General features: G+C 31.8%; 3 protein-coding genes across 5 annotated transcripts; 1 reads left to right on the top strand and 2 right to left on the bottom strand.

Moving 5' to 3' along the window:
- The first annotated feature begins 15,284 nt into the window (after positions 1 to 15,284).
- LOC149479936 (odorant receptor 46a-like) lies at positions 15,285 to 22,610 on the top strand. Its single transcript, XM_089707609.1, has 10 exons — positions 15,285 to 15,580; positions 16,040 to 16,251; positions 16,601 to 16,713; positions 17,499 to 17,574; positions 18,757 to 18,865; positions 19,203 to 19,259; positions 20,073 to 20,172; positions 21,061 to 21,174; positions 22,135 to 22,290; positions 22,504 to 22,610. The coding sequence occupies exons 1-10, from the start codon at positions 15,285 to 15,287 to the stop codon at positions 22,555 to 22,557; spliced, it is 1,287 nt and encodes a 428-aa protein (XP_089563735.1). The 3' UTR covers positions 22,558 to 22,610.
- A 34,346-nt stretch (positions 22,611 to 56,956) lies between these two features.
- LOC149479935 (uncharacterized) lies at positions 56,957 to 57,747 on the bottom strand. Its single transcript, XM_089707533.1, has one exon. It carries the CDS (start codon positions 57,725 to 57,727, stop codon positions 56,966 to 56,968), a length of 762 nt encoding a protein of 253 aa, XP_089563659.1. The 5' UTR covers positions 57,728 to 57,747; the 3' UTR covers positions 56,957 to 56,965.
- A 2,674-nt stretch (positions 57,748 to 60,421) lies between these two features.
- On the bottom strand, positions 60,422 to 99,269 carry LOC149479934 (zwei Ig domain protein zig-8-like). Of its 3 annotated transcripts, none has more exons than XM_089707531.1 (7): positions 99,072 to 99,269; positions 90,785 to 91,041; positions 82,263 to 82,399; positions 73,377 to 73,587; positions 72,862 to 72,961; positions 63,790 to 63,947; positions 60,422 to 62,197 (listed from the first exon to the last, which is right to left on the bottom strand). In XM_089707531.1, exons 2-7 carry the CDS (start codon positions 90,822 to 90,824, stop codon positions 61,929 to 61,931), a joined length of 915 nt encoding a protein of 304 aa, XP_089563657.1. In that variant the 5' UTR covers positions 90,825 to 91,041; positions 99,072 to 99,269; the 3' UTR covers positions 60,422 to 61,928. The 3 variants fall into 3 exon arrangements, with proteins under 3 accessions (XP_089563657.1, XP_089563656.1, XP_089563658.1); XM_089707530.1 differs by having other exon boundaries at positions 99,076 to 99,269; XM_089707532.1 differs by having other exon boundaries at positions 99,176 to 99,251.
- Between the last annotated feature and the right edge of the window lie 44,910 nt (positions 99,270 to 144,179).

Here is a 144,179-nt window from a genome sequence, read left to right as displayed (position 1 = left end):
GCTCCTCTCCCCCCCCTGGTTCCTAAAAAATAATATGACATAATTTAAAAGAAATTTTACGTAGAATTAGTTAGGCATTTCTTTTTTGATTTTCGATATTATATACTAATCATAATTTTTAATTACATTATGTAGTAACTATTTGGTATAGGTTAGGCATTTCATTTCTTGATTTTCTTTAATAATTTATCTTAAGTAGTAATTCAGCATGGGCGTAGCCACGGTGGGGCTGGGTGGGGCGCTTACCCTGGCTTTGATCTGGTAGGTACTAATTGTGAAGGGGAGTGGGCGTGGGCGTGGGATTGGGACTGAACGTGGCATATGGCGTGGGAGTGCGAGTGGGCGCGGGAGTGGGAGCATGAAAATAAAAATGATTTTTTATTGTTGCCCCACCCTGAGCCCATGGTCATAGGTCCCATAGTCACTATTCCACGCGAAAGAAGTCGCGGGGACAGCTAGTAGACAAATATAATCAGAAAGCTTTGAACTCCTAAGCTCAACCATAAAAGATAGACATTTATGATGTCGGGAGATATTTTTTATATAATATGGAGAACATTTCCTTCATACTTGATTTCTGTGTAGCTTTAACCATTAAGATACACGCATTAAGAACGCACACGCGACGAAAGCTTAAAAATGGAGTTGCTGCTCTGCTCACGAATATGAAAAATAATAGTTATTTAGGAAATATATTTCATGTGCAGAATTGACCTCTACAGATTTAATATAAGTAGGTATACATATATTTAGATTCCAATTTCCATGTAACGTTAAATTCGACTATACAATAACTAACAGACAACGCAGGTTACTCTCGTTTCCGTAAGTTGAGGCGGCTACATATTCGGTCCTAATAACATGACTTTTTGTGAACGAAACGACAGCGCGGTTTAATTCGATGGCAACACCATCAGAAAAAAGGAAATATTTTTAACTTTGAAAAAATATTATGATTTACACTATTATTAATACTATTTTAACATTAACACAAAATATAAGACTGTGAGTGTGTAAAAATAAATCCAGCTAGTTTCACATCACACTTATGTTTATAATTAGGTATACGACATGAAAATATATTAATTACCAAGCAATAATCATACAGATAAATACTGAACAAAAGTATTAACAGTCAAAGTATATTTTTACTAACAACATGTAAATGATGAAGGAATAATAATTATCAACGAACTAACCTTTTTGTATTAGAGTCCCGCCTCGTGATCGAATTATTAAAACACGAAGATTTTTAAAAATGTAACCAATGAACACAATCAATATTAGATTAACTGTAATGGTGTCTAGTTTGACTTAAAATAATATACATCTACCCTCACTTTTAAAAATGTAGTATATTCACACGAATTATAAGCGCACCTTATAGGGAAGGGAAGATTTATTATGGGTTAAAGAGTTAAATAAATAAATAACATAATTATATTTAAATTATTAATTTTTAACATTGTGTTCAGTAGTGTTAACATGTAAATTGATTTGATTTTTACGAAATCTCATAGATGGCGCTGAATCAAATTTGTCTTTATAGTACTAAGATTCATTAAACAGTTTCTCTGCCCAAATTACGTAAATGACGTAGTTTTTATAGTGTAAAGCTAGATAATAGCATGGCTTACTCAAAAACAACATTTAAACATGAGTCTTTAGATTGTACGCTGTTGTAGTACACGGAATACGTAAGAAAAGTAAAGGTTCACAGCTCCTCCCCCGGAGGTGATAGCATGATAATATGTTTAAAAAAACCTCACTCGACCTGTTAGTAATATTCATGCAAAATTTGAAGTCAATCTATGCAGTACTTTTCGAGATTAGCTCGGACAAACATACAGACAAACAGACAAACAGACAAACAGACAAACAGACAAAAATTCTAAAAACTATATTTTTGGCTTCTATATCGATTATAGATCATGGAATATGTATTCTTTTAAAAAAATATTCAATGTACAGTTTTGACTTTCCTACGATTTTATTATATGTAAGAAGATGTATAGATGTGATGCGTTCAAACATTCGTGGTAACAAACGTCGATAGGGATTTTTATTTTTTTTTCTTGTGGGCTACGCGAAAATTAAAATAGGAAATGTTATGAGTACCTTAAATAAAGATAGCTATGATTTTGTTTATCACATTATTAATGAATAACTGTAATAATATGACTTGTCTACGACCTATCTGACTTATTACAAACGTGTAAAAATCATTCTGTTTGCACGAATAAATACTTTATATGAAAAGTTAACACTGTTCTTTGCCAGCAGTTCTTCTGAATACCTACTCTTCTAAGCTACTCTTGTATTGTTTCATTATTGTTGTATTTGATAATTCTAGCACACATCGTGCAGCCGATAGACATTGTAATAAAACTTTTTCGGAGCACTGTCAATGTGGCAAATTACTTTGCTGCTCTCCGTTCATTGTGGCAAAGTTGTGCGGTCTAACTTCGGGACTTGTTAAATATCTCGAGTTTCCTCAATTTATTATAATTAACCGTAATGGCGAAATGCAACGTCCTTTTCTTTTTAGCCAAGCATTAATTTAGTGTGTACTAACTTTTAATTTTTATTAAATTTAAGGACAAGGCAAGAATTTTATACTAACCTACCTATAGATTGCGAAATCTAGTTCCTATTCCGACATTTTGGCAAAATGGTAGACTTGGCACTGAATATTTTATATTGAATAATATGACAAAGGAAAATAAAAAAAAAAAAATCAGGAAGCTAAAGTATTTCACTAAAATAAAGGGTATCCAAATCAGAGTTAGCTATTTTTGCTGTGCTAATTTCAATTGAAGAGAAACCTAAATTGAGATGACTATAATAAATAATTGTACCCTGATTAAATAGACCTCAATTAAAATAGAAAGGAGAATTTAAAACTATCGTATAATTTAAACGACGTGGAATATAACGGTACACTTGCAACTTTACTGTTTAATTTACTTAAAGTAGCTTCAAGTTTGATGCTAAGTTAATTAAAAATCTGTCTTCTTATTGCTTAATTAAAGAAAAAGTTTCGGTAATTATTAGCAACACGCTAAACTGCGGGTATATCGCCACTTAATAACACAGCGAAGTATTCGTTTAAGAATCGGTTGAAGCCTTAGGTTGATTTGCGGTTAGCTGGGGAAACAGTAAACCTTTAAAATATTAAACTTCATCGAATTGCTATTAGTTTAATAAAAATATTTTTAAAGCAACTGTTTTTTACATAGATATGTTGTATAAGTTCTCTTATGCACACATAATATTCACACATATATTTTTCCTGTTCACTTTCCTATAAAGTTTTAATATATCCCTGACTTAACAAGCGATGGAATTCTAATAAAAAGCTGAAAGAATATATTGGAAGTTCCAACGTCCATACGATGCGCCCACGTTATACAGAATTTGCATGTAAATGTAATCAATTGGGTTTCCTTTCATCGTTGAAATGTTACATGATTTCCCTATATTTGACTTATCTATATCTTATCTATAGTTAGATTGTTGCTCAAAATTAGATATACAGAGGTATATTGAGAGATTTAGCTAGATTTTATTTATATCTTCCGCGTCATGGTTTGTGAGTGTAATTGTGTATGTAAATATATTATTTATACTTACTCGGACTCAAGACTCTGATTAATAATAAAAAAAGTTTTAACAAAGAAAATAACATAGTTACACAAAGTCCATGGGTATAATCAGTTGCGAATGGTTTTCTCCTTGCAAATTGTATGAAAAAGTAATCGACAAAAGCACAATAGAATCGAAAAACAATGGAGCTCTAAAAGAATAAGAGCAGCCATGTAGAACAACCGAAGCGTGATTACTTGGAAATAAAAATAGCTATCTACATTATATAAGAAAACTATAATTATTACAAATAAATGAAAATGTAACTAACGTATTTATAAATATTGAGATTGAATGCCTATGTTTCTATCGATAAGTATGTGAGAAGTTTCTGAACTTTGAACTGGGTCACGGTTGCATCAGGGTAATCTTAACAAAGGATTTGTTACACCCCTATAAAGGTTTGTTATGGTATGATAATATGCACCTATTATTAAAATATTTTGCCTTTGATGGTAATGTAGGCGGAGGCTGAGATTATAATCCGTGGATTATAATAGAGAGAGTCGTGACTCTCTCTATTAGCAAACCCATTTAAACCAGAACCAAACCCGCAAGTTATTTTTGTACATGGAAGGTAGACCTTCAATCATAAGAAATTTTTAACATGTTCACCTTTGAAAATTAAAATTAGTAGTAATAGATACTTTAGTAATAGATAGTTTTTTATTTCTTATTTTCATATTTTTCATTTTGGACTCACAACAAATATCTGTATGCGATATATCACAAACACATATCTGTTTCGTTTAAATTATGCGTGTCCATAAAAAAACAACAATAGCAAATGCCTGGTTTAATGACACACATAACTCAGATGAAACAGAAGATACTTACTGCGCCTGTGATTCCCTCCATTCACGACTAAAGTGCCATTGGTAAAGGAACTTCTGGTATTGTTCTAGGCTATTGAATTTATTGATTTTCATTCCATCTGGCTAAACAAATGTCGAGCGAAATTGCCTCAGAGAGATACAACTAAGTGAGGCAATATGTGAACGTCCGATTCCACGTTCTATTCTTTAATGGCAATTATTAATTACTTTAATGAAACATTGCGGAATTTCATGTCATTGCTTGTAGAGAATGTACAACTTGCTATAAATCAATTTGGCAGCATAGAGAAATTATTAGTTTTAAGGATTTAAGCTATCTTATCTAATATTACTACTGCGATTATGTGTTTGTTTGTTTGTTTGTTTTCTTGTATGTATTTCTTTCACGTCACACGGGTCGGTTGTGATATAGTTTGTGTAGTGTGTGGAGATAGTTGTGACGATAGAGAGTGATTTATTTTTATTGTAAAATATAAAATCGTCACACAAATCATTTTATGAAGAACTCTAGATAAAATATTTATATTAATGTAGGTATATTATGTAAATTTACATTTGCTTTAAAAACGTTACTAAAATATTCCAAATATGATAATCTTATCATTGCCTCAAATATTTGAGGGAAAAAATGTAAACAAAAAAGAAATAATTACTCAGGAAGATGAATCACGACTGTAACGCTCGTGTTTTATCTTCTTTAACTTCAAAATTACATAAATAATGATCCAATTCATCTCGATGTAACGTTTTGTTGAAAAATACAAAGAGAACAAATAAATCCTGCATGTACCCTTCGTCACGTGCCGTGTGATTGCCGGCAGGCAGATTGTGATGCAAATCAGCGATAAAAATTGTTTATGTGCTTTGTGATAAGAAACTAATCAAGAAACGAGCTAGAAAAATTAATTTAAAAATAGTTTATTACTTATTTAATTTCATTAATATGACGATTTTTAACATTAAGTAAAATGTGTCCTTAAAAAATAAACCATAATAAAAAGGATAAAATACGTTCATTTCGTAGGCAATTATATAATGCTTAAATTTCAGTAGGAATCTTTGTCTTGCAGTGATATAGGTAAAGCCATAAGTAAAGCTTGTTAATTACTAAAGCTATATAATCTTTATGATTATGATTAAGGAGCTTTGTAATAAGATTATGTATATAATTTGTTTAAATTAAATTGATAAAAAATATAAGTATAACAGGAAATTACTGGATTTTTTGGTTCTTTATAATGTATAATTATAGTTTCATCCCTTTTTCGAGGAGTGATTATAATAATTCTATAAACTACTAGAGACTCTAGGCGATTAATGCAAAATTTGTCGTAAATTGAAGCTACAAACTATGCACATTTCAGGAAGCTCTGAAGCAGGGATCAAGTAGTAACATCATATTCAGGTACACAGATTAAGCCTTATTTAGCTTTGTAGACATTTGCTTAGTATATAGTTAGTGGAATAGAAGATTAAGGTAAGGTAAAAATAGGTCCTCATTTTATACGACAAAATATAGTGAACTTTTTTCGTGTACTTGGCCTCCTTTCTCTCCTCTCTATTGATTAAAGATAATAAGAAAAAAAAAAAAATAACCGTAGCAAGAAGCAATATATTAATATTTAGTGGGAACTTTAAAATATAATTCTGGACACCTAAAATGCAGCGCAGTTATCCTTACTCAATAAAGCGCAAACAGTGTGGCTCGTGGCCAAGACAATACTTCAGTTAAATAAAACTTATTGGGCCGACACACCCGCGCTTGAGCGGTGTTGATCCAATAAAGAAACGCGGCTTAACAACCAACTGTCCATTAATTGAGATCGATTGTAAGTTTCCCAAAAAACGTTGTTTGTTCCGATAGGAAGGTTTTATTTTTTATATGTAAGTACAAGCTCCCATTGAAGGCCCTAACATTGGATGTGCAAAGGCTTTAGTTTGATGTCAATCTACCTATTGCATGAAAGGAAATTATCATAACTTTCTAATATGTGAAGTTTTCATGTTATCTATGTTCCAATGCTTTCTCTAATTTTAGTATGACTATTTCAAAATATATTATCTGCCTCGATTTTACGAAAAAACAAATCAGCAAATCAGATGCGTGTTTGCAACTCGATTTGAAAGTACAGTAGTTTACAAAGGGTAAATCCTAAAATCGCAGTTAGATTATCTTTTATTTATTTAATCTGCGTTTCGGTGTAGAACATGCATTTGCGTGTTCGCTGACAGATAGCAATCGGAGGGGCAGCACGTGTTGTTTCTAATTAATGGCGCGGTATCGCGTGGAAACTAGCCATTTGTCTCGGCCAGCGTCGGATGTTCACAGAAGAATTGTAAGCGATACAAATATCTTAAACGCTTCCAAACACTTAGCACTCCGTTCCCGTTGAAATTTCCACGATCTGCAATTATAATAAACGAAATCTAGATTGTGTACGCTGTAACGGCTGCTTTTCGTTTGAATAATGAACATGAAATATGAAACGCTCTCGGCTCGTAAAATATCGCTACTTAAATAAATTGCCCTGCTAATAATTTAAGTTTAAACGGATCCAATTTTTAGCAGACAACTTGATATGGAAGCTCTCTTGCATTTTAGTGCAACGTGTTATTGAGATTTCGTAGGTAGTGTAAATTGCCCTAATTTGTATTGAAAAACGCTTATTGCGACCAAACGCTTTAAAGACGTATACCTTCGCTAAATCAATTGCAGTTGAATTAAAATAATTCTAAAATAAACGCAATTTATTTGAATTAAGTTTATGTACTATAAATCATTCTTGAATAAATAAAATCGAATTGAACGTGTAGAGTAGAGTAGTTGAGTAACGTATTTAACATATCGTACCGGCGCGTGCTGGTTCATACATATTTACCAATATTTTAGTATCCAATCAAACCTCTAACGACGTTTTCACGTATTTATAGCTTTTCGATTCCATAGATAAGTGAAACACAGGATTCGTAAACATAAAGGTTGATGTTTACGTTCATATAAACATATCTCACATTAAACTAGTCATAAACTTGCTATTTATTGTTTTAACTAGCAGTTCTGACAGTACAATATAATTTTTATTTAATCGAATGAATATTTATGGCGATAAAATTTGTAACTCGATTTGATCAGTTTGTTTGGTTGGTGGCCCGTGGTGGTGTAATGTTTTAAGGCAATTTATGTGTGGTACAAATAATTCATGACGCTTTAATCATGGACAGATATATTTTACAATTATGTATATGTACGTATTAAAATATTGTTTAAATAATTATTGAAAATACGAAAAAGTTATTACCGAAAAAGTTATATGTCTCTTATAAAATAATATTTAATAAAATATAATAATTCACACGAGTGTATGAAATTTAAAACCAGTGAAAATTTATCTCTTTATAGTAACAGTTTAAATTGTTTTTATTTAAAACTTACTGTTGAATAGTTTTTTCTCTTATTGCAAGTAATATTATACGAATTTTAAAAGCTGTTCGTGATTTCACTTAAGTCACAAAGTGCTTACGTTTCTCTCACAGCTTGCGGCGTTTTAATTTGTGCTTCCACGAATCAGCAGCTTTAATAATCTTTTATTTGTCTTTAGTTGTTTTGAAACAAAAATCACGTATTTCATTACAGTTTGGGCCGCGTGAATGGGGATTATGCAAATTCGTCGACACTTGTGCGAAACACATAAAACGTTTCATATTTTATCACATTTTTGCATAATGTATTTGGTAAGCCGACGATCAGTCAGCGTCCCAAGGGTAGGTGGCTACTCATTTGACGAATTATTTATTTCCTTTGTGAGCTTTTTGTAAAACATTACGTTTAGATAAATTGGGTCGTTATTTATGTAATCGCAAAAGAAGATAAAATACGAGCTTAAAGTCCTCCAAAATGTGTTTTATTCTTTGTTCTTATTATATTTCTTTGTTGAATTTTATTTGTGATTTAGTGAGACATGATGTGGCTTCAATATATTATGTGTTTTTAAATGTAATAGCCACTTTAGTTTTAAGCGATATTTAATGTTTTGAAGAGGGAATTGTGTAGTTAGGTATAACAGGAATAGAGATATTTATATAATAGGTAATAAATCTATTTCCAACCATATCCGTCCTTAAATAGCGTAATCCTTAACAAATCCATACTTAAATAGCATAACAGTAATATGAATTTTCAGACTAATGATAAATAGTTCAAATATTTCTCAATTAAATAGAAAATAGGTTGTTTAATAATACCTATAGGTTATCGTAAAAACTACAGGATGATTTCTTGATAATTTGAATACATTCCTCTTTTCCCTTCAGTTCCTGTAGGTTTTTATTCTATTTCACTGATAGATTTTCTTAACAGATAAGGAAACTAGACATTACAGTTACAATATTACGTATTTTTCTTGTCCTACATATAAAAAACGTCATTACATTTCGTCAAAAGTCGGTCGATGTGACACACAAAAATATTCGTGAAATGTAAAAATAAAGGGTGATAAATGTTGGTACCTTGTATGATAATCCTATTCTACAAACCTATTATACCTATACATATAGTGTGTCATAACAAGTAATCTATAATAACTATCTACTGACTTATGTACACAACGGACTAGTGCATAGAGCCAAGCAATTACTACGAACGGAACAGTGAGTGACTATCTGTTAAAATAAGCTTGTTCGCGACAATATAAAAACGTATGTAAAAGTTATTACTTTAAGTTTCATTTATATAGAGTGTTTATTTCGTTTCATAATAGTTTAACTGCGTTATAAGTTCATTTGTTTTACATAAGAAAGAAAGAAAGAAAGAAGAAAGAAAGAAAATACATTTATTTTAATGTCTTGCCACACAGGAAAAAAACAGAGAATAGTAAAATACAATAAAGTTTGGAGTGCGAAGAAAACAGAAAATTATATTCAATACTGATTTTAACATTAACACATAGGGTCTGTGCAGCATCAAACATTAAAAAAGGGAACCACTCGGTGATATTCTGTGATGCAGAGGCATCGCAGCACCGGTTTTCAGTGGGCCCTCCTCGACAGTCAAAGGAACAGTGTAAATTTTTAAATAATATATTTATATAGTTAAGAGAAAGCGATAGGTATACATAAATAATTAATATATTAAAAAGAAAAACATATTACATAAATATACAATATACATAATTACATTATAATTTGTATGTTATAGGATTATATTATATAACTTTACTACATATATATTGACTAGGTTGTAAGGGGAGCAAACAATGTGAAACATTTAGTTACGATGCAACTAAAGCTGGCCTACCTGCCTTATGATTAGATAATTTTTATATTTATTTTTAAAATTAGTCACAGATTGAATGTTACGATAAGGAGGAGGCAGGTTGTTCCAACATTTAGTTGCATTGTACTTAAAACTGCCTCTGAATGCGTTTGTATGAAATTTTTGAAAATACATTATATACGGAGTTGCCCTAGTATTATACCTGCTGTTTATATTACGCCCCCAAGTTATTTTATTATGGAGATACTCAGGTTTAGTAGACTTTACTATTCCAAATAGTAAGGTGGCAAAATGCATGTGCCTTCGATTTTCCATATTTAATATTTTGGCTTTATTAAGATAAGGTGATATATGATGCCTAGAAGGTATGTTCCAGCAAAATCGAGCACATGCATTTTGAACCCGCTGAATAGCATTTTTAGTTCTTTTAAGTAAACGAGGGCCGTATACAGTATCTCCATAATCAAATTTTGAGAGAATTAATGTATCACATAATCTAACCTTTACTTCAGAATTTATATAACGCTTCAGACGGTATAAGACCTTAAGACGATAAAAACAATTTGAAATTATTTTGTTCACATGTTTTTCAAACCTCAAACCTTCGTCAAATATAATTCCTAGATTGCGGGCTTCATTAACACGTTGCAGGACCGTGCCCTTAATTGACACTTCTATATTTTGCTGTTTTTCAAGCTTCTCAATTTGTTTTGCTGTTCCCATAATAAGATATTTGGTCTTGTCTGGATTGAGAATCAGTGTATTATTTTCAGACCATTTCACTATCCTATCCAAATCGGCCCCTAGATTTTTCAAAGCTGTCTGTATTTCGTTGGGTGGAAATGATATGTAGAGCTGTATGTCATCCGCATACATATGGTATCTGCAGTTTTTTATACAGTCCCCTATATCTCCGGCATATAGAATAAATAGTAACGGTCCTAGAATCGACCCTTGCGGAACCCCCCTCCCAACTGACCTCACGTTAGAATAAGACGTAGTTCCATCATCTTGAGCCACCGCGACCAGTTGGCTGCGATCACTCAAGTAGCTCCTGAACCATTCCACAGCTTTCTCATTGAAACCATAGTAGGACAGCTTTGCTAATAGTAAAGGTATATTAATTGTGTCGAAAGCGCGGGAGTAATCCAATAGAACCAAAATAGTAACCATTCCTGTGTCTTGATCGGAAAGTACATTATCCAGTACATCAATTAAGGCAGTTCCTGTGCCTCGATGCTTACGGAAACCGGACTGAAATACTGGCAAAATATTATTTGCTTCCAAATATTTAATCATCTGGCTATACACAACTTTTTCTAAGATCTTTGAGAGACATGGCAGTATACTAACAGGTCGAAGATCTTTGAAATCAGTAGGGTTATTGTTTTTCTGAAGTGGTCTCACAATTGCCCGCTGCCACAGAGACGGAAAAGTGCACGAGTCTAGTGAAAAATTGATAATATGAGTAACAACGGGTAATAAATCTGACATTACAATCTGCATCATATCCAAAGATAAACCATCGATGCCAACAGCGTTGGATTTGAGCCCCTTAAACAGCTGCAAGACTGTTTCTTTAGATACTTTACTAAAACCAAATTCAACACCTCCAAACCTGTTAGCATTATAGAAGTTAATGATATCCGCCTGCACTGTATCCGCTCCGGGTATGTCTAAAAAATGACTGTTAATTTGGTCCGGATCTCGTATATGTAGTGGTAATGTATCGGTACACTTTGCTTTAAAATTAACGTGCTTGCTGATATGTTTCCAGAGAGCTTGTGGACTGTCTATGTTTTGATTTATGTATCGATGAAAATATGCAGCCTTTTCACGAGTTATTGCATCACTAACATATTTTTTCAGGTCATTGTAAAACTTTTTATGTGACGGAAGCTTTGTACGCTTCGCTCTTACATGAGCTTCATCTCTTTTCTTCATCAACAGTTTTATGTTGTAGGTTATCCAAGGATAACATTTATCACGTGCCAGTACGAGCTTAAGAGGTGCAAGCAAATCAAATATTTTTAATATAGAGGAAGAAAATTCATGGACTAAGTTATGTATGTTGCCATTGCGAAAGAAAGGATCAGTGTTCAAATTATCTAAATACTGTTGAAGTTCCGTACTATTAATATCTTTTAGAGATCGATATGCTATAAATTTTGATTTTATTTTATCTTTAATAATATCTATTTTACACGAGATAAAAGCGTGACTACTTAGCGACTTGATATAGTCAATATTAACGTCATACACCGGGACGGTTGCGCAGACTAAATCCAGTAAAGTTTCACTATCCTCAGTGAAGTGGGTTGGGTCTTTAATGTGCTGTAACAAATTCATACTATCCAAGAAATTAAGCAGCTTTTTAGTATTTACATGTGTAACATTTAATAAGTTTATATTAAAGTCTCCCAGCAATATCAAATTATCGCACCAGATGAAAGTTCCAATCGATTCTACAAGTGCATTTAAGAATAGGTCAACATTTAGCCATGGTGGTCGGTATGCTGTACCTATAACAGTATTGATACCACGACTTGAAATTTTTACCCACATTTGTTCAATAGAGTGTGTTTCTGGGTGTGTAAGAATTTGAGCTCCCACACCATTTTTGATATAGAAACCAACCCCTCCTCCTCTGCTACGAATACTAGGTGGACGGGGTATATGTTTTAATTGAAAGCCAGATACTTGAGGAGCGCGTCCATCTTCCCCCTCCCGGAGCCAGGTTTCATTAACGGCCAGGTTTCATAACAAGTTTAATCGTTTATAATGTATGTGTAATGTTCTTTTTCGTGTATTTAGTTGTGTTAACCTGTATAGAATGTTTTAAGACTGATTTAAATGTGTTATGTTCGTAAATTGTAATAGTATATAAGAGAAAATAGTGTGTGATACATAATAGATAGTAAAAATAGTGTTCGTATAATTCTTATAGTTTATAGATTGTTTAACAAATAAAGTTTATGATTATTGGTGTTGTTATTTTAGCATAAGTAAATAGTATTATAATGTAATAGATATAAGAAATTATGAGAAATAAATGAGTACTACGCGAGAGTTTTCCTACCGCACGCATTAACACCTGTAATCGACATATAAATATAACCACTTTTCGCGCCAAAAGCACGCACGCTCGCATAACTCAGACCACATAGTACACTCTGCGGTAGAAGACTCGTCGTATAGTAATAAGCAGCATTTGGTCTTTCTCTTCACCAACCCCAGCACAATTATAGGGTGGAAGCCTCCACCGATGTGAGTCTTACAGTCCCTCACAAAGCTGTTAAATGTGTCAATTTAGGTACTTAATTATGACAAGAGTAGTGGAAAATGCAGACAATTCATTTTAAAAACGAAATTTATCATTAAGTTGAATAAAATTGTTATTCTTCAAAGTTATAATTTTAACGACTTAGATAAAAATATAACAGTAAATTCAATTCCTCTTTGAGTAAATATTTTTATACCTTCACCAGAGATATACATACAGGAATAAAAAGAAAATTAACGGGAGCAAAGAGAGACGACGAGAAATTACTTATTTTTATTATTGAACTAACGAAATTTAATCTCTTTTCTGTACTCAATTAGAGCGCTAACTGAGATGTTCGCTATCACGAAAATAAATCGTAAAACGTTACCGAGTCCCACAGCCGTGGTATAAAACATTGCGAGATTTGAGTGCGCGACATTTTTGCCATTTTTATTTCAATGTCACTTAGTAGCAAATTATAACTATGGGGCCGTTCATAAAATACGTCACACTAAAATTAACGTTTTTTGACCCCCTCCCCCCCGGTTGTCACGCTGTGTCACACTTTCTGTGACCCCCCCCTGGAAATAAATCGTCACAAAAACTAAGACCCCTCCCCCCCTAAACATGATAAATTTTGATTGATAATACTTACACAAATTTCGATATTAGAAAATATTTTTTTTAATTTTGTAAAAAAATTTAAATATTAGCGCTCATTTTGAAAAAAATAACATTTAAATACGTATCTGTATATTTACGACTACGAAATAAATGACTTCTATCATTACAAAATTGAAAAAAAAAAGTTGAGAGAACGAATACTTAGTAAACATTTTTAATGAACGGCGAACGTCACGCTGCCGTAGACCCCCTGCACCCCCTTGTCACATCTTGTCACACTCGCGAAAACCCCTCCCCCCCCCTTGTATGCGAACGTATTTTATGAACGGCCCCTATGAAGCAAATTAGAAATATATAAATCGTGAAATTAGTATAATATAATATGTATAGAAGCGAACGATGTACAGTAGCTTAGGTGATACCGCACTGAAAAACTGTTGGATTAAATGACTCACCGTTTATACAGAGGGCCATCAAACAATAACATTCAGTACTAAGCCGTGTCTTGTATGCAGTGTAAGTGCAGTTTAGAGTTTGTGAGGCATTCCATGCCATCGATAGATCTATGAAAAATGACATGAATACACGTTATGCCGTAAATAAATAGTGGTCCACAAAGGCGTAATAATAACATTTTTTGGCGATTTTTGGGGGTAAACTTAGTCATTTGATTTTTTAAAGCATTGGTTATTAGGTAGGTAGGTAACTATATACATAAACAATTTCTGAATATAAAAAGACATACCAATCGTAAGCAGGTTTTTCCAGTATTGAAGTAGAAAAATAATCATTTTTGCACCTAATCCTGTTTTTCAATGAAATGATCTACTCTGTATTTTATTCAATAAAATCATTATTCAAATAATTAGTGAATTCATAATTAATCGTAATATCTTATTTTCTTCCGTGAAAAAAATAAGGACCTTCCTTCGACCTTCCGTAAGAAGGCAAATATAAAGCGTTTTATAATATTATTTATTCTCAATAAACAAGGGAAAAAAATAATCCTAAAATTCGCTTAAATTTTTTACATTATTTGCGAAAATATCTCTTTGTATTTAACTAGAAAATTATGAATATCAGAGAGGCTCTTTGAAAATACAATTATCCGTAGTTAAGAGAGCGCTACGTTTTCTTATAGCAGCTAATTATATCGCTACGGTAATTATAATAATTGCTTTCAGAAACATATTAAATTAACTCTTTTAAGGGATGTATTTTCTAGAGTGGAAAATGATACCAGACATTTATAAAAACGGCATTTTAACAGTGTTTTGTGTTTAAAATGGTTTGCACTTTTTAGAACGACATTTTTATTATAATTGATGATTTGGGGACTAACATTACTAATTCTATTATTAATATTTAAATTGTTGTAAAATATATTTCACATTAAAATTATGACTTTATATATTACTATACTATTACTATTGAAAACTGTTGAAGATTTTATTATTTCGTTTAGGTAAATTAAATAAATAATAAACCTAAACGAGACCGCTTGCACAACACTATTAGCCTACAAAATATTAAACGGTGATTAACGTGAGTCAGGTACATAAATACAAAATACTGTAGCGTTTAGAAAGCATTCTTACATTATCCGTCACAAATTTCATCGGCCCTAGCCTACGAGAGAATAATGAAAATACTTCCGCAAGTTTTACGAAGAAAATTGTCTATCTTGAAACCATATCTGCCCTACGGCGTTCTAGAGCCATGGGACGATCTAAATCCCCGACTTTACCACGCCGTTCACATTTACTGGCTTAAATTTTATGGCATGTGGTATAACAAATATTCTTTAAATAGCGTTTACTTCTGGCTTCAAATTATTTATACCGCAATTGTGCTGTACCTTGTTTGCCTGATGCCCATGATTGGAGAGGTTGCGTATCTACTAAGACGGCAAGATAACGTCGGAGAAATAGCTGAAGGGTATAACATTTATTTTAAAAATATTTATGTAACATTGAAGTGCTGATGTTTAGTAGTAAAACTTGAGGCGGTATTAAGCTTCTAATTATCCGTCTTTTGAAGAGTTTAATTTGATGAAAACATTTATTTCATTATTACATTTTCAAATATTTGTGATTCATAGGTATTCTTTCTTTATTAGTCACTGAGAATAATAAAAGTGATAGTAGTGTAGTAAAAATCTTAACAGTTGAAACGATACATCGTAGTTAGGAGTAAACAAATACGTGAAAATTATTTAATGAAATCGATTACATTGTGAACTACAATTAATGAAATGAATTCTTATTATTCGCATAAAGAAGAAGCATTTCTTTTTTTACAATAAAATAAATAAGTTGAGCAACTTATTTATTTCTATACAACACGTGCATTAGCAAGTTGTTTATTTAAATTAACTTTAATATAAAATGATTGCAGGTTATATTTATTCCTCAGTGAAATGTACACATATTTTAAGCTAACAGTATTTTGGTTGAATAAGCGGAAAATTTTGAATCTTCTAAAATATTTGAATTGCAAGGAATTCAAGCCAGAAGAGCCGGAGCACCGGGATATTTTACGAAAAAGTATAAAAACAGCCCGCTTTGTAATGACGTCATACTCCACCATGTGTGTTGGAGCCGTTTCAGGTGATATATGCGATATGTTAGTGTGAAGTTGAAAATGATGTAACAAGTCCATAATACTTCACATTTGCATAAATTGGCTTCTCATAAACTAGACACGTTTCATTTTTATTATAGAGCTTCTGACTGTTTTACTTTAGAAATATCTTTTCAAAATACGAATTGTTTGGAATCAAATTAATTCCGAACATTGTGCATTTTAAAAGTAAGTTTTAATTTTTGTCGGAGGAGAGAATACAGAGGTATTTTAAGTATTTATAAAAAAGGTTGATTGATACCATTCTAGTTTAAAATGTAGCGTTTTATTATAATACAAGATTTTTTAAACTAAGTAAGTATATTGTTATTTCAGTTGCTATTATAATGCCGTTAACGGAAAATTTTGACATATTGCCGACGAATGTTGAATACCCATACATAGATGCTACTAAGCCTCCTGCCTACGTATTATTATATATTCATCATGTAAGTATATTTCAATATTTCAAATCACTAAATGTAAAATTAAATGTTAATTCTTTATAAATCTTTAGAGATATTTTGCTAGCAATTATAAAATTTCGAAAAATAAAAACAATATAAAACACAAATCCATGAACAAAACATCAACAGATCTGATTTACTATTTATACATCTACAATATATAATTTACGGTATCTTAATAAATTTTAATTAATTATAAACCCATTTGAAATGTAAGGTAATCTCCTCTATACCATTAAAACCTTAGTACCCCATTGGACCGTGAAGAAAAATCAATTAATGAGACAGATGCAAAACACGTCATGCGCGATCCTGCGAGTGATTAGAGGGTGCGATTCTATACCCGATGAGATACATCTATAGTATTACTAGTGGTCCGCCCCGGCTTCGCCCGTGGTACCTACATGTTTAAACTATCCTATCTCTCAAGTTGGATCGAACTGCACATGGTGTGCGAATTTTATTATAATCGGTTAAGTGGTTTAGGAGTCCATTGAGGACAAACATTGTGACACGAGATTTATATATATTAAGATATCTCTATTTATATACAATTCTCGTTTGTTATCAGACTCCTCCAAAACGGCTGGACCGATTCTCATGAAATTTTGTATGCCTATTTGGATTGATCTGAGAATTGTCAATATTTATTTTTATACCCCCAAGTGACAAGCATACGGCAGAACAGCTGCAACGTTTGCCTGGACATCTATAAGTGTACATATAATAATATAATATGTATAATTATATTGTATAATTTGTTTCAGGTATATTATAAACCAGCGACTTGTATTATTGATGGCGTAATGGACACTATTTTAGCAGCCTTTGTTGCATGTGCGAGTGAGTATTTAATATTTAATCACTAAAATATATTTATTATTAACCATACTCTACTCTAAATTCAGTTTGAAATTTCATTTTAAAAGGTTGTGAATTTTGTTACAATTATTTGAAGTTATATAAAGTTAATTTTTTAGGATTTAAATGCTTACAATTTTTTTTAAAAATCGCAAAGAACAAAAAAACTTTGAACACCAGACTGCTTCTTTTGCCGTACCGTGGCGACACCTGACCAATGGGTCACCCACTATCCCACCTCAGCACTAGAATTTCTTTTAATCTTCATATATACATTAATTATAGTCAAATAGTTTTTTTTGTTACTGGGTTGCTTATTAGTCTTGAAGCAAACCAAGTGACCCAAAGTATAAAAATAAAACTTAATTGTTACTTCTAAAGAAGAGATTTAAAGTCTAAGGTAAAGAATAAGTTTTTTTGATGAAATATCTCTATATATTTGAATTCATTTGCGAAACACGAACCTTTAATAAATTCATAGCTCATAGGTACAGAATTATAACAATTTGTAGCGCATAAGCCCGTTACATAAGTTTATTTGGAACTATTAGAAAATCCAGGTAAGCTGTCGAAGTTTACGTTAGTACATTATACTTTAGAGAGGAGTTAACTTGGGTATTACGTTGTAGCTAATTCAGATAGAATGTACTGGAAATGAGTCACTTTTATCTAGCTAAGCTTTTTTATTTCTTAAATAAATTCCAAGTCTATTCCTGGCGTAATTAGCTAGTACTTTAAAGAATCGATACATTGAAATTAGTTTAGCACGGTACGAGTATTAGAATATTTAAATAGAGAGAAAATCGGCTCTCTTTTAGCATTTGCATATTATTTTGTCGGATAGTTTCCATTTATTACTTAATTCATAACGTTTTATTTTATGACTAAAATTCTCAAGAAGTAATCAATTTCTCTTTGGAAGGCAAAGTGAAAATGAAATGTAACTGTGCCTTTGGCAGAAATTCCGAAATATATAATATATTTTTTACAGCAAGCTTTCATAAAATAAAAAGAAAAAATATTCTTCATTCTGAATTATAATTTTAAATATTAAAAAGTCATCTCGAAGGGCAATATTAATTTTACGTTTTAATATTCCCAAAGAAAAAATATATTTTTTTCAATTAATGATTTCTCTAAACAAAAATATTTTTTCTGTTGCAGTTGGACAAATAAAAATTCTATCGTTCAATCTGCGTAATTTTGATATAATAGCGGAGAGGAAATGCAAAAGAGCAAAGGCGAGGCAGTCGTATAACATCGGACACCACGAGTATTAGAGCGGGAGCACACGATGCGTTGCGGCGCCGCACCGCAAAGATTTCACCGTGTCAGTGGGCACACGAGCGGTGCGGCGCCGTAACGTTTTTATGACGCAGCGGCGTCGTAGCAGCGTTGCACAGCGTGTCCTTCCTTGTGACGCAAAACAACTGAGCGGTGCCGCTCCGACGTCGCACCGCATTCCTTCCTCCCCGCCTCGTCTTGGTGGTTACAAGTCCGGTGCGGCGCCGGAGCGCATCGTGTGACATGCCACAGATATTTCTATGTAAGACGACGTAGCGACACCGCTCCGGCTTCGCACCGCCGCCGCAACGCATCGTGTGCCTTCGCTCTTACACGAAATTGGTTCTCAAGAAGTGCATTATACATTACAACGCTATCATACGGTATTCTATCTTGTCACACTTGTACGACTGCATGCTTTTAAGGTTTTTGAATTTTACAACTGAAACTTATGAATCTCCGGTGTTTCATACAAAACCTGTAGTACTGTTAAAACTACAGTTACTGAAACTATGTATATATTGATATTTTGTTGCATAAAACATCGTGTTTCCTGTTGAAGGGAAGCAAATGCTGAGTTATATTTTTTTCATCATCATCTTTTATCATCATCGGCTTCAAGATGTAATTCATATGTGCTAAACCCAATACTTACATTTTTTATGTATTATCATATCCTTTGTTAATAAATATGAAATTATTTTTGATAGTGAACGCCCCACTGTCTCTAGTATCGTCTTGTTTATATTGTGCCGGAGCACTCTCAGAAATAATAAAAGCAATAAATCAAAATCGCATCAGCTGTTTTTAGCTTTTTCATTAATTACAAAGAATGAACGTTTTCCCCTTTTTATAATATTAGTGCATATCTACTCTAATATTATACACAGACCAGGGGCGTAGCTACCGCCGTATCTGCCGTATCAATTATACGGGGCCCCCGCGCCAAGGGGGGCCCCAAAGTGCGCTTTTTTGAAAAATCTTTACCCTTCCTAAGGGCCCCCAAACAAATTTTTATACGGGGCCCCGCCAAGGCACGCTACGCTTCTGACACAGACAGACCTCCTTATAAAATTGAACTCATTAGTTCAATACAATGAATGTGTTAAGTGAATTTGTTTATAATTCATAATACGCGATTATACATCAAAGTCCATAATAAGGCTTTAATAACAAACAAATCACGTCTATTTCAGATACGTATCAATGATCGAGAGCGCCTTTAGCCTCGCTTCGGCACTACAATTCATGTTGAGTGTTATGGTTCTTTGTTTAGTTGGAGTTCGATTTTTATCGGTAATAATGATTTGCACATACAATGTTTGTACTATTTTTGTAATATGAAATAGTGTTATATCCTTAGTTTGAATTTCAAAAGTGTAGACCGGTTGTTGTTGTATAATAATATTTAAAGTCGGTTACGTAATAATTTTATTGAAGCTATAGATTTATTTTTATTTCTTTATTCATTAAGTACCTTTTATATTTATTTTTTAAATAACTTGTATTTAAGATTTAATAATTTCTCAATTAAAACGTTGCAGTTTAACAACTTTTGCACTGATAATTTTTGTCTTTTACAAAGAAAATTGAATGATTTCCCAATGTAAATAAATAGGTCGTAGGTACCTATTCGATCTCAACAAATTTAAGCTACTGAATTCAATTTATTATATCTATTTATTGAAAATCAAAGTACCGTTAATATTGTATATTAATTTTAATATCCCAGAATGCATATCAACTAGCGGAGGTTATTATTAGGTTATATGTATATATTATAATATAATCAATATAAATAAACAGTGTTATTATTGAGCCATTTAATACGATTTGTGGTTTATGGTTATATTATTAGTCCATATTATACCGATTAATACTTCAAATAATATTCCACTGTCAGTATTAATTTACAAAACACAAATTAGAATTCTTTTTGCTTTCGTGACCACTTTAACAAGGGATGGTAGGTACAATATATATTATTATATAGTATTGGACAGAAAATTCCTTCTAAATTTTGTTTTCGAAGTAAATAATTTATCTTGTAAAATGGATTAATATAAAAACCCTCAAACTGAACCTTAAATTTCATATTTTTATTTTGTGCCAGCTTCATTATTTACGATAACGCTGTGCCAACAATGCCCCAGAACGTAATATCAAGCTATTTTTCTTTTTTAGATCGAAAACCCGAGAAGTCACCCCATACAAATCATTTGGATGGCAATTTACCTGACTTGTATGTTAATAGAAATATTCATTCTGTGCTGGTTCGGGAACGAGCTCATTTTGAAGGTAACACGTTTTACCCATTTAATATTTACTTAGTTGTGGCGTTTTTACGGTAATGTATTTCAATTTTACTGGATTACAGTAAGCAAAAAATTGTGTTACATATTACATTAATATTATAGGCTTTGTCAACTAATGTTGATATATAAATTACATTAATAGGAGCTAGTTAATACGCTTGGCTGCGCCTGCGTGGTCAAATAAAATCCACTGGGAATGTGATGTTTCACTGCTGTAAAGTGTAACAAAAATTAAACAAAATAACACACTTTCACTTAGTAACGATGAATATCAAATTCAAGAAGATGATGTGTGTATTCTAACACTTTAAGCTTAATTAATAAACCGATTTTAAATATACGCCTAACTCTGGTAAACGCCTAAACGAGCCGTCTCGAAATCTTGGCATAAAGCTGAATGTAAAATGGTATATGTACTTGTAACCGGAACGTAATTTTGTAGGATATTCTACCACCGCGATAAGTGCGCCTAACTCACCTCTTCTAGCACTAAGGCTTGTAGCGTGTGGAACATTCTAACAAGGTTGACTTATTATAAGTACAATTCACGCAATTACCAAGACCTTTATACGATTGTAATAAAAAAGTTATTTTGGTGCCTCATACGGAGAACTAATATAGTTGATGAAATTTTTACGTTTTCTCATGCCTGCTTTCAATCTTTTGACATGTTTTGGGTATATAATAAGATGTTATGAAATGAATGGGATGTTATTGGAGATATTTTGTGTGGGACAAGTTTTGATATTTAAATTGTATTTCGTTATACCTAGGGTTCATTCGATTGACGACAGTCATCTCGTCTCTTATTTAGCGCAAGCTTTAGGTTTTAAAATTAGGAAAAGGTATATAACAATGTGCAAAGATTTCTATTATATACTTGAACATATAAAATAAACATAATATACAGTTTTAATTAACTAAATAATAACTTTGTTTTCAGAGCTTAGAGCTTCGTCAAGCAGCGTACGATGGGCCGTGGATGATTTTGGAGCCAAAGACAAGAATGCTCATTATTGTTTTCATAGAACGGTGCAACCGACCTTTGAGGGTCACTGCAGGGAAAATATTCACGTTGTCACTTGATACTTACACAAATGTAAGTATATTGTTTATAAAACTTGGTATTAATTGGATATTAATTTAAATAAAAAATCCTCATAAACAACGAGTGACAATGTTTGGATATTAAGAAAGTTTTGCATGTGAGTTGCGGACATGGATATAAAAAGAAAAGATAATACAATTTTTGTAATTTTGACTTTAATTAGGAAACATGAACAAAATTCAAAAGAAATCATTTCTGTTTCAGCTGATAAATTGGTCGTATAAGGCATTTGCAGTGATGAGAAATATGAAGAAATAGAAATCCGTCATTTCACTTATTTATTTTTAGTATCTTATTTATTTCTTAGTAAATCTGTTTATTACAGGGAAATTGAATACTTATCTCATTCCCTAAATATTGATTATAAATATTGTTATCTATGCTTATTGAAACAATAAATTCTAGCTTGCTGTTTATAAACATTCACAAACCTAAATTCAATACTTTGCCAGCCTACAGCCGACTTTCTAGCATGAAGAAGTAGCAAATATCGCAAACTATTGTTAATAAAAGTTATAGAATCACGTTTCTTACTTTTTGTAAAGTTATTTTAGGCTTCAAATTATTAACAGGTATGAAGGCTACTACGGGGCCAACCGAGAATAAATTTTATTTATCAAAACATACACACCGTAAAATTTTCATAGAAATCTGAATAATAAAGTCAATGCAATGAAATGGTAAATCCAATGACCCAAATTATTTAAAACAGCGACTTTTACACGAGTCTTAATTACTTCAGGGAAATCGGAAAACAATAAGATTATTGAGAAATCATTGGGTCATTAACAACTTTTGAATGAAAAAGCACTGATATTATTGTAAAATATTGTATTGAAACGAGCACTTAATTTAGTTTTGGCATAATAAATAGATAATAATATTGTGTATCTGTGTCAAACAGCTGCTTGAGTTGGGAGTGCGGTTGTTGAATACCTTAGTATTCTGTTCGCTGAAATATTTTAAGTTCATCGTAGTAGTGGTTGCCCTTGATTTTTTTCAGGGTGCCACAACTAAAAAATAACGCTGTATCTTTTCATAATACAGGGTGGTTTTGACGTTAATGTAAAACAACTCAGGCCTAAGTCTACCCGTTATCAATCTCACTGAAAGAGATTGAAAGGTCCAGTAAAAGTATGCAAAAAATGTGTTTTGAAAGCTTTATAAAATCTTTAATCTTGAAATGAAAACTCAAGGAAATGCTTTGTAACGTTTTTTTAACTTCATTTAAATGGATTTATATTTTTCTAATTATGTAAAACACAATTAGGTAAATATGGAAAACTTTTATATGTTAAAAAAATATTTACGAAAGAATCCTTTGATAGGTTAACCATTTCTTGAAAGGAAGTTTCTTTATACACGAGAAACAGTTAATACATGTGTGGCCGGTTGATTACAAAGGTGCACGTTACCGGCCTGCAGAGAACAGTACTCACAAAGAGGAGGTACTTCTCGAGCGCCGTGAGCCTCCCCTACAGATAAACTTTCAAGCGGAGTCGTGTATTTAGCTGTGAGCAGAAATGTAACGAGTAAACACAATTTCTTAACAAAGCTCGAGCAAGCGTTTCAGCGCTCTCGTCTTTTACTGAACGTTAAAATTCTTTCAATTTCCAACTTTTGTCAGTTCAAGTCGCTTCCGTAAATAGGAACATCACTAGTTTGCTCTACTATTGAACACGATTGAGATCATGATTATTGATTAGGATGGAGGTCATGATTTTTGCTTTATCGTATGTGTTTTTTTTATTTCAATGATGTACTAACAAAAACTTTTTGTCAGTGTAGACTGAGGTCTATTAACTGCTTAATAATAATACTTCATTTCGAAATAATGTATATAAAGGTGTCATTCTACAATATCGTAGGTGACCTATATATTGTATTTACATATTACAAGTATAAGTACATCTAAGTATCATAATTAATAACGATCACCATCACTGAAAATATCAGACGTATCAATGATATCTTATTTTGATTCAACGTCCACAGAGTTAATAAAAAAGAGACGATTGCTAAGCCGCATCTCTTTATAGGGTCGCCGCTGAAGCGCGGGTGTGTCGGGCCCATAGAAATCTAAATAACAAGACACTAGAAGTCGTAAGCGCGCGTGACCTTGTCGCCACTCAGGTGACTTTCATATCACCAGTGTGTTCGTCACAGTTCAGTTGCTATGGAGACGTATGTGTGTAAACATGGTATGTTTCAGCATTTCCCATTGCGGAAATTCTTCCACAAGTTATAATTATACTAATAAAGGAATAATATTTCATCGGTAAATATTTTTTTTTTTAAATAATGCCGTTTTTCCTTAAAATTATAGAATATTTACAAGTATTACGAGTGTCACCATAGTAATCGAAATAACAATGAATGACACAGTTTCAACCTTATTGGAGCAAAAAGAAACAAAACGTCTCATATACTTAGGGATATTATTCTAAAATAAACCGTAAATTCGTGCGTTAGGATACATATTAAAAAGCTTAATTTAATATTTAAGTTAGTTTTCACTAAAATCAAGTTGTCCAATAAAAGGCATAGTTTACTTGTGTGTATTGTTTAGCTATCGGTTTAAATGTGTTGATTTTGGCGACAGCGGTTTTCATACGAATTATGACATTATAGCACTTCTACGTGTCTTGTTATTTAGATTTCTATGGTCGGGCCAATAACTTTTATTTCGAAGCATTGTCTTGGCCGCGCGCCACACTGTTTGCGCTTTATTGAGTCGGGCTAACTTCGTTGCGTTTTAAGGTGTCCGGAATTGCATTTTAAAGTTTCCCCTCATTTTCTATTTGTCTTTCAGACGTCTGGACTTTTTCAATTTAATTGCAAGTTAACAAACAAACTGCTAAGTAAATAAGGAACGGAGTTTAGTTACCCTTTAGTAATTTTAAGCAGCTTTTTCTTGGGAATGAAATCTTATATACTGTTCAATAAGTTGTTTCCATTGAGATTTTGTACCCATTATAACAAAAAGAAATGTTTTGAACGAAATTTTTAATCTGCGTTTGCGTTTTGTTTCTTTTATAATTTATATTGCGTTTGTATAAACAAACACTTTATGTGTTACTAAGGGAAAAGAAAGGTCTGCAATAAAATTTTTATCATTCAATACTGAAACACGGAATTTCAATAAAAATCGAAAAGTATGTATCGGACGCTCCAATGGCTGCGGTTAATATTGACACCCATTTGCATAGAAATGTAACCTATTGACTTTCCTTCAGATATTGTGTGCGTAAATGTTTTACATTTGGATTCATTTCAATTTTTTTCTGTTCCTTATTTAAATGGTATTACCGCAACAAAAAAAAAAAAAAACAAATATGGCTTTAATTTACCATTTATAATAATATACACAAATATGTTATTTCGAATTAAATTCATAGCTACGCTTATATTCATAAAATAGTCAACCATTCGCGTCTTAATAAAAGCTTGTCCTTTTGGGGCATTAGGTAGAGCGTAAAAAGGGGCAACCTTAACTCATTTCAATAAAATTAAAAGAAATGTACTAACTCGAAGAAGAATTTGTACATTTCACATATTTCTAGAATATAATATCCAATGTTAACCATTCAAACTATTTGTAGCTGTGCTACAACAAGTTCTACAGAAGGCGTAGCCAGTTGCTACGTGTGCTACGAAATTCGTAGCCGTTAGGCGCGGGACATATACAAGCGGCGCGGCGCGCATCGGGCGCGCTGTTGGCGTCCGAAAATGATATTTATATAGAGTGGTTAAATGCATTTTCTTCATGCATAATTTAGTAAAATTATGTTTTTTGTGCTAAAAGAGATTAACATTAATTTGAAAGTAACGATTTTGTTTTGATAATTCCTTGTAAGTAAATAGCGAGGATAACCCCACGATTGCAAATATATCTTTGTTGGAAATGTTGGAATTTACTTGGAAAATTTTATAGTACTTTTAAAGTAATTTTAAAGTAGTACTGGTGTAATGACGGAAAAAAAGAAGGTTAAAATAACACAAAATTTATATTGTACTAGCGGTCCGCCCCGGCTTCGCCCGTGGTACATATTTAGCAATAAAAGGTAGCCTATGTTCTTTCTCAGGGTCTAAAGATTATCTGTGCCAAATTTCATCAAAATCGGTCCAGTACCTAGTTTATGCGTGAAAACCATACATACATACATACATACATACATACATACAAACCTTTCCTCTTTATAATATTAGTATAGATAAAATATGGTTTTCAAACACAGGTTTACATTTAAACCATATAAATCTTATCATTAAAATCTCAGTTCAAAATTATTTACAGTACTGATCATTCCACAATATTATTACAATTACAAATAAATAAAAAACACAATCAAAATCAGGATTATCTTTATTTCTGACATTGTAAATACATGGGAACTTTCATTATGCTCTTCTTCATTTTCACTTTCCCTACTGCCATCACCTGTGTAAATCATTTCATCGATTAATTCAATTCACCTTTAAAAACAAAACGAAGAAGGGTATGTAATAGCAGCTCTATATAATTCCACACAGAGAGAACACATTTTTGACTGACAGGCTACCGTCTCCTACCACCCGATTTGTTTTTGATTGTGTATGACCGTGAATTGACCTCTATTTGGATGCGATGGGGGAAGCGCGCCTGCGGTACGCCTGCGGTACGCCCGCGGCGCAACCGTGGCGTGCCGCCTCGTCGCCTTTCCAAAATTCTTTCATACAAAATGTATAAGAAGGACGTGGTGCAAAACAGATTCAAGAGGTGCGCTTATGGCACGCCCGCGCCCGCGCCGCTTGTGTTTGACCCGCGCCTTAATTATCATGTAGGTGTAAACCGTCAACAACAACACGTGTGGTGGTTACCGTGTAATTATAATGTAGAGAGCGATGGTTGTGAGTGAACGCCTCCCCGCCATTAGAGCTGGCCGACAAGCGTCACTGACTAATTACATAAGATTGATGGAGGCATCGCGCTTACATTTCGCCGTTGACGCCCTTAGAATGCGCCACTTTTTGTGCCACTTGAAACGTTAAAATCTTTTATCTTCTTTTTGAGTGGTAATTCAAAACGAGAGTTACCGAGTAGTTAGTGCCGATAAAAATAAACCTTGTATAAGTATAAATATTGTACATTTAAATTAATATAATATAATTTTTATTAAAGGAATTAATAATATGCTTTTATATATATATTTAATACCTAAAAATGATTATATGTTTTTTATATTAAAATGATTCCACGTAATTGATATAATCTTATTTCAAACTAGCTTTCCGCCCGCGGCTTCGCCCGCGTTCTCAAAGAAAAACCCGCATAGTTCCCGCTCCCGTGGGATTTCCGGGATAAAAGCTATGCTATGTGTTTATCCAAGTTACCCTCTATATGTGTGCTAAAATTCATGCAAATACATCCAAGGAATAAAAAGTTTCATACAAACTGCTATCCCCTATTTTACCCCTTTAGGGGATGAATTTTCTAAAATCCTTTCTTAGGGGACGCCTACGTTATGACATCTACCTGCATGCCAAATTTCAGCCCGATACGTCCAGCGGTTTGGGCTGTGCGTTGATAGATCACTATATCAATCACCTTTGAGTTTTATATCTTATCTTATCTTATATATAGAATTCTCGTGTCACAATGTTAGTCTGCATACTCCTCCGAAACGGGTGGACCGATTCTCATGAAATTTTCTGTGCATATCGGGTAAGTCTGAGAATCGGCCAACATCTATTTTTCATATGTACCACGGGCGAAGCCGGGGCGGACCGCTAGTAATATATAGATTAATATTTGGAGATATGTCTAGTCAATTTATAATATTATCAATTATATATAATGGCAAAAATGAACTGTATAATAAAAGCTGATATGCAAGAACGATAAAAAAATAATAAACTTTTATTAAAACGCTATAAAAATAATAAAAAAGTTGACACAAGGGTGCTGCCACGATGCTGAGTATTAAAGAGTTTTTAACGAGCAGAATACTAAGATATTCAACGCCGGGGTCACATGAAGTTCAGTTAAACTTACTGTGTAATACCGACAGTTACTTTTAATGTATAAATTGTTCTATCGTTATTATTAACATCTTACTAAATTAAAATCCGGCATCTTAATAGATAATTATAAGATCAAAGCCTCTTCAAGGCTACTGTGGTAATGACAAGGATATACAATGAAGGCCTGATGAACTTTCAAAAAGATGTTAATAAAAAAAATGGATTTTAACAATGTTTACATGTCTTACTTATAATGAAAAAAAGGTATAACTAATACGGACTAATGAAAATGCGACAAATTTTTCATATATCTACCATAAGTTGTTTTCCTGTTAATATGGATCGTACAGTGCATATTAGATCGTACGCTGTAGGTTTTGAATTGTAAAATAAGAATATTAAATAATTAATTAAATAATTGGAAAAATGCAAAAAATTATTATATGTAAATTTATTGTCTGTTACCTGAATTAAATATAATAAAAAAAAAAACATTTAAATTTATTATCTCAAGTTTCATGGCTACTGTTAGCTGTTTTGTTAACATTAATTGCTTGTATTTACAAATACAGTACACAGAAACTAAAAGTCGTTAAATATTTTTTGTCTCGATGAATGTTTTGTGAAATTCGTTTTGAGCACGAACTCAATTTCAAACAAAGTTAAATTCAATTGGTCAAAATTTAAAAACAGACTAAAAATTTAAGAGACTTAAATGAAAGTAAGCAAGGCCGTCGTATTTTGGAACAGGGAAAGTTATGCCCTGCGAGAATCTATTTCAAAACTGGAAAAAACGAATACTTAGCTTACTTATGGGCTACCTAAATTGTAAATATATATTTACTTCTACTAATAAATCTCTTGTTTTACAATCATATTTAGCTTCTTTGCCTTTCTCATCGTGGTTGCAGAGATCACTGCATAGAAATAAGGCCGCCCTTTGTGCTTTTTTTATTATTGTAACCTTTATGTATATTTTGTTTCTCGCACAATAAAGTGTTAAATAAATAAATAATTATAATTGCTTTCAATTGAAATTTTATTTGGGTGATATAATGTCTAGATGGAAATATATCTTACTTTTTGATATGTTTTTAAAGTTTAAGATTTATGTTATAACTCAATATTTGCGTAAGCCAATTCAAGTCAAGTTGATATAATTTGATATACCTCTTTATAATATTATGTAAGCCACGAAACTACAATTCAGTTCTGTACAATAGTTTCATATTATTATGACTCGCTGCGATTCGCTATGAATTCAACAAGCACATAATAGTTGTCTAGTGCATGTAAAATCCTAGTTTAGAGAAGATTTAGAAGCAGTAATATGCACGACACTGAAATACCGTAATATTTAGGTAATACGCTTGCAAATGACGTCGAGGCAATGCCACAAATTGTGTTGTCGTAGTTAGCTCGTGAGTGTGGCAAGGCAGCAATCTCTTAACATTGTTAGATTGTTCATTTATAATTATTAGAAAATTATTTGAATTGCGACGCGGACGTTTTATTAAATTTATGTCAGTCTATCTATTTATATCTTTCGTATCCTCAACAACTTTGACAAACATTTAAGTAAAGTAATCACGTATTTAATTTCAATTTGCGAATGTTTTGTTACAAACTTGCTTCATCTTACAAGTCATAAATATGGGTGGGTAATAATGAAAATTTAAAATAAAGGCAAAACAAACAAGTGTTGTTTTATAAAATCGTAGCAATACAATAATGTTATCCTCAGCGTGGTGAAGCGGTATTTGTATCGTGTTCAAAGCAAACCTATACGAGTATCGTAACAGTTGTTCCCGACGTTTGCTTAACTTCACCGTTGTTGCGTTGACTGTGATAAATTTCTCGTTGGCGGAGTTCTTTGTCAGGGAATATTGAAAAAAATCGCCGCTTTAAGCATTGTTAGCTGCGACTGCGAGTTTGACGGATCGTGGTACTAACTACAGTTAATCATAAAAGGGTGCCCCTGTCTGTCGCTTTTTACAATCCGATCAGTATTTAGGGGTCTATAAGATTCCTGTTTATTTTTTCTGTTGGCTAGGAAGTAATTTCATTTTGTATGCTTCTGGGCAAACAGAAAAAATAATTATATTTTCTACCATATTTTCTAATGGCGAAGTTCCTATAGACATATTTACACAGAATTACATGCAAATGGCGGAAATTCTCCATACGTAGTGACCAATTTTATTAAATACAAGCTGCGCTCCACGGTTTCACCCGAGTGGCTCCGTTCCTGTTGGTCTTAGCGTGATGATATATATATAGCTAATAATATAGCCTTCCTGAGCTATCTAACACCGAACGAATTTTTCAAATCGGACCAGTAGTTCCTGAGCGCGTTCAAACAAACAAACTCTAGCTTTATAATATTAGTATATGAAGATTTAAATTTAATACATCCCAATATGCTTAAAATATCGTTTTAAATCACTGAGATAAAATTATGTGAATATAATCAGACTTTGTTTGTATCGAGATTTTTATTCCAGTATTACATGGGCAGGGTCGCGGGCCTTAGACAATATTGTTATAACATTACAATAAAAGGTTATCAAAGGGTGTTAGCAAACATTGTTACAAGAATACATTCTATTTAGGAACATTCACTGAAATCCGTTCGAAGTAAGAAATACAGAATCTAAACCTTATTTTGTTAATCTGAATTCGCTTACGGACTGGCAAGTGGGCCATGAATTTAGATTTCTGTTCTCGTTATATTATTATGACTAATATAATTTCCAATTTGTCATATCCCTGCGGGCTGTGGCAGTGAATTGTAAATATTTAGAAAGCCTTTTGTTCCATAAACCGACCACAACAAGAGAACGGTACAAATCAGATGAACGCAGGAAGCGGTTCCAATTCTAAGGGGGAAATTCCGGTGAAAATATCTTTGAAATAAATGTAAATAAATAGGGATTTCGAGATTAAAAGCGGTACAGTGATATATTGAGGATTCTTGCAACCCTTGGGCGCCGGCCGCTTTGCTTCGAAACATTATACACAAATATTATACAGCGTTTATTTATTTTCACAGTAAATTCTAAAGCTGTTTCAATTTCTGAAGAACTTTATTGTACTTGTACTTGTTTTGTTTGTTATTTTAGATGTAATATGTTTTTTTGTTTGATTAAATAAGGCTTTTCATGTGATTGCTCTTATTATAGCTCATGTAGAATAGTTATAGTGGGAGATTTTTTTTTGTTTAAGCGACAACTTATTAGATACTGTTGTCGTCCAAAAGTTCAGTGCAGTTCAGTGCTTTAGTTCAATAGTATATAATCATGAAATTATTATCAATTTCTAATATTATAAAATATAATTAAATTTTATGAAGCGTAGCGATCAAGTATTCATTTGTCAAGATAAATCGTTTCTCTTCGAGCGCATCTGCTGCCAATTCAATTTCCCGTACTTTATTGAGAAATTAAAAAGTTTTCATTAATTAGAAAGTTCACAGAATCTACATAATAAATAGTAGGTCGATGCACGACAAAGTTTAAGATAGAAATATTTTGTTCGCGATTAAATAGAATTTTAAGTGGGAAGTCGGGATTCTGTCTTAATGGAAAAGTTGCGGCAACTTGGCGATCCGAGAAGAAAATTTGTAAGAAGATTGTTGAAGATTTGATACATTGAAATGGATAAAGACTTTGTTTTAGTCGCCATTAAAACTATCAGGATGTTTTCGTTGACGTTTTAAATAATTTACTTTTCTTTATATCTAAGTGAATGTAACTGTATGTTGTATTTATTTGTGTTTTTTTGTCTATAGCTTTTTAATACGACTTATTTTGTATCAAACTTATTTTATGTACTGAATTCCCGAAAATCTGTATTAAAGGTTGAAAGCTTTGACTTTTAATTCATATGTAATTCACGATAGAAAACTTACACATTAAATAGAAAAAAAGCCACGATTTGTGTAAGAGTGTGACCCATTCGCCTGTTCTCAGTTGGTTGTTGTACCTACATAATAGCGTGCACTCCGCATTATGTGGCCTACGCAGCAATATCGTAACGAGTTAATGCAGTGCGATTCAAATGAGGAATTCGTAATTAAAGGCCCTTTTCACGCCTTACCTCATACAATGGTGCTAAAAAACTTGTTTCGTTAGAGGAGTTCATTAAGAGGACGCGCAGCCCGCCTAGAGAGCAGTTTGTGAGCTCGCGCTTGACCTAATTTGTGTTGCCGCTGTCACACTGATGAGGATTCTTTTTGTAAATTCTTTTGTTTCCATAATAACTTCTGGTACGTGAATGCTGTACACGAATTCGCTCAATGCTCGCACTGAGCGCCTCTCATCGCTGACGACTCTATTAATTTAATTAAATAGAAGTTTTAATGAGGTTTAACGTGGTTTATAACGTGTTTATTTTGTTTATGTAGGATTTTAAAATTGGATCGAGAGGACGCCGTCCTATTAATTAAATTGTTAATTATTATTTTTCGTTTTAATATCGCTCTGTGACATATAATTAATAAAATATTTCTGTAAATAATTGGATGGTAAAACTTGTATTTCCGAATGGAAAATAGTTTGGTTAATTAATGTAATAAATAAGAGAAAATTTATATTAATTAGTTTGAAAATCAATCAATATATCTAATAAAGAATAATTTGATTTTCTTACTGCTAAGCAGTTGCAATCCTCATAGTATTACTTAAGCAATTAGTGTTAAAAATTAGAGACACAAATATACGGATAATGTTTAACCAGATCAGCACCGGGTTCCTGGGCGCAGGGCCTCGTTAGGGTCGACACAATAATTATAGCTAGTATACATTAATTAGATACTGACGAGGGTTAATATTGAATATCTTTAGGACATATTCTTTACCTAAAATTACGGCCATATTAAGATGATGATAAAACGAATCAGAACGATAAAATAACAGTTTTTAATTTTTGATTATAGTTCTAAAAATTCGAAATGTATTATAGTTATCGGAGGAACGATGTGAATCGTCTGCATTTTAGATAAAATGTCCATATCATGTAATAGAGACTATACAATTTTAGTTACATTCATAGACCACTCTGCGTATATAATATAAATGATGATGATTTATATGTATTATTTTCTTACTTTCCTTGAATTTACTATTTAATTCACTAGAGTACACATACCATTAGAACCCCATGACAATGTGACCCTACTTATAACAGTATATAGACTACTTAACCGGTTACGCACCTGCTTTTCTTTAAGTGTTACGGGCAGTAATGGTTCACGGATATTGCTTAAGATGGAATAACTAAAGAATCTTTTAGCAACGGCCGTCTATCGTGACACTTAACGATAAAAACCCAGGGGAATGACGATACTTTTTGCCGTATACAATGCCGTTTCAAGGATCTTCCTAAAAATATATAGGCCAATATTTGAGTTAGTCTTTTTTCCCTATGAAAATCCCACAACAATTCGAGCGAGTAACTAATAGCTAGTAACTACGACCAATAATATGTAAATGAGGTTAGTGAAAATAAGAAACGCAGCGCCAGATGTCGACTGAGTTAATTACAGAGTATTAGTGAGCCGAGTAACTTTACCGAGTGTGCCAATTAGGGCTAGGATTATTGCGATATGTAAGTCCCGACAACTTTACATGGTGATATTAAAATTGTTTGCACTGTTTATCGTGCACAAGAGTTATTTTGAAATGAACAAAATTTTAATACTTGTGTCATATCTCTCAGAATCATGTCAGCTGTGTACACGGTAATGAGTGTGTTTATTAGCGAAGCGGATTCAACGAAAATGTCATGCAAATGATGGTGAATATTGCTAGTTAATTGAAATAGTGCGGTTAGAGCTCAATGTGCCTTAAAACTTAAATGAATTTAGTAGTAGGGATTTTAAGGTTAAATTATTATTATTCAGATAATAAATATGACAGCATATAAATATAAATTATACAGAAAGTTAAAAAACAAAAATGAAGATATTACATTTAATTACTTAATCATTAAATCAACTTCACAAATGTTCATTCTACAGCAATCAAAACGATTAAATAAATTGCTTACAGCAAAAGACAATGCAAGCAAAGAAACAACGAGATACACGCGAAAGTGAATAAAAAAATAACAATGAATAAATTACAAAAGGAAGCCACAAAGAGACGTCTAATTTCAGGCAGTTTTTGCTTTTTACATTCTTCTATCATTCAGCTTGAAAGGGTATATCGTCGAGCCAAAATACATTGCTCACTGACTTGTGAATGTTGAGCGTAAATAGAGAATTATTTATGATACGGCTTGGAAGGTATGAATATATGCAAGAGGGAACCTAGAGCTTCTTGAATAACCACGGAATATATGTTAAGTTAATATGTTATATAAATTATGATCAAGTGCCTTGGAGCTCAGATGTTTGTATATAACGTGTGATTAATATACCATAAGCATTCGTAATGCACTTATTATTTTTGTGGACGTTCTAAACGTTTATTCAGTGAGATTAAAATTGTGTACCAATCTCAACCTTTTGCAGAACTAGGTTTTAAACGAAATAATGTCGTCCCGATGCAATATCATCAACGGCAGCCAATCTACACAGAAGCACAATTATACACACACGTACCATTATAAAACTTTCCAAGTATTTGCCAGGACTAATAGGATGGAAAATTTAACAAAATATACAAGAGAATAAGAGATCAGGTGGACGATAGACAAAAGCTCTATAACATCTTGTTTGTTCGGTCCCCCAGGACCTCCCCATCTGCAGACTGGATATATTATTTATTTAATGACACTCTGACAACTTATTTAAAACATTCTTATAAAACCATTTAATTATTCGTGACAGTTGGTTCACAATAAGTTGCTAACATAAATTCATAATTTGTATATTATTACAATTAAATGTTAATTTCTATATTATGTATTTAATAGATAAAAAATATATAAATACAATGATCATTAGCTTTCTAAATACCCTCTATATTACACACTTCGTTTTGTAAGGTTTTACACTAAAAGGCGAAAAGCGCTTATTTTGCAGCCGCTTTACTTCGCTTACAATAAAACTTTTCTCGCATGCATCTTTGTAGCTCTCCCGAAAATATTTGTAGCTTTGAGTTCTTTAGTAGCATTACGTTTTAGATTTAGCGCTCGGCTTTTATTGTTGAGTATAAATGTTTATTTAAAGTAATATTTTTGTATATCTTACAATTAATAGATAATAGTTAAAAGTAATGTTTACAATATTCATTATAATTTCCACACCACAGGATCATTTAATACGCCTCGGATTCAGTATTGTTAATGTTTTTATGACAATTTAAATTTAAAATTAAACAACCAGTTTAAAATTATTTGAATTGATTTGATTCCCCTTAGTTTTATCTATACTACTAATATTATAAAGCTGAAGAGTTTGTTTGTTTGAACGCGGTAATCTTGGGAAATACTGATCCGATTTGAAACATTCTTTCGGTGGTAGATGAATGGGCAATCATTTAGGAAGGCTATAAGGCTATATATCATCTCGCTCAGACCAACAGGAGCGGAGCACTGCGGGTAAAACCGCGGAGCACAGCTAGTTTAGCATAATATGGTTTATAATAGGTATGTTATTTGTGATATTGTAAGAAGCAAATAGAATTTGTGGGAAAATAGATAATAGCCTTTAGATTTCAATCGAAGATGAAAGCACAGTCCATTCAAGAAAGCGTTATTCTCGTTATTCCGTATACGAATAGGAAATCTTTACGACAAGGCCTTAGTAAATTTGCTATTAAGTAGTAGTTAATTTAAAAAAAATACTATGTAATTGAAAAACTTAATTAGAGGAGATTTACATCGCAAATCTATAAATAATAGTTGGGGATAATAGAGCATAAGACTTGAGTCAGGAATCTTATTGCCCTTTACAATGATATAATAAAATTTTCGATGCAAGATACGCATTGTTGGTGAAGAAATGACAGATATAAATGATATTGATTGATGCACTACTACGTCTACATCTTCATTTAGTGAAAAATATGGAAAATAGGAACCATTATATTTTTCATGTATAAAGATAGGAACTATTATATTTTTCATGACCCAGAATCACAATGCTCAATAGAAGTCAATGGTTGTCAAACATTTTATCAGATGAACGTGTTGCCAGCGTGAAATTAGGGAGATACGCGCCGTGAAAATTGGATGGTGTGACATGCGAATGCGAGCTAGGTAATCACGTTTCAGATTTATGTTTGAATTTAGGTGACAGAACAAATACAACAACTTGTGTGTGATACACTTTTTCATTTGTATGATAACTCCTTAGGGTTAGCAATTTTATAGCTAAGGGTTTCACAAAATTGCTTCAGTAACATTGAGATCATTGTAACATTTATCTTTGGTAATACTACATTAATAGCTTTTTTCGTGATTATAAGATTGAGGAAAATAAATGAGAAAATAAAGGTAGCGAAGATACTTATTTATTTTCCTAAAATGCAATTTTTCTAAAGTTTTCTATGGCCATCCTAAATTATTTGCTTCAATCGTATTAAAAATGCCTTAAATTAAAATTTATGTAAATAGTGATCTAAATGAATATCTTTCTTATTATGCGTAAAAATAAAAATATTCTTCTTAGAAAAATAATGCAGATCTGTAGGTATTAAGCAGAGTATTTAGCATTCATTCCTAAAGTTTGCAATTCATAACAAGATTGCAGTCTTTATTTGTATTTAAATGTTATTGTTTGCATGCTATAGACTATAGAGCATCATAGTCATTAAACCAGTTTTGATTATGTAGATGTCGTGGCCATATCGTGCATTTGCTCATTTCATGAAATGATGACGCGACTATTTCGTGAAATGGCCAATTTAGGTTACCACATCATGATGTGGTTTAAGCAGATCAATGATAAGAAATCGTTTCACGATATGGCCAACTAAACGCGCGGTTTTTTCATGAAATGAAATGGTTTTTTATGTAATATTGACATGATTTTAAAAGAGCATCTATGGAGTTTCTTGCCGATTCTTCTCCATAGATACTGCTTTCCGAATCGGTGGTAAATGTTAAAAATACTTATGTAATGACGATTCGAAAGTGCTACTAAATAGTAGTCTAATTGAATAAATGAATGTTTGAGTTTGAGTTTGAATGATCAAAATTATTTGATCATATCGTAAAATAGTTACATTAATCATTGGTAGAGGCGCTGCAAGCTCTGTGTTTATGTGATAAGATGGCGGCCGCTGGAGAAAATTTAATTATTCGTAGATTCGTTTAATAACAATATGAAGAAAGTCATAGCAAAGAATTTACGACGAAGAGGTTCGAGTACTATGGAAAATGTGGATATCTTATATGTATTGAAGAAAAAATACGTCTTAAATAAAATAATTTAAGACGCATTTCTTCTTTTAGGATATATATTTATATATCCTACTATATTATTATAATTGTTTGTTTTTTTAAAAACGATTCGCTTCTGGCATTCGCCGGCCGCTGCCGTGGCACTAACTTAAATGACATTAATCAAGTTTTTAGAATATTCTGATTTTTTTTAATATTTTATGGACTCTTTATATTTTATACGATCTGGCCAAATGTGGATGACCAAATCGTGAAACGTTGACAATTTAACGATCTGATCAAACTATGTTGGCCATTTCATGAAATGCGACCATTTCGTGAAATGATCGATCATATCATGAAATGAGCAAATCTACGATATGGCCACGACATAGATACGGTCATGTCGTTCAACCTTTGCATCCGTTGAAGTTAGAAATTAAAAGGTAATTTTTCGCGGTCCAATTTTAGTTTAAATGGTTTCATATTTATAACTTCTGTATTGCATGTTTCACACCAATTTAAACTTTTGAATAGCGGCATTCAAACTACAAGTAATTTTTAAAACGCGGCCACCCAGGACTGACTTTTGTTGCTTGTGAATTTATTCCTTGCTTTGTTATGCTTTTGCAGAATGAATGTTGAATCATAATTGTCGTGAGCATTTAATGGGCGTTCTTAAGAGCTTAATTCAATCGAAATTATACAATAATCACGGTAGAGTTTTTGATATTCTTAATTTTTAAATAACATTGAAGGGTGTAAAGCGGTTCTTTTGAAAATAAATAGTGAAATCTTAAACTGTTCGTCATAAATTGCGATACGCGCCGACGTACAGCCACTGGCGTTGCTTGGACGTTCCCACGGATTTATGAGTCGCACTGCGGAATATAAATTCATACGCGTTACAAACTGCAAAAACTACAAGCCTGATAAACTTGTACTAATTAACGTAAAATCCACCTTGAATTACTTTATTCCTTTATAGAGGTCATGTTGCGAAATCTTTTAGTGGTTATGAAAGATTTCGGGCTTATGATAATCGAATCTATTGTTTTATGGTGTATTTTTTTTACTTAATTTATCGTCGGTTTTAAAGTACTAAACATATTAATAACATATATTTTATTAAAATGGATACATAATAAAACATACAACTACAAACATGAATGGGTTTTGTAGTAGTTGTTTGTTCAACGAACACTGTCCATTTTCAATAAAAAAAACCTGTTAAGTATTATATTTACACAACTAAACAAAAATATCAGTAATATGTTTGATAGCATGAACACCGACAGAAGCAATTGTGCAGAATCACGGTTTTGTTGCCGTCTAGAGATTTATTGAAGTTTTATTTTAGATAAAGGAAAAAATATTTGTGTGCGTATTTTATATAATGGAATGTGGAAGTAAAATACCTAGTCGTTGTTTTTTACCTTTCTTTTCGTATTTAAAATAATATCTAAATATAATATCATCGTCTTTATAAATAATATTATAAAATTTAAGATTTGTGATATTTGATTTTAAATATTAAAAGTTTCCTACTTGGGAAATTTTTGAAACATTGTTAAACAATGTAGAAATTTTTGAAGGGTTCAGAAAAATTATTTTGCATTGAAAAACAAGACAAAAAATCATAATAATATCACTTAAATATAAGGTTCAGCAGGATTTTTCTTATAGTTAAGTAATATTAGATAATTACTTGATTGGATTGCCAAAATTGGAAGGCAAAATCGCTATGTAGGCGTATCGGGCGTCTTATAAATTCAGGCAAACTTATATTTTTTCTATCCAAGTAAAGAGCAAGCGATGAAATGAATAAGAGAATACTTTTTCTTTGCAAAATGTGACAAAAAGGTGGCGCGGGATTTTCCAACGTGAAGTTATTGTCTGCGACGCAAAGTCGCCGTGACAAATAGTGCTGCGTTTTTCAGTTCTAGAACATTCTAAATAAGAGTTAATGTTGACGTTGTACCTTAAACATTGAGTCGAGCTATTTTTGCGGCAAGGATTTTCCTGTCCGTTTTACGGTTATTTTCTTCAGTGTATTTTTTACTGTTAAATTATAAATTATATAAACCGTTGCTTATCTTCTTATCTACCTTTCCTTGCTACCTTCGATTAGCATTTATTAGTGGCACGTTGACGCAGTATCGTGTAGATTATTATAATCATGCAAACTTTATGTAATGCTATACTTCTTCGTCAATACGGGCGTGTTGCCTTAGAAACGAATATAGGCGTACAGAGGCGTAGGTACGTTCAATGTTCATGGTTTCAACTTGATGGAATGAAAATAGTAACTATCAATTTTCAACTAGGTATGTTATTCTTTTCCTGGGCTCTATGAAGGGAATATATGGAGTTTCGGTCGTAATGGACTACTACATGTGTCAAAACTTTATAGTATCCATGCCATTTCACATGAAGGTATTGAACTAGAACGTATGTATGTATTGCATATATGTTATTAAATGTAGGGCGTAGGTAACCAGTTAGTTGACCATGATTTATTATTAAATAGAATGTACTTGTTTTGTTGTTGTTCTATACGCCATGGAGTTAAACTTGTCAATTAAATATATTTATGAAAGCAAAGGAAAAATTAATTAAAAAAGTTTTCATAACAGAAGGTCGGGCCATTGTCAAAATTGGATCGCGTCCAAACTGTCATATGTTTTTGAGTAGATTATATTTAGTATTATTATTGAATTTCTTCAATATTATAATATTCGTGCTTAATACGTATGTTTATATTAGACGTATTGGTCGATGGCCAGTGAAGGGTAAAATTGTTTACCTTACCTTGCCAGCAAGCACAAAGGCTCTGCTCAGTGGCTCGTATTTGATCATCTGTGAGGTTTCTGAGCTTGATAATAATATTTGTCTTTTTGGAATTTTTATACCGTTATGTAGAAATTGGTATACCAATAAAATGAAATCTTGTTCTTCAGTTCTTCGAAATGAAACCGAAAACGTTACAAATTTCGTTTGTGCCACGAAAGGAAGTTATTGCATGTTAGCAGTCTTTGCCTTCAAACATTCAAAATAATTAATTGAAATGACTAGCGTTCTTTTATAGCGGTTTGGCTGGTAATGTCAAACGCTCTATGAAAGAGGGCTTTTAAACGTCGATATGGCGACTAAAGATTCGCTTCTTTTGTTGAGCTACGCGGTCAGGGTCCTCCAGCTCGCGCCGGGCACGAACGGCGTCCAGTCAAACACTCCACGCGAACACACACGCGGTGGTGAGCGCGACCAAGGGCCGGGGCATGGGATGCCCCGGGGTTACAAAAGCACAATGCCTGAGATCTAGAGAGCCTCGTGGAAGCTCTCCGGCGGTTGAGTTCCGATCCTCGTGAAAGATCGATGCGAACTGTCTTACGACATTAGCGACATACGTCACGTTCACGTCCAATAGGACGTGGCGGGCGCTAAATAGCGCGCGGTGATTGGTTGTGCTCGTATGTAGGAATACACCACGAAATAATAAACATTTAATTTCTACATTTACTATTTTAATTATATTGGCCTTACCACTAATTTTAGTTTTTTTTTTATAAAAAGACTTCTCTAATAGGTAAGTGAGCTACATTCTATTTATCTCTTGTTTGTAAAGTTATTTGGCAAGGCAACCATTTATATGATTGATAGTTTTTGCCAAAGTTTAAATAATATCGTTCCTATACTGAACAACAAAACTAATTCGCCATTGTGATATTGGAATAGAGGCATTGCAACAAAGTTATTCTGACAGATGGCGGGTTATTATTTACTTCCTCCTATTCCAACTGCAGCGACTACTCGTGTTTCTAATTAAATAACAAAATTTAATTAACATTGAGCAGAGGATGTAAGAAGACTTCAGTATCGCTATTCGCTAGATAATAAAATAAAAGAAATCGGGCAAGTAAGTGACTTTGAAAGGCTTCTTAGTATTTTAGGAATATTCCAAACGAGCAAGAGAAAATTTTCCCTTCTATATTGAAAATGTATTTTAAGGATAAAAACGATGAAAATATGTTTTTAAGTCATTTATAAACTCGATAAACGATGCATTGGAATCTTTATTATTAATAAGCTTCGTCTTGGGTGCAAATTTAACGATTCAATATAGAATACGAGCTAAGCATTAACGATATCCTCGTTAATTTACAAGCACACCTAATTGTATTTAATACATACAGATAACCATAATAATGCATATAAATTTCTCATTCCATTAATTTCGTGTCATACTTAACAGATAGTCGTCGCTAATTGAACAGTCGTCGTTGACTTATGGTCCAATAAAATCGAGATGTGAAAAATAGCTTCTATCCCATTAACGTCACGAGCAAAACAATTTTGCCAATGTCGAACAATCGGTGTGGGAGTGATTTGTGTGTATATATTGTGATGTGATAGTATTGAAATAATACTCGATTTGTTAGCGACATTGTATTGATATTTCCTTGTGTTCCCTGACTGTGGTATGGCCAAGGGAGTGATATAATGTAAATTAATTATGTGTCTGTTCATAACCTGGAGGTATTTATTGTTAAAAACGATATTGCAATGAACGTTAGATAGAGCGGAAAAATACATGACGATTGTTCAATATGACCGTTTTTAAAAAACATTGAGTTTTTTTAAGAAATTTATAAGTATCCTGTTTTAAATATATTCGCTCGTCCTTTTGGTCGTTGGACCTCAAAAGGAAACAATTATGAATGTAAAGGCAGTGGAACATGGAATGTATTGCAACATAAACGTTTATTAGTGATGTTATCTTAATCACGTAGTGGTAAGCGGGGTCGGCGGGTCGCAGGTGCGTGAAACGTGTACTTATTACGTTTTTCAAGAAGCGCTTAATAAGCAGCTGCCTTCTTACAAATGATTTCACTCGTAAAAATTACCCTAATTTCATGTAAGCATCAGGTTATTTTCAGTTGTTTATTGTTGTTTTCAATAATTTTGGTAACCACTATAATATGAAATAAATATTTATAATTACATATCTAATAATAATGATGTCATTTCACTTTTGTTGTATTATTTGACTTTTTTTGTAAACTTAATTAATGTACTTGATTACCGTTAGCACATTTTTATTCAGGTGTTAGGTGTCTCCAATGTCCTTGTCGTCATTGCATAGTTGAAAGAAGGTAGAGCTCGAGCTTGGAAAACCATTGATTAAGGAACTAATAGAAAATATTTGTTATGATGCTACAAATTTATTTAGAATTGCTGAGTTTTAAATAACTATTATTATAATACAAAGGTTCATATTTAATGTATATTATACTTGCAATTTACGTAATTACAAATTAAAAATGAAATACACAAACCAGATGTAGCGATTATAAGTGCAAATTGCAATATTATTGCACTAGGGAAAATTGCAATCTGACGCCGTGTTTTCAAATTTTCACAACAAATTGAAATCGAACATGTGGGGCGATTATAACATTATAAATCGATCAAATATAATAATCAAAATTGTCGAAATATTTAAAATATTAATCTTTCTTCAAGTAAACTAGAGCTCGGTAGAAGCTTATATGATAATATCTAATGATGAGCATTCATTACAGTTACGTGTTTCATTATTTAAATGTTTTGATGGACTTATATTATTCAAACAAACCATTATTGGAAAGCATTAAGTAAAACAAATATTGCATATTGTAAAGCTCAAATGGTGAAATGGAATCTAGGGATCGGGGTAGGTTTTTAAAGATTTTCGGTATTATGGGTTCATTGTTGTACTTACTATTCGACCCACTTAATATACCGTGTTTTTGGGCAATCTTTTCAATATAGGTATTCAAAATATAATAAAAGTAAAAGTTTATTATAATATGCGTATTAACGACAAAAATTAATTGTTGATATAGTATGAATTATTTTTCACTATGACAATAATTATGGGCGATTCAAAGTATATTTAAATAAATATATAAATAATTTTTCCAAGAATCTTTCTTTGTTCATAATGTTTGCAAACAAGTTCATTAAAATAGCTTCTTGGTATAGTTCGGTGGACATTTTCGAGCGGACAAATTGGGAATTTCTCTCGGCCACGTGAAATATGATTAGAATAAAGTAAAGCTCTCGTTATATCTCGTTTTTGTCCCGAAAACGTTTCGTGGAATTACACTTATTAGTGGATTTGTTGTGAAGTGTTGAATAACTGCGAAATTCTTTAATGATTCTATTATTTTATAACAATGTTCCAGCTTTATATTATTGCGAATGTTTTGAATAAACTTTGTTTCTTTTTGTTAAATGTTAATGAATACATACACGTTGAAAGCTTTTATTATATGCACGTGGAGTAGGTATTTCTCAGAAAAATGTAATTTCACTCGCTTTATTCGATTAAGTTGTAATTTCGCAAATATAAATACAATTGTATTAAATATTTCTTATTGACATTGGATTTTATTACTTAACAAAAATTTTATTAATTTAACAAATTTCCAACTCTATTTATTTTTTATTGTGCCTCGGCAAATAAAGTTATTTATAATTTTTTGTTTGGTAGGTCTAGTATTCTTTTCGAATTGTAAAGTGTTTTTTGTTCTAAAGTTCGTGTTGCACCTACTGACAATCGAAATCTTATTTTTAGGAATGAAAAGAGTTTCCTAAATTTTTAATGATATGATTATTGATTACGTTATATGTTTCTCAATACAAAAGTTCCTTGTTACTAAGACTGTCCGTTTGTATGGACAAACGGACAGTCGGACGGAGATGGCTCCAGGAATTATCTTATGAACTTTGATAGATAAGACAGTTGAAATCTTTACAGATGATGAGTACCTATATAGGATACGACAGGAACCATCGAAGTGTTTACCAAATACCAAAAACATCTATATGTAACAAAACCTATTGGATAGAGCACGTGGAGCTTAAGGGTGATGGAAAACATATTTTATTTAACCTTGAGTTTAATTGACAAGCTGATGTGATACGCCAAACGAAACCAACGTCAATTTAACTGAAATATAATAGAAAGCATTTTGTCTTATAACACACTAGCTGTACCGCGCGGTTTCACCCGCATTGCTCCGCTCCTGTTGATCTTAGCGTGATGATATATAGCCCATAGGCTATATAGCCTTCCTCGATAAATGGGCTACCTAACACCGAAATCATTTTTCAAATCAAACAAGTAGTTCCTGAGATTAGGGCGTTCAAACAAACAAATAAACTTTTCAGATTTATAATACATATTAAGTATATATAGAAGTATAATTTTCATTAATCTATATATTAAGTATAGATAGATTAATGAAAATTATACTTCTTTGTTTGCTACATTAGATATTAAATTCTTGGTATGCGTAGTTATTTTCTATTGTCTTGTGTAAGAAATAAGACCCGAAAATAGGCAAGTAGCTTCATAAATGTTTTGTATTATTTAGTCTTAATTATGATAGAAAATGTTTTCATATTATATACTCGCAATTAATTGACTTCCATCAAAAATCCTCGCTATGTGTACAATACACGAATAAAAGCGATATTAAATTAGCTATTCAAATACGTAGCAATTAATTATGTTCATTAAATTTTCCGTTCACCTTTACCTGCGTGTAATGTTATTATTCTAAACCGTCTTCATTTGCATTTGCGGATGTACAATAAAAAATCACAAAAAGAGTGACGAGGGTCCCGATCGCAATGCCGTAAAAGTAGGTAATCAGCTCACTTTACCGACTTTTACTTCAAAGTGAACATTCCCGCCCTTTTATATTTCACGCTAGAAAATATAACAGAAGTATTCCAAGCGACACCTTATTTTATGAAACGATTTTCCTTTTTGCATTTTGGTGAGAAAAATATGTCTTTGAATTGAAGTATTGATATGGACGTATTGAGCCCAAGTCGTGTTTGATCAACTCTATTGATAGAATAGATACTATAGTGGCTAAAAACGTTTTATTGATTATATATTGTTACTGGAATGTGACTTAGATACCAAAACTCACTAATTAAGTATTAGTGAAGTTATATTAATTTCTTGTTTTAAATATTTTAGACAAAATTCGTGAAACACGTCAAAAACTTAACTTATTTAAGAGATATAAAGTTCAAGTATGAATAAAAGTCAAATGATAATATAATTATAAGAACAAAGGACATCGCCGACGACACGTAAAGTTGGAGATAGTTCATACACGAGTGTAAATAGAACCTTAAACCCACAGTAATAAACGTATATTCGGTAAATGTGATAAGGTACAAATAGCTGTAGCCGCCGGTCATTATCCGTGAGACAATAGGACAAGGAGAGGCCATTCAACGGCGCTGGCGTTGTGCTATGACAAATTGTTGGCGTGTTCCTCACTGGACTACACGACCTGCGGAACAATCGCTCTAACGACGCTTTAATGTAGATGTGGATAAACCTATTGTTGGCACATCATTTTGCCTACATAAATATATTTAATACTCAATTTAAACTGCAGTCGTTTTTCATTTTGTGAACGATCCAAATTCCAATGGTATTCGTAACAACGATAATATGTTGTATTTTACGAATGTGTTTCGTAGAAATCGTTTTAAAAAGTTTAACAGCTTTCCAACGATAATTTATAGTTCATAGAGCGTACATGAAATAAATTATTACAATATGAATTATGTCTTTTAAATATTTTAACCAAAATATTATTGTGATCAATACAAATAACTCGATCTGAGCTATGCTGTGGCGGATGGACGGATATAAATAACTACGTAAGTTGGTGGTAGATATATATATATATATATAACAATAACTATATTACAATAACTCGCTTCTCATTGATACTCCAAACAAACTAATATAATCAATTGATCGTATTAATTTTGAGTCAGAGGTGACACGAAATTAGTCAAGCTTGTCAACGGAGATTACGATCTTCAAGTTACTAAAATACAATTAATCTCATAAAGCATGACGGATTTAACTAATTATAATGACTATAGGTAAATTGCCCAAATGGATTAATAAGTTGAATATTTTAATACACAGTCTCGAAGTATAACGGAATCAAAGCAGGGTATTGCTCAGTATTTATTTCCCCGAGGTAATAATATTGTATTCATGAATAAACCAAACCACTAATCTGAAGAAACAATTTAGCTGGATTATCTAATTGTTGTCTGTGAATTATGTTCAAGTGTTTGGAAGCCTAAGGAGGTTACATCGTTATACCGAGATCTCCCTATTGTTGCGTTTGTTACAAAATATTACAAATAATGTGACACAATTAACATAATACACTTTCACCACAAAACCCTCTAATATGTATCTTAATCTCACGGTGGAATTTTATTTTCATTCTTCACGTTTAATAAATATTAGATGTTTGGAAAATGTAGTTACATTATATTATTCCCTTGATGGATCCAGAGGAGTGATATGTGTATTAGTCTAATAAGAACCTAGGAATCGATTAGAAAGAACAATTCCCTTTCTTTTTCAAATATTTTTCAGTATTTAAATTATTTATAGGATTTGTACTCGTGTGTTACCAACACACGAGTACAAACTGTTATGCCTTAATTAATAATTAGATTTTTGCCACTGTGCATATTTAGTGTATTTATATTTAGTATAGTTTGTTTCCGAAATTTGATACTCATATAATATTAGCACGCACAAAATTGCTGGCTATTGCCAAATAATAATCTAAATCCAACTCAGCACAATAATAACCACACACAAACAAAATATATGTATATAAATATGCCTACGTTGCCATTTAACATTCGCTACGTCCAAAGCGGCAAGTTTACTGAGTAAATAAATTAAATCGAATGCAAATATTATGCTTGTTCGATTATCAATGCATGCGTGTTTGTGAAGCCTGTAATGATTTCCGACATGAGCCAGGTGTTCAACAATTATAACGCGCGTCAAGCATCATTACGTCAGTGCACGCGATTGGCTTATATTTTCTTGGAGACGCTATTGCAAAATGTATGCACATTCAACTAAAGCGTGACTAAAGCTATGAATCGAGATGTATTAAGACTATTGAAATATTATTTCCCGAGTAGTGCATATATATTAGAGCACTTCATATGATGAGCTTATAATATGATATTATGAGCTTTTTACTGCTTTTTCATCCAATGTACCTATGTAGCATAATTAATATATAAACACTAAATTATATAAAACAGGGTCACTTAGTAGTTCATGTTAAACATTCATCTTCTATATTTGACGTTAAAGAAAATTCTAGATACATCGAAACCTAAATCTTAGGCTCTTGGTCCACGAACTTATTCATCTTCCTCATTTAATAAACGAATAGACTAATGACTAATGATGTAGGTCTACAAGTGGTATTGTTCGAATAAAATCTTTTTAATTTTAATCTAAATTCTGTATCGCTTAAATAATAATTTGCATATAAAGTATCCGTCTTCCAATCAACTTTCCTTTGTAGGTAGGCCGTGTTGAAAATATGTATTCATCGAAAAATTGCTTTCCATTTAAATTTAAGAGTATGTTTATGAATACAGAAATGAGTTCACTCTGTACCAAATTGCTTGCGAATAACTATGTGGTAAATTTAATAAATATCTATAAGATAAATGTGAAGCTTATTCAGATTATGTTTTGATGTATTTATTTATAGTGTAGTATCAAAGAGGATGCTGTTCTGGGGTTTACACTTATAAAAATATACAATTGTACATTATATGACATTATGAGGAATTACAATTGCAATTTTCGTTTCATGTATGTGTATACCTACTAAGTATTATTGACACCGTAATTTTCAATTTACACTACAGAAGATTACGCACCCTGGTACAAAAATCACACGAAAGGTTAATCCAAAAACATTCCACACTTATTTTGACACCGATTACAGTAAATCGGATGAAAATATTTGACAGCCTTTACAGTATAAGCCTTTATAATCTCTGATTAACTCTCCCAGGATGTGGGTGTCCAGGAAAAGCAAATCATATATTTTTCATTAGCGAACAGGGCTGACGTGTAAAACAACGCGTTTCGGTTGACGAGGGTAACGGTAAATAATACAAAGAAGCAATTATGCAGGAATATGTATAAATAAATTAAAACTTCCGTAGACCTCTTTTGATTAAATGCACAGCATGATACACGCTTGAACAGATGTATAAGCACACACAAACGAAATGTAATCATACATCTGTGATGTTGGCGATTAATATCTTTCTTTTGTTCTGACTTCAACTCTACTAATTGGTATAAAGGATTTAACTCGTTTCCTAAAAATGTCATAGAGCCACATTATTTATTAACATTAACAGGATTTATGCTAAATTGATGGCATATTTAAATAGTCTGTCACAACGAAGGTAGAGTCTTTTTTTATGTACATATTTAATTAAAGCTATAGAGAGATACTTCCAAAACTATGACTCTTTTGAGATTATAAAACTTTAAATACCTACTCAATTTTTGAGAGAAAACTTTTCATTATAATATAAGTCACAGCATAAAAAATGAACATTTATATAATATATTGCAATAATATAATAATTACAGAATGTAAACATCGCTAACAAGGCAATATTTATGAACGATATTGTAACTAGGCTAATAATAACCATATTATTGTAACTTAATTCTCACGTTTGCTTTAAAACGTAAACTTTTGTTTGAAAAACACATATATTTGTGTTAGCATGCAAGGCCGTTCGAGTTATTCACAGCAGTGGCAAAAATACATAATAATATAGAAGCGTAGCATTATAAAATTAACTTCTCCATTACCACAGTTTTAAAGTGGACTTCACTGTTTATTTCATGTTCTATGCTCATTTATCATTCTAGAAATTTCTTAAGGGACGTCCGAGCGTGTTTATATGCGGACGTATAATAACACTATTCTATGTAGCTATTTTGCTTGTAAAATCATTTATCTTCTTGACACTTAAATTTTGAAAATTACATATATCTACATTATTTACTGGTATAGATTTAATTTCATGGAGTTATACTCTGTAAAAATAAATGATTCAATATTTAATGTTGAATCTTTTTCGATCTTTGATTAACGTAGTTAATTACGATAGTCGCTTTTACTTGTATTGTATATTTTATTTGTTGAATTCTAATAGGAACTCAATAGTCACCTAGAATTAAAGAATCAGACTACAAAATTTTACAAAATTTAAATCTACAAAAAAATAATGTTTGAAGTATTATTTATTTATTGATGCTTTATTATACTGGAAATGTTATTAAACTATACTTATTAGTAACGATTTTGTCTAGACAACAAGGGTGCAATGTAATATACGTATGAATTTTGAAATTATTTCTATACTTTTTAGAATAAGATGTAACACTATAGTAATTTTTAAATGTATCTTATAAAACAGCATATAGCTATTGTTGAGGTCGGAAATATTACGATGTAAGAAGTCCTTTGTAAACATAAACACAAGACCGGACGAATCCCTTGAAATAAGGATATTTATGAAACAGGAATCGAATGTATAAACATTTTTAGATTTGTCGTCTGGAAAAAACTATTTTTAAACATTTTATCAATAACAAAAAAGAAATAGTAGGATTTGCTAATTTTAAAACAGTGATGTCACAATATTTTTTTCTACGCCACAGAGCAGTAGAAAAACGAATAATGCGTTTTTTAGTCCAGACAATTCTGCCTTATATTATCGAAATTAGCTTTTCAAGACAACAAGACTGAAATCAGCAATTAGCCGCCATTAGCGCGAATTAAAGCACTTGAAGCTAATAAAGTTCAGCTGAAAAGATTTACAGTCGAGATGCATTTCCGGGGACAAAGCGCGTGCTATAGCGACACATCAGTACACGACACGGGCCTGTAAGAGCGTCTGCGATGATAAATGTTGGGTCTGGCTGATTCACTACCTTTGTATCTAACTCTAGCCGCCTCGTGGGGCCGTTGAATTATTTTTATGCATTGGAAAAAGGTCGGCTTTGAATTATTCGTTGGAGAAATAGTGAAGTATACTTATGAATCTTCGAGCGAAACACATGCCGCATAAACTGAATATTATCGAGAAAGGAGCGATGTGGAAATTGTTTTTCCTTAATCCGCAGGGTTTATGAAGCAGCTTTTATGAATATTGACTAAACAGACATTATTTTCTGTGCTGCGAAATTTATTTCGATAAATTGATGTTGTATAAAGCTTGTAATTTTAAATTAGTTTAAATATAAACGAAGCTATTACAGAAGTGTTGCTTGCTGTAAAGTTGTTTGGCTTTTGATAAAAATTATAAATACTTTTTCTATTAGTAAAGGAAAATCATTAGCGAATAAGCAAGTAAAGACCGTAGATTTATTTAAAAAAAAAGAACGGTTTATACTTTACATCAACATTTAGAATGTTTGTATAATTTAAGGTTTCGTAGTTTCATTAGAAATTCATTGATTTTGGCAAATGTTGAGTAATATATTGTTATGTAAATATGTCGATTTTATATTTATAGAAAGCATTCGAAATATAATGAAGTTTGATACGTATTTAATCTGTGGGGTAACTGAAGCCCTCGATTTCCAATCTCTATGTGAACTGGCGTAGGCTGCGCGTTGTCTGTCAATCAAAACAATATACCAATACGTTCTACATAGTTCCATTGCTACCCCAAAAGGATTAGTTTACCTGCTACTCGACCCACGCTAAACTTATATCTAATAATAACCTTTATACGTATGGATTAGTTGGACATTTTCAATTTATAGAGCTTGAGGTCACAAAAAATAATATGTATTCATAGCTCCTACTAGGAACATGAACAAACAATGTATTATGCGAAATGATTAATGATATCATAGAAATACCCTTTCAATATAATGGCCAAACCCATACAGCCTTTGTAATTTTCGTTACGACATCCTTCAATCTTTTATCAAAACATTTGACTTTAATTTCCTCTATGGATTAATAGAATATGTATTTTTTATGTGGTATATTTTCTTTAATTGTTATTTATATGCATTCAGATTTCAGAATAGGCATGGCAATATGCTTAGATTAAATAATAGATAAGACATAATTAGACAGATAGAATTATGACAGCCAAATTTACTTTTTTCTTAATTATTTAAAGCTTACAAACGATCTTTTTTCTATAAGATCATGTCGTAAGTATTTAAAGTGATTTGATTCTAAGTCATATTGCATAATGCATATTATATAGTAAAGTTGAATACATTATAATATACGTATCGAGGAATTCACAATATCTAAATTTAAAAGCAGAACCAGAAAATATGAAATATCCATCATTCTAATACTATGATAAATTCTTAACAACATACTTATTACTTAGTTTGAAAATCAACCATGTTTTCTATCTTGTTAAAAAGAATAAACTTCGGGTACCCAGAAAACTTTTACAGATACCTGCAAAACGTTCATGTCTTACTGCCTCGGAGAATTTTTAAAACTTTTCAATCCTACGCCTTCTTATAACTTTTTCCATCACAATAACGTAGGTTAAAACGATACAAATAACAAAAGTCGTTGAGATAACAATCGTTGCATTCAGTAAATTCTTGATAAATTGTTTCTCACCGAGGCCGAGGATCGGACATTTTATTGTACAGCATGTTTATTTGTTTTAATGAATAAAGTTGAGGTACCTATATAAAATCTGTAATATTATTTAAATAATAATACGTTCATCTGAAATATGTTTTAAACAAATAAGGTGAGCTGATTCATAGAGCTGGATTTTTTTTATTAAAGCGGTTATATAGAGAGGATACAGAAGTGAATACTCTTCGTACTGAATTCAATTTCGCCAACGTTCAATATTTTCTACATAAAAGTTATCCAGCAGTCGTAAAATATGGTTTACACGTATGTAAATATTTTCGGTATACAACTTTCAGCAAGTAAACTGTAAATAACTGGCGCAACCGGACGTTTAGTCCAATTTATGACGGGCTGAGGGAAATAAAAAGGGGATTGCATGACAGAGTAGGAAGTATGGGTTTTGGTTTGGCAAGCCCACAGACATAATAGCTATACCAGTTTACCAGATCCCTAATGAAATATTGCCATTGCATATCGCAATTTGCACTCCATTTTGATTTGGCTAATTCGACCCACGCTGCTCCGTGAATGACAGGCGAGATTATCAGGAATCGTGCGTTTAATGTTGGTTAATTATGGTAGGTAGATTAGGGGCACGTTCATGGAACGAACGTGTTTTAAAACACGTGGATCGCACTTGTTACATCAATATTTATTCCATTGTATTCATTGCTATCACTAAAATTACAAAAAAATAGTTGTATTTTATCTTGTAGAAATCGTTTAGGTATCTGTCAAGTGTTACATAAAATATCCTATCCTAATCCTCGTTTTTAAATCGGTGTTGAGTAGTTATTATATTTATACCTTGGCATATACCTACACTTCTTCTAATACTTATAATTTATAGCTGAAGAGTTGATTTGTTTGAATGTACTATTCTCAGGAAATGCCTAGGTACGTACCGATCAAAAATTTCTTTAATTCTGAAACAATATTTATGAACGATGAAGACATAACATTAATATATACGTATATACAGAAGAATTGTTTTACGTCTCAATTTAAAGCATAATTTTGTTTGTTTTTTTTGTTTTAATTTTAAACAAATTTTAAATTCATTAGAATCTAATATCAATCAAAACAAAAATATTTTTACAAAATATTTTGCTGAGCTAGAAACTCCAAAGCTCATTGCAAAAAATCGTAACATACTAAAGATGGAAAACTTCTTTGAACCTTACATACTACGCATACCGTGTTCTTTGATTAAGTGTCAACCAAGTGATATACTGCTATAGTAAACATATTTTTATGCATATCTTTCCATTAATATTCATATATGAAACTTCGCCAGAAAGGTAACGCAACAAATGCTATAAATCTAAAGGGTTTTTGCTCAGCAAGATTACGACAGGAAGGCGCTATATCTTACGCGAACTTGCGACAGCGTGAATTTCCTCCTAATATCCTGTTTCGATTAAACTACTAATATTACACTTTTTTATATATTGTATGTTACTGGAATATTGCGAAACGTATGTTATTCATAGTCATCCACAGTGAATGCGTAGGTATATAAAATCTTTCTTCTTTATGAAATATCATCCGATCCCTTTACGGTAAAATCAACACGGAAATGTAAGGAATGAAAAATAAATGATACCATTCGTTTGAAATCGTTTTTTTTTTTCAAGTAAATATGCATACGGTGAAGAATTTTCCTTTTACGTGAATATTAATAATATGAATGTATTTTTTGTAATTGCTAAGAAAAATCAGAAAGGGTGTTTGTCTACCAATAATGTGCGAGGATCGATACACGCGAGAAATCTGTTTGTAAAAACAATCATATCACTCCATTTAGTTTGAAGTTTGAAGTGTTTAGCATTTGAAGCGATCCTCTTGGTTATTTACAAACATATTCCTCTCTACACATCCTCGCACATTATTGGTGTAAAAGCACCCTAAGGGAGGTACTTACTTACTTGTTTTGTAAAAGTGAACACGCAATCTGGGTTGTACAACATGAATGTATAAATTTGAAGTTCACTTCGCTTTTGTATTTTTCGTCCATTTTTATTATATCGAACCATCATTGTCCGAAAACAAAGACTTTTCGGATCTTGAATTATGAAATATCTACCTACTAGATAGCGTTGCGTATGAGGCGGTCACTAAAATTTGTTCCTCAATAAGGGTCGGATGACAAATGAGCGTCCTCGTGACTCGCAGAAAATAACGAATTAGATGTTCTCAGAGCCCGAGAGACTCCGAGTTATAACCTTTTTGTTTTATAAATCTTTGGGGACTTCGGCTGCCACGACTGAAAAATTAAATCGTTTCTCCTTCTATGTTTTTGTATAGGTACACCTACAAAAAATATAAGTATTCTAATATGTTAATTAAAAAATTAAATTTGCTTTTCTTTTTTAATCTAATTGACATACGTTTGAAATTTTAATTTCAATCATTTTAAATACCTAGGTACATATGCTACTGAATTCAACTTTAAATAAGTTTCATTGAATTCTTTTGCTATACCTGCATACGTGAATACCTCTTGATAGTCCTGTTATAATTAGAGTAATATAAAAATATTTAATTACTAGAGTTTTGAAAAGTACATCTTAAAAGCGAACTTAAGTCCTAAAGCTAAATTGTCGTATCTTCGCGCACTCTAAAGGAGTGTTTTAAAAAATATCTTACCCCATTTAACTTTAGTTCTCTTGCCATTATAAATTCTATTCACTAATGAATACTCGCAGTTAAATATAGGTCAAAGTGAATGTGAACATACTAATTAGCCACTTTGGGACTAAAATCTAGACGAGACCCACTCTGAATTTAAGCCTGTTTAAAATTACAGCAGTAAAAACACTTTCGCAAGATATTTTCATTATTTTCACAGACGTTGGTACATATTTACTACAATAGTGGGTCTATAGGGAGTGCTTAAAACTAGAATATATGAAAATAAGGATTAAGATTACAGAATAATATTTTAAGGAATATGTATGTCGTTAGCAATAGATGGAGCATGTTTCACGATTAGCGAAATCATGTATAAATTGAAGAGAGTTATTAACAGAGTACTTATTCAACAGAACACTAAATATGTTGTAAATAATTTTAATTTACATCGTGAATGAAATCTTAGGTAGGTAACTTAGTTTTTAGCTCTGAAGTTTTGTTCTCCCATTTATCTTTCAGAAGGTACCAGGCATATTTCGCATCATCTTTTGTATCTAATGAAATTACATTACATCAACCAAATAAATTGTAGACGAAATAAAAGATGATCACAATGCGATGATAAATTTTGAATTGCTAAGCTTATTGTTAGAATAACTTTTCGTATAGATAATAATATTTTTAACAGTCATTTTCACATTTCAATTATCATGACAAAGGAGACTATATCCTCTATTGTTTGAGTAGGTCCCTTTTGCGAAGGTATAAATTGGGAGGCTCCTGTTCAAACTCACATTTGATATTTCAAATATATTTTTTAGAAACTTATGCATGAAGTCTGCTAGCAGGTAGGTAATAAGTGAATTTTATTTCATAAAATATGGAATTTCATTTATTTGAATGACAAACCGCAATATCATCTCAAACATTATTTAACAAAAGAATGGATTTAATTTTATTAAAACGACTCGTATTTATTCAATAGCAGAGGTCACGCGGACGCGTAAGTGTTTACACAAAGTTGTTTGTGAATTCAACCAAAAAGATTTTTCCAATTTAGTGAAAAAGGCTCTGATGTTGGAGAGGTCACAAAGCGAATAGTAAAAATATATTCCCAAAACGTGACCGTAACTTTCGTCACCCAAGGGACCTTGCCCGTACATGACAAATATAAACGAAAATACCATTCCGAACTAGAAAAATGTACAAACCACGAATTTTTGCCAAAAGAACTGAAAAATATCACATTTATACAGCGATTCTCTTTTACTGCACAGTTTGAAATTCATCGCTTGTAACCTGCTCGTGTTTGGTGTAATAGGATTATTAGACTCCCCACACAATATGTAATTTACTGCAATATTGACTTAAGCCTTTAAGATTTCACGCTAAATATGGTTTAAAATATTTGAAGCGAAATTAATTGCTGTCATATTCAATTACGCATGACGAAAAATAGGTTTGAAATTTAGCACCAAAATAACTTTTAGGAGTTCGTTGTATTAATTAGTTATATTTCCATTCAAGGCTAAATCTTACTAACATGGATAACATTTAATTTGGTTTGAAATATTGTGAATAAAATATATATTTAAAGGTACTTTAGCTTTTTACGATGAACGTTCATTCAAGTAATGTAAAAAGATATGTCAACTCCATAGTCAACTCATTAATATTTGTTTTGTTATTTTATCAAATAAAATGTTTGTTATTAATAAAAAAAAAATCAATCATTTTCTAATTACAGTTCGACAGATGGAAATCAACAGAAGCCGTTTATTTCGCTATAAACAAAAGGTCACTGGGCGCGAGGCGAGAGCGGGTTATCGGTCATCTGTCAGGAGCACGTCGCTCAATATAGCACTTGCTGACAATACGCCTCTGCCCTCACCACGTTCTATATGGGACACATTATGTCACTGCTTTCTATGAGTTTTGAAATTTAATCCATTCGTTCATTGGAAACTGCAGTTACATCGATTGGCAGCATCATCATCGTGGATTCTCTCAGTGTGTTAATACAGGCTAAGTTAATAAAACTCCAAGAAACTGAATTAAATAGCTAAACCATTTCTGGGCAATATATACAATAGAAATAAACATGCATTGAATGCTTACTTAACTTTGCCGAACCTCTTGGGCCTTACATTTGAAACCGGCTTCGATTGATTGGCTTGTGGCAAATTTGTGGCTGTTGAAGCTGAACCCCCGGCAGCTGAAGGAATGGTTTCAAGATCAGCCATTGTTGTGATCTTATGTCTTGAGCCATCTGGAGCTTGAACAATGATGTAACCATTTTTGGACCAACAATTGGCTACACCGAAGTGGGTTCTTGCAGAGATGAAAACATCATGTCTTTCTTTAATAAGAAATTCTGACAGTGTGTATCCAGTGCCCTTCAGAGAGGTCTTTGAAAACCAAATGGTGTCTCTTAAAGCAACATCTGTAAATTTAATAATAATGGGCCTGGGCTTATCAGACTTCATTGAACCTAAACGATGGCACCGGGAAATAGCTTCCTGATTAAACTGAGATACTTTTAAGTTATCCACCACTACTTTGGCAACTAAATTCGCAGGATTTTCTTTTGAGGTTTCTGGTATTCCATGTAATAACAACATTTTCCTCCGACTTCTTATCTCCCATTTGATATACTCATTTGAGAGGAACTCAATTTGCAATTGCAAAGTATGCAGAGAAGATACAACAAAGGAGCGAAAGGTGTTAAACTCCGCTGCTAATTTTGAAGTGGGGCTGGTAGAAGCAGGTTGGGAATTGTTGGTGTTATTAACATTGTGCAGGTCACGCTGGAATTCAGCCATTTTAGCATTGAACATCGCTGCCATGTCTGTCATAGATTGTTTGACAGATTCCATTGTGTGGTTCCAAAAGTGAAGTAATAGTTGTGTGTATATAATTGTTGGATATTAATATATGGAGATTTAACTGGTAGGTGAAGGTGCAAAATTAACACATACAGGTAAATTAAAACTATGTGTTTGTATGTAAAATTGAATTTTAAACATAACAGCTTACTAAAAAACGTGTGTCTCTTTTTGCTCCTACCCTCGAAAAATTGGTCTTTGTATAAAATTATGTATTTTCTTTTCACCTTAAAAATGATTTTAATTTAACTTGAATAAAATAAAAAAAAGATAATAGACAATTCAATTAAAAAATCTATTTCAAAACCAAAACTAACTACAAAGTCATCGATTCGAATTAAACAATCTATTGTATTATTCATTAATCTGCAAATAGCATTCGAACAATTTATATGAACTTCTATAGTCTCCCACAAAATATGTATATCGTTCAAAACATTTTCCTTTTATTTACTGTTCCAATTCGGATGTTTTGTTGTTTATTCTTTAGAGAGAATATTAGCACTCAGCTTGCTCAATTTATTCAGAGAGAAAAAATACATTTTATTTTTGTCACAAGTAAAACGTTTTTTTGATAGTTTTATCCATCGATATAAAGTTTCAAAGTAAAAAAAAAAAAATAATTGAAAGGTTAACTTAAACTTAAAACTGAATTCCTTTGTAGTAAAATTACACACAAACATAAAAATTGAGCTTTTATTTTTGGAAAATTTCTATCTCGTACAACATTGTTTTTGCATGTTTGATGATCAACATAGATTTTTTGAACCTTTTTTGTTTTCTAAATTGAGGCTTTCTATGTATTTGCTACATAATAAAACGGCAAGGTGCAAAGTGTAGCTACATTTAAATTTAAATTGATAATTTTTATAACATTTTTTGGTAATCTTAATGATTTGCTGTTGCAATTTTCGCATTACCTATAAGAGATTTTGTTATATTCCTTTGTAGTTTCTATAAAAATTGTTATTGTAACTTCTTTCAAAAAATATCACTAAGATTACTTGAAATGTAAAACACTTAAAGATGTTTCTAGAAAACTTCGTACAAACAGGGTTGTCTTTGAAATAACGAGTATTTACATTGTAAATGTCTATCCAACAAAATGTTGCTTACGAAATAGAGAGTGGAAACAACTGTTTTCGGATCTTAAAAGTAAGAACAAAAAATAATGATGTAACGCGGAGAAAAGAGTTTCTCTAGCGTTATAAGTTAGGTATAAGTATAAAATGTATCTTTATCTCTTAATATACTTTTCTTTTAATTTATTTTGGCTGTTGTAATTTGTAGCGGAAAATAATTTTACTTAGGGAATATTTTACTTAGGTAAACATCGTTCATAGGTTTTATAAAATAAAATATTTCAAATATTTTTGACTAAGTGATATCGCCATAGGCATACCTTCTCAAATTCGTCGCCAGCGGATAAAAGGGATTTGGGAAAGGGCGCAGCTATTGAACCTTCGAAACAGGAAAACCCACTGCAAAAGCATTTACTAAGGGCCGTAAACATATAATACGATGAATCGAACGTCCACATTATCAAAAATGTTGTACATTACCCAAACAGACTCCAGGACATTAATACAAAAGCATAATTAGTATATAACGTATATTCCCTTCGTTATATAAGGTATATAATTTTATAACATCTCTTTAGATTCAGAAAATTAAGAGAAACCTGTGCTGTTGTTTGACGCATTGTCTAATGAAACTTTTACATTTGCGCACTCATTGGCTTTTCTTCTATAGAACACGCCCTATTAAATCGTACGCTATATTGTTTAAATTATATGAAGATAGAACTACAAATATGAGATTTAACTATAAACTATTTTACGTTAAATATGACATAGGATTTTTTTTATATAAATGTTTTCCTTTAACATATAGACATGAGGAACGGGCAGAAAATACCAACTTTCCCTTCCGTTCATTTATACGCTCCGTTTCGACCCTTTATTTCCTTCCCTCAATTCTGTCTTCATTTTTCTTCTAATTCGGAGCTACATTACATAATATGATTTCTTTTGTATCCTAACTTTTGTGATTAATTCTCACGCTTGAAGTGACTAATAGGGTTTTATTTAAATAAAATATTCACTGTTAGGATAAATTTCAAAACTAATAACAAAGCTTTCTTTCTTGTCTGTTTTATCAAAAATTGTAGAGGATTTTTTTAATATGGATTTTTTGCACAAATATAAATTTAAGGTGTGTTTTCTGATTTATGAATTCGCATACATTCATGTAGCTATATTAAAAATGTAGGTACATACCTGAAGTTTAATCCGTTTTAGAGGAAGCTCATCCACGTTTGATCTAATTAATTATTTCAAACCATAACTCATAAAACCACTTTACCACTTTTAGCTCAATGGAATTAAGCGGTCAGTTTTAATCCTATTGACTTTGAATATTAATAGTAAAATCTATAGATACAAAATTTTTCCTAATTTATATTGTTAATATAAAATATGAAGTATTTGATTATTTAATTATTTTTAAAATAATACCTATTATATTATTAATCTATATACCTTATACTTCGGACGTATTTTTAATACAATTAAATCTTTTTATTTTCCATACCAGATGCATATCATTAGCATACTATACTTATTACTTACCCAAAGGAATGTCATATTATACTTATTCAAAACGTTTCATAAATAAAACACAAAGTTATTTATTAATTGTATATCTATAATTATTTTCTTACAAATTTTAAATAACATAATTAGATCAATGCTACAATTGATAGTTTATTACACAACCCTTTTATTAACTACTTGAATGAATGGCTGCTTGCCATGATAATACAACTTTATGCTGACCATCTCATAGTTTATATTATTTACAATATTTATGTACATGCTTTAGACCTATATTCACAACATATTGTAACTTAAATGTATATCTAATAACCCTATTATTATAATAAGATAACTTATTCAAAATATAAACATTAGTTTCGAATAACCTTACTCATAATAACTATTTCAATTTTTACAGAATTTCAGAAAGCCAACGTTTTAATAGACATACATTATTTTATTCAAGAATAAATTAGCAAAACGCAATTTAATTGCCCAACTATACTATTAAAGCATTAAAAATAATTAAACATTTTTATTCCAGAAGAATCATGTAGAAGAAAAACTGAATAAAAATAGTTATTTTGTAGATAACAATATTCTATGACTCTATATTCAATTCCTGGGAGATATTTTTTTGATAGCTGGTATTGTCTTTATTATATCGTATTATAGAATATACTCAAAAATACAAAAATAATGAAAACTAATTCTTCGGGGAAAATTTTATATTGAACAACGATCTACTCAATGTCTATGAACATATTTATAATAAACAGATACTAATTGTTATTAAGCTGAACATAATATGATCACAACAATAATTTTAATAAAAATATACACAGACATATATTATGATAAAAGTGAAATAAAAGAGTAAAATAATGCCGGACTGCTACAGCTATTAGGACAATTTTTATTATTACCTAAAGGTAATAATAAAACGTCAGGCATTTCGAAATCATACATTTAACGTATGACTATACATGTAAAACCGTACACGTGTAATCGTGTATAAGTAAAATTATTTACTTAGAAACTAATCCAATATAACATATTTTGATGAGCCTGAGTAAAGAAAACACGTGGTAAAGTAGGCGTCAAAGGGCTTAGTTTGTTAAACACATAAAGTGCCTTCTATGTTAAATCTGGGATTATCTTTATGCTATGAAATCGAATCGTTTTTATTTCACTATAGGATTAATACGGGGAAGTTAGCTGGAAAAACAAAAGGAAATCAGGAACGGATAATCGTCTAAAGACTTAAACCAGCCCGAAGTAAGCGTTCCCCTAATCGCTTTAGAGACATTTATGACTGAATCCATTCTTCTCTAAGCTCCTTTTTGTGTTTAATGTTTAAATTATATGTGAATTGAGCTAAACTTTTCGTCATTTTAATTCAGACACATCATATGTATCCATAGAAAATAAATCTACAAGTAAAATTGACATAGATACATTTTTTGACCTAAGTCAGTAAGTAGTCGTTGTATTCAGAATACTATAATATATATTAAACAGAGTCATGGATGTAATAAAATGTTTTAAAATAGTTTCACAATAAATGTTTTATTACCAAATATTTACTGTACAGGTCATCTCATGAGCTTAAAGATGTTATCAAAAGTATTTTCAATAAGTAGAAAAATAGTTTTACTAAAGAGACTGTTTACAATGGTTACTTTGGAAAAGTAGCCAAATAAAAGGATTAAAGTATGGTAATTTAAAACGTGGAGTTGAAAAGTGGATACAGATGTGAGGATCATGAAGAGTACTGGATTTATATGAGATGATAAAGTGCTGGAACTCTGCATAGCGGCTGGCCTCTCTCCGCTGAGAACGTGAACGATGACTGAAGCCGATTCTGTTGAGGAATAATTATCTTCTAAATATTTATTACACTTAATTATCTATAAAAGCTGATGTTTTAGAATACGTAAAGTAACTTAAAGCTAGTTTTCCCTCGAGGGGCCATAGTAATTCATATTATTATTGATGAAGCAATATATTCGTACCGATTTTGATAACAATGAAAGTCTCTATCCCATAGAGGTTACAAGCATGCAATAAAATAATTACTTGCAATACGCTTTGTCCCTGGGATTGTATTGTATGCCTAAACTGGGGAAATGAACTGAATATATGTTTGCAGAGATTTACCGTACTGAATAGCTTGTATTAACGGTCACTGAAATTTTGTTATTTGCTTTTCACATAGGTATAGACATGTTGTATTTGATTATTGCTTTGTATGTAATTGATGTTTTATTATACATTTTTATTTATTTGATATTTAGAACTGAAACATGAAAGTTAAATATCTCATTATGTAAACGACAGCAATTAAAATTGATTATTATTTATCTATCAGTTGTTTACTGCCATGATAAGAAATTAATAAATTCTCAGAAGAAAACTTTGTACATCTTAATTACGTTTACTCGTAGTAAAGTAAACAGCGGTACTGCGCTGTAGTTTGCTATACTTTTAATGCCATAGGCAAAGTTGTGTTTATCAGAACTCAAGAGAAATCAGAATATTGTATCTTTTTCTTCCTGTTAGTTCCCTAAGAAATTGTTTTCTTGTTATTGTATTTTGTATTTGTAGAAAAAAATATTATTATTCAGCAAAAGCTTTACATCAAATTTGCTGCATTCCTGAAATATATCTACTAATTATGGTGTCAAATTTTGGCGTGTACCTATTCGGAAAAAAAGCTTTGAATTTTTATAAAACAACCTTATGGGTCCATCTGGAAGGCGCTATATATGTACATAGCAAATAGCTTTTCCTTATTTGTGCTTGACGTTTTCTTAAAGAAGATTAGTTATTCAAAATACAATTACAGTACTTTGTACCAAAACTATTGTTGATTTCATTCAATATGATGGACTATGACTGTTTTATTTATTCTGTGGTTTCACTCACAATAAATTTTAATTCAGAACATTGCTTTGTTTCATTGTGACGCATTCAAAACCATTTGTTTCGTACAATGTTTTATATAAAGCTATGAATATTACTAAGCAAAAAGGATGAAAAAAATTAAAACGCTGCGTATACAATCCAGTTACTTTTAAATATGAAAGTAACGTGATGCAGTTTGTTTAAGCATTTATGTAAATGTCCAGATGTTATGACACTAACATTAAGGTTAATTTATTTTGAAATGGATATAAATAAATTGAACTGAGACACATGTTACATTTATCTTCTAATCTATAATATAAAATTCTCCTGTCGCGGTGTGTCGCGATGTTTGTAGTTAAACTCCTCCGAAGCTCTACCTTACTCTTATCATTTAGGGGTATGGAAAATAGATGTTGGTCGATTCTTAGATCTACACAAACTTTCATGAGAATCGGTCAAGCCGTTTCGGAGGGGTATGGTAACTAACATTTTTCATTTTCAACAACGACACGAGAATTGTATATACATACATAGAGAATATGTTACCTGAGCTACTAGGCGCACATGTGTAGTTCCCAGAGTCGTGGGGCGCTGCGCGTGCGATAAGCAGGCGACTGGTGCGCGTGCGCTGCTCCGTCTCCACGCTGATCCCGCCGCGCTGCGCATAGTTGACCACTTGCTCTCCTCGGTACCAGTAGATAAAACTGTGTACAGAAAATTATATGTAATTTTGGTTGAAGACAGGTAAATAATTCGTTCAATGAATTAAAGAATTAAGCAGAACGAAGTAATTTGTTTTCAGCTTATTTATGTAATTTATTCCAAATTAGAAATTCGTATTTAATTTTTATTTACGTTTTTTGAAAAAAATTTTTCCTAATTATAATTATTGTAGGTTTATTTACTTTGCGGTTATCGAATGTTTATGTTTTCATACCTATTAGTTAAAATATATATTTTAAACCTGGATAATAAATAGGACAATATTTTTTTTTTTATACTTCAGTATTTGAATATCGTGAAAATTTGAAGTAGGTATCGAAGAGACTACATTGCGAAATGTAGTTTTAATTCCGTTCGTCAGAAATGAAAATAACTGTTAATGTAATGTATTATTCTAGTACTCTATTATTAAACGTTTACCGAAGTTCATTTCTAACTGAGATACATTTTGATAATATAGGTACACTTAAAATATTTTCACTTGAATTGTACACGAATACATTAAGCGCTGATTTGAGAATTTCTGTTTAAATTACGGTATCCATCGCTACCTTACTACTTGGTACTTTCAATACCTAATATTTATACATATTCAAATGAATACATAAATATGTATTCTAAGGTAATATTTTTTATAGATTAGAAAGATAGGTACAATGAAATGAATGCGCTAATCTTTTATATACAGAAGATCACCATCAAACGAAGTTTCAGCTATAATATAATTAGTGTTTCAAATTTAATATTTTCAGTATAGTCTCAATTCAAATTATAAATAGTATCTCAATAAGTTTTTGCTAATTATTATAAATCTTTTTATAATAGGCTTCACGTTCGACGGTAAATCTTAAATATCAATTAAGATCATAATTATTAATTAATTAACGAATCCGTAAAGGTAGACTAATTAATTTTATCGATTTTTGATAGAATTATTACATGGACAAAATTTGTCAACGAATGTTTAGAATTAGAAGTTTATAATTAACGTATTTGTAAAATATATTACATTATAGTAGGTACCTAGCTCATATAAACCAACTATCAAGTTTTTTCTATATCGAAAAACATGCGTATTTCTCTTTTTAATTTAAAAATACCCAACAGTGAGAGCAGTGAAGTATAACCTAATATTTTGAAACTATACAAAACATTTAAAATACATTTAACATGGCAAATGCGTTTTATTAGTCAGTTGAATGTAAAATAGGATATCAGAGTGATACAAACAAACAGCTACAAATTAATAGTGTACAAATAAACTAGCCGTCTGTATGACCTCCCTAGTTAACGTGTATTGTTTAAAATGTTCCGCGAATTCCTATTTGTATTCCTATTTGGCTCTATCAAATTGCATGCTATTTTAGCAATGTAGTACTAATGTAATGGAGTATTGTTTTATTTTGTAAGAGACCGAGACAACAAATACAAGGAAGGTACGATAATAATAATAATATACATGTAAATTTAACCACTTGAACAATAAAAAAAATTCACATTGTATTTAAATTTTAAAGTGTATGAATGCAAAGAAAATTTTAGCATAGTTTTACTGTATATTTAATGAGTCATTTCGTGAAAATATTTACTACTAAAAGGATTAAAACATTTTTGAGCTTTTTGGTAATCCTACATTGATTATCCAACTTTTGGCATATTGCATTCTATTGGGCAATATTAAAGCAAAAGGTTGAAAAAAAAAGAAAGCCTATTAGTGAGCTTACGAACTGAATAATATATTTCTTATACATATAATTAATCAAACCAAATTGAATCAGGCTCTAAAAATAAAGAGGGTACTTCAATTCCCCGATTATAAACCCGAGTAACAATTCTGAATGCGTTATTATAGTAACTTGGCGAACAAGTACGTCTTATATACTCGCCTACATTTTAATGAATCGTAAATATCTGCATCAATGGCCTTGTTAGCATTTAAGCGAGCTTATTCAGTATGTGTATTGCTCCGCAGTACGGGTTGCTTTTGCTTCAAGGGTATAAAACTAGACTATTAATGTCCCACTGCTAGCCTCCCGCTCCAAAACGAGCATGACTATAAACTACAATGCTCCCTCGAGCTTTGAAAGATTATTACTTTGAATTTAAGGTTAAATTTTGCTAAGTAAGTACCTACTAAATGTTGTATTTTAATCACGATTTATGACTGGGCAACTCTCATTTATCGATATATGGTCAAAATAATTAGCTACCGATTGACCCAGATACGCTCGCTACTCGTGTAATATGATTTTAATAATATGTATTAATGATGTATAAATGTATTTATTTTTAAGTATATTATCGAAATATAATATTTCAAGCCGTATTTAAAAATCGAAGCTTGAATTTTTATTTAATTCCTAAACCTTCATTTTTATATAAGGTTTCTACAACTTTTATGTACTGGGCTGGTAGGAGCACTGTAATGAAAGGATAATAACAAGTTTCTAAATTCAATTTTTAATAAAAAGTGCTAACGTTTTATAGAGGCAATTTATGAACTTTTTTGACATTAATTTTTGTGAACATTCTAATTTGGCCTTTATTAATGGTTAACTAGATTTATTACATCATAACATAAAACAATCGTTTGAAAATTCAATCTCACTTTATCATTTTAATTAATACTCCAGAGGCTATAAATTCATTCTGTCACTAAAATAAGGGCAGAACTACTTTATATTTCATGGGATAAATCTGGAATTAGATCGGGATTCTTATTGCAGTTTTTCTCTTCCATTTTAGTCAATAAAAGAACAAACACTATTTTAAAAAATTTAATACTTTATATTCGATACATATCTTCAATAAGCGTAAATCATGTGGCCAAAAACGCAGTAGATGATATGAGTAAAGTGGCCTGAATAAAAAACCCTCTTTCCGCGCGGAGCGTATCATTCTATCAATATTCAAATTGAAGACCCCTCGCCGAGATCTCAGACACATGGTACCATTAAATGGCGATAGGTAAAGAATACTTCACTTAGGCTCCTCCGACCCTTTTATCAGAAAATAAGCTTATCGTGTTTATGGCTGCGCGACCTGAATACTTTGTGCCGAAATTTTATAATGCTGTTACAACTTCATTGAGATATTAAATCTACTTAAACTCATAAGGAAAATATTATTTAGCAGTTGTACCTCCTTTTAAAAAGAATGGTCTTGATATTATTACCGGTTTATCTAATAGGATATGGTACCTCATGGATATAAATAAATAAATAATAATAAATAAAAAACACTTTATTGTACAATGCACAGATATACAATACAATAATATACAAAAAGAATCTTCACCGTACAAATTGGCGGCCTTATCGCTTTGAAGCGATTTCTTCCAGGCAACCTTGGGATATAGGAAAATGAAAAGATTGAAAAAGGTAGATAGTGCATATACAAGGAGTGAATACAAATAAATATAATAGATATGAGTAAGTTATAAAATTACATATAACATAAGAAAGAAAGAAAACGTGCAGAAGAGGATATATAAAAATTTCAAGGATATCTCACCCAAAGAAATACAATCTTGTCTGTATATAGAGCAAGGAATTAAATGTATGTATTTAAAGATTGTGGTTTATATAAAAAAAAACATAAATACCTATTAGTCTGGCAAGGACAAGTAGGTAATTATGATCCAACTTGTACAGATCAAATTTATAATAACATTTCTTGATCATAGAGCAATGTTTTTAAAAGAAACTTGTAATTATTTGATACAACAAAAGCTTTCAGACGAAACTAGAGATCAATACTCCAATTTCATCTCTGAAGCTAAAATTGGTTCAACCGTTTTTAAGATAAGATCAAATAGTCTTGATTAGACAAATTTTAACAGTTTTAAAATTAATAGATGAGAACAAATGGAGAGAATTAATCATTAGTTTCTTCTTATATGTAATTCACGAAAATATTCGTATTATGTCATGTTAAGGGCTTGGTCTAGTAGTGCAAACAAATGCATCCTGTCATCCTATATGTAAATAATACAAATGTACTAAGGGAAAGTTGCTCCACTTAATTTTTATAAATTAAATCATTCGTATGCATAATTTAATATTCGTAATAAGTACCTAAAATGACAATTTGAAACAATTTTCGTGAAAATTACACCAGTTGATTCTTTTTATAAGTACACAAAATTTGCGAATACGTTCTATTGATATCTTCAACTTCATGTTTATATAACTGATCAACTTTAACAAAGAAATTTGGACGAAATATAAAAAAAAATAAGCTTTACATACAAAATGCATAACTCTCTACATTTTTTTAGACCTAAGTTTCTTAGTGAAAGTTGTTCAGTTTCACTAATAAAACGGATAAACAAATTTGTTATATAATAAAAAAAAATGTAATGTTTGTGTAAAAAATTATAAAATAGAAAAATGTGCAAATGAAAACAAAAGATATTTATTTCTGACTAGCTTCAGCCCGCGACTCCGTCCACGCGGATGTCGGTCTTCGCGTGGATGGTTTATTTCTCCATTTTGAACTGGGAAGACGTTTCTCACTAAATTAATATTAGACGATCATGATTCACTCCAGTCCAAACAGCAAATAAGCAGACTTCTACTTCTGCAACGTTTAGTTGTCCCTGAATTTGGAAAAAATAGTCATGATTCTTATCTATGACAAAAGTGTTATTTTTTTGCATTGTATTTCAAATATTAAATTTTTTATTTTTAACCGCATCTTCCGCATTCATGTCTTTTGCCGGAATTAGACATTTAACTTCTACTAGTCCCATTTTCCCTTCTTGATATGGGAGTGTATAAAGTAAATTTTTTAGATATTTCTCGTTATACTTTTAAAAAGTTATTATTGTCATTTTGCTCATTAGGTAAAGTAATTTCGATATCAGTTTTAAGTTTTTTGATACCTGCAATAATAACGTCATAATCGCCTGCACATACTTATCGATTACACCCTGTATACAATCCACCATCCACATTCATAATGTTTTCCTGTCCTCCTCTCCTTTACGCTGTTCACCGATACATTTTAAATGAGTAAATCTGCTACCACTGAAGGATGTTTCATTGTGATCAGCAAATTTTCACCACTGTTGTCGATTATTTGTTTTTCATTTTTAATCAGCAATTGGGAATCATCAGTTTTGTTTTTTGCAGATTGGTGATGTACCCTAACAATACGTCGAAAAGGGAAAGCATCAACGAATTATCGTTTTCGTCCTCTTTTTTTATTCTGTGCGTCTCTGTTACTTGTGTTTGTTTAGTTCTCAACACCCATTGAATTTTCTATGTTATTGTGATCTTCCATTACATCTGAGTTTTGATGATGTGATGATGATCCATTCATTTTAATATTGGTAAATAGAGTTGGTGGACCAAACTAGAAATGGTGGACTAAATTTGTCAGCGCGTCTGTAAGATCAGAATATAAAACCAACATCCTGTATTTAAGTTACAAAATTAATAATCAAACAACATGCCGCTACGTTTAAAATGACTAGAAGAAAAAATTGAAACACCTCGACATATTTGGAATTTTGGAGTAAACAAATCATTTTCCCCGTATGTCCTAAGTTCAAGTTCTCAATACAAGTTTATATTATATTTCGTATTTCTCAAACGAAAAATAAACATTTTTGGAACTTCAAAAAAAAATTATATTATTATAAGAAAATTTATGAGTTTACTTTAGTTTTAACTAGCGACCCGCCCATGCTTCGCATGGGTGCAATGGCGCGGCCGCGGCGGCCGGCCGGTACCGCCACAATCTTCGAAAATATTCACTTAAATCATACGGTGTAAAGGGCCATATAGATCTATATTAAATGAACAATGTATTCAAGGTATTTAATTGGTTAAGGATTAATGCTGTATTGGTTAAAATCGCTTCGAAAATTAACCATTATTTGTCGTAAAAAGTAAATGACAAAAAAAGTTATTGTGGGTTATCCATAAGAGATAGACATATACCATCACGGACTTTTCTGTAGACCTTTTCAATGTGTACAATACTTAGTACATTATTTTGATAAAACTCGTAGGGTTCAGCCTGCGTTTGCAATGTAAGCGGAAAAAATGTAATTATTTACGACATCACATTAGAAACCTCAAAAATAACAGTACTTCTCCACTATTTAATGGATGTTATTATACATATAAACCTTCCTCTTGAATCACTCTATCTAATAAAAAAAACACATCAAAATCCGTTGCGTAGTTTCAAAGATTTAAGCGTACAAAGGGACATAGGGACAGAGAAAGCGACTTTGTTTTATACTATGTAGTGAAGAAACATACATCCCTTTACTGATACCCCGTAAAATAAAAAAATTGTTGCCAATCACCTTTGTAATCTATTTGGTTTCATTAACTTTATGTTCGAAGATAAATTTTTTTCTAGTAGTTACACGCATATTTTTTTCGTTTATTTTCCATATCGAAATCAAATGTTTAAAAATATGAAGATTTGCAAAAAACTAAGATAAAAATAATTAATTAACAAAAATATTAAATTTAATGAAATAGAGCAACTTTCACTTCGGTATGAAGGAAAATCGAGCGTAGAGCACACGTCAGAACGCTCCGGCCCAAGGAGCGCGACTGAAGAAATTCGCTAGGATTTTTCCTAATTATTTTAAATATTTTTTTAATATTTAAAGAATTATCAAAATTCAAAAAAAAAACTTTTTAAAGGATTAATACTCATTGGTCTTCAACCAACTCGAATAAATTAATGGAAAAAATAACTTTTAGCAGTATTTATCAATAGATTTTGTAAGGCAAAAAATGGGAAATTTAATGAATTTATAACGTTCTAATTAAGAAAATCATAAGTTTTTCGGCAATTGTATTCAGCAGTTTTTAATAACGACTATATAAGGATAATAATGCGCTGATCAGATTGTGTAAATTGTAATCGGTTGCAACGTAGTGAGTGCACAAACTTAGCTCGAAATGTCTTTGGGGGAAAGAGACTTATCTTGAAGGCTTGATTAAGGTAACATAAAGTAACTTTATAAATGTGAAAAAATTCACGCGCATTGCGTATATAACACTAATTGATAAACAAGAAAAAAAAATTCAGTTTATCATTTCATTAGCCGGGAAAAAATTGTCAAATAACTTGTTGAAAACGCAATTTTGCTAGACTGCAGCCTTAAGCTAAAATACTACGAAAATTATTACGATTTCACTTGAAATTGTAACTGAAAAGGAAACCAAAGAATAGCATAAAAGAACGGCTGATATTGAGAGGGTGAGTACAATTCGTTTAATGTCCCGCGTAGCTACAAGCGAAAGTCATCGCTTTACAGGAAAACTTAATGTTATTGCAGAGGTCTGCTAGTACAGGTATAACCTTTTAAGTTGATGAGTTAATTCACCTCTACGCTGAAATATAATCTCGATCCACTGAGAGTTAAACTACGTTTTAAATTATTGTAGAGTGTGTAGCATGTGGCACCGCTGGTCTTCTAAATTTGGCAAATATATTTTATAATTTAGTGTTATACGGTTTTGAACTAAATGTAATTTGGAACAAAAATAAATGAATTATCAAATAACTAATGTATTTTTGAACAGTTACATAGAAAATATACATTTTCTTTCTATTTAATCATTAATAAATAACACCTTTTGTGCTGTTACGGCGAAGTTTGACGAGGGTAAATTATTAATAAATAAGCAGCTTGTCCTAATGTTCCAACAGTCTTGATAATGATTTTTTTTTAATGAGTTCACCTTTACCATATAATATTTAATTTATTATAATATGTTTCACAGGTAACCAAGAATTGGTCAAATCCCCAAGTGATTATTATATTTATGTTTATTATATTCGAACACGATTTTACCATTGCTCTAGAATGATTTAGTTAAATGACAATTTTTTTTATAGTTTATAAAACACCACAACTCTTGATTTTTTTTATTTTTATATAATAATCAATACACAATTATTTATTAATGAATGGTCGCTTAAAAGATCAGTGATATTGTTTTCCTGTCAAATGATTTTCATTTTAAAAAGATCATGTTCGTTCGTGGTAAAGTTAAAGGTCAAAAGGTGAACTAGCATTAAGTTCATTTTATAAACATCTACTTAACGGTGTAATAATGGAATACCACTTAAGATTTTGACGTTTTTAATTTTTTTATAAATGTCCAAAGCGATTATCGCCATTTTGAAATGAAATTTAATCAAAACTAGGTCATTGAAGGTTGGGATATTTGCTGTTGTCTGCAAAATTGTTTAGCTATTCCAGGAATGATTCATGAGATGACACGAATCAACACTGAAAAAAATTCGTACAGGCTACATTCCTGGGACTTGACAGCAATTTCATAACTATAACTTTTATCAAGATCACTAGAAGTTTAAATAAAAAATGAAAAACTAAACGGTTTTGATAGCTATGAACAATTTTGAATTTGAGCAAACTTCTACAAAAATAAAAAGTTGTTGTAAATTTGTTCCTCAACTTTGGTTCCTACAATGTTGACTAACGGCGCGATCGATACTTTTTGTTTGTGTTGGAACGATAACTCGATATAATATAAATACGATGAACTTTTAGCGTGTAAACTGCGTAAAATATATTTATTATCAATATTTTTTACGTTTAAATAATTAAATTATATTTTGCAAATATTTTTTTTGTTTATGAAATAAAGGCTGCACGTATACAATTAACACTTCAAGCGTGTTTATTTTTTTAAGCACTCCAATAGCAAGAAAAACAGCGACAAACATTTCCTATCAAATAAGCTAATGGTATATCCCTATTACACTATTTGCTCAGTATACCTATACCTTACATTGCGAATTTAATGAGACATGTTTCTCTCCTAATACAACAGTATTGGGGTACGGTGAACTTAGTAAATGACGGAGGTTTGACGTTTAATCTGCACTTACCTCGGCGGATCAGGGGCGTATTTCGCGACGCAAGTGAGATTGATGTCTGAACCCGCCCTGACGAATAGCTCTGGTCCTGATAGGATTTCAGCCTTCGACACTGTTGGCAAACAGGTTATTGATCTTTACTTTGGCAAGCCGTTTAGATAGGAAGGAGAATGTGTCTCTAAAATTTTACGGCTTTGGAAAAGCGTATTAATATCATTGGCGGGCAGGATGTCGGGCAATCGATTATCCTAATATCATAGCACGGAGATTTTCATAATAAATGACGCTCTGTGTTTTTTAATAAAATAAACAGTGTTTGAGAAATGCATTCACAATTAGATAATTAAATAGTGATGATGAAATTGAAAATGATAAGTCTAAAACGGTTTATTATAAATAATATTTACACTAATTACTAGTTAATACTAAAAAATACTAAAAAAATCGCCACCACTTGATTACTGCATATCTATTTATATGCTCGTACTAGTAATTTGGAACTGCTTATATTCTTTGAAAAAGCTTACCAACAACAGTGAGCCGAAACGACAAGCTAATCTTCGGTTCCGTGGACACTTGGCACTCATACACCCCTGAATCCCGCGGCTGCGCAGGCGACACTCGCAGCGTCCACTCGTCAGAGCCGTCCGCGTGGAGCGCAGCGAAGCGAGCGTCACTGCTGTATGTGTGGACCCCTACGGTTAGAATGTGCAAGTCACGTTTGCGTATCCATGATACCTGGAACAAAAGGAAGCTATATTTAATACTTGAATGACAATTTAACAATGTATAATGATCATAAAGATCGTACTAAATTTCGTATTTATCAAAATTTGCCATTAATTCGGCTTTTATTTTTCAAAGAACATCTAACTGACGCTTTTATACTACATAATATGTATTTCATTAAGCTATAATTTCGTAACTTTTGTTTTTTGAATTGTAGTCAAATTGTAGTATGAAACGCAAGGTACAAATTACAACATACATCTTTTCAGAGAGAGTAGATATGTGAAAAGTCTCATAAATATAAAGCAGGCTAGATGTTACGTTTATAGCTTTCGGACATAGCCTTCGCGCGCGTTGACTTAAACTTAACAAATTATATAATAAAACCTTCCTCGAGAACCTCGCGAGTAGACAGTGGGACTGTGGGACACGGCGGAGGAATTCGTTTTATGATAATATGTAATGTAGTGAATTCGACTGAGAATGATGAGATGAGATAAGAATTGCGATCTTCTTAATTTGAAATCAATTGCTAAAAGATCTATTTCCAAAGCATTGAGATAATATTACTACCTACGTATGGAGGAGACACCACGAACGAAATCTGTGCGCAATTTTTTGCTCTAAGTTTTAAAAAATATTATCTAGTTAGGTACTTACCGATGAAAAGTTATGTTAGTCACTTTTCCGTATTATTTGTGCAATATCGCAACACACACGAAGGCATATTTGATGCGTTTCACTTTAAAACAAATAAAAAATGAGTGTGCAGTTAAGCCATATGGCTTATGTTGAGCGAAACATAAGTGATGTAGGCGGTGTCGTCTCCATATGTATATCTCAATGTTTCAAAGCAATATAATTATAGTATGTCTTGAATAAAATGTAAAAGAACTTCTAGCCGTTCCCCCAATACTTTCCAGATACAAAAAAATCAAAGCCTTTGTTCATACGGATATTGGAATTTGGAACATAGATACATAAATTCGTTTATAAGGTAAATCTGTCATATTGCATATAGATATTAAGTATGATTTGTTCTTTCAACACGTAACACGTTTTAAGGTCGAATTTATTCATTCGTGAAAAAGGATTACGAACAGAAGGCATGATTGATTTGATAAAGAACAAATACAATGTATGAAATGTGTCTGAGTTTGTAAGGTGCTTATGCGAAGCGGAGATAAGCTGATCAGCCAAAGAGCACATAAATATGTCAGATGGATGATTACAGTACAGAAGTCTCTTCAGAAATCATAATATGGTTATATTGCTTAGTGAAGTGCTTTTTTATGGATAATAAAATTATACCGATACACTGGTAAATTAAATTTAGCACAAGATGACTCCAGACACTTATTCCAATTTGTTTATTCTTGGAAATCGAAAATATTAATTTTGTAAGTACATATTTATTAAGTTTAATGAAACAATAGGAATATTCGTCTTGTCCAAAGTTTCAATATTTATTTATGGTATTTATTTCGATACAACTTTGGTCCTCTTGTTTTTGAAAGTGAGGGCTTCGTATACTTATTAATGAAGATAGATTGTGATTAATCGCACTCGTAAATCTAACATAATTTTGAGTTAATGCTTCACTCACGCTTAATACTAATTTCATTAATTGATATAATCTTAACTTGAAGTGCTGATTTTATCATTTATGCAGAATTGACATTAATTAATTCCAACTATACACCACCTTTTTATACTTTCTTACATATATGATAAAACAATGTATGTTTATTCAAAAACACAAATATGTAGATACTAGGTAATAACGACATTCAAACTGAATATAGGCGGATTTGCATATTTAAAGTCCATTTCATCAGCACTGCCGACAGGCATTAATAACAGCATTCACTGCCACTCTCAACTCTGAAAATTCATTTGAAGCTGATTACGCACACAAAAGTAAAAAGCAACTCAGCAAAGCAATTGCTGACCTATTTTCCAATTCTTCAATTTATAGCACCGTATCGAGAGTTCTAGTAGATTTATATTTGCTACGTTTTGCTGCGGGGCTTAAAAAGTTTCTTTGCGTTTAAAAGCTTGGCGGCGCGGCGACGGAACTAACTGGATATAACGGCATATCCCCAACTATTCTTTCGTTCCGCACTAAAGTTTTTATAGGTCAAGCCTAGATCAGTCCGGATTAAATTCATTGTGGAAAAGCGAGGACGGTGCCGACAATGCATTTTTATTACTCCGCGATTTTTTTAATTTAATTACTACAGGATTTCAACTTGTAAAAAGTTCCAAATTTGCATGTGTACTACCTCTCTTTATTCCTATGTATTTTATTAGAGCACAAGACATGAATTATGTTACAATAGCAAGGCTGTTGTTACGCCTAGACTTGTGGCCTAGATATATATATATATATATATATATATATATATATATATATAGACTCATATTATATTTAAGCAGAATACGGTTTGCAGTTCCTCTGTTCCTAAATTTGAGCTGGAATTATTATTTCCATTCTGAATAATACGCTTCTGAAAGTGTGTTTCTTTGTCACACCTGTTGCATTTAGATACTTGTAGTTTCTTGTCTAGCCAGCTGAACATTTTGCCGAATAGAATTTCTAACATCATTATTCTGAGAAAACCCAATGGTCTAAATGGAAAACTGAGAATGTAAGTATGTGTGTATATCAAACTCAATGTTTCAACCTTATCCCTTTTTAAATTCATATCAAAGCCAATAATTCACTGAACGAGCTTTAGTCGATTTTTGGTGTCCTCACAAAATCATAGCGCTTGAAGATACGTGAATCGGAGCAATCTGCGACAGAAATGACTCAGCCCTTTAATAGCAATCTAGTTTCATTCAACTCGAGGCCGCATTGGTGCAAAAAGACTTACATTGGTGAGTTCACAATAGCAAACTGTATTTCAATATATAATCCAAGGAGCTTAACAAGAGTAAAGAACAATTTCAAGTTTCCACTCTTTGTTTCTAACTTTCGCAACAAATTAGATTGTTTACGGTACCTGCTATCCTCATTTAAAATCTTTCTTTAGGTACATTTGCAACGTTCTTTCCAAGATTATTCTGTTTTGAATATTTATAAATAAAATGTTGTGGAGTGAATTTTATATTTACTACTCAAAGAAACCAAGATTAAAATCGAGAATACTACGTTTTACAAAAGCTTTTTAATAAGCAACGTTTTCGAATCAGAGGTTATTCTGATGCACTATTATTATTTATTGTTTGTATTGTACCAATGTTACACGCAGATCAAGTCCCTATTGTTTATACTCTATAAAGAAATTATTATTCATATAACAAAAACAAAAATACAATTTAAACATATTGAACTAACATATAAATACTAAACAAACCGTTGATCGGACATGTTGCATATTTTTTATAGAACACATCATTTTCATTCTACATATTTGTACATATTATATGTTACCGGAAATGCATTAAATATACAAATTCTAGGAAATGTGTATAATTCCGATACCATTTAGGAAATGTATAAAATATTGTTTAAAAAAACTATTTAATGCATAGATATCCTAGGAAATGTATAATTTTCCTTGAAATTGTATATAATTTCTATATCGTATTAGGAAATGTATAAAGTAAATGCTTTATGTAATAAAACAATGTTGTTATTTTTTTATTATATCACTTATTGAGACAATCGGGTTACAGTCATAACATAAAATAATAATAATATGTTCATAATATAATCTTTCTTATTAACATTTCTAAATTCAACTATCTATTAACTTTTAACATAAGTATCACAAAATTCTTTTAAAATCAAATTTTCATTTGGCAAGTAATCAGTCCCCTCGTCCCGCTGTCCCCGCGTACCATCCAATATCTAAAATCTTTTACATTTCCAATTGCTATTTAGGAAATGGATAGATTTCCTAGGAAATGTGTAATGTGTACGTATAAAATAATTTATTTCACACATTTGTGATTTTAGGAATTAGATACATTTCCTAGGAATTGTATACAATGACGGATTTCATACATTTCCGTTAACATATACTCTATCCAATATATTGTATATCAATGTAATTGAGAATATATATAAACAAATTGCTATATAAAATTATTTTCTATATAAAATAGTAAATTGACATAATTATTGTTCCACTTTAATAAATTCATATTACTTGTTTAAACGAACAAACTGGAACAACCTCCGAAATAAATAATTACATAATACAGAATAAAATTTTAATTCATTTCATAAATTAAGTATTTCATACATAAATATTTATTTTAAACATAATATTGGAAATATTGTTATCATTCCTTCAATATTTATTTTATGTTTCCATTGTGATTTTCAAGGTTTATAATATTATAATTGCAATATATTGTGCCAGTTTAAGCGTAATAATCGTTTCAAATATCTGATATATTATATACAAACTAGAGGTCCGCCCCGGCTTCGCCCGTGGCACATATTTCGCAATAAAAGCTAGCCTATGTCCTTTCTCGGGTATCAAAATATCTCCATACCAAATTGGTTCAGTAGTTAAGGCGTGATTGAGTAACAGACAGACAGACAGAGTTACTTTCGCATTTATAATATTAAGTATGGATATAGATATTAAATAAAAGAAACATTAATCATAGAGCTGTTTATATTATGTTTATAATCATTAACGTCATAATAGGTAACAATGATTGATTGGAATATCGTTTGATATTCACCCATCAATCACAAAGAACACTTATATTACAAATATAAGTTTAGTATATTTATTTTGAAATATTTAAGCAATGAGATAATAAAATTTATCGATTGACGATAAGGTAGAGCATACCCCGTAGCCTTGCCAATTTTAAGTACTAAGTATTTATCTGAACTGATTTTACATAGAACCAAAAAGTTTACAATTTGTTCCAAGAACTATGTTAAGTTATGATTATTGCGATGATTTACATTCAAAGGCTTTGTTTGATTGATCATTTTGAAAATACAAATCTCAGGAAGTATTGGTTGGATTGAAAAACTATTTTTGTAATCCTTTATAACGAAGAATCTATTCTTTACACCGAAGAAAATGCGCTTAAATAATCTGCTAAGCTAATAAGTACCTAGAGTACATATAATTGAATATTAAATATAGAGCAATATCATTTTGATAATTTTTAGGAGTATTTTGATATAAGTATATGAAATATATTGCATAGGCTGGAATGCTCCTTCTATATGTTCTGTACACTAGCCTTAGTTAAGTGGCATATAATATTGGCATCTTTTCTTTTTTCTCCTGACGAAACATCATCATTCCCCTGAGAATTTTCTTTGACCACGCGAGCCAAACCGCGGGCGAACAGTAAAATAATATACGTACATACGTTGTTTTTCGGTTTAATGTACTTACGAATAGGTTTCTAACGTTTTTTAAAGAATACCCCCTAAAATTACTTATGAATTACAAGGCACTTACGCTACACTGTTTTGTATCAATGAAATAGACAGATAGTAGTGCAGAAAGTGTAGAACAAAAGAGTAGGTTCTCGGAGATCTTTTCATTTTGTGGTTTTGAACTGTGGTAAGCGTCAGGCCGACCCCTTGACATCAGATGACCCATTTCACTCTTATTGAATAAAAATGTAGTGCTTAACCTTCACCTAAAAAATCGGCAGTCAAATCTACTGACTTAAAAGTGCTTAAAACGACGTGGTTGTTAAATGGTACCTATGGCCATTAGAGAGTTCAAAAGCAATTTAAAAACTAAATGATAGCAAACATTAGATATTTTTATTTTTGTAAATCAACAAACAACAGACAACTCATTCTAGAAACAACGATAAAAGAAAGTTCTCTTTGTCTAGATACTTTAAAATTCCAATTGCAAACAGTGTTGTTCCCTTTTTTAGAAAGGTTTTATTGTTGCTGTGGAAGCCTTTAATGTTAGCAGCTGCAACCGTCTTATACAATTCTTTCTCACATAGAATTTAAAATATGTACGGACGGATTTATATGGAACTTCCATATCTTATCATAAAAGCAGCATGAATTATTGCATATACGAGAAATAGAAATAAACGTGAGATGAATCACATCTGTTTTTTTTGCATCCGTTTATTTTGTTATTCTTTTATTTATTTGTGTTTTTATTAATATAAAAACTTACATTAGTTGATAATTATATATCAATTATGAAAAGCCTAGCCATAGGCACTAAAGCTTGCTGAATCCTTATCATGACATTTCTTATATTGATATAAAAGTATACCTACATAATATTCTATGGAATCATTAATATTGAACAGCGACTAGAACGCAGTAACAAGGTTGATTCACTCAGAGCACAGATGGTCTAGAATAATATGTATTGTCGTCTTACTGCAACATACAGGTGAACCAAGCAAAACTGGGACGAACAGATGCTTTGAGCTTGTAGTTAATAATGGATTTTTAACAAAGGTTATATGGAATCTTTAAGATGACTTCTTATTATATTTATTATTTTCCTAATATTTGCGGAAATTAAGTATTTAGTCGGCACCAAATTGGCAATAAAGATTTGTAATTCTGTAAGAAGTTGGCACTTGATTTATTTTCAATAATGCTCAGTCAGACGGCTTATAATAAAATAATTGTGCAGGAACTCTATCTGCCATATTGGAAAGAAACGTGGGATAATCCATACTAATATTATAAATGCGAAAGTAACTCTGTCTGTCTGTCTTTTACTCAATCTCGCCTAAACTACTGAACCAATTTGCATGAAATTTGGTATGGAGATATTTTGATACCCGAGAAAGGACCTACCTTTTATTGCGAAATATGTACCACGGGCGAAGCCGGCGCGGACCTCTAGTATATATAAATTGCTTACAAGGCGTGGGCGATGTGAGAATATTATTAGATTTTTCTTTAGTCTGTAGGGCGGACTAATGATGAGAGTTTTTCACTCAATATATTATGTATTTCTATTCCTATTACTCAATCAATATAAAAATGCGACGTACCTAATATTTTCTAGCGAACCCAAGAAAATATTATTCACATTAATGTTTTAGATATGTATATAAGAACATGACAAGCGTTTGTACGATTTCCATATAATTGCATGAATGTTAATCGTTAATACCTATTGAGAGAATTATACCTAAACCACCTAAACACAATTTATGCTGTATTGAAATCAAGTTTTTCATATTGAATAAAAGTTTCACACATCGGAACATAAGAAATTATATCCAAAATATAAGGAATCATATTTTGACGTCTATACAAATTTTCTTTTTCCACGTAGCCCAATATAACAAAAGATCGTTTGAGCAACAAAGCGGAGGGGTATGCATATATGTAGTTTCGCGAACGGCATGCAATAGGTCAAAGTTAGAAACACATAGCTATTCGTATAACTTTCACTATAAATTGGTTTTGAAGTGCACTTTCAAAAGTAACTCTAAATTGTGCAATAGATACCAAGCAACGATGAGTAAATTATATAGAGTTTTAAAACTAAACGTTGAGAATAACATTCAATAAAAAATGTCTTTGTTATGAGCTTATACCATTATTAATAAGAGTCGACTTGAATTCTATTAATTTTATACAATCTTTGTCCATTGTGTTTAACACTTAACCTTTTTCATATAAATTTTTGGAAAAGATTAACCAAATACTGTTGTAGGTTTCACATTTTAAAAATATTTCTACCTAAAACATAAAAACGAAAAAGCCATTAAAGATTTGTTTTCAGCACAAAAGCGAGCACAAAAAGAAATCTATCATTTTCACATCGACAAACAGTTATGATATTCTCGAACAAAATACAAATTCATTTCAATATTTCGTATTCATTCAAGCAACACGGTCTCAGTGGGATAAAGTTCATTTCATCGGCCACTATCAACAAATAACATCGATAGAGAGCTTAAGCCTAACCACCTGAAGTCACGACCGTAAGTCCAAAATAGATTTAACACCCGTATGAAATATTGCCGCACATAACTTTGTAATTATGCCTGTAACTGACTCGATAAGGAAACTTATTAAACCATGTAGAGTTTAATTAACAAGCGATTGTTGTCGTTTGAATTTTTATTTGGATTAGTTAAATTTAAGCTATTATTTAAATGCAGGCTCATCAGTTTTATTATTATGTAGTAAAATAAGTTGTAGAATTTACGTTTTGAAAAACAACCTGCGTAAAATTAATTAAAGTTTGTTTTTATAGTTACTTGTTTTTCCACATGGGCTTTACTTTTTAATAATATGATATGCTATCTATTTAAAACACAATAATTATTATTATTATCGTGAACCAATTATAACAAACAGAAAGCCCACACAATGTGCTAATTAATCTTAGATTAATCGGTATCACAGAGAATATAGAACCTTTAACTGTTATTACTGAACGTTTAAAAATGAAATTTTATATTTATTAATGAATTTGATACGAATTTTCGTTAATTAAGAACTTAAAATATGAATATAATTTTAATTTAATATCTGAAAATATATTTTTTATTTTCATTTCATTTCAATACTATAATATAACTTTCTAATGTCTTATTGATGTAATTTGTATGCAATTATAACTACCTCTTATAAACATGACAATATATTTCCTAATATCTCCAATAAACTCTTCAGGGTTAACCCTATTGCGAAATGCACATAATATTATGATACGAAATAGAAACAAAACAATTCATACCGCTCTGTCAGCAAGGTTGCGCACTCTACAATGCAGATAGGCGGGCTGCCCCACGGCGGCGGTCGCCTCTCGCCTCGTCGTGTTGTCGAAGTACGGCTGCCCTAGAGGCTCCCAGCCTCCGCCGCCTGCTGTCACACCTGTCCACAAGTTAACACACTGTTGTAACATATCACGAGCCTTGACTGCTTTGAAAACTGTTACTTCAATGGTCCTGTTTACAAACGCAGGGGATTGATTGACACAATGTAGTGCCCTGATTTAATGGTTATTTTTCTCATTTTAGAGATAATTGTTTGTGTGTATTTTCTGTATGAATGTGTCTAAATAAAAATCGCCTATCAATTAAAGTTATACGCTTTCGTAAAATAAACCTACCTTCGACTAAGGCGGAAGAATGGAAATTTGCTTTTGAAAGGCCTGTAACACAACATTTTATTTACATAGCACGTCGGTTAACGCTCAAAAGTGCTGAAATAAAAAATAACGGGACGTGACGGGAAACAAAATACATTTTATCGTCACCGGGGATCGCCTTAATGGAGGCTTTCGGACAAATTCGGCTAAGGGTGAAATCATATTTGCCCTAAATTTTGGTTAGACCTGTCCACATTATGACTCAAAAGCAAGGATTACTGCCAGATGAATTTAGATTTAATAGATCTTTAATTTTAAGCTGTTCTTTATGAATATAATCACCGCATTATGTGGATGAATTCCTAGTACAATGAGCAAATTAAAAACAAACATCACTGTTTGCTGTTATTTTTGAAGTGAAACTTCTTTATCGGGGGTGGACAAAAATTTTGTGAGACATTTTTTGCGTTACGCCGCGCGCGTTACATTTTTTGCGTTACGCCGCGCGCGTTACATTTTTTGCGTTACGCCGCGCGCGTTACATTTTTGCGTTACGCCGTACTCGTGACTATATACATGTTATATTAAAGTGATCAGCAAAATCAAAGGGTTTGTTTTAATTCTAATTCCAGTGAATTTCTAAAAAAAGTAAATAAGTAATTATATCTATTTTTTTAATAAGTACTTAGGTGTAATAATGGTATTTATTTTTCTAAGTTATTTATGATTAACCTCACTTTTTGATTGTATTTTTCAATACACCACGTGGGTGGAATTATGGTATCAATTTTTTCTAATACTTGAATGTTGATTGTGGTATTTATTTTTCTAAAATTGTATTTAAAGTTAACCTCAGTTTTTGATTGAATTTTTTAAAACACCAACACGTGGGCGTGATCATGTTATTTATTTTTCAAGTTATTTAAGCTTAACCTCTTATCTGTCTTAATATGTATATATTATGTACTATGTGCGTCATTAATTTCTGACTGTTTCGAGATTTGGTGCAAAATAAAACAGTGTGTAAATAAAATTAAACAATTGAGTAAAAGTATAATTTCATAGATAACACGTTGAGAAGTTCCCTGTATAAATATATAATATACATATCTTGTATAAATACATACATAATATGCCTATATAGATCTTTACTCAATTGTTTTATTTTATTGATTTTTTACAAATTTTATTTACACACTATTTTATTTTGCACCAAATTTCGAAACAGTCAGAAATTAATGACGCACATATTATATATACATACTTACGTTTTAATATAGAATATTTTTTTTATTTTACAACCTTTACAACTTGATCATTAGGAATTTATTACCTCTATTGTTCGAACAAAAATAAGTTACCGACTTTAAGAACGTGCCGACAATGTAAGTACACTATTGTTTCTTAGAAAACATTTTAGGAGTATACGATAATAAATCTATGACTCACGTAAACACGTGTTTGCTTGATTGGTGTCAGGTGTTCAATTATAATTTTATGAATTCAAAATTTATAAGAATAAACCTCAAACTCTCTGTCCAATCAAAATCCGCCTAAGTCGAAATCCTTTATAAGCTGAAAACGGCAGTGGCCGGCGTAAATATTCAAATAGGTAGCGAGGAGCGAAGCGACGAGCATCTTAGGTTAACTTTTGAACTACCGCACGAGCCGAGCGAGCGAAGCGAGCGAGTTGCAGCAGCGGCCGGTGTAAATATTTAAATAGGTAGCGAGGAGCGAAGCGACGAGCATCTTAGGTTAACTTTTGAACTACCGCACGAGCCGAGCGAGCGAAGCGAGCGAGTTGCAGCAGCGGCCGGTGTAAATATTTAAATAGGTAGCGAGGAGCGAAGCGACGAGCATCTTAGGTTAACTTTTGAACTACCGCACGAGCCAAGCGAGCGAAGCGAGCGAGTCGCGGCAGTGGCCGGCGTAAATATTCAAATAGGTAGCGAGGAGCGAAGCGACGAGCATCTTAGGTTAACTTTTGAACTACCGCACGAGCCGAGCGAGCGAAACGAGCGAGTTGCAGCAGCAGCCGGTGTAAATATGTAAATAGGTAGCGAGGAGCGAAGCGACGAGCATCTTAGGTTAACTTTTGAACTACCGCACGAGCCGAGCGAGTGAAGCGAGCGAGTTGCAGCAGCGGCCGGTGTAAATATTTAAGTAGGTAGCGACGAGCGTGTGACTAACGTATTTCTTTAATATTGTATATAGTAAATTATTTTTTGAAAAATAAGGACATAAAGAAGTTTCACTTCTTACGTGTGTACTCTAGTACACGCACACATTTTTTTTTACAGTACACGAATATTACAATAAGTGTTTAATTGTAACGATTCAACAACTTTCTCAATTAAAATTTTTAATAAGTACACCGTAATTCAAATATCAGATTTTTTTATATCAAGATTAAAATAATCCACGAATTTAAAGTATGTATAAAAATAACAACGCTTTAAATAAAATTCCAACAAAGCAACATAATTTTAATCGAGAAAGCACTAAGGAAACACGACTGGTTTTCATTAAAAACTTGGCCCGCATGTAAATAAATGAAAACTACTTGAATTAATTTGTACGTTATTATAAAACCAAACAATATTTGCGTAATCTGAACACATTGTGTGCTTTCTGTTTCCATAGTAAATGTTGTTTTATATTTGCGGTTAATAAATGCATTAAGCTTAATTTGCTTTTTAATTTATGACACATCTGATACGATTTGTAATATATATTTGGTTATGTGTTCTTATTTTCAATTCGAATGTTACAGAAATTTTAATGAGTGGTTGTTTTATACGAAGGCTATAATTTTAACTTAATAGCATCGTAATTCAATGTGGGGGTTTTAAATCAGCTAACATAGGTTGTAAAGCTTTTAAAAATAACCATTGCGTATATTTTCACTTTTAATTACACTTGATGGCAATCTTTGATATTTTACCAAAAAAGGGTACAATGCTTTCTTTACACTTTGGGCAATACAATAATATTTTAGTAAGAAATGGCTACCTATAGATCTTATATATTAACTTGCATTTAACATACAGAAACATAATATAAAAATTTTGTTTACAGAAGCATTTTAGACTAAGCTTTGCATCTAGTGAACGAAAAATTGTCTGCCCATAAAAGTAATGGATACAAGGACTATAACTATTATTGAGATAGTCAGAGGTAAGCCTTTTACGGGTTATCGTTATTATCTCGTTTTCCTTTTTATCTTTCACCAGTAAAACTTTATTGAAGTGAAACTTCTTTATCGGGGGTGGACAAAAATTTTGTGAGACATTTTTTGCGTTACGCCGCGCGCGTTACATTTTTTGCGTTACGCCGCGCGCGTTACATTTTTTGCGTTACGCCGCGCGCGTTACATTTTTGCGTTACGCCGTACTCGTGACTATATACATGTTATATTAAAGTGATCAGCAAAATCAAAGGGTTTGTTTTAATTCTAATTCCAGTGAATTTCTAAAAAAAGTAAATAAGTAATTATATCTATTTTTTTAATAAGTACTTAGGTGTAATAATGGTATTTATTGAAGTGAAACTTCTTTATCGGGGGTGGACAAAAATTTTGTGTAACATTTTTGCGTTACGCCGCGCGCGTGACATTTTTGCGTTACGCAGTACTCGTGACATTTTTGCGTTACGCCGTACTCGTGACTATATACATTATACATGTTATATTAAAGTGATCAGCAAAATCAAAGGGTTTGTTTTAATTCTAATTCCAGTGAATTTCTAAAAAAAGTAAATAAGTAATTACATCTATTTTTCTAATACTTAGGTGTAATAATGGTATTTATTTTTCTAAGTTATTTATGATTAACCTCACTTTTTGATTGTATTTTTCAATACACTAACACGTGGGTGGAATTATGGTATCAATTTTTTCTAATACTTGAATGTTGATTGTGGTATTTATTTTTCTAAAATTGTATTTAAAGTTAACCTCAGTTTTTGATTGAATTTTTTAAAACACCAACACGTGGGCGAGATCATGTTATTTATTTTTCAAGTTATTTAAGCTTAACCTCTGTCATAATAATATGTATATACTATGTGCGTCATTAATTTCTGACTGTTTCGAGATTTCGACATTAGGAATTTATATTTATTACCTCTATTGTTCGAACAAAAATAAGTTACCGCCTTTAAGAACTTGGCGACAATGTAAGTACAGTATTGTTTCTTAGAAAACATTTTAGGAGTATACGATAATAAATCTATGACTCACGTTAACACGTGTTTGCTTGATTGGTGTTCAATTATGATTTTGTGAATTCAATATTTATAAGAATAAACCTCAAACTCTTTATGTCCAATCAAAATCCGCCTAAGTCGAAATCATTTATAAGTTGAAAACTCTATATAACTCGAATTTTTTGGCGTCTCCCTTGGTCTTTTGAACTACCGCACGAGCTGAGCGAGCGAAGCGAGCGAGTCGCGGCAGTGGCCGGCGTAAATATTCAAATAGGTAGCGAGGAGCGAAGCGAAGAGCATCTTAGGTTAACTTTTGAACTACCGCACGAGCCGAGCGAGCGAAGCGAGCGAGTTGCAGTAGCGGCCGGTGTAAATATTTAAATAGGTAGCGAGGAGCAAAGCGACGAGCATCTTAGGTTAACTTTTGATTTTTGAACTACCGCACGAGCCGAGCGAGCGAAGCGAGCGAGTTGCAGCAGCGGCTGGTGTAAATATTTAAATAGGTAGCAAGGAGCGAAACGACGAGCGTGTTAGACTAACGTATTTCTGTAATATTGTATACAAGCTGTGCCGCGCGGTTTCACCCGCGTGGCTATGCTCCTGTTGGTCTTAGCGTGATAATATATAGCCTATATTACTCGTGGATAATGTAGCTTTCGAATGGTGAAAGAATTTTTAAAATCGGTCCAGTAGTTTATGAGCCTATTCATTACAATCAATCAAACAAACAAACAAAGTTTTCCTCTTTATAATATTACTGTAGATAGTAAATTATTTTTTGAAAAATAAGGTCATAAAGAAGTTTCACTTTTTACGTGTGTACTCTAGTACACGCACACATTTTTTTTTTCTAAGTTATTTATGATTAACCTCACTTTTTGATTGTATTTTTCAATACACCACGTGGGTGGAATTATGGTATCAATTTTTTCTAATACTTGAATGTTGATTGTGGTATTTATTTTTCTAAAATTGTATTTAAAGTTAACCTCAGTTTTTGATTGAATTTTTTAAAACACCAACACGTGGGCGTGATCATGTTATTTATTTTTCAAGTTATTTAAGCTTAACCTCTTATCTGTCTTAATATGTATATATTATGTACTATGTGCGTCATTAATTTCTGACTGTTTCGAGATTTGGTGCAAAATAAAACAGTGTGTAAATAAAATTAAACAATTGAGTAAAAGTATAATTTCATAGATAACACGTTGAGAAGTTCCCTGTATAAATATATAATATACATATCTTGTATAAATACATACATAATATGCCTATATAGATCTTTACTCAATTGTTTTATTTTATTGATTTTTTACAAATTTTATTTACACACTATTTTATTTTGCACCAAATTTCGAAACAGTCAGAAATTAATGACGCACATATTATATATACATACTTACGTTTTAATATAGAATATTTTTTTTATTTTACAACCTTTACAACTTGATCATTAGGAATTTATTACCTCTATTGTTCGAACAAAAATAAGTTACCGACTTTAAGAACGTGCCGACAATGTAAGTACACTATTGTTTCTTAGAAAACATTTTAGGAGTATACGATAATAAATCTATGACTCACGTAAACACGTGTTTGCTTGATTGGTGTCAGGTGTTCAATTATAATTTTATGAATTCAAAATTTATAAGAATAAACCTCAAACTCTCTGTCCAATCAAAATCCGCCTAAGTCGAAATCCTTTATAAGCTGAAAACGGCAGTGGCCGGCGTAAATATTCAAATAGGTAGCGAGGAGCGAAGCGACGAGCATCTTAGGTTAACTTTTGAACTACCGCACGAGCCGAGCGAGCGAAGCGAGCGAGTTGCAGCAGCGGCCGGTGTAAATATTTAAATAGGTAGCGAGGAGCGAAGCGACGAGCATCTTAGGTTAACTTTTGAACTACCGCACGAGCCGAGCGAGCGAAGCGAGCGAGTTGCAGCAGCGGCCGGTGTAAATATTTAAATAGGTAGCGAGGAGCGAAGCGACGAGCATCTTAGGTTAACTTTTGAACTACCGCACGAGCCAAGCGAGCGAAGCGAGCGAGTCGCGGCAGTGGCCGGCGTAAATATTCAAATAGGTAGCGAGGAGCGAAGCGACGAGCATCTTAGGTTAACTTTTGAACTACCGCACGAGCCGAGCGAGCGAAGCGAGCGAGTTGCAGCAGCAGCCGGTGTAAATATGTAAATAGGTAGCGAGGAGCGAAGCGACGAGCATCTTAGGTTAACTTTTGAACTACCGCACGAGCCGAGCGAGTGAAGCGAGCGAGTTGCAGCAGCGGCCGGTGTAAATATTTAAGTAGGTAGCGACGAGCGTGTGACTAACGTATTTCTTTAATATTGTATATAGTAAATTATTTTTTGAAAAATAAGGACATAAAGAAGTTTCACTTCTTACGTGTGTACTCTAGTACACGCACACATTTTTTTTCTCATACATTCTGTTTCATTGCATAGGGTAATATTAATTTTTATAACCTAACTATTGTTTGCCATGTAAGGCAGCGTGAGAACATAGCCGGACGGCGCCAACTCTACGCCCCATAAAGATTTCGTCTCCAAATCCCGATGCTTTTGATTTGAAATATAGTAATTAGTTTATGATCACCGTTATATAGTTTACGATAGATGATAATTTATATATCTACTTAAAATATATATTTTTGAGTTTTTTCAGTGGTTCTGAAAATAGCTTGTAAACTTGTTTTATAGGCCTAAGTGATATCTATAGTATCTGAAGAACGTTTACCGGGTTCGATAGGTATTCTGTATGTACAGACGTGTATATAAATATTTATTATGTTAAATAATAGAAAGGTAGCTATTTATTTATTCCAACAATTATAAAATAACACAGTAAAAGTTGTAGGTCCCGACCTAGCACCATATTTATATGGAACGCGAGTGTGCTTGTAACTGTCAAGACTATTTAAAAAGGTTAAGTTTTACGTAAATGGAATGTATGTGATTTATTTGATTTAAAAAATCCTTTAGCTTTTTTAATTTAAACAGTATTATGATGCTTTAAACGCGTTTACTTTAATCTTTGTGTTTTTGTTTAAAGAATGTTTGTTTGTAGAAAATATTGACATGATAACATTTCTTGTCTGTTTCTGAATTTCATTTCTAACATAATTTGTATGAAAGATACCTTTATTTTGCTATTTCCTATTGATGTGTGCGAAAAATAGTAAGATGTGAAAGGGTTGTTTAAATAACAGGTCTCAAAATGTGTATAGGTACTCCGATAAATAATTCATAGATATTCTAGAATACTATAATAGGTGCTGACCAATTACGCAACTATTAAGATAAAGAGGGATGAATGATTCAGTGTTCAAACTTAAAACCAATTTCCATACCGATTTTAATTTGTGTTTAATTTATAGTTTTATATTTTTACTAGATCGTAAAGAAAATTCCCATGAGAATGAGATATTACACCGCGGTAAAAGGACCGTTATAAAGCACTCTATAATCTTATACCTGATAGCCAAAAGTATAGCCTATACATATTATAAAACGGCCCTTGCAAGAGAAATACAAACAAAGGACCGTACGTACATTAGGACCAGTAAGGACGTAATAATTTTACTAACGATGCTTAGATAATTAATTTATAATTCTACTAGATTTCCGCCCGCGGCTTCGCCCGCGTTTGCAAAGGAAAACCCGCATAGTTCCCGTTCCCGTGGGATTTCCGGGATAAAAGCTATCCTATGTGTTAATCCAAGTTACCCTCTATACGTGTGCTAAATTTCATTGTAAACAAACATCCATACATCCATACATCCTTACAAACTTTCGCCTTTATAATATATTATATTAGACGTACTAAATATTCTCCTTACAAAAGTAGGTACCCTGTTTTTCCGTTGTAGAGCAACACTATTCCACTTCTACATGACAACTCTATTTCATATTCAAAACGTATATATTAAATAAGAAAATGAAACTTACCAAACAATATGAAAATACAGCTGAGCTTCGCCGCCCACATTGCGTAATGCTTGCACTTTCACATTATGCGTCCACTAAAATATATGAAAACACTTCACAACATCCACTTGAACTCGGCATAATTCAGTGTTCACGGCAGTTTGTTTTTCGCATTGCAGCGTCACTCGTCACTTCAAATGTTTATGAACTTGCTGTTGATTAAACAATTTCCTTTTACCACTTTATCCACATTTATTGGCACAGTTCTTTTCTAAAACCTGTGTTTAAAAATTAATTGTTATAACATGTAGTGCTTTCACTCAATAAAAAGAAATTTGCGTATAAAATAAAACTTTCAAAGTATAAGTGAACGAAACCTTAATATTTTTATTTTATGTCTTACTTCAAAATCGACAATAAACCTGTTCTGTGAAGTGAAAAATGAGTGTCCTATTTTCATACACTGATAAGATCTTAAATGACTTTGTAATGTTTTTAACCTTCAGCCCTCGCTTTTACTTCTAATTTGGGCGTAACAAAATATTTTCTTTGTGATTTAAAAGCGACTTGTATGGATAAATAGTTGATTCTCAAAATTGATAAATCTATGCAAATGTCACGTTTAGTTCCCTGTGGGTAATTAATTCTCTTTGACGTAATGTGCTTACCGACCTTTCATTCTAATTAATTAAAGGGCATGTTAATCCAATAAAATCACGGCTGAGTACAAATTGGCTGAAAATTAGTTTGTGACAAGAACTTTTAGCATAGCATCCTAGTTAATGGACGTCCGACACGCTTTGTCCGACCTTTATTTTGATGTAATACTATTGTAATATACTGTGACCTTACGAAAACAAAAAGGTGATGTTGTACAACATGAAAAAAATCTTATTTTACTTTAATATGTCGGAGAAAAACTCAGTAAACAATGCTACGTTCAGTATTTACTTTACCTAGTATAATGAAAGCACTTAGTCGCATAATTAAATGTAAGCATGTCGTTTGTTCAGAGAAGCAATAAATTCTTCACTATTTTATCAGTACGACTTGTTTAAATGTATTTCTTTTTTAGTTTAATCTCCTTACTTGTCGTGATTGAATTTATTCCTTTATTATTTGAACTAGGTCGTTGTTACTAGGTACCTTATTCTAGTAGCTGGTAAATACTAAGATGATTTACCTATATATTTTTCTGTTAAGAAACCATTTTAAGTTTAGTAACCATTCCTTTGATATTCTTTTCATGATTAGGCTCCCTCAAACGTATATAGTTTTTAGTGAAACTCTTTCGTTCTTTCCTTTCAGGAAGTAAAAGGATTTATTATTACATCTTATTAGCTTTAGCGGGTTTGTCGTATTTAATATGTAAAAAATGCATTGAGCCACATTTGAGTTAAATATACTAAAATACTATATCCAAAATAAAAGAAAGGAGTCGAGGCGAACAGCTAGTTATACAAAAAATAATCTTACCAATGGAATATAAATATTACTTATATGACATATCATAATTATTAACAATGATTAATGGTCTGATAAATTTAATTGTATTAATATAATATGAACTGCTTAAATATCGTTAAATCATTCATTAGTCATTTTATCTATTGTATCGATGATTGATGATATTTCATTAATGTAGTCCTTTGTAACATGTTACATTTAATCTAGGACATTAATTCTGGCTATAGAACAGACTTCCATTTAGTCCATTGTTCAAATTCAGAAGTGTAACTCAAACAAACCATTATTTTTAATATAATATTACTTAGCTTTTACCGTGTCAAATCTACATGTTTTATCGCGTGAATATTATATCTACAACTCTAAAGTTTTATTATTTTATTGTTCAGTTCGCAAAATATTCCTTGAATTTCTTTGAAATCTATCGGATATAGGTATTGAAGGTTGTTCCGGGCTCGAGTTCCGAGTTTGATTTCCTTACTAACTCCGAGGTGAAGAAGGAATCTGGGTTTATCATCCATTCAGTTTGCATTTGAAAGGACGGTGGCTCTTTTGTCGGAAGTTATCTAGTTTATGATATTCAAATTTGACGTTGAGTGGAATTGAATTCATTTGGTCTGCTATACATAGAATAGCAGAAAATGACCAACATCTAGCTAACAGGTAATAAATGCAGAATTTCCAATACATCCACTTGCCAACGTTCGCCCCTCAACAAACGAATAAAAACGTAACCTGCATTCTACATAGAGCTATCGAGATATAGCTTAACACTGAATATGTATTAATGAAAATCCGTACATACGAAAAAAAATTGTTCCAGCATTTGGATAAACGAAATGTTGGTTGTTACACAAAAAAGTCGAACGCGGAATTTTTGCCCCGAGAGAGCAGGTGAGCTTTTAACGTGGGCGCACGGTGGCAACATTACTTTATCGAATTTGAATATTTTGTTTTATCAGCTCCGGCCGACCTGAAACGAAGTTTGTTTAAACGGTAATACAATTATTCACAGCTTTTTGCGAAATTACTGTTTTGGTATTTATTTGTTCAAATATTTAAATATTAACAAGCTTTTACAAATATTAATATTCGATAGGATGAAAATTGCTCTATTTAGATGTAAAATTTGCCATTATTTTATTTCATAATTCGTTGACATTCATCCATTAGTCGGAGATTTTAAACTGTTTAAAAAAATGTATTTAATATATTTTTAAATTCAATTCGCTACTAAAAATACATCTGAACCAAGTAGAGACCATCGTAACAGTAGAGTTGTAGCGGTTCGTCGAGCTTCAAATAAAGTATGTTACGTTTGCTTCATTTAACAGAGTCTCGTCTTGGAATAATTTAGAAGAGTGAAATATGTGACTAAAATAATAATGCTATGTTAACGAGTAACCAAAAAAGTCACTTATCTAAGTAATATAATTAACGGTAAAACGAATCTATTACTAAACTATTCCCTCAAGTAACATAAACGGATCTCCAAACACGAAATTTACTCTTCTCATATAATATGGGGCGTTATCGATCTACAAACACTAAGCAGTCTTTACACTTCCCATATGTATGTGTAACGCCTTTGACCTGCGAGTGTCTATACAAACATACACTACATTACCTTTTCAACCTAATTGAAATGCTGTGGCTAACAATTCTTGCTCCAATATCGCTGTGTGGTTTTGATTAGCACACCTTTACCCACAAATGCTTTAAATCACCCATAATGATTCTATGACAAGCTTTTGAATATAATTTTAAACATGGTAATTGTCAAGTCCCATTTGATACATGTGATACTTCAAATTATGTGGGGATTTGGCCCGTTTTTCACGTCCCAATGACGTTATAAAATTATATATAATATCTACAGAAACTTTTTCGTATACCGTACCTTAAAAACAACTTTGAAGAAAATAAGTCAATTTAACAAATATAGGACACGATTTTATTAATATAATATAGACAAATTAAGACTTCAATTCCAGACTCATCGCAGTGAAGTTAATTGGGCTATCTCTGTTTTAATTTCGTTTGATAAAAGGTTATTTATTTGACGTTTTCAATGTTAATTGCTTCCAGCAATTATTATCATCAAAGAACAATATTTTCTCGTTAATGAGATATTACTGTAAAATCTAAATACCTAAATGTATCATAATGTGTTTCGTTTTTCTCTTTAACAAAATTTAGTACTTATGATTTCCAACTAGGACTAGAATTATCTGCTAGTTGAAATTCGACCTTACGACATAAACGTAAGATCTCACATAAACTGCCAAAAAATCGACTAATCGGCTTTGTAACACAAAAATACCTATAGTAGTTATTTTGGGGTAGTGAGCTTTTTAAAATATTTAACACTACAGAATTGTATATTTTAAAGTACATGAGTATTAGTGCTTACGGAATTAAACTACCTCAAACGTGAACGTCGATTAGATAATGATGTGGTAAAATATTTATATGTTTAAAAATAACAAAAAAATAATGCTTGACGATTGGAAGTGAAGTGAAGTGAGAAAGGAGTATTTCCTTTTAAAATTGATTTTTAAGACGGCTTAAATCACGGCTTATTTATTTTCCAATGTAAATCCTTAGTGTAAATCTTACTTCATAAAATACTCCGAGTTTTAATATGAAATAAAAATGCTATGTAAATATTTTCTTTCTGAATCTCTTTAACCTTCTAAAATTAGAATTAAAATCTTTATACTGAAATTTTCAACGTGCCCTCGCTTTTGGAGTGAAATATTTGTATCAAAGAGCCTGTTGTATTTGTGCTTTAAGAACATTTGTAAAGATTTACTTTTAGGTATTTTACTAGATATGTAAAATGACGCGCAAATTGGGTCAGGCTTCGAGACACCTTCTATTAAAAGTTATTGATATGGAAGAGAGGGTCTTCTGATACAGATTTTCTTTTAGATTCACTAAGACGACCCTTTTACCGTAGATTTGAATTGTCCTAAATTAGTTAGGGAATACGGAGACATAAACCTAGTTTTCTTTTAAACTCCGTAAGTTGCTACCGTTCATATAAATTTTGAATTGTCCTGTACTATTTATCGTAGAGTCCAAAATAATCTTAGGAAATTTTTGTAATTGTTTGTCATTTAGATAATATTTTAGTAAAATACTAACAATTATTAAGGTGATGACCTGACTCTTCTATATGGACGTAAATATTTACACTACATGCAATATTTAAGTGGGTTATCACTGAGGAGGGTAAATAAGGTTATCAATTCTTAACTAATAATATTTATTGGACTCTATTTCGACTTTGTTTATTACTAAAGTTAAGAAGATATATTCAGGGCCTTTAACATATTAAAATTTACTATTCAATCGAAATTGGTAAAAGAGAATTGATTATATTATTATCACATGTAATGAAAGATCGTTCACTTCAACTGGGAGATAATTGAATTATAACCTAGTATCGTTCTCTATAAGTGGCTATTACTAATTGATACCTTTCTCTTGAGAATTGAAATGAAAATGAAAAAGAGAACATTAATATTTTATTAACTCGAGATGTTTTTCGATTCAATACCTATTTTGGCTTGGCATTATTGCTACTTGATAGAAACTTTACTGACCGCGGGTGCCGCGAGGCTTTCAAATTTCAACGTAATAATATTGGGGAAAAAATAATTGTATTTAATATACATAATTAGTACAACGGCTATCAGGTTAACGTATTACTAGTGAACTTGATTATTTTTAATATTCTGAAAATAAATTATTTAGAACAAGAGCGTAGTAACAAAACTTCTGAACTCAATTGGAAATCCAATGTTAATATAGTCTATGTACCTAATATAAGATTATGTTCCTATAAGTTCAATATAATACCTATCTGTGTTATCAAGTTATCAATATAATATGTAATGTATAACTAAATTAAATATAGAGATAAATCTATTCTTAATATTATAAAGCTGAAGAGTTTATGAGCTAGTTCGTAATATGTGTATAAAATATAGTGATAAATAATAAACAATTTTCCTAACAGATTTGTGGTTTAGGAACAAGCATGAAAACCTCATTTACTGGTCGCCAAATCGTTTTCCCCTGTATTAGAATTTAGACTCTATAAGGCCATAAATTACACAAAATAATAGATTGATTTATCCAATAGTTAATAACTAGTAACTTAGTCTATTTTTTATACCGATATTTCTACAGGATTACACATTAGGATTAAAAGGAAAAAATCATTCAAGCGCGCGGGTGAAATTACGAGGCGCAGCTAGTCTTGAAATAAAATTTAATTTGAAAACTCAAATATAATTAAAACTGATGATGTCCATTTGTACTGGAATAAATGAATATTAAGAATTACATCCATTATTTAAAGCCGATCCTTTGTTGAGCTAGTTATTCGAACGAGCCGGATAAATGTATTTATAAATAAACTAGCGACCCGCCCCGGCTTCGCACGGGTGCAATGGCGGCCGGCCGGTACCGCCGCAAACGCTACGTCCCGCAATTTTTAAATCTGTAATATCTTCGAAAATATTCACTTAAATCATACGGTGTAAAGGGCCATATAGATCTATATTAAATGAACAATGTATTCAAGGTATTTAATTGGTTAAGGATTAATGCTGTATTGGTTAAAATCGCTTCGAAAATTAACGATTATTTGTCGTAAAAAGTAAATGACATAAAAAAAGTTTTTGTGGGTTATCCATGGTTATCCATAAGAGATAGACATATACCATCACGGACTTTTCTGTAGACCTTTTCAATGTGAACAATACTTAGTACATTATTTTGATAAAACTCGTAGGGTTCAGCTTGCGTTTGCAATGTAAGCGGAAAAAATGTAATTATTTACGACATCACATTAGTAACCTCAAAAATAACAATACTTCTCCACTATTTAATAGATGTTATTATACATATAAACCTTCCTCTTGAATCACTCTATCTATTAAAAAAAACCGCATCCAATCATCCGTTGCGTAGTTTCAAAGATTTAAGCGTACAAAGGGACATAGGGACAGAGAAAGCGACTTTGTTTTATACTATGTAGTGAAGACAGAACATAAAGTACTTTTAGGGACCTTTAATTAAAAATAGACTAAGTATCGTTAATTAATCAAAACGTATTGCAAACTTGAGCTACGGTGGAAAAGTCGATAATGTAGTTCAAATATAAACAAGTGATTACTAGGAAATGCTAATTATCTAGCGTACATATCAGTATCAATTAGCCGTTGAGAAATCTTAAAGCGATTTCGTTTTTAACGTCAATTCGCTATTGCGAGTATAGATTCTCATACATGTTTAATTTTTAAATGAAATCTGTTCCATATAGTATCGAAATAATAATTAAGCAATAACAACTTTGCTGACTATGTTAATTAGGAAACTATTTGTTGTACACGTTCTTTTTTCTCAATACTTTTGAAATTTAATGATTTGAAGATTAAATTTCCATTCAAATTCATAGCTGTATAATGTATATATTTATTATCCATAATCATAGTCAGGCCGTTGTGCTCTCAGTACAGGGACGCAGCCTCCTCTCTTAGGAGGTTTAGGCTTACCAAGTGCCGATCGGCATATATCTTCGAATTTTTCTTTCTTCAAATTGTAAAAGAACAATTTGATTATTTGCAAGCACGTTTAGTCTCCTCCAAACATTAACTAAAAGCCGGAAATAGTAACAACTGAGCTACCACGCTTTTGTTCTCAAATCATTTTAAAGCATTCACAATATAATCTATCTACCTTTATGTCGAGAATATTGAAACATTTAGCTAATATTACCGTATTCATTGAATACAATATATAAATAATAGTTCAACTCTTTGTTAGAGATTTAACAATAGCAGCTGGTAATTTATATTTTTAACGCCTACAGCTATAAAGCATTACTTGTCTATTAAATCTTTTTAGATTCCTTTGAAAATAATTGAGGAGTCATAATACTAGCCTACGTAAGATGTTTAATGTTCATAAATCACTTAGGTAAATCTTCAACAATAATTAAATAATTTGATAGTGCTTCATTAATTATGACATGATGTCATGATCTATTTGCCACAATACCGAGACTGAACCGCATTCAAAAAAGTTTATAATTTTTATATCCTCAATTCCTCATATCACAAAAGGCATACAATACATCATCAAAAAGTTGTAGAAAGGTTTTGTTGAACTTTCCGAAAAACCAACCCATTTCAACGTTTCAAACGGAACGTACAAAGTGGTAACAGAACAAAGTAAAATTGTTCAAACAATTAATTATCTGATCTTTTATTTCAAGGGGATCATCCGATAATTAATATTCATAAACATCCAAACAACGTTTCATGAACCGACAATGTATGCCATCTTATATAAAACGGTTGAAGCTAATTCAAAAGATTTCAAGATAGGCAATATAAAATGTTCAACCATAGTGAAGCTTCTTACTAATTTAATATGCAAATAAGAGGTAATTCTAGACCTTTTTTAACTTAAGTAAAAATAAACATTTTAAGCACGCGGACGCCTTTAAAAAGATTATCAGTAAGTACCGGAGGAACAGAATTAAATTAAACAGGGTCCGGTTCCAACAAAAAATTTCATTGAAAAAAAAAATACGCCTTGAAATCATTCCGTAATGTAAGATGTAGGTTGATATTCATTTATTCAAATATTGAAAGTGCTGCTAATATTTCACAAAAAAATCAGAAAATAATTAGTAAATTATAAACGAGCCAGACATTTAAATCTGGCTAATAGCTTTATTTTATTAAATAGATATTATTCATAAAAAATGATAATTAGGTAAATTATTTTAAATCAGTTTATAATTAAACTAAAAGTATACAAACGTTTTGAAATTCAGAATAGCAAAACTCCTTGTGCGAAACTTTTAAACTTCACTGAACTGTCACTGAGGAAGCACTTTTTAAATTATGAAAATTTGTTTACGAGTGATGCGCGCGAAATTAGCGGAGGCGGACGTAGCGCGGCCCGATCTTAGCAGCGAACTGGAGTGCTGCCGCCGGCTGGCGATGTGGCGCGTCTGTACATGCGCACTTACAATCCTTTGCCTTGAGCCCATTGTGAAATTTGCCGCTGTAAGCTTTCCCGCATTGGCTGAAGATAAATTTGATGATACAGCCGGGCCATCTCAGTTTTAACTGTACCGCTATCACTTCATAATACCGGCTGATACTATTTGATGGCGCATAACATAGAAATTAGCAGTATAACATTGACATTTTGTTGCTCCAAGTAGCCGTAACAATACTATAAAATTTTTAGGAGAGAGTTTTACCAAATCCATCTAAAAAGGAAATGATCGAGAGAGATAAGGTCATTTGCATAATTCACCATTAATAAATAAATAGATGAATAAATAATTCATTTAACTTCTTAATAAAAGTAAGATAAATCAACACATTTAGATAAAAGTAAATAGTCCTAATTTATATAGGTACATTCGAAGATAGAGTTTAAAAAAAATACAAAGTACGTTGCTCTTAAACAAATGTAACGAAAAAAAGGATTTTGAGAATTTAGAAAACCTTTTCGGTAAATTTAAATTTGAAGGGAAAGCTGTGACCGTATATTTGTAAAGTGAATTGGATAATATGTCTTGGCTCGGTGACGTTATTCGCATAGACAATACGAAAGAAAGCCGACTTTTGTCAGTGGGTTTTGGTATATTTCGCTTTCGACGAGAAATGAAAATAAATAAATGTTAAGTATAACAGACGGGCTTTTTCAAGAATATATTGATCGTAGCATGTTGTCTTAATGTTATCATAACTGAAATATATACTACTTACATTTAACCTTGGAAGATGACATGATCTATAAAATGTTATACCTATAATAAGCCTATTTCTTATATATATTTTTTTAAATTTTTTGCTCAATTTCCTGGTTAATATTTATCCAGCAATAGTAAAAATTTGATAAAGTTCCATATCGGATATTTTATAATTTAATATAGATTGTAGCAACAATTTTGTGACCTTTCGCCCACGGCTATAGCGGTAGGCTATGATAAATTTTTAATATATGAAACAAACTTATAATTATGGAATATTGGACAATGGATATGTACCTACTTCATAGAATGTAATATTATAGTTAACAGAAATTTGAAGATAATACTAATAGGTATTTTAATGAGAAACTCAACTATTTTCAATTCGAGTAGGTGGAGAAGTTTTTAGCAGAAATATTTTTCCTCTTTTACTTTTATTAAGTAGGCACATCTTCTTGGAAGAATAAATATAATCTAACCATCTGAGATCATTATTTTTATATCCATCTCAAGTAAATGGAAGATTGTGATCATTCATGTCCCCGTTAATAATCGCTAATGTCTTAAAAAAACACTGAATCGTCAGTAGATATATAATGCCTGTGTATGAGTCAATTACTCTAACAACTGAATTGTTGGGAGATTATGAAATGAAGCCCATGTATCTTTCTCTAACTATACGATATGATAGTAGATACCTACAAGTAACAAGTTATAGTGTACGAACAGGCCGAACACGCCGTTTGTCTTAGGGCGTTGTAATAAGTAACGTCGGTACATGGTAATTCCAGGTAGGCAGGTTATATAAACCGATATCTCGTAAACAGATTAATGCCACCCCGTCTCCCAGCAGCTTGACTTAATGCCCTCATGAAAATAGCGACACCCCCTCTTAGCTATAACAATTTTATTATTCGGTGTCGCTAGATATTGTGAACTATAGTGATTATTTCGCCTCGATAATAATAAATATCTCTATGCTCTATGTCACTTGAGAACAAAATATAATTATAATAGTTGTATAATTTTTAAAGATTGTTATGCAAGAAATTATTAGTATTGTAACCTCTTCGTGTGACCTATAAAATTAAGCAACAATTTTCAAATTTCACTATTAACAATGATCGATATTTTTATTTTATTATTGTTTGTTATAAGTATACGTCAATCAATGTTTAAAAAAAAACAATTAAATAAAAAATTTAATATGAATCCTCAACAGCATACCATATTCATAAAAAGTGGTATATCAATCCATATAATCACACTTTGTGCATAATTATGTTCTAAGAAAATGGATTGTGTTGTACCGTTTTTACTACAGATCCCTTTATTTTTTTAATTATTGTATGAAATAGTATTACAATTCTTTAAATCTATATTCGTTCTCTAGAAATCACAACATTAATAGAAACAATATTCAAACAAAATTTATGCTAAGACCAAACAAGTCAAACAAGTAGTGATTTTCTGACTAAAATTTATACGAAGATGAAAACTAATATAATGGAAATCTCCCGAGACGGGACGGTGCTCCCTGTTTCTGCTTTTACCTTACATAGCTCTTCATAAGTTCTCAACTGCTAACTTGATTAATAACACACGTTAAAGTATATAAACTCCCTACTTTATATATACAAGTGTGTACCGTCATTAAGCCGTGCCTATCTGTTATCTCCGACAAACAATAAAAACTCAGCGAAGTAGATAATAAGTTTGTAATCTCACTGCTCCCTGGGGGAAGCGAGAATTATTTTCACTTATATAAAATCACAGTCATTAACTCTCTAGATTATAACTTCTCCGGGTTATTACAGTGACGTTTGCACTTCAAAGAAACTACATTGTCGTGGTCTCCGAGAAAGCGTTCTCGGTTAATCCCTAAGCTACGGCAAAGTACGCGTTGGAGACTTTATATCTCCGATTAATTGCCACTTGGAAATAATCTACTTTGATTCTAGAATGCCCCGATTAGTGGGGAAGGTGATTATTCAGATTTATGGATTAGTTAGCAGTGTTCTAAAATAGTAACACTTTTCAGGGCTAAGTTTCTACAACAAAGTAACTACTCTCGATATTTTCTTACATGTCCTATATGGCTTTATAGGAAATAGGTAGGTAATTAGGGTAATTTACAATCATATAGAGTAAAAATTTTATCTGCATAATAGAAATATCTTAAAAACAAAATAACTTTCAAACTTAATAACTGCATGTACGAATTGTTGGCAAAATATTAACGTTCCGAATTCACAAATTATTCTAGTATTATGCATTTAACACGCTTACCAAAATTACAACTTTGCACGGTATTAACTGCCCTGACAGTTGATCTAAACATGCTACGTGATAACTAAATGCAGTGGCACAATTACGAGCTTATTTTAATTCTGCTACAGTGAAATTATATTTTGCATGTACGAAAGACTGAGGGTCAATTTGGGGGACATTTATAACATTATTATTAGTGCGAGTTTTGTTATTCTAGATCTAGAACATACAAAATTTACGTGATGCCAATTGTTTCACGAAAAAAAATTTTCGTGAAGTCAGTTCATGAACAGCAATTGCGTGTTAAAATAGTCAATTTATTATTTTAATATAGGTACATAGTAATATTAATTGGATACTAAAATAGAATTCACATTATTTTGATAAACATAGTAAGTACCTAATATTAACCCCGCAATATATTGACTCTCACTTTCCAAACATGCATGCCAAGAAAGTCATTTAATGACCTAATCCAGTGGCTTTTGTATCTTCTGAGATGCTTTAACTCTCCTGCCACGTCTCCTTAGTTGTAATTTACATTTTGAGTAAACGGTGTATCGTTAAAACTTTCTATATTAAAAGCCGCACGTTTTCATTATGACTTAAGTTTCTTGAAACCTATTTATAGTTGATTGTAAAATTTTAATCACATAAACAAAGCTTATAAATCGGAATAAATGTCAATTTTAGCAACAGTTTGCTACAGTCTAAATAATATTTATCAAGCTGAAATAATTTAAAAAAATAATTTTACGTTTGTAGAGCTTTTTATAAAGGTAAAGGAACATTGATTTTTCGTCCGATATATTATCTCAAGTAATTAGAAATAAGATACTTCAATTAGTTTCTTTTATAAAAAGAACTTCAATGACTTTTTATAAACAGCATAACTTTTATCTAATACACTACATGTACTACAATCCTGTTTTCATAATCTAAACTATATTTCTCAAGCGAAAGTAAGTATCAAAATCGCATTACATTCACAGTGGGTTTAGTCGATATTAGTTTTGATATTTTTAAACGAAATCCTTTTTTGCTCGAATTTTCACACGAGGAACTAAAATAAAATCTAAATTCGTAGCAATGCATGGGCGATTCCCGACAATTGTGCATGAAGCCAAGTGCCTTCCGGCAAATGCGGAATATACAAATTGGCTGAACTATGTAACAAAACTCAATTTTTAATTGTAAACATCAAAGTTGTCGGTTATATATCTGCCAACAATTCTAAAATTGTGGCATTCTGAATTTTTTTATTCGGCCCGGACCGATTATCGCAGCATAGATAATACATTTTTCAATTTGGATGTTCGTCGTAACCAATACAGATTTAAAGTGTTCAGCAGGACTAGCAGTTTATTAAATTGGCTCAAGGTATTCGTGTTCAAACTAGAGAAATAATCATCAAATTATTATGAATAAATTCAATTAATTAAAAAGTGCGTCAACATGTCATCGTAATAGATTTTTCTAAACAAACAATACAAAATTATGCCAAGAAACCTTAAAAACTCTCTAATTGTATTACCGCATACGTGAAAAACAAATCCATCGTGGAATACAAAGAGCCCCTATTATACGAACTTCGCAAAAATACCGGCTGCTATCGCGTACTTGTAAGATCTCATTACAGTATTCAAATCAAAGCCTGATTTATAAGTAAGCCATCTGAGCAATGCATCTGATAAGCAAACGGTTACAATAAAGTAGAATCGTCTTAAATTAAAATGAAAGCAAAATGTACATTTATTATTAGATTCAGGTTTTATAACAACGAAAAAATAATAATTTCTGTCTATAGTTAATGATATTGAAGGAATTGATATTGAGGTAGCGTTTAGCTACTATTATGTATTCTGTGATTGAGGATTCATTAAAAGGAAATTGTAAAATAACTTGAAAGATCCTGTCAAATTTCAATAAAATAAAACAAAGAATTGATCTCAAAATGTCAAACGTAATCTGGTAAAAGTTAAAAAGAACTTGAAGAAGTTTTTAAGCACTTAAATTCTAAAAGCGAAAAGCGTAGTATCGGAGACTGTCTAAGTGACATCGCGACCCTAAAATATGTGACTCCCCAAGTTAGAAATTCAAAGTTCCAAAGCTGTCTGTCTGGGGCATGGTTTTCATAACCGAATATCTTATTATTAACGCTTCAATACTTTTCGAATGGTGAAATATAGGATTCATTTATATAATTCTCGTGATTGAAATGTTTAGTTCGGTACTTTGTCACAGCTGCCCTTGTGATGACATTAAAAAAGCTACATTAAATCCCTTTCGTTGGTTACGCGACCAGTGCCCTTGTCTTAACAATCGAAGTTGTTACCGATTTGATATGGGTTAGACAGCATATAAGTCCTTACACGCATATGGCCCGCTCTATGCGTCCTAATAAAATTTCTCAATAAAATATTTATACTCTGAATAGAATTTTCTACATCATTCTTCGTTATTAAAAATGTTTTGAATTTGTTTTTCAGAGAAAATTACATTGTTTGGTTAGATATTGTTTATGGTTCATTGATATGTTTGATGATTAGTGCGGAAAATAAACTAAAGCTATATGAAAAATGTTTAAATAAATGCCCCTTTCAATATTGAAATCTTTCCTACTAGTTTTTTTTTGTATTTTTTAAAATAAATCATGAGATTAAATAAGTACTTAATTAGGTTCGTAATATACATATAACATCACGACAGCAAGCAGTTAGAGATTTCGAAAATTTGCTTATATTTTTAACCAAACTTCTTTCACATTGAAATTTTAAAGATCAATCAATAAAAACATCGGTGCTTTCTTAAATATCGATTTCCTCGTATTAGAGCTCAATTCGCTGTGGGATTGAGAGTAAATTTTTACGTCAAGTCCATTCCGGTTGTCCCAGACAATTTTTTATTATTGGCTGGACGAATTTAGTATCTGGGGAGATATAAAAAGAAATGAAGCTAAGCCCTTCGGAAATCTCAGAAATTGGCCTTTTCTTAGAGTGCGTGTGAGGACAATGGTACGGCTCGATTCCAATGAAACAGAGTTACTTAACCGCTCTGGGGAACAGTTTTTACGATCGAATACGAGATTTACGTTCCATACTATATCTAATGCTTGAATATATTAATAATTCAATTATGTTAAAGCCCCAAGTAAACGAATATTAAAAATTCAATTACTTTGTTATGTAAATATTTCTAATCTTCATTCAAAATATCGTCAGATATTCACTTATAATACCACAAGAGCTTCAAAATTATCGGGTATTTTCCATTGAGATAATATTGTATTTTCCGATAGGTTCGTTGCAAACAAATGAAGGAGTCAAGTTTTTAGTCAAGGTAAAAAATCACGAGCGCGATGCGCGAGTGATTTTTCCTGAAAAACTTGACGACTTTATTTGTTTGCAGGGAACCTTGAGGGAAATGCCAGATAATTTTGAAGCTCGTGTGGTATTCGGGGGATTATTTTTCCGTCCCAAATGTCGGCCAATAATTTCACAATTGAATTCAACCTGTCAGTTTGACGTCAACGACCAGAGAAAATTTTCAAAAAATTATCAGTATAATACCATGTAGGTTGTACCACGTGACGTCGAATGGTGCAATTCTATTGGTCGATATTTGGGTCGGAAAAATAATCCATCATATTAAATATGTCATTCTTAAAAAGTGAACCTATAAATTACAGTACCTACATATGTACCTATGTGTTACCTTGTTATTTGTCTATATCAATATATTCTCTATAAATTGATTTATTTGCTTCTACTGCGTTATAGTATTTATATTATGAAATATGTCCTCTGAACGGCCTGAATAGTTAAATCATTTTAAGCAAGTAAATGCAAAAGGCATGTATCTATTCCAAATAGTTTGGCAATGTCTACGCTCACCATTCTATTCTTAGTCTACAAGTTAATTCTATACATGTTTATCGTAACTCAATACTTCTCTTTAGTATGAAAATCTTGTAACACATACTTATGTTAGCAATTGTTCTATAAGTAACATATATTTGCATGTCTCTTTAAGGGTTTTGGAAAAACATAGGTATGCTACATTTGGCTAAAAGATGGAGATTTTCTTCACGGACAAATAGATGTTTAAGATACTATGTTCAACTAGACGAAGGCGTTTTACCGGACAAGACTCTACTGGGAATTGCTACGAGGAGGTGTCAATTGGAACAGTCATGAACATTTCATTCTACCAAGGGAGCAGTTATGCTGTGAGCAATACCATTTTGAAGTATTTACTAGAACAAAACTATTTGCTCACTTACTTATTAATGTATAGAAATCAAATCCTTTCATTAATCTACCAAAGATCCAGAAAGAACATAAATAGTCGTATATAAACGGATCGTATTATATTGGATCTCCTATAAAATTGATGAATTTTTAAATATTTTGTTAATTTCGAAAAGTACCTGTACTTTTATGTTACCCACAGGACTTCACAGTACAGACATCTATATCAATAATAAATTATAATTTAAATAGCTTAAAACTCCGAACTAGAAAGTATTTGGTATGCTATTAATTGAATAAATAAATATGTAAGGATGGTCTTATTATTTTGATGTCAAACACCTGACCTGTTTAGTTCGGAGTATGTACTATTAATGCGTTATTTTGGTATAATAGTTACGTACAATATACTATATTCTCTATGCTTATTTCATAGTAATTTATGAGACGTTTTTACCAGTATACCATTGTAATATATACAATTAAATTATTATTTATGTTTCAGGGTTATTCTTGCCGTACTTTAGAACACAAATTGACATTAACTAAAGAGTGTAAGACTTATTAAAAGCCATAAGTCATAGGCAAATTTATTGTCGTTTAGGGAAAACAGTCATGTGTAACGTTCAAACTGTGAACACGGTTAATTACTGAATTGGAAGTTTGATAACTTCACCTGCAACTTCACGACGATTTAGTGCTCTGTTAGTGTTAAAGTTTTGACAGCAACTGGCCACTTAAATAATATTCTGGTTCGGTTACTGTTTGTAAAGTCATTAGATTGTAAGTTCATCCTGTGACGATCGCGGCTCCGTATTTAATCAACACCGTGACTATGATATTATTGTATTAAACAACTAATTATAAGATAATAAGATAATATTTGTTTTTGTAAACACATTGATTATAATATTATTGTATTATGATTCTATTTCAACATTTTATTGTTCCAAGTTATTTTTGCCATTCGTAATTTCGTGGAAAACAACACTGCTTCCTCAATATTCACGAATCTGGCATTGCCAAAGGGCAAAGGCCATGACGTATTTATAAAATTAATAACATTTTTTTATTATCCTCTATACAGCTATAAATAATTTTAATATTAAAGGTTATTTTATAAATAATTATAATTAACAGTAATATCAAAAACGTATCACAACCAGTTTTTTTTTATATTATCGAAACAAGCGAATCAAATGAATTGAATGTAGTTTTCTCAAATAATTTAAACTAGTAAACAGTATATATTATAGGACCATCAGTTAAAAATAAATAAATTAATAAGTAACACCGCAAAGTGTATTATATTATAATAGACTTGAGAAATGTCACAAATATATTCACCACCTTAATATTCTTCTAGATCTGGCTCGAATCCAGAACGGTGTACACATACCTGTTCCTAAGTCAGGGTCACATTGTATCTCCTAACAATAACACAAACACCGAATTTACGGGCACTTTAATTTCGTATGACTAGAATAATATATTTATTGTTAATTTTTTTTTTCTGTTTTAAAATTGCAGTAGTAAGAAGCAAATATAAAAATCTAATCAAATATTCTGCATAGTGACGACGCAACTTTACATTACAAACATAAATAATAGGAAATAAAGTAGGTAGTGGAATCATATATTTAATGGAAAAATCCTTACACTATATCTTAAGAAAAACTCTCTATACTGTGTAGCTACACAATACACATTATTGTTAAACTATTATATAAAAAGACAACATGACAGTTTACGCCCCTGCACATTCTGCAAAGGACAAAGGCATCCAGCATCGCGTATACGTTAAGTGGCACAAACATTATATAAACGGCGCTTGCTTCGAAGTTCCCATCTCACTTACCGCCTATAATTTTTTACTTCTCTTCATATTCGTTTGAACGATCAATAGCGCATACGTCAACGTGGCAGGTTGTGGCGACATCGATCAGACTAGTATGCTGGCAAATTTGGCAGCCGGTTCCCAAACAGGATTATGTGAAACTAGTACATACGAGCGATGCACGAGTACATATGGAATCAGCATTAATCTGATTTATGTACCAGTACGGTATGCAAGTTGAATCGCACTTGTCATTTTGATAATATTGCAAAACGAACATTTTAATGTATTGCCGTAATTTATAGCAGTTGGTAAAAGTTTGATTTTTAATATTTAGGTCAAATAAATGATATCAATCTCTATTATATTTTTATCTGCCCACAAAATATTATCAGTCTATCAAGAGGTTTATCATATTTTATAATCAATATTGAATACAGCAAAAACAACATTGTAAACAAGAATGTTATATGAATGCGGTTTATTGGTATCTACCGCTAACCGTAATTAAAGCACAAAGTACTAATAACAACAACGTTTATATGCAATATAATATTATTTCGACTTCTAGTTAAATTCCCTTTTATACTACAGATTAACAAGGAATTATAAATCCAGCGTCGACATAGGCAAAACATCCTCGTTAGTATCTAGCAAACATTCGTCACCATAAAGCAGACGAAGAACCAATTAGAACGTGGAACGCAAACGAAAATTAAACTAGACAGGGTATTTATGGCGACTCGATTGCCCTTCGCAAGGGAAAATTGCAAGGGGAAATAGCCAGTAACCCTTAAAGAGTCGTTGTCGCTCCCGACGCTCATTAAGACCTGTCTAATGATGCACCTGCTTGTTGGCTCATCATGCTGACACCTCGTAAAAACCTTTGTCTGCGAATCCACTAAAGGATTACCCGAAGCCGGCCTAAGACTGCCAAGTGCTATAAATATAAGTCGCGATGTAATTTTTACTTGAAATATTTGTAAGCATTTTTAATTACAGCCAAATAATTATGCGACACATTTTCACACTCATTTATTTTCTTAATTTTAATGCATTCAAACTTAAGGTGAAATATTTTTATTACAGCTTAATTAATGTTAATGTAAGTTTTGATTTGAGTTATATGAGATAATACATAAATTATTAAATATGTTTTAGTTTAAATTTAAGATTAATTTGTTCATCTATCGAGTGTAAACAGCTCTATTAAATCAAATCTTATTTTTAGCTACCAAACTTAAAACTGAAAAATAAACGTATGAAAATGTATGATATTTTAGCAACCAAAAGCTGCAAGCTTTGTTGATGAAACACAAACTTAAATTAAATTCCATAGAATAGACAATAAATGTGAATTAAAGAACTGAGCTGCTATTAGGCTAATTCAGCTGAAATCCGCATTCGTTCCACAATGGGCAATTTAGCAGAGGCTGGATTTACAAAACATGACCCCGAATCCTCTGTCGGAGTAATGTTTATTAAGAAAAATGTGCGTATCCGCGCGTCATGTATGACTTAATGTGCATCATGATGAATAATTATTATTGCCCAAAAGTGAAAATAACGTTTCCGCTATCGTTCGTTGGATTATTTATTTACATTGAATAAAGAATTTGCAGAAATTCATTTGAAGCCTATTGTAGGTACATTTTTGGTAATAAATTTTTGTTAACATATTTTCATTATTTGTATTAATATTTTAATAATCAGTAAATAATATTTTAGATGTATTTTAATATTCTCACAACAATATAGTTGTGAGAATATTAAAATACCATATATATGTATAGTTATATATATAGTTAGGGTTCATGAACCCGGCAAATGTATCCAGGAATGATTCAAGTGTATTATTTATTTCCTTATTTCAAACTTGTTGAAATAAGGAAATAAATTTGAGATTATTTCCTATTATTTGATATACATATTCAATTACAATTTTAAGTTCAAAAAGGGAAATCATACCACAAAACTATACATAATAATATTAATGTTAATGTCATGAATGTTTTTATTTATTATTTATTTATTTATGAATTTAAGTGAACACGAACATATAAATACAAATGAGTACTATTAAAATTAATATTCTGTATACAATTTATTCTATTCAATAATTTCTAAGCGAGTTTAAGTGCTACATTCCTTTTTATACAAGTAGGTGTTGATAAAAGCATCATGATAAAACACAAAGTGTGCGATTATGTGAAACACTTAACCTATATAGTGGCCCGCTTAACCTGATTACACTTATAACAGTGGTCAGTTAAGATGCTAACCTTGCAATTTTCATACATTTCCACTCGTAAGATTTCTAAAATATCAAAGTATTGCCTAACTTATCAGAAGTTGGAATTGAATTGCAATAGGAATAGAATGGCCGTTTGAATGATACGGCCAACCGCGCTAGTTTTTCATCGAAAAATTTTTAGTTGGATAAGGCGAGGCATGCACCAGCAGATTTGGTGGAGCAGCACGCACACCAATGACATTTTAATGTCCAAAAAATCTGAGCTTTCCATGTTTCAGAACTGTATCAAAATATCAAACTTAGAGGATGAACTATATTATTTATTAAGCTGAAGATAAATTTAATTGAATTATTTCAAAACAAAATTAATTTACGATTATTTTTCAACAGAATACATTTGGCTTCATCGAAGCATATTTGATGTGCTATAATTAGATGATCGCATTGTGATATTCATATTACACCTAATAACTGACGCGTCCTTGCGTGTTAATTCGCTCACACAATTGAAAATTATTAACAATTAAGAGCATTTCATTACGCCCTAGAGCTGTTTATTAGTTTAAACTTACAGCGGATTTCAATTATTTTATGTCTATTACATGGTTAAAAACGCAAATTTTGATATAATACATACCTGTTCAATAAAGATATAAATTTTATAAAGCGAATATTTAAAAGGTGTCCCTAAATACATTAAGCGCATAAATTGAGTGACGATAAAACTTTTATCATCGTTACTTAAAACTGTTTACGAGCGAACCTGATCTTAATGTTCCACCCATCGCAACATCATCATAAAGCAGAATCAATCATAGTAAAGCAGAATCCTAGTTTCGAAACCTATTAAAATATTCAACTTTGCTTTAATGTTGGTATAAAATGAAAACCTTAGAGGGATATTTTGTGATTGCTATTTTATTTGAGTTCAACTTTTGAATGGAAATATTTCTACGTGTGTAATGATACTGAGTTCACGTAACTAAATGAATGTTCCACTTTTAACATTATATACCTAGGTTCTCGTTTCAAAATATAAATGGAATATTTTTTCCAATATACTTGGTAAAATATAAGAACATAATATGTTAATTCTAAAGTAAAATGTGTGCCTATTATACCTATTAAGAACATACAAAGAGTAATAAAAAGTTAAATGGAATTGCTGAATCCGAGTTATATTGACTCGCTTAAGTTAAACAGAAACAACATTTACATGTTGAGAAGTCCTTCGCCTCGACGTTTTATCTGCACACTAATTAATGAGCACGAATAATCACAAAATCTCGTCTACTTCTTATGTCAAAACAAGAGAAACAATATATGCAATTATATATTCCGACAGCGCGAGGCAATTAACATGGGAATTCTCGTTAGCATTTTGTAAAGGGAAACTTTTGATGTTGAGAAGTAGGGAAAAAATTCAAGAGAGACTCCAAGCCTCATTAACGAGCCTTTAATGCTAGTGAAATGCTTCCGGCCAGTCGCTGCGTACGAATTAAAAAGGACTTGTTTCGTCCGTCTGCCGTATACCGCTTTTGTTTTAAACAATTTAAACTTTTGTGGTGCTCTCGAAATGAAATGTAAGTTGTGCGAACTTCTTTAGTTTTTAAATGTAACATTTACGTCGGAGGATTAGCACTGACCTGCGCTAAATGATACAACTTTTGTGTACCTAATTGTAATGCAAAAGTTAAAGAATGGAATGAACCACCGTCGAGAAAATGAAATTGAGGTAAAATAGCTTTAATTATGTTAACGTTGGAATATTTAAATGTATAATTGTTGTTAACGTTAATAATTATTTAAATCAAACTAAATGCCGATAATGGTCCTACTGAATGGTCCGGGAGCCAGCAGCAGATTTTATGACCAAGTTCCTCTCAAGCGGTAATTAGTAAAATGCATCAAAGTATAGTATTATGAAGCCTCGTGAACGTCAGCTGGAGCTCGGTTGGGGGGAAGAGCGGTTGTAGCCTCCCGTATCAGCGGTTTTTCCACCAAGATACAGCCAGCTGACATATATATTTATCCACAGTTACATATAAGCTATCATCAGGTAAATTTTTGTTTGAGAGGAAATATCGAAAAATAAATTTTTCTTTAAATTTAACTTTCATGTTCGAGACACCAGCTGACGTATAATACACCATGTTGTAACCAGCTGACTATTTTTTTTCGTTGAGATATTGGGTTAGCTACAATTTGACAAATTTTTAGCTGAGAGGAAATGAATGAATGAATGTATTTTTTTTCCTATGTGCGTGGGAGGCTACAACCGCTCACCCCCCCAACCGAGTGCCAGCTGACGTTCACGAGGCTTTATAATACTATACTCTCATGCGTCTGACGAATTATCTCTTGAGAGGAAATAGTTAACCAAATTTGCACCTGGCTCCCTAACCAGAATGATCATAGTAATTGAAATATTTGAAATATAACTAAATTGTATTTAATTGCTGCGTGGGAGCAGCATAATTGGTAGAACAGTATTTAAAAATAAACGTAAATATCACAGGTTAACATATTTGTAGGTGCTACGATGTTGTAGCACTACGGGCGTAGCAGTGCTACGTTATATAACACAATAATAATTGTAATACTAATTTCAAATTACTGTAATTGGTCAAAAGTCACTAAAAATGATTAAACTTGATCAAAAAGTTTTTGAATTATATTCCAATCCAATATCCTGTCCCTGTTTACAACTATTAATTAAAATCCCAAATTGGACAATGAAATAAGTTACGGAACCTCAAAACTCAATAGAACAAGCCAGATGTTGTTGTTTACACAAAAACGAATATTGTTCCAACCGCAAATAGGTTTGCTTTTATACAATTTGTACATTACAGACTCTTGTTAATAATGCATGCACGTTAAAGACGATTGTAGGAAGATTGCGTAATTTTGTGAAAGTATAAGAATTTATTTTGTCGAATTTGTCTGTGTATTTTCTATGTGTTTTCAATATTTAGATAATATCAAGAATATTTTATTGGTGTAGATGTTCGTAGTACTCTATAAATAAAAACATTATGAGGTATTTATATTACGTTGGTACATTTATAAATTAAAAGTTATATATGATAGGTCGAAACCACAATTACTTAAAAAAAGATCCCGTCCCTAGATAAATATGAATATAATAATACACTGAAAATGGAAAAGCCTTGGAAAGAAACATTGAAATTAAGAAATGAATTGCACCGTTTTTTAAATAAACGTGGAACATAACTTTTCATTGAAATTCACTTAAATGTTTCTCGAAGTATGTCTAAAAAAATAATATTAACCCATTGACCACCGAGCGGCCCGATCGGGCCGAGACACAATAGATTTTCTATTGTGTCTGTGATCCGAGGACTGAAGATTACGTAAACGTAACAAAAAATTAATAAATATAGTCGTCATCGTTCAACGTGACTTATTGAAAAAGATAAATTGGAAAGAATCGACAGTATAAAAGACTGAAAATCAATACTCATATTAGGATTAAATGTGAGATGATTCAATAATGACCGACAAAAGGCTCGTATAGCCCGTATAGGCTGGGCTGCGGTACGAATGTCGCAGCTACAGTCACAATTCTCCCCAGATCCATTGAATGCAATAAAATTTTCTGCACAATTGAAACCATTAAAGAGCGTCACCGCAGCGCCCCGGTGAATGTTAATCACGATCTTGTGTGAATAGAACAATCACTGAGTAGAAAAAAAAGAACGCTTTTCTCGTTTAATTTTATTTGAAATCACGATGTAGTTGAGACTTTATGGATTCATGAACAAAGAATACAAAATGAGCCACTAAATCTTCAATCGCTTGTAAATTTTGCTTTATAATTGATTAATCCGAACTTGAAAGATTTGTTTACTCTGTAAAGATAATAACAAACCCAGTTAGTTAATACAGGAAGAAACATCAACGAACGACATTTCCTCTCACATCGAGCAGAATTGTCTCAAATACTTTGATAATTTCCCTTTGCTTCGTTCGAGTAAAGGCCGTATTTTCGAGATCCTTTGTCATTAGCAGAGAAAATTGTTTTTCCTGTGCGAAAGTGTCTCGGTTGAATCTTCATTAAGTGGCAAGCTTAACTAATATCTACTTCGTTGACTAATTCATGTCTTAAGCAATTTAAATTAATAACAATATTATGGCATTTGCCATTCAGTAACGAAACGAAGTAGTAGTATGTAGCTGAGTGATATGACTTCTATGTTAAAGTTCACACTAAAGATAAGCCATGACAGCGTTTCATAAACACACTTAATAATTTCTTTCTACATTGAATAGCGGCTGTGAATACATATTTTTGAACATTTCAAGGGATTTTCATTAGCGACGTAAATAAATTTCAATTGATTTTATTAATTTTGTCTGTACTGAAGTAAATATAACATATATAGTAGAGAACTCAAAACAATTAAGTGTGGTTATTCAAATGGTGTACATAATAATCCTATTGAAAAATATTTAAGCATTTAAATGAAAATAAATTATTATTAAAAGCGTGGTTGTTAAAATCACGCTCCCATAATGAACTCAAGCACGTCGACACATCGTCACGTACTACAAATGTTCTGTGATCCCATCAAGCGAGTAACAGAATAAAACCGATCCCTTCCATTTGTCGCCGCAGCCCCACGTCCCCGCAAAGGCTATCGGGTGTAACATTTTTCCCTACGCCCGGACCGGCCCGACTTCCCTTTCATAAATCAGGGAGGCGCATGACGTCACGTCCGCCGGTCGATGTGTCGGCCTCGGACGTGACAAAACACTTAGCTTACACCTATAGCCTAAATATATCTGAAGAAAAATCATTCCGTTGTTGACTAGTACGAAGTTAGATCTTCTATCCCAAATTCATCAATATTTTCGTTTTTGCCCTTTTTGATGTCTCATGAATGTAATCTGTCATGTGGTTTAATTCCGAAAACAAATCTCAAACATAGGTTAATAAATATGTTGTTTGTTTTTTAGTTAAAATATCATTCATTGTAAATATTACTATGACGTTATTTATTACTTTTTACGTCAACTCGTGGCTTGCGTTTAAATATAATATTTTAATATCACAAAGGGATCAAATTTCATAGCCACAGAACGATTCGTTGAAAATGTAATTTAATTTAAAACGAAAACATTGAATTTGTATGTAAGTATGTTATTTTCATTCTCCTATCGGCTTTTAAACCGTGTTTTTTGAAGGTATGCCCTCATTATATCCTTTGCTTGTAATTAGAAAGGGTATTTCTGAGTCGTGTAACGTGTTACTAACTGATTATGCAAAGAATGAAGCGGTAACATCCAGCATTACACCCTAATTTACATAAGTAACATGTTAATTTGTTAACAGAAAAAAAATCCGTAAAATTATCATATTATCTTTTTCTGTTCTAATACGGCTAGGTTCTGAGCGGCAATTTGGCGAGTACTGCATATTTATAGTTTTTATGGTGAAGTGAAGAGTATGGTGAAGTGTTATGAAGTGGTGCTAGTTTTAAGCGACTTATGATAACCCAAGAGAAATGAATAAAATATATATATAAATATACAAGAAAATTCTTTTCGAATAAGAATAGAAAAACATAAAATCTGATAACAACTTTTCAAATACAGCGTAGGACGACTTTCTTTTTATGTCGCGGTCGATCTATAGGATGGTGCCATTAACGCGTATTTACAAACTATACATAGCCAGAACGCAACCATAGGAAACTGCTCGTGTATACTTTGTAATGCTGTTTTTAAGTTTGTTATTACAAAATATACACGAAGTTTGCGTACTACGTACGTGTATACTTTGTAACACGGATGCTTGCTTCTTCGTTCTAAACTATACACGATCGGTACGCAAAATATAACTAAATATACCTACTACACCACTTACGCTTGAGCGAAATAATAAATAGGCGTAGGCAATCAAAGACTTGTAAAGCTATATCTATCTACTTTTATTCTTCTTGATTGATTCAGTAAAATATGGAATAAAAATATTATTAGGTGAGCTTAGAAAAATAAATAGGTAACAGATAGGTATATAAGGGTTACCTATGGATTAGGTTAGGTTCGTGTTTTTTTTTAACTACACAAAAATTGCCGTCGCCTCGCAACCGTCTTCTTCTGGACTTATTAGATTCTTACATTTTAGCACTATTGTCAATTGTAAGTCGTGCAGTATAGTCGGGAACGAAGACACAAGCATCCTCGATACAAAAAAAATACGATCAGTACGCAACATTACATACACAATACACCTGCATTTTAATAATAGATTTCAAAACAGCAATACAATAATATAAGCGCGAGCAATGGAAAGACGCCGCGCTTACTCCGAAACATACACGATTAGTCCGCATGCGTACTGGCGCTGTATATTTTGGAGCGCTATTCTTACTTACTTCACTACAAAGTATACACGAGTACTTGCGTACTGCTGTTGTATAGATCGGAAGAACTTTGTGAAAAAGTTATTTCCAAACTATACGTGATTAGTTTCACACCGTTGCGTACTGGCCTTGTATAGTTTGGAAAGACGCGCCATTAACAAAGACAAGAATAAGGACTTTTATTAAGGCCGATGAAGATCATGCAAGTTTTGAAAATGTTTAACTGAACGCTCGGAAATGTAGGAAGTATTTCGGTTTATAAGTTTGCATTGTACGTTTACTGTTAACCTTAATATAGCTTTATACGATCGTTAGCGAATACAGCAGTCTTGTAATGTTGAACCACAAAATTTGTCCGCATAAGCGGCTTGCAGCGCTTGTGCGACTAAATGGCCTTCTCTTTTAGATTGAGGTCGTTAAATAGCATGTATCAGGTGTTTCAAATTTCAACAACACTGGCGTAATTAGCAGAATTATCAAATTACATACGTGGCTTGCGGAAGACAGTATTTGAATTTTTTATCATACTTTAATTAGTGTTTCTAAAATGTGTAAGAATCGAAGTGAAATTCTATAGACCACGACTGTTTCGTTAACTCTAGAGTTAACAGTATGTTTAACTTTATAATTATTGTAAAATTATAATTTCAAGTCTTTTAAATGACATGTGGATATTATAATATTTTTTTCTTTCAGATATAGGTATATATTATCTACATAATATTATTATTTCTCGTAGTTGTATCGTTGAGAGTAAAATTTGGTACAAAGAAGTTTTACTCCTGACACGTTTGCTCGGCACACATCCTCTTTTTTAAGATTATACGAATTAATTTATGTAACAATATAATTAATTCATAAACTATCAAAAAGATAATCAAAAAACAAACCACATCGTTTTAAATTAATTGTACCAAAAATCAAGTGCAACATCAACTAATTTGGTTGTAATTGTTTACATAATTGGAGCTAATAGATAATTTTAAAGCATTATAATCACAATGTTTAACATGTTCGTTTAACATTAATAACAAGCAATTATTATCTATAAACCGCATCGTATTAAGTCGATTAAATTGAAAGCTGTTATGAATATTTTTATAGTGGCAACAATTTGTTTGGGGTAGTTTTATGTTCTGTTTGATTCGAGTACCTACATATTTTATGTAAGGAGAAAAAAGGTTTTTAATTTTGTTGTTAATTCTGTAAGTTTGCAAGAAATGCAAAAATTATCATACTTTATTATATTTTTATAAATATACAGGGTGTCCCACTGTTGGTGTACTAAGCTCAAACGAAGTTATAGTTTTGCATACGCTGAGTACGTAATAAATACTTATAAAATTCCAGATGTAGTTTTTTTTCAAATAGATGAATTCTTAAAACTCTATGTTTACACGGTACACCCATAACAAGCAACCCGCCCAACTTTGCTACCAGCACGTGACCTATCGTTTAAGATTATGTTTTCATAGACAAAATGCTCACATTAGCGAAGCGGTATATCCCGGCTTCGCAAAGCTATAGAAGAAACATGGATTTTCAGGAAAAATTTAGCAAACACTTTTGATGTAATTTTGTTGTATAAGTATTTTTTACGTGATCAGTGTATGCAAAACTACAAGTCCCTTCGCGCTTAGTATACCAATAGTGGGACACCTTGTATATTACTCAAGTGACTCTCAGTACTGTAAAATAATCCTTTTACTCCATTATTTTCTTTTAGTAGGTACTTATTTTATCACTTTGAATAATGAAAAGAATACTAGTAATAGTAATAATACTTAGATTATTTTAGAACTATATATATAAATTAAATTCTTAACACTTTTACAGATACTACATTTATATCTACTTATTTCATTCAGTTATATCATAACATATGTATAACAACAGTCAATTACAATGTTATAACTCAGTTAACTGGCAAGCTAATAGCGTATTAATGGTAATTCAAAGTAATGTATGCGAGGATTGCCATCAATATACCGTTGAGGCAATTATTATATCAACTTAGATAGAATTAAGAGTGATTGATGATAGATATCTTGTGCGAGCGAACACCACCTAATTATTGGAAGATTAAAATTCGTAAATACTCTTAAGTCCTCTGTCACAAGGGTATTTTAGTTAATACAAAGAATATTAATTGAAATATGTATGTTGGAATAAGATGATTGTTTTATGTGTCGTGTTTTTATGTGTAGTGTCTCACTGCTACGTAAAAATAATTTGTAAAAATTGATGCTTATTTCAAATTCAATTCAACTTTGTGGCCAAACAAATTGTCTTTTTGATATTATCATGATTATTGTAACCTGATAAAAGAACAAAAAATATTTTTTATAATCAAGATATACTTATTTTCACAAGCCCTGAAATTCACCTCGCAAGATTTGAACATTACCATGGAAATCTGCGACCCAAACGAGTCAAGATACTACTAGTTGGAAAATTTGAAATTGCTAGAAAAATCTCAAAATCTAGGCTAAGAAAGAATCTATAATACCTATCACGTGTTTCTGGAAAAAATATATATACATTAAATATAGCCCTCCATGGGTTTTTAAAAAGAAATAAAATATTGAAAAATTGAATCGCGAGCCGTACGTTACTTTGATGTTTGAGTTGTTGAGGATTTAAGTGAGCTCTCATGTAGAGGGCGCGGTTGAATCGTTATACACTGTACGCAATTAAGCATCCCATTGGTGTTCAAAGATTGAGAGCTGCCCTCGAGGCTGGTCCGTGTGAACTTCTTCGTTTGATATCCGAGGCATTAACTTCACAGACGATTGGATTCTCATCCGCTTTCAAGAACGCCGGATAGTCTATTAATAAACACAGTACAAAAAGAACTCGTTTCACGAGACACATTTCACAAGAAATATAAGTTCGTTTTAATTTTTTACATGTGGTTTTTATAATTCAAATTACATTATTGATATAATATTACACATTTAAACTCATACAACATCATTAATATTAACTGTATAAAATTCACGCTAAATACAATAAACAACACTGTATTATTGTAGTCAAAACAAATTATCTCGTAATAAACAGAATGTTGTTAAAACAAGATAATTACACAGCCGTTTTTTACTCGCAGTACTTAATCAACTTGGTGAATTTTATGAAACGTAATACGCCTTCTGTTTGAGTTATGAAACATAGCCCCGCTTTAGCTTCATTACAACTCACAATAAACCGATCTGCTCTATAACTACGTCTAGTACCTATATTAACAATACCGTATACTTATTACACACAAAGGCTATCGATTTCTGGTGCTTCCTTTAATGTACACTTTATTTGGCCGTTCCGTCAATTTAGGGAATGGTACAGTAATTTCGACTCAAACACGGGTATAAAGTAGCAAACTCTAAATATTGTTATTTAAATTTCAAAGATACTGTTGAAATTTTTTTGTAAAAGTATCATGTTTTTAGTCCGAAGCAAAATATATAAAGATATCAGGTTCCGCCTCGGAATTTTCCAGAATAAATATAAACATTTATTCAAGCATAAGGAACTTTTTTATAACTCGGTATATTTTTATGCCCCGTACGTGCGTAGTGTTGTCTCATATAGGGACGTATATTACCGTAAGCTATGAGCTTTATTAATTTAGCGGCTTAGCTCCAAGGTTTGTGTGCTGAGATAAAGCTTCTTTGTTCCTCTCAGATTTATTGGCAATTAAGATATGGCCAAGATAAGACAAGCTTTAATAATTGATTGTTTATTGCCTGTTCACACGAGTATTATTGATAAATCGATACTTCTTTTTCTTATTTATTTCAATTATTTTCCAAAAAAAAAATTTTTTTAACATGATAAACCCATTATTTAACTTTCTTGGTACGACAGAACAGTAATTTTATTTTCCAAATCACAAATGTTAAACCGTTATATATTTTCCTGACGACTGACGCAAATAATGTTGGGGCGATATGCCTATAAATTTGTGAGCAACAAAAATTTTCCACTAAAAGTTTGGTTTCATACTTTTTATATAACGTGGGACAATAAAGTTGAAATTCCTTACCTCTGGAAACTAAGCAACGGTGCAGAAAATCTTGTTAATATTAAATTAGTATTATCGTTGATGAGCACTAAGAAATTCGAATACAAGATATCAATTAGGCAAGCAATAGGCATTTAAGCTTATAAAGCCACAGAGCGTATTGATTGCTTACTCGTGTACACAACTCGTGCATTACATCGCCGATGTGCAATTGCTCATTGTGTACTTAGCAATACTATGTACTTAACCAAACTAGGCCATCCGATACTTTGGTAAATTGTGCTAATGCGCTTGTTAAATAAGATAATCGACTTTTATGCGCGGTGAAATAGAAAACAAAAGAGACATAAAACGTAATAATAGTTAGGTCCATAAAGTTGTTCAAAACAGACGCCATATAGCCCTTTTTACTAGCGCCTGGCCTTTTATTTTTATCCTTGTTGCCAACTCGCGCAATTCAAGCACCATAGCGTCGTAACTATTTTACTCTACTTTTTCTCTCATTTCGCATTACAGATATTGGCCGTTGCCAAAATGTATATTTTTGTATTATTAGCATATTATAACATCTTATACTTAGTATAATATCGGACGTATATTATGATATGTCCCAAAAAGAAAACATCTTTGAGTTCTAGAAGGACAGTGTTGTTAAAAACGAAAAATAGGCCATATGTATTGATAACACGAAATATATAGGTTAGTCTGCCATTGTCTTATTTAATTTCCATTTCAACTATTTATTCGAAGCTATATTTAGATTCTACTGTATACAATGTATTTAGTGGGGTTTATCGTACGGAATGTTTTATGATATGACAACTTCTTCTTCTTCTTCTTTTGCAATATACACATTCTAAAGACTTTATTAATACACCCTCGTAAAGAAAAGCTATAATAATAAAAATTGAATAAAATCTTGAATATATTTCATTACAGAAATTCGCAATTGAGCATACTATAATTAAATAAAAAAAAAATAATTGAAGCTAGGGACTAAAACATAGAAAATATTTTTATAATGCAAGGTTTTTTAATATGTATAATGCATATTTAGATTAATCAGATGAACCCAATGAATAAAATTCTAGATCGAGAGTTGTTTTATATTTTAGTCATTAAATACATTTACTGTCAAATTGGATACCTCTTATTAAAGGATTCCCAATCAACTTCAATTAATTAAAGAATATCTGTACTAAATATCTGATCTATTAGCACGCGACTCCAACAATATCTGGAAACTTGTAGAGGGTATCGAATCGGATACCATAAGCGAATGCCAGGAGTTCTAGAAAAATTCTTGTTCTGTCTTCAAGGTGGCTATGCACGTAACTTTATATTAAAACTAACACAACTATGTACGTGGAGTGTTTTCGACATGCCTTCTATGAAATTTCAACACAAAAGAGTTCAATTTTAAAAAGAACTTCGATATTAATATTTCAAAATAACGCTATATGAAAAATTATAATCAGCTTTTTTAATGAATTACTTTTCTATTAACTTACCTTATGATGTATGTATTTCAATTCAAATCTCAAATAACAGTTTAAGAACCCCTTCAATAAAAAGAGAACCTTTATTTATGATGGTTCCCCTTTATATTTCTAAGCCACTCAAAATGCGATCGTCAGCAGCGTGGTATCGGCTGGGAGCCCTTACTACTAGCAAACTCATGAATATTCTCCTTGTGTTTGCATCTATAAACAACAGTCACTGAACTAGACAAAATCTTATTATAATCTATTCTGTGTACAATGTGATTGTAGAGCGAAAATAATACCTTTCAGATAAAAAAAAAACTACTTTGATTTCAAAAAGCATTTTTAAATACGTTTTGTGCTAATCTCTTTGTGTACTTACATCAAAAAAGGTACCGGAATGAAATAAATTAGAATTGTACATTTTTTGTTATTGAACTGCATATAGCTATATAAAAATCCTTCCATAATAAAGTAATCCAGCTGTGCCACATTTTTATAACAAAATTGTTCCCTGAGCTTATTAAGTAAAGGTGAAAATATTCCAAAAACTCCGTAATACTTTGATAAATAACTTCGTTTCCTGATCCCATCGATTGGGAAAACATATTACTTGGCGAAAATAAGTAGGTACTTACTTCGCCGGCTTACGAAAAAGTTTGTAAAAGCGGAGTTCATAAGACGCTTTATTAGACCATTCCCAGGTGCGAAACAGATGCCGTTTCTGATATTAATATCTGATGGATCTTACCGAAATTCCGACTCTTCGCAAATTTTAACACCCATTTGTAACATTTCGCTATTTCTTTGAGCGTCACACGTGTATTCCTCCTTCATAATAAATGTTGGGGGTTCGTACACAAAATCGAAACCGTCAAACCGGTCTTGTTATTAATTCAGGATACCAAGCAATTACTTTATACATTTAAAACACAGCGTTCTAATACACTGAGACCCACTTCTCTAACTTTCAATTTCATTCATAGTACCTACTCTCATAATATATGGAGCTGGCATATTTGTCATTGTAAACTCGAGTTCTAAACGGGCAATTTATAAGCATATTAAAACGGATCTGCAAATACGTTTAAAATGAAACATAATATTAGAGCTTTTCCCGAAAAGCTTAAATACTTTTGAATTTTAACACTTCAATGCTTCAAGTAGTTATAATGAATGAATGGAAAGTGTTGAAGGAATAAATAAAAGACCTTTAAGTCTCATCTTTGTGTGTTTATCATTTTGAAATTATGGAAGCTTATTATGCTTATTTAGATTTGATATTTTAATATACTTGATCAATAATAATTATGTTTAATGTATTTTAGATACTAAATTTATATATATATTGTACATATATGTCTGTTAATAAGTTTTACGTGTTATTTAGTTCTGGTTGCTCACAACCACGCACTGTTTCTAGTAATTTTTATTATAATTTTTGAATTTCCAATGAAACGGTAAAGCCGCTACCTGTATTTCGCACAAAAAAAAATACTTTGAAACGGGATATTCATTAAAACTCTTCTGCGACTAACCTAAACGCAATATTCTGTTTGGAAAAAGAAACGAACTCTAATACAAATAAATAAGACAAGAGAAAGTTTGGCCACTTCGCTAAGGAGTATTTATCTCAGAATCTGTTTCTGTTTACCTAAGAGGATTGCGACCCAAATAAAGGGTCTACACAAAGGTGTCCCGCTAAGCAGATTGGTGGCTACGTGACACGACAGTCAAGTGCCTTGAGGTCCTGCTAATCATCACGTTAAGTTTACTTCTACGTGATACACTTTCACTATTTTATTAATTGAAAATGACCTTAACTATCCTAGTCAATACGGTTCTGTTTTCTTTTTACACTGAGTGCAAATTACGTCGCCGTTTTCAGAATTTATTACGACTATATTTTAGATTGCTGTAAAAAATTCTAACGCTTCTGATTATACATATAGTAAGTTAATTCAGGTTCTCACCACAATAATTTGAATTTTTTTTTTCTGGAATTTGTAGACCTTGGAAAAATCCTTTCTTGAAAAAAATACATTGCGCTTGCGACGGCCGTCCAGAAATATTATTTTAAAAGTCCCAATTATGAGCGAGTAAGTGATTTCTGTTATTGCTTTTAATGCCAAAACAAGACCAAGGACCTTATTCTCTTGGTACAGGTACGAGAATATATCGTAGCCGTGCCAGTCCGTATAAGGGACACTCAGTTCTTTCCAACCATTTTATTTTAAATACACTTGGAAGCTTATTCAAGATACTCGATTCAATATAGAATAAAATTTACCAATTTTATGATTCAATTAATTATCTACAAATGTTATCTACAATAAAATGAGCTTCAAGTCAGTGCCATTTCTATTAAAAAAAATGCAAATTTAAATAAACTACAAACTGTAACACTTTTATTAGCAATATCTAATGCAAATCCAGCTTAATACTTGTTTGTAATGGAATACTTAATTCGCCCGATACAGTGGTATTCGGAGCAAGTTATTAAATTTCCACTATCCACAATCTCGATTGTTTGGGCCCGCGTAATCCGGTACAAGTATTATGTAATGTTACGCGACATGACCTTATTATATTAACAATTAATGTCCATAATACCACATTGTGTAACAACTAATTAGAATATTTGTTTCTTTGATTTTGTTTTAGTATTTATAATGTAAGCTTTCTTTTCAGATTGTCGTCATGGTTGATCTACACACAATGTAAATTGTTAAAAAATAATTTCTGGGTTTATTGAATCAATTTGATTCAATTCCTAGTAGAGGCAACAAATGAGCAATAACGCTACTTCACTTTCAATGTCCATATTTTATACTTGTTTTTAAATGGAAATTTATTTCTAGAAAGAGAGATTTCATTGCACTGATTTTAAGACTTTTCCAGAATCTTGATATTTGTAAAAGCGTTTCTCAGATTTATAAACGCAAACAATTCATACTGTCTGTTATAGATGAGTATTGAAAAATATTAACTGAGCGAAGAAAAAAGAAAGAGGTGAAACGAATATTTCTTTAACTGAAACTAGTTTCGCGAACTCGTTCGCTGCGGATTTACGAATAATTTGCTTTCTTATGATAAGGTATTTCTCGCTTTATGCTCCCTGAGTGACTACGAGGTGACAAGGGGATAGTAAAGTCTTTCAACTTCGTTTACACCGCCGGATTCTCCTTATAAAGCCGTTTCATGAATATTTATACAGGATTTGGGAATAGTGTAGAGCCTCTGCGTAAATAATTGCGGTCTATTTTGCTCTGCTATACCTTTCGAGTCTCGAGATATTGATGACGGTCGTAGTGGACGGCTTTCGATAAATCTGATGTATTGTTCGATTATATATTCATAAACTTGTCAATACTACCCCAGTACCTTTATGGTGCTATGAATGGATATCACATTAGCATTATTTTATTAAGCTTGTTTGGTCCAATCTTAAATGATGACAAAAAGTAATTGGGAGACATTAATAATTATGGTTAGGGAGCCAGGTGCAAATTTGGTTAACTATTTCCTCTCAAGAGATAATTCGTCAGACGCATGAGAGTATAGTATTATAAAGCCTCGTGAACGTCAGCTGGCGCTCGGTTGGGGGGGTGAGCGGTTGTAGCCTCCCACGCACATAGGAAAAAAAATACATTCATTCATTCATTTCCTCTCAGCTAAAAATTTGTCAAATTGTAGCTAACCCAATATCTCAACGAAAAAAAATAGTCAGCTGGTTACAACATGGTGTATTATACGTCAGCTGGTGTCTCGAACATGAAAGTTAAATTTAAAGAAAAATTTATTTTCCGTTATTTCCTCTCAAACAAAAATTTACCTGATGATAGCTTATATGTAACTGTGGATAAATATATATGTCAGCTGGCTGTATCTTGGTGGAAAAACCGTCAGCTGATACGGGAGGCTACAACCGCTCTTCCCCCCAACCGAGCTCCAGCTGACGTTCACGAGGCTTCATAATACTATACTTTGATGCATTTTACTAATTACCGCTTGAGAGGAACTTGGTCATAAAATCTGCTGCTGGCTCCCGGACCATTAATATACTCACATAAAAACTCTCACCCAATATGTTTAAAATAACATTTTGCGAATATTAAGAGCGATAATTAAATATAATTATTCATTTATTACTATCCAATAAAATAACCTTATAAATAATGTTCATAAAGAAACCAAAACTTCAAACAACATTAACTATTATTGTCTATCTTTTGCAGTCTATAATTATCTTTACAACAACAGAACATTTAAGAAAGTTATTTATTTTCAATTACTTATCTAATGAATTGCTATCGGCGACTTTAACAAACAGGTTTCTCATAAAACTTAGCAATAACAATCTGACGAAAATTCTTCGCTACATATTTCATTTCAATGCGAAGTAACTGGAGTAAAACAATTGTAAGTTTAAATTTCCTATCCAAATGAACTCGGACTTTGCTTCTTGAGAGCAATTTCATCCCGGTTTAATATTGGCGAGTCTAAAGCCGGCAATATAATATCTTCGAACGGTTTTGTTGACTTTGTTTCTAGTTCACCACGAGACGAGAACTTCGAACTAACGCACTGCTTACATTCGAGACTAATATGCAGGTCCTTAAGTTTCAAACTTATAATATGCTACTAAACAAGAAGAAGTTTATTACGTCTCATGTTAGTAGTTTACCTACTTTCAAAGTTTCATATTACGTCCCTATATCAGAATGCAAAATGAAGGCCATGTTTCGGTTTGCAAAAATTTTAAGATAAAATTTATATTTAAATAGAAAAATATTTTAAGAGTACAGTTTTGACGATAAAAAAAATTTAGGAAATATTATGATTTTTTAGATTCCCAATTAAAATCCTTTACAAAAGTTCAATTCAAATTAATTGTAAATTAAGTTTTTACCAGATTAATCAAAATTTAGCAATCTTATTACACCACCAATTAGTACGTATCTATAAACTTTAGTTAACAGTAAAAGTATCCCTCTTAATACCCTTAAATCGTTTTACTATCGTCAATTCCGGGCCAAACGGAAGATAGCAAAGAGGTGAATAGTGATTAAGCCGATCTTAGCGAGCACAAGTATCGCAACGTCTGAAGGGATTACATTCAGTGGACGAGGGAATAGCGACGGGCAGACGGCTCGCGTGCGGCCGCTTATCTTGTTACGCCTGTCGCTGTCAAGCCCCGTCGCCTTGGGTTCCACTCAAATGCCCGGCTTTGTTAGCAAATGCCCCGTTGACAATTACAAATTATGAGCGAACTTGAGATACTTGCAGTGCACACACCTGATCGTGACAACTTTTTTAAATACGCGATGACATTTTATGGCATCAAAGTGAACTCAGTAGATTAAACAAACTATTGATTGGCATGAAGATTCCTATTAGAAATAAAAGTAATGATCACTAACCCAACTGTCCCCAATACTACGCAATTGTTTACATACCTATTCCAGTCCCAAGGCTTATTCAAATAAAAATTAATTCAGTTACGTTTCATCGATCGCTGTTCATGGCATGATTTTGTCGAACGACGGAAGCGAGTATGTGTACATTTCTCAGTGCAATATTTGCACAGCGCGCAAGCACGTATCTTTCAGGCAGATCTTCATGCTTTTATTTATCCTTCCCCGTCGTACTAACTTGAGATCTTGACGTGAATGTCTTGGTAAAGAGTGTGAAGTCTGTTGGCTCTGTAAATATTTACTACATGCAGCTTTGCAGCAAACATTTGGCAAGTATGCTGACGTTCCGTGAAGCCATATAAGACGGGCGTGTTAGTAAAATCGATAGAACTCTACAGAAACTCTGCAGGCCTGCCGTTCAACTAGGTAAATATTTAATCAAATTTTAGCAAAGAGAAGAAAGTTATTTCCTAACAGAAAACTGAATAGTTTGGTCAATATTGACTGCTATGCTATACTAACGTTATTTATATATTTAATAATTTGAACAATACTGATGTATATTTTATACAAAGCTTTAAGCGTACAATATGTTCCAGTTCGTCTGCATTCATAAGCTTACGTCGTTTCATGTACGGTGTGTCTAACTGCATGTCGCAAGATTGCCCCTTGAATATGCAAACAACTCGATCAGCAATAACCATGTCTTAATTTAAATGATCTTTAACGCGAAAACTTCAACAGTAAATCGCTAAATTGGCACTATCCTCATCTGCTCCAGTTCCATCTGTGTCAACTCGAGTTCTTCGCCATGACCAATTCAAGAAAATCAACAAAAGACGCCAATTGAGAGTGCGGTAAATGGACGAGTTAACGTAATAGCTAAAAGCACTCAATGCTTACAAAGTCTTGTCGGTCGCTTTATGGCTACACTAACTGTTAATTTCCTACGCTCTGCTAAAGGAAATTCGTCTCTGAGGAAAATATTGCGGACTACCGCAGTCCATTGTTCTGCGTATTTACTCTGCCCTGATTCATATTTTATTTTTCCGTTTAATCGCCAATTTAATCTGATTTATACGATTTTTGTGCAATTTGATTGCGTATGAACTTGTTTTAGAATACAATCATATATGTATTAACACTGTATTTATTAATGCAAATTTAACCAATAATTCATGTCGTGCTTTTAATTATATCCCTTCACAAGCACATCGTTATAATATGGATAGATTAGAGATCATTAATAAACAAGTATTAAAAAAAAGATGACGTGATACTTGATATATTGAGCGGCAGTGTAAGGAGAGCTCAAAATAGCATTGTTACAGACCCAAAACCTTCGCAAGGCAAAGCAATTACGAGTACATGTAAAAACATCATTCAATCGCAATAATATACCGCGTTAATGCTAGAAAGTACTTGAAGCAAGACAAATATTTCCACACATAATGCGTAATCTTGATCGGAATCCACAGAGCGGAAAATAGAAGGATGGCGTTGTGTTGGAAAATCGCTAAATCCCCCAATCCCTATCGAGCGTGACACTCACTATTGAGAGCAACTCTATCAGTCTAAGCCGACCGATATCAACCATTCTTTGCTTTCCCATCAGCGGAAACAAACTGTTATTATCATAACTAATTATAACATGAAGATACAAAAGTAAAACAGTACTTCTTACAGCCTGATGTATTGAACAAATAACCGAATAGTTATTTTGCTCTATGTTTACGAAGACAAAGAACAAATTATTCAAACTAGGAAATATATGTAGACGTTATCGTGTAGTGGTAACGTTATTAAATACTAGAAATTAGCTGGAATGAGTTCATTACAATTTCGCTGGGTAATAAACTTCAGCTAGTTTTCTACGTTGGGATGAATTTTACCGTGAAATTAGTTTATTTTTGGTTAATACAACTCCGCCTTTCACTGTAATTTCATGATAATATAAAAACACTAGTTTAAAAAAGCAGATTTGACAATGAATATTAACAGCTATACAGCAAATTAATGCCGTTATTACTTGTTTGCCATTATCTCCATTAATGTCAAATAAATAAAGTTACTCGTAAAAACATTATAATAATGAAACTGGGAATATTTGAATTAAATTACACCAAGTAAGGTTAATGGGAGTACTTTACGATTAAATTCTCTAGGCGCCAATTATCTCGGACAGGCTGGCAGGAGTTCTAGATCTTTATATTTGTTTTGCTAAATCAAATAAAACAGTAAATTGGATTTTATTTATCGGCTTGCGGTTCCAAAAACACAAATAAAACAAAACGTTCTTCATAATCCATCTACGTATCAAATAAATTCAAAATATATTTTTTGTAGTTTTTGATTCAAATAAATATAGCCAATGCACATTCACATTTATATTATTAATATTTTCTTTTGCCAATAAATTATATGAGCACCATTTTTTATATCATCCACACATAATATAAACTCGCTAGCATCATCAAATTGCAAAAAATTGGAAACTATTGAAATGTTGAGAGCTGTTAACAGGTAACACGGATGTCTCAATAGTTTCATAGCCACTCGTACTAAGTGAATTGCCAATACTCTCTGTAGACCGGTGAAGTGGTTGCAGCTTGTCCAGTAATTAGTATAATGTCTTATCTATGAGTTTACCCGGCTATTGCAAGTACATATTATGAACTTTTAGTTATAATTTATAGTTAAGCATTAATAAATTTAAAGAAGTTATCAGATATGTATTTTTCTTTAGGTAGATAGATACCTACATTTCCTTATCATGTATTCAAACAAGCCTTAAAAATAATTTCTTATAAAACTTTTTATTATTAATTTATCTTTTACGCATCTATGTAAGTATTTTGAATAATGGCCTTCTTTCCATCTTTAAGCAAAAGATAAATAAACAAAAGAAAAGCTTTATAAGAATCTATTTTTAAGGCTTTTTATAAACATCACTGAATAAATAAAATGTTAGATACATTTCATTTATTCCTACAGAAAAAACATCATACATTCTTGAAATAATTTAATGCTTAATTTTTTTTGGCTCTCCTCTATTAGGTATTCCTATATTTAGGTATTACAAATTTTGATCACATAATAATATAAAACCTTTCTACGTAGGGAGGGGAATGGAAGATAGATCATCGGCTTTACAAGATCCCTGCGGTATAGGGGTAAAACAATACCGTCCTTCGAGAACTTGATATGTAATTGACGTTACTTTTTTTCTGCACCTAAATAAGATAGACCACATCCAATAATAAGCGTACATCATGTTTACTGTCAACAACAACTCTGCCACGAGCAAACATCGAAGCGAATGAATCGGTCGAATCACGGTATTATTAGAACGGCATGTACAGAATGGCCTCCTTTGATTGCATAAAGCCACCCCACTGAGCTGAATAAAGGACTGTTTCGTAATAATATTAACTACATATTACATTTCTCTGAATAACGACGCAAATGTATTAAAAATTCTAACTCATATAAAACTTACGTGAAAGGATGTTTATTTACATTCACAGAAAAAGTTAATTTGATGAAAAATGGAGTTTAATATAGTTAATACAGGTCGCTCATACCTTCATGAAAATACTTTTTCACGGATTATGACTTCAAATTTATTAAGTCAAGAAACAAAATAACGACTGGAGCGCGGTTCGGAGCGTTCAGCAAATTGGTTAATAAATTAAAAGCGGCAGTCTCAGTGCCGTCGCCGACAGATGGCGCCTGAAATACGACAGGTATTTAGCATGTTGCAACACCGTCCGCTGATCCACGCTTTAATTTTATGCTTTACGGGCAATTTTTATATCAATTTTACCGTAGCATACTTTGCATAATTCAGCCGCTGCTATTGACTGCGCCATTCTCGAGGTCGACATGGCAATTTTCGGGGCTCGCGTTGTTTTGTTTCACCCTTTATTTTGTGTCATATTTTGCTTATACGGAACAAAAATATGAGAGGCAATATGGGAGAACATTTTTAAATTAACTAAATTGGATTAAACTCGTGTATCGTGTCGGTTTAGATAAAGCTGTGCGAATATTCAAAATTTTAATATTAATTTTTCGAGTGTTTGTTTTGTACACATTTTTTCAATCTGGCTAAAATATACATATATACATACATACCGTATCTCTCGCTTATTTTATTTATGTAACGTTGACACGTGAAATATTTATGCCAGAGTTGCAACTGACGAAATAAAAACTGTTGAAAAATTATTAATTTCCAAATTCACTCTATTATAGCTACCGCAACTACTTACTCAAATATGATACGTTAAAATAATTTCCCACATCGTCGCATCCAGATTATCACTGCGGAAAGTATGTCACTGCGATTGTAGCTCATAACAAATATTCAGTGCATATCCCAGAAGGGGCAAGTAATATCATTACGTGGGAACACGCCCTCTGATTTACGACTAAAAACATAACCGTGATAACCCTAGGAAGTTCGTGATGAGCCACTCTCATTAGGCAGGATTGCGTAATTAGAGCATCATTTTAATTTCACATTTTTGTTGCTACCGCGCTTTATACAAACTGTAACTTAAAATTGAAATAACAGCTACCTGCTGTTATTTAGGCTTCGAGCTTGTTTATCCTCATATTTTTTCGAAATAACTATGCTGTTTCTAAAACTTAATATGCATTTCAAAAAATAACTAAGCGTCTGACTGTTTAGTGTTATTTATATAGGTACCTAAATATTTAAATAGATAATTAGTGTGCTATTTTGAATATAATAAACACAAAAATAATATAATAGCTTCAAGATCGAATAAAATGTTCAAGTATTATACTTCTATTTAAAAATATGAATCCACCATGTTATTAATAAATACGATTCGTGGTTGATTCATTGATGTGTAATTAAAACTGGTTAAAATTACCACTTCATAACGCTGAAAAAGAAATGTACTTTACGTTTTATCAAATTAATTTAAAGGATAACGAATTCATCGCCGTAGAATTAATATCAACACCGATAATGATGGCCCCACTTGTAAAGGCGATTTCTCAATAGTCAGTGTAATTAAAGCGGGTACTAAAAATAATTGCCGACCTCCGTTCTAGTCAAATATTTAGCGCGTTAGCATAACAATTTACAATCTAGGTAATTGCGAGTCCCAGGCAGTGTATACTATACTATGAAAGAGTTTTATAAAAAAAATAAAAGATTAAAGAACACAGATCTCCAATTTGGTCCTATAAAAAAGTCATAACGCTAAATTGAGTTGATCAGTAGACCAAAAGCAAAATAGGCTTTTCCTATGTTTCACTATTTTAAAAATATCTGCGGATCGATACTAATGTTATAATTAGCTGAAAAATATAACGAACAAAAGTTAAATATCCAATGAGTGGCGGGATTAAGGAAATTATGGAACGTTATAAGTGCAAAATGGGTTTTATAAAGACCCGGTTCGTGTAAAATGGCGATTCTGGTACCATTGTTTCTGCGACACAGCGTTCGTCGCCTGTAATTTAAAGTACGTAACTTTAAAATCCTTTTTAAATTACTTCCAAATTAGCCTTCAATGTAAATATCCTGACTTAAATAACTGATAAATAAATAGTGTACATATATATTAATTTTTGTGCAATTAATAGTACTTAAACATTTTGTATCGACAATGTATTTATCAATTTGTACCTAAACAATTCTAGATGGTTATAAAATTGTATCGTTAAACAATATTTTAAAATTAAATATTAACTGTAACAAATTCAACATTCATAGGTACATAATACGAAAAACATGAGATAGTAATAGAGAAATAGAGAATATATCAACGATTGAAAAATTATATAATCAAAGAAATCATTAAACCCTCGCCAATCAAGAAAACGCGTTGGTGTAACGATTGTCTTGATAACAATAGTAAGAGCAATTGAGGTAATCAACGTGGATCTTCGTTTTCATTCGATGGGGGTTACTGTCTACTGACACGATCCATTCTTAATGACAATTGACAAGTTACCTTAAAATATTTATCACTATTAATTCTATATGCCTATTTTGGTATGTTGGAAGTAAATATACGACTTATCGTATGCTGTTTGATCAAGTTTGATAAACAACTGACAGATTAATATTCTTCAAAGCAGTATTTTGTCAAAATGTATTTTTTCTTACGTTAACACTTAAAATAAACACCAATTCAGAAAGTAAAATACAAATTCCTTACCAAATATATACAAAGCTTTCAATGGACAATATTGTTTAGTTAAAAGCATTAGAAGTACAATGTGTGTCAAACAAATAAATAGAAGAGGTTTTATTTAGGTGAAATGCTGCAAATAGCTGGCTGAAAAGCGAGAGGCCACCCCGGCGGCGTACAATATCGGCGAAGTCTATTGTTCAATATAAAATATATTTTATTAGAAACTTTACCGTAGTGATTCTTCGCAATTTAACAACTATTTAATATTTCTTTAAACTATAACATTTGTAGCATTCTGCAGTATCCCTTTGAGTGGAACTAATGAAGCCACTTGGAAAACTCTTTATGGCAATATAAAATTAATATTGCTCGCGTATTTGTTTTAAGGCTATAAAGCATTATAGTTTTATACGGCGTTATTTCAGTAATAACATAAAATTAAATGGTAAAATTCATAGACGATATCATACCCTTTGTTGTCTAGCAATAACTATTACCTCAATAACCATTACTTCGTCATAAATGAGCTTTACTTCTCCATTGGAAAATCTTAATGAGACTTTTCGTCTTTACCTATTGCGATACTCTTAACGATTATTATACTTTTAACAGCCCGCTTCCTTTGCGCTTATTATTATCATTAGGAATTTAAACCCATAACATTTATCAGACGCAATAAAATGAAGATAGTTACGTCTCGAATAAAATTTTAATATTATGACTTTTGCGTCGGACGAAATGATTAAATAAGATATATCCATAAAAATATAAACGTAATATTAAATACTAAGATTAATAAAACTTATCAAAAACAGCATTAGTTGAGCAGATACCTTGGCGTGAAATACTGTCATCATTAATATGGTTCATTCAACGATAAAACTATTTCCAGAGTCTACCTATTTCCTTGTGCCAGATCATATTTCCTTTTACGTATTTTCAATCCTTGATAAATTATGTGGATTCTGAGAAATACTTAAATATATCTTTTAAATGAAATTTGACAAAAATTTTACTGAATGAAATTAGACAAATTAAAACTTTTAATATTTTACGTTTCCCTAGTCCACTCGCGCATACAGCGTGGAGATTTTCTAGATTATGTTAAGTTTTAATCAAACATAATTTATCTACATGTAGGGCGGAACTAACACGTTTACAGTACCTAATATAAAACAATAGAAGCACGCCAGAAACGAAGTCCAATAAAACTACGTAGACACAAATCGCAATCGACGGTTTTACGTACTTTATTAGGGAAATCAGCATAAATACTGGGATCTCTTTAATGTGGAGTAATTTGTGTGAGTTTACGACTTAATTTGAACTCGTAATCAGTTTAAAGAAGCACGTCGGGTCGCAGATTACTTGCGAGAACGTCGCTCTGAGTCTGACGGATATACTGGCGCACTCACTTTATGTTTTTCAATTCATTCTACTCGTATCTTCGCTTAATTTCTGGAAATGAGAATACCTTTTTGATAGCTTTATTCTAATTTGTTCCTGGCGTACATAAATGAACACGTTGGAGTGAGCGCTTCGTGAGAATCTTGGCGCTCACAAAAATCCTTGGGGAATATACGAACATGATAATATACAGCTTTTTCCTCACAAGTTTGAGTAATTATATCGCTTTGTTTGTAAACATGAAATATGTGTTTCGAAAGTAAACAAGACTAAAATAAAACCTACCATATACCAAAGTAGGAATATCAACACCTCATTTTCATAGAAAAATTGAATTAATCTAAGAGTAAAACAAATCAGCTGATGATAATTGCAACCAACAACGTTCGATATTAAAGTTAAGAATGGATAGCAGTGTCTATGTGTTATTCATTGATTAAGCTCTAGGTATATAGCGTCCTTATTATTTTAATTCTAGTGAAGAAAAATTATATATAACTGTTCAGCCGTTCTTGAATTATTACAACTAAAACGGGTTTAGTGGTCAAAAATAAGTCAAACTTTAAGATTTCTGAGTACGTACATAATAATTATTTTCGCGTTAATTTTAAGAAATTTTAAGTAGATTGTACTTAAAGAATATAAAATTCCATTTTCAGAGTCGCTATTTTAGTATTTCAAATATTTGCCTCCTGTTACAGGTTTTTACTAAGTTATTTGCATTACAGCGATCTCGTTTGGAATTCATTCTCAAGTCTAGTCTCTGTTTATCGCTAATAACATTTGCGATTTATGCAACGATGGAGTGATTAATTTAATAAGCGCTCATAGCGTTATCTAACGAGCCCTCTCTCCACCTTAGCCTTGTTAGAGCTACATCAGTTAAGCTTTATGTACTTAAATAACAATTAATATCCGTTTTACTAGTTACAAGTCTTTTAAGGTTACAAGTACATAATATTATAATATCAGGTTTAATACGTGGATCTTAAAGTAGACATCGAAAAAAATATACCAAAGAAATATGCTGTAAAACCTTTAAGATAAATTATTAAATGACTAAAAATCACTTTTTGAAACAATTAGTGAACCATATTAATAGAGCCAAGTGATATCAAGCTTCTACCTTGACATGACAACAAACTCATAAATCCATGGATATAATTACCAAAATTTAATATATGCTTAATTAATAATGTAAACATAACATTATAATGTTAAATAGGAACTACCCCAAAACTTTGTTTACCTTCAGCTCTGTTTAAAACGGTGTTCACTATTACAAAGTTGCCTTATTTATTAGCATGCAGGGAGCCGGAAACGTTATTTACACAAATTAATAAACGAATACCTTAAATTTTGTAGCCTGATATATTCTCCATTACAGACATAAACATTGAGCAGAAAGCACCGCTCGATTCGTTAACGTTATACAATAAAATACTTGAAGTGAGTACTTAAAAGCACTTGTTTTAGCTTCAAACTAAATTTTGAAAATATAACGCACAATTTTATTGAGGATCAATTTGAAAGGTGACGTAGATGTGAAGGTACTTTAGACTGAATAAATTAATACTTTATAAAAGGCTTCATTTATTATAATAATATATTAGTTTAGAATTCTATCTCGGTCAAGACTTAACCTTGAATGAGAATTAAGAGCAAGCAATATCATCAGTACAATTTAATTTACAAGCAATAAATGAAAGGAATTATTGCAGTTCGCATTATTCTTGGAAGTAAAAACGTTAATATGAAATAAGAACGTAAAATAACTTCTTAAATTAAAATTCTACGAACTGTTTTCGCTACATTTCTCTAAATTCCTTTTAAAAATTGTATCGATGTCTATAACATGGAGCCATTACAGTTTCGAATCTCGTTATATGTTGGCGCATGCCACGGTACGATATGAGAAGCACGTTCCTTGACTCAATAGAAATTTTGATCACTTCCTGAACAAAGAACCTTCAATAACAAAATATGTATGATTTTCTGTTTACCATCCGTAATTGACGGATAATTCATAAAATATACGCATTCGTTCGTTGCTCCTTCCCGTAAACATTTGTATTTTCAAAGCTGAATCTTCACCTATTGAAAGTGCTGAGTTTATGAAAATGAATTTACTTATTATTTATGTTCTACCACATGTATAATATTATACAACAGCTACTTAGGCAACAATTTAACTATCAAAGCTAGATTTAAAACTGACGCTGGTTTAGACTGATAATTAATCAATTAAGATATTAAATTTGGTTGAAATTTTACAACAATCACTCTATCAAGTTGCAATTAGACGTTCCGAACTGAACTCGATTCTATTAAACTTCGAACTAACCCACATTAAAGTTAACCTGGACCGTACATTAAGCGGGGCGGTATGCACGCGTGGGGCGGACCCGAAACTTGCTCCCTTTATCGTTATCTGACCGAATAAACTGTGTATGAGGTGATGTCTCGAGGCGCCGAGGGTGTGAGTGCGAGCAGAAATGCATACACTTCTGTCCGTAGCAGTCCTTAACCGAAGTGGGGCAGGTGCCGCCGCGGCCATGAATATTAACACACATGAATATTCCGACTATGTTTGCACATTTCTTGCTTGATTCCACGTCGCACTTGTAGCGACGCTTTATGTTCAAAATAATTTATGGCGGTGCGCTCCATGATAATTACATGTGTTACGGTGCGAAGGAAATATGTGCGCATGATAATTTGTTGTAAAGCATGTGTCGTTATACACTCATTTACCAAAGTACATAAATAATTAACTTGCTAAATGAGAAAATTAAAGTAATTTTGTTTCATGTATCTTATAAACACTTCATTTCATAGAATATCAAATTAAAAGAAGACATATCCTAGATTCAGCAGCCGTGGCAGATCAGTGGTGAGGACGGCAGACGGCATAGCTGACGCTAGAAATATATTTATTAGTATATATATGCTTATACTAAATTTCATCGACTTTTTAAAATTTAATTTAATTATTTTCAAATCTTCAAATTAGTTGCTCGAACATTTTTGAACAGAAATTAATTAAATACCCAAATATAGAATCACGTAAAGCTCGATCTAAGAAATCAGATTATTAACGTTTTATATAGTTCAATTAGCTATTCATTTCAAAATTAATAATTTCAATTCCAAGCAGTAAATATCTAACGTTGTAACTATATACATTTGATGATATTCAAATGTTACATAGAAATAATACCGATTACATTAGACATTTTACACATACTAAAAATATACACCTAATAATAAAATCCTATAAACATAATAATTACCATATATATTTATGCAGAAATTTTAATGACCACTAGGAAGTCCAAGTGAACGCGTCAGTTATTTCTAACAAAACAGTGAAAGATTTACTTCTCTCGTGTGTAGACTCTCAACAAACAATAGTGACCTTTTTCTAGGTAACCGTTTGTGTAACAAAAGAATGTTCACACGTTTCTTGTACTATCTACAAAGTACGAAGTATGGTCTAGAAACAGTTTTCTTTTTATGTTTTGTACTTGTAGCGAGCGAATCTTCCGACATCTATCAATGTTCTTTGTAGTGTATAATTTATTTTTTGCATTATTGTTTGCGGTGTATAATATTAATAACATAATTAAAGCTTACATTTTTAATAAAAGTCTGAATTTGATATGGTCACTGTCATGGACATTTATTATATGTATTGGTCTATAAAGATCATTTAATTAAGTCAATTATATAAAAGATAATTATTTTGTATAAATATTGTAAATTAAAACTATATATCGTTCACGTATCCAAGACAGATGTTGCGCTATGTAATTAATGTACTAATTACCTTGTACATAATATAATATCACCTACAGAACCGGTATTCAGCAGCCAATCGCTTTTGCATAATTCAGAAGATCAACTCTAAACTGTAATATTATGTAATATAAAATAAATGTATAATTTCCATACTGACTGAAATGCCTTAACACAAGAAAATAATGCTTTTGTACCTATGAGAAAAACCTAAATTTTGTACTAAGTTTGTCAATAAATACTTGGCCTGAAACCTCATAAGAGATCTGTGTCCCTGCCGTAACAACAAACGTAGGGTGCTGATGATGATGATAATAATATATCACCATTACTTACCTTTACGTGATTGAAACAAATCACCATCACATCGCTATATAAACGTAATTTATCGATGCACTACACACCGCTCCCGGTCAATGGACGTATTGAAAAGTTCCATCTATAATTTATCATCTATTGTTAGCTACACACAATGCCCTGGTAACTGGCAAGACGTTGTCTAGATCACCATAAGATCGATCCTGACCGGACTCAGCCATTGTTGACCGAGTACCGATTAACACATAGCTATTTAGGTGCTCTAGCCCTAACTGCATAAATGGATTTGTACGATTTCATGTGTATTAATGCAAGTGAATGCAAACAGTTCGGTTTGGATGCGGCTTTGTTAAAGTGTAGCAAATTGAATGAATGTACTTGGCAAATTGTAACAAATAGCACGGAATGTATGTACTTAAACGTTTCAAGGTATATCTAAAACTTAGCATAATAAACACATTGAAGCGGTATGTTCATGATTCGTTGACCAAAATTGGAATTTATAGTAGTAGTTAGTCTTCATCACTACATAGTATAAAACAAAGTCGCTTTCTCTGTCCCTATTTCCCTATGTCCCTTTGTACGCTTAAATCTTTGAAACTACGCAACGGATTTTGATGCGGTTTTTTTGACGTGACAACGTCTTATAATTCGATAGAGCCGGCTGCACGCACGAAAAAACATGACTCATGCGGCGTTACCTCGCTCTGAGGCGTTCCATGTAAGGCTTGAAGTGCAAGCGAGAGCGCGGAACGAGCGACAAAGAAGCACAATCGGACGTTGTCACGTTCAACTATCGTCAGTAAGCCGACTTTACAGACAACCAATTTTAGATTTAGATAGAGTGATTCAAGAGGAAGGTTTATATGTATAATAACATCCATTAAATAGTGGAGAAGTACTGTTATTTTTGAGGTTTCTAATGTGATGTCGTAAATAATTACATTTTTTCCGCTTACATTGCAAACGCAGGCTGAACCCTACGAATTTTATCAAAATAATGTATATAGTATTGTACACTTTGATAAGGTCTACAGAAAAGTCCGTGATGGTATATGTCTATCTCTTATGGATAACCCACAATAACTTTTTTTGTCATTTACTTTTTACGACAAATAATGGTTAATTTTCGAAGCGATTTTAACCAATACAGCATTAATCCTTAACCAATTAAATACCTTTAATACATTGTTCATTTAATATAAATCTATATGGCCCCTTACACCGTATGATTTAAGTGAATATTTTCGAAGATATTACAGATTTAAAAATTTCGGGACGTAGCGTTTGCGGCGGTACCGGCCGGCCGCCATTGCACCCGTGCGAAGCCGGGGCGGGTCGCTAGTTTTAAGTATATGAGTAAAAAATATCTCAAACATAGCAATGTTAATAATAATTTATTTCAAGTACAATAGATAATCTTGTAATACGTCTAAAAATGAATATTAACAATTAACATGAATTGATATCAATTCATGTAATTAACTTCAACGGGATAAAATGTGCTCAATTAATTTGGTTGGTTAAATATTATAAAAATTTTAAATATATCAAAATTAAAGTTAATAATCCAAGGAGCAATAAAAACAAAATTACATTACCTATGTAGGTTACAAAGGCATGTATATACATGTAAATGTATATATATTAAGAACTACTCGGTAACAAAATCCATTTCGAAATTAGTATCTAAATTCACAGTTCACACTAAAAATGTCTAAACAGTTAACTCATTACCGAGCAAAAGGAAAGTTTCGAAATTAAATATTTAGGAAACTCGATTCATTCGAATTTGTTAAATGTGAGTTCAAATATAGAGACACAATATTATTTATATACATGTAGTAATAATTACGTTTTAAATATTATGTTATTAATATCGGACCCATAAAACATTGATCCATTTTTCGTTGCAGCTTTCCTCGATAAATGATCGAAAAAAAACAATTATTCAATTCTAACCTGCATCCATGGGATTGTCGCGTTAAACCAAACAAACAAATTCAGCTCTATAATATTAGTATGGCTTTATAAAACTGTGAATATTCATTAAAACGTATTATAATATAGTTTTATTTTTATAATTAACTAATAACTACTTAAATTATCTTTAAATTGTGATCTTTCATGAACGGCCGTTAAAAACGTGATACGGTAAACATCGCATCCACAACACACGCGCGTATTGGTGCACATAAATCCCACTTTATGGGCAGTTAAACGCTTGTTATACGAACTCTGTGAGTATCTCTTTATATTACTACTGAATAATATTAACAACGCATTCCGCTATAATTAAGAACAATTTATCTACCTTTATGAGCTTCTATGTAAATTGCTTTTCGATTCGGATTACTCATCAATCTCATGATGCACACATTTGTGGTTCTGATATTTCTGAATATTTTGTTGCCTCAAATTTTCCTCGCTTATTAATATTTATGGAATAATAAATGTATTTCCAAAAATAGAAAGCCGGTAATTATTTATCTTGGAATGTTATGAATATAATTTAGTTTACATTCAATAAATGTAATATTGTTTCTTGCCTCGAAAATCAATTATCATAATTTAATTTTGTCGATTTAATAACAAAGGAACAAAAGCTTCGAATTTGTACTGAGCAATTTATCGTCAAATTATCTTCAAATTAACTACAATTTGTGTTTACAAAAACAATGCGAAGTTTGCACGTGTTTGCGACGGCTCTTGTCCACAGCACAACATAGTAAAAGGCTTTGACTTCCCTTTACATTCTGGGCAGCTTTCTACATATCTGATAGGTATTTAATTTGTAAATTTAAATTCCAAAAAAATATAATTTTCACGTAACATTGAAAGTATTGAAAACATTGTACGGTATTTAAACCTAAAATAAGCCGTTTTGCCCCTTTAGATATCATCGATTCTATTAGTAGGTATGTATACTATCATTGCTGAATTGATTTATGTAATATATATTATAAACGCATAATTAATCTTTCTTAAGATTCTATTATAAGCATTAACAGGCAACAAGAATGCATTGTGCACGGTTACGTTTTGTAACGTCACCGTGAAATCTCGTATTCTGTGTAGTAGGTACCTATAAATTAAACAAACTATAATTTTTACACAAATTAATGTTTATAGATGATTAATTGATTCATTTTCCTATAAAATTGTATCATTAAAAACATTAAATAACGTTCGTATATTGCGGTTTTACGGTTTATATGTAGGTAACATAATATGAACATTTTTACCGCGAATATTATTAACATAACGTTTAATTAAAAGTTAAGTTATTTGTTAACGAGCGATGTTAACTCGGTCAGAAACGGACGCAATGAGCTGGGAATAAATTCAAATACGGGAAGCCCTGGAGTTTTGCGAATTAATATATTATTATTTTCATGAAAGTTTGATTATGAAAGCTTTTAATCAAAATACTTTGTATTACTGAAACTCAAACGAAACCATATATTTATTATTTGTGTACATTGATACTAAAACTCTCAATAAAAATATACTTATTTTAGTTCGAGAACCGCTTCATTAAAATACCCAAAATTCTATTGAATGGAGGTATAGACGATGTTACAATAAATTGCTTAAATGTGAATTCGCTTTTCTATTGAACATTAATTGTCTTAACTCTACAAAATAAAGCCACCATTAATTTCACTCATTGAGATCATTAAAGGTATATTTATATTTCATTATTATATCAATAAATAATATATATAAATATAATAAGTTGATGTTGTGGAAATAAACGCAACGAGACGGGAATAGATTTCAGTGGCTGATAAATGTGATTGATTGCTTGAAGACTATAATTAGTCTCGTGCTATTTACAGACATCAATAAAATAAAGAAAGTTTTTTATTGCCCAAACTTAAATATTTATCATAACGAATTTTATATTACGACTAGCGGTCCGCCCCGGCTTCGCCCGTGGTACATATTTCGCAATAAAAGGTAGCCTATGTTCTTTCTCAGGGTCTAAAGATTATCTGTGCCAAATTTCATCAAAATCGGTCCAGTAGTTTATGCGTGAAAACCATACATACATACATACATACAAACCTTTCCTCTTTATAATATTATATAGTATAGATATAAGGTTACAAAACGTAACATCCAACGATATTGTTAACGAGCTCCATTTAACCTCTTATTTTATCCTTTCTTCCTATTTAGCTGTTTTCATTTCCACTTTTATTACATTAGCGCAATGAAAGAGAAAATATCAGGCGCATTTAAATAACATTTCGCGTCAGCGACTCGGCGACTGAATCGGGAAGTTACTAACGACGTAAGGTTTTTACAGCTCTCTGTTGTGAAAGTTAAGTCGTGCTCAACCTAAAGCATAAAGTCTATATTATTCTATGTCCAAGGGTTCAGTTAATAACATCGACACTGCAACGTGTTGCAAGAATATTTTAGTTATAAATTATGTTTTGTTAGACAAGAATTAATGTACCTTATCGTTTTAAATAAAGTCTTTTGTTGTAAAGCTGCTTTTGTTATAAGTATCGAAT

This window comes from Colias philodice, chromosome 19, assembly GCF_061535455.1.
Source record: "Colias philodice isolate Cphi_HAF_F1 chromosome 19, ilColPhil1 Martin Lab GWU primary, whole genome shotgun sequence".
NCBI classification, from domain to species: domain Eukaryota; kingdom Metazoa; phylum Arthropoda; class Insecta; order Lepidoptera; family Pieridae; genus Colias; species Colias philodice.
This window is presented reverse-complemented; position numbering and strand designations above follow the sequence as displayed.

Bases quoted from the DNA above. Each gene is read 5' to 3' on its own strand.
- LOC149479934 (XM_089707531.1), bottom strand. From the start codon at position 90,824: ATGTGGGCGGCGAAGCTCAGCTGTATTTTCATATTGTTTG. The intron at 72,962-73,376 runs GTAAGCTTTTTC...GTTTGCCAACAG, and splicing joins GTTTCGGCTCACTGTTGTTG to TGTCGAAGGCTGAAATCCTA. The intron at 63,948-72,861 runs GTAAGTGCAGAT...TTCTGTACACAG, and splicing joins TACGCCCCTGATCCGCCGAG to TTTTATCTACTGGTACCGAG.
- LOC149479936 (XM_089707609.1), top strand. From the start codon at position 15,285: ATGAAAATACTTCCGCAAGTTTTACGAAGAAAATTGTCTATCTTGAAA. The intron at 16,252-16,600 runs GTGATATATGCG...TTGTTATTTCAG, and splicing joins GTGTGTTGGAGCCGTTTCAG to TTGCTATTATAATGCCGTTA. The intron at 16,714-17,498 runs GTAAGTATATTT...AATTTGTTTCAG, and splicing joins TATTATTATATATTCATCAT to GTATATTATAAACCAGCGAC.
- LOC149479935 (XM_089707533.1), bottom strand. From the start codon at position 57,727: ATGGAATCTGTCAAACAATCTATGACAGACATGGCAGCGATGTTCAAT.